Below are 116,662 nucleotides of genomic sequence, written 5' to 3'. Positions count from 1 at the left end.
ATCCTAACTGTCCCTTGATGCTCGTGACAGTAACGGACACTGAGTGTCTACCTCATTCCCCATTGCAGCGGCACCCATGAACAACTGTGAGCATTTCCTGGGTGGTCAGCAGGTACCTTGCTGGAGTTATGTCCCCTTCTCTAGAGGGTGCATTTTGTGGGTTCATACGTCCCAGAGTTTCTAGGGAGGAAGCAGGTTCATAAGGGACCATAGCTTCTTCCTACCCTCCTGGTTCCTGTCTTTTCAGGGGCAGTTTAGTGTCTTTGTTTGTGGGACTCTGGATTCCGGCTCCAGTTGTGTTCCTAGAGACCAGGACCGAACCCATAGGGGTTCAACCAACCGGTGAACATCAACGCTGAGCCCTACAACTCCATCCCTTTACCTGGAACATTCCTGACTTTATATCAGAAGTCATACATCCTAGGAAACCTCTAGTCTTGGCAGTCATGACTCTTGGTCACCCTAGGAAACAGCCACCCATGCATCTAACCAGCAAGTACTCCTTGGCCTGCCTTTCAACAGTAGAGCCAAGACCAGCTAGTATGGTCCTTGTCCTGTTGCAGTCATGCTATAGATGGTAACTCAGACTATGTCTGGGGAAAGCCTCCTGAGGTAGAAAAAATGGACTGTCCCTAAGGAGGGAAATGGGCAGTGTGCATAGGGAAGGCATTCTGAGCTGAGCTTTGATTGTGACAACTGATGGGCTCTGGCTGATCCTACTGAAGCCAAGGCTTCTTCAGACCTCAGTTTTCTTACATGAAAAGCTCCCTCCATCAGAAAAAAAGGGCCCACGAAGACTACAGAGCACTTGAGGAGGAACCCTTTAAGGCTGCATGGATCATCCTCTGAGCCGACAAGCTCTGCCTTTGGTCCAGTGACCCAGTGACCCACTTCATAGACAAGGATGCTGCTTGAGGATTAAGATAAGTTAGGAGTTGCCTAGAGTCACACAGAGTAGAGCAGGAGGAGGGTCCCAGGTTCCTCAGGCTCCACAACTGAGCTGTTTAAGTCTGCAGGACAGGAAGGCACCATCACCTCTGTTCTGCCCTTTTCCTCCATGCAGTCTCCTCTGTACCTGCTGTGAGGCGGGGGGACCACAGTCAGCTTGCCTGGCCTCACGACCTATCATCACCATGTAGAATTGTGTGACCCTGCACAAGTCACTCAGTCATTCTGTGCCTCGAGTTTCCCATGTGTCAGAGCTTTGAGCAGCTGGGTCCCTCAAAGGGTTGGTGGGAAGGCGAAATGAGCTGAGCCGGACAGAGCATTTAGAGCTTGGCATGGTCTCAACTAGAATTACTTTTTTTTTTATTATTACTATGACTTAGAATAACGTAACATATAACAGCAAAACATTGGAAACAATGTAAGGAGTCAGTAACGGGAGTCACTAAGTCAAGTAGGACTTGCCTATTTCAGGGGCTATCTTAGTAATCAAGATGGAGCAATCTTGGTGCTAAGGGAGACAAACGGACTTAGAAGAGTGCGAAGTCCAGAGCTAGGCGGACATGTGTGGAATCAGCAGATGGATGACAACAGACTCTGCAGTGCAGTGGGAAAGGATGTTGTGAGGTGGATGGTGCCGGGAAGCAGGATCTTCACAGGGAGGGACAATTCTGCAGGGCCACCTCACACCCTATACCTGCTCCTGTTTTGGCAACTTCTCAGCAGCCATTCCCCATACCTCAGAACATTGGCTATGCACATGTGGGACAGTGAAAGACACTCTGGTTCCCGTTTGAGGAGGTTTGAAACCCCGGTGACCCTGAAGGGATGGTAGGTGTTTCGCCTGACTCCCAGGAAACCAGGCCAGTCACTAGCCCACAGCTCTCCATAGATTTGTGACCATCAGTCACATAAGGGCAACGCTTGAAGCCCCTCCACAAGTAGAGGACATGACCACAGATCATGTAGGCTCCAGACGGATCTCCATTATAATGAGGTACCTAAAGGCCTGGAGGCTTAGCCAATGAATTTCTCTCCCTGAAAAAGGTATTTAATCTCAGGCCCACTCTGAGAAGTGGGGTATGGTTTTACTCATCCACCTTCCGCCATGGACTGACTCTTTTCATCAGGATCCACCATGGTGAGCCACAGAGAAAGCCTTCACTTACATAGCCACTTACACTGCCACTAAGCTCAAGCTTACCACTCTCCAGTCAAGGACTCTTTCCTGAGGAACCAGCCAGAGCTCCCTGCTCTTTCCCCCTTGGCCCCGGTTAGATCCAGCCCTGCAGGCCCCCCTCCTTTCTCAGCTCTTCCGTGGCATCCCATCGGCGCCTGGATGCCCAAGAGCCTGAGAACCAGGCGGCCCTGGCCTCCTTGCAGACCCAGGGACCCCTGAGCCAGCTCTGGCTGTGTCCCGCTCTCAAACTGAGCTTCCCCACCCCTGGAGTGGTGTCCCTCGGCTTCTCACAGCTCGGCAGCAGTGTGGGTTCCTCAAGCGCCGTCAAACTTCCCTCATCCTGCCTCCCTGAGCAGCCCAAGCCCTGTGGGAGGCGGGGAACGTTAATCCTACAACTGACACCAGTTATAATCCTATACACATGGACTGCCAGCTCCCAACACACATGAGAAATAGGGACAGCGAAGCTGTTTGTGGTATACACACTGACTACAAAGCTACATGAATTCTGTGGGGTTGGGACAGTTGTCCTCTTAGTGAAAAGAAAGCTATCCCTTTACTTTGATGTTAACTCCCTGTGACAGTTACTTTTTTTTTTTCTTGTTGCTGGAACAAAATACCCCCTAAAGCAGGACAAAACAAAGATGAGTTCAGAAAGAGTGCATTTATTTTGTCTCGGGGTTTAAGGGGATACAACCTGCCAGGACTGGGAGGCATGGCTGCGAGAGTGCGAGGTGACTGGCACCAGTGCGTGCACAGTCAGGAAGCAGAGAGAGGTGAATGCTGTGCTCATCTCACTTTCTCCTTTATATTCAGCCCAGGACCCTAGAACACAGGTGCCCTCCACATTTACGATGGCCTTTCCCTCCTGGTTAATTCTTTCTGCAAACATTTTCATAGACACACTCAGAGGAGTATTCCCATGGTGATTCTAAATCCTGTCACATTGTTCATGAAAACTAAGCCTGACACTCAACTCTCCTCCATCTGAGACCATTGCAGAAGGCAAATGACATTGAGACAAGTCGTCAGCATGAAGCCCCAATTTCCTTTGGAAAAAAAAAAAAGGAAAACATGTTTTGTTGTCTCCCCTTCCCCCCACTGCACAGTGCAATGGAAAAAAACAAAATAACCAAGGGAAAAGTCACCCCACGCTTTCCTCGGAGCAGGGGGCTCCCACCACTGCGGCGCCATAAGGAAACTGAAGGCTGAGTGAGCAAAACATGTTTTCCTTCAGCAGGACGCCTGTCGGAACTGTGAGAGTCAATTATTGGAAAACAAAAATAAAACAAACCTCAGTCGTAGTAAACACAACCTTCTTGCTGAGAGCAGGAAAACAAAGGCTAGGGTTGGGGTCAGCGTGGGCCAGGGGGCCAGTGTACAAGACATCAGGAGGAGGTAGGAATCTGGGTTTGGGGAGATGCTGAGTAAAGCAGGTCCCTTGCAGAGCAGTGGTTCTCAACCTTCCTAGTGCTGCAACCCTTTAATATGGTTCCTTATGTTGTGGTGACTCCCAACTATAAAATTATTTTTGTTGCTGTCTCATAACTTTACCTCATCATTTTTTATTGGTTATGAATCATAGTATAAATCAGTGACATACAGCTCCAAGGGGGTCGTGACCCACAGGTTAAGAACCAGTGCTCTAGAGCCTGTCTTTACCTAATTCTATCTATCTTAGCCACAGCATTAGGGAGAAACATGCCATGCCATTCACCATGTATATCCACCCACACCTGTGCACATGCCTACACAAACGTGCATTTGTATGTGCGTGAGCATATGTATATACACACACACACACATACACACACACACACGCACGTGCGCACGCATGCACGCACACATGACACTAGCTTGCAAGTTAGAAAGAGTAGCATGTGAGCATATGCCTGACTCTTTTACCTGCTAAGCTCTGTTCCTAAGGAGAGTATCTGGTGCTTACTGATGTCACTAAGTGCCAGGAACTAGGCTGCAGCTGTTAAGTCACCAGTTTTCCTTCTCAGCGCATGTGCAGTGGGGGGTAAAATGCCTCTACAGATGAGAGGCTTCCCAAAAGAAAAAGACTGAACTGGAACTCCTAGCTGATGGGTGGTGGAGCTGTGGCCCGGACCCCAGTGCCCCAAATTATCCCAGGATTGTCTGAAGCTTGCAGTGTGTGAATTTCCAATGGGTTTCTGAGCACCTGGTGGGGTCCACCATGAATGTGCCCTCCCCACACTCCTCAGGCAAAGTCTCTTCAGACACGGTGACAACTGGACCAGTGCCTGGAGATTTAATGACGTCTCCAGACAGGGCCCAGTTCACTTCTCTAAGTGTTCGTTTTGTGGGAGGGAAGCACAGCAATTAACCACGACACACACACACACACACACACACACACACACACACACACACACACACACACACACACACACAGTTATTAAGCTAATGAAGGTTTCTCCAGAGCAGTTTCCCTCACCATCAGCTCTGGCCAGCAGAGAAAGCTCACAGTCTCTGCTCCAAATGTGTTCATAAATCTGAGCTGTCTGCTGGCTTATCAAAGTGCACCCTTTTGGGCCACCACCTTCCTGGTGCTTTGGGGAAGGTCACATTGCCACTTCTCTCTTGCAAACCCAGCCTTTGAGAGAACAGTTAGCCCTGTGAAGATGTGAGTCTCCTGTCCCTGGGGAAGATTCAGCATTGGTGCCCATAAAAAGTTATTAGGCATAGACACCCCACCACCATCAACCCCCAGCTCTTTGCTACACATGCAGGGTGTGCCTGGACCTTATCTCTAGATACACACCCTGTTATTGGCCATTGGGTTTTCATTTGATGGCCAGTTGAAATTTTAGGGGTACCCCTTAGGTCGCTGAGTTTAGTGAACCCCATTGTTTCCCAGAGTTAACCTTCCCAGTGTTGTGTGGCAAAAATTTTCCTGGAGTATCTACAGTACACATGTCTGTCTACTTACCACAGATAGCAAACCTTCAACAGACCAAATATGGATACCACCAAAGTTCAATTTGGTGAACCAATGCATTTTCCTTACAGGAGTAAGGGTAAGAGTTTACTTATAGGAGCAGAAATTACTCTAAGAAGCTGTATCACCAAAGCTCACCCTAGGATAGGTGAGAGCTCACAAAACGGAACGTAGAGTACACTGCACAGCCTGCAGGAAGCTCAACAGATTGCAGAGTGCCCTTTCCAGGTGCCTCAGTTGGTCTAAACCTCTTCCAGGCAGCTCAGCTGGTTTCTGCTTCTTCCAGGATGCTGGTCTTGTCTCAAGAGTCATTTTTGAAGCTTTGCTTATCTGAGAGTCTGCTTTTCAGCTTGGCTCAGTTAGTCTGAAAGGAACACTCAGCTTTTATTGTTTACTCTAGTAGGGTGGGGCCTAGTGTTTCTGGTCAGTTTCAGGAACTTCCTAAAACTATTCTGAGTTGTTTACCTTCTTACAAAAGGAGCTTCCCTGAAGGATAGAATGTTTCAATCTCTAAAGAAGCTGTTACATAAACATGAAGAACACTCTTCAAACAGAAAGTGTGCTACATCATCCTGAGGGAGGGGACTGTAGCAGTGACCTTGTCAACCCTTATAAAGCAAATCACCCTGTTCCTATCTATCTGCACAGCCCTGATGGTGAGTGGGTATGGTCAAAGGCAGGTACTAGTTTTCTTCTCTGAGTCTCATAATATCACCAAGCACAGTTCTTGGTGAGCATACTTTGCTATGGTTTGGCCTAGAAGCCCAAATGTTGAAGACTTGGTTTCCAGCTTTGTTGATGAGGAGGTGATGGGATCTCCAAGAGGTGGGGCCCACCAGGAGGCTTTCATGTCATTGAGGGTATGGCCTGGTAGATAGAGGAGCCTGGTCTTGTCTAGTTATTTCTTTCCCTCTCTGGTCATGAGGTGACTAGATTTTGCCCTGTTACACACTCCTGCCATAATATTCAACATATTGGGGACCTGAACGACTACTAGTTCTAGTCACCATCCTCCTTCTAAGCCAATTAATAGAAATTTCCAGAGTTGTTGAAAGCTGACTCACATAGAGACCGATGGCTCTGCCTTCCAAAGTGACATTGCTTTCCTGTCCCCACTATCTCCTCCTGAGAGCATGGCCTCCAGACAAAGGTCAGCAGCCCCTTCAGGGGATAGAAGCCTGAGGTCAGATGTGTGTCTTTTGTTTCTCAAGCTTTACCAGATGCCACAGACACTTCTGCATGCTGGGTGCCAACCTTGGACTGTAGAGACAGCAGCAAGGAAGCCACAACGCTCTCTGCTAGGGTAGGCATTGTGCTGAAGAGACTGGCCATAGCCTGGTCTTACTCTCCCCTTATCCAGAGCCTCATGCTCATGGTTTTAGTTGCCCTGAGTCAACAATAGTCCGAAACTGTAAAGTGGAAAATTCCAGACATGAACAGTTCCTATGTAAAATAAATAAATAAATTGATTAATTAATTAATTAATTTTTGTGGCTCATTGACATACTTGGTATGTTAAATAAAATTAGTAGTGATCACTTCTCTCTCTCTCTCTCTCTCTCTCTCTCTTTCTGTGTGTGTGTGTGTGTGTGTGTGTGTGTGTGTGTGTGTGTATGTGTGTGTACCTAACTTGTAGATGTATCTTTATTACAGGTGAATGAGAGTATTATGAAGTTTGGCACTCTCTGTGAAAGATCTTGGGACCCAAGCACACGGGCAAAGGGGAGCTACTGTCCACAGGTGAGCCAAGGGATGTTGTGCTTTCAAAAGAGGGTACAGGAAGGAGGAGAAATGAGGCGATGAACCGGACACAGTTGGATTGGTGTGAGGGAAGCATCAGTGAGGTGGTGACATTGCACCCCCAGCAGGGAAAGGAGCCATCCTAACTGCATGAAATTTTAGGAAAGCCTTTTCTAAGGGCTGGGAAGAGCAGGTACAAAGGTCTAGGGGATGAAGGGGCCCGGCAGGATTGAGGAGAGACGGGGTTGGCATGGCTAGAGCCCAGAGAGGACGCTGGGTAGAGGGGGATATGCTAGCTTAGGTGCAGGGCCTTAGGGTCTCGTGGTCAGCATTAATCCTCAAGCAGCCCTTGAGCTGGCGCTTTGTGAGGCTTCAGTGCCTGCAGCCATCCTCATGATGTGATGTCCTTCCTGTGGCACCTAGCCTTTGAAAAACAGTGAGTTCTGGCAGACTGCTCCAGGCAGGGAAGAAAGGCTGGGCTCCTGAGTAGTGGCATGTTAGGCTCATGGCCTCCACTGGCTCCCACAACATGTAGTTTGTCTTAAATTTCTGCGGGGTTCAAATTCTGGGCAAAGTCCTAGAAAAAACAAAAACAAAAACAAAACACTTCTGAGGTTCCTAGTCTATGACTCTGAGCTGAATCTACCAGTGCCCACAATCAGAGAGCTAGCTTACCTGCCCGCCTTTTCTTTCTTCCTTCCTTCCTTTCTTCTTTCCGTCCTTCCTTCCTTCCTTCTTCCTTCCTTCCCTTCTCTTCTTCCTTTACCTCCTTATTTCCCTCCCTCTTTCCTTCCTCTTTTCTTCCCTTCCTCTCTCCTTCCTCTTTTCTTCCCTTCCTTCTTCCTTCCTCTCTTCCTCCCGTTCTTTCTTCCCTCTCCACTGATTCTAGCTTCCCCATTTCCACCATTTCCTCCCTCTCCCTACCCATCCTTTCTCCCTGACTCACTTGAACAGGCTGTATGGAGTGCTCTGCCCTTAGCCATACCTTAAGCCCTAATGCGAGTTACAATCCATACTTTTCTGCTCCAGCCCTAGGTCTTCCCATAGCTCCCAGAGGAAAAGCCAAAGCCCTTACTCATCTCTTTCTCTTTTCCTCTCTCCCTGTACCCTGTTGTGTCTTAGAGAGTGCAGGCCCTTCTCCACATGGCGGTCCCATATCCTCACTGTCCCCTCTCCTAGTATGCTCTCTGTGGGTTTCCTTCTGCAGCAGCTGATAAGGCCTTGCCATACCCCAGCCCCCATCACTGAGACTTAGATGTCAGATCCTCAGACATCTCTTACTGTCCTGTGTGCGGACTCTTTCCTTGGGCCTCCGCCAAGCAGAGAAGCAGAAGGCAGTTAGGATCAACATTTATGAATGATACCTGCATATATTGCCTCTGTCCATGCTCCCAGCAGTCCCTTGAGGTGGCCACTCTTTCATAGGACAAGAAACTGAGTTCTGAGAAGCCTAGGCCACTTGCTCCAGGCACACAGCAAACAATGGGCCAACAGTGAGAATAAGTAACCCCCATGTGCCATGTCAGGCCTCCTAGCTGTCCCCTGTGGCCCTCAGTTATTGTGTGCTCTGGCCTTAGCTTGTCTTAGTGTTGTCCACTGGTTATAGACTCCCAGTTCCATCTTGCCCTCAGAATGGCCATGAGACTGGAGAAGGTCGCTGTGGCTGACTCCCAGGTTCCTATTTGCGCCATACCCAGAGACATTAGTAAGAAGTAGCCACGAGCCAGGCCTGCCCTGGGAAGGGTTAATGTGGCCTCTTTGTCCCGCAGTTGCCATGGGGACAGTTCCTGTCCTCCAGGAAGCAGGGAGAGCAGTTTCCTGTTTTGAAGAAGGCTTGAGTACTGTTTTCCTCCAATAGGCCTGCCCAGAGAGGGACAGGAAGCCTAGGGCCTGGCTGCCCCTGCTGTGGGTGTGTGGTGGAGTCATGCCCACGCCTGGCCAGCCAGGAGGGGCGGTATATGGAAACGGAGCCTCGGGAAAAAGCCAACGTGGCCAGCACCAGTGCAAGGAAAAAAAGCCTGGCCGGAAGTGGGTGGCCACTTCCTCCACAGACCTTGAATCCCACCCAGTGATAAAAACTCCAATCTGGTCCTGCCCAGCCCCCAACCCCCTCCTGCCCAGAGCTCCGCCTTGCCCTGGAGATCAAGCACAGGGCCTACTGGACAAACACTGAGTCCCCTGCCTGCCCTTTGGGCCCAAACGCACCTCATCTATACACTGACTACTCCAGCTTCCCATCCCTGCCCTATTTGGCAACCTTTCCTTGCCATGCAAAAGATTAAAGCCCTACCTCACACACATACACCCCAAGCCTTCCCAGAATGCATTTGAGCACCTATACTACAAGAAAGGGCTTCTAGAGTTGGGGTTTAACAGTTCCATGGCTGCTTCCACTTCATGATGTCACTCCACCTCCAGACGTGCACCTTCCCGGCCACACTAGCACCTCACAGCTTTTTACTACTTTAGTCTGGATACGCCAATCCTTCTCTGAACGCTCTAGGGCTCCCTATCACCTGCAGGGTAAAATCCCAACTGTCTATTCCTGGGCAGCTTTCTTGGTGCACATCTCCTGCTGTGGCTACAACACTGGGCCTTTCTGCCTTCCACTTTCATCTCCTAAGTGTTGGCTCCTGCTGGGACCCTCATCTGGAATGGCCACCCCACTCCGTCTCCTAGGAAATGCCATGTGGTGTTTAAGACCAGTCTAAAGCTGCCTCTACTCCAGCCCCTTAAGTTCTGTCCAGTCCCAGCTTTCAACCCAACCCACTGAGTCCCCAGTAGCAGGCCCCAGTTCAGGTTGAGCACACTTTGGAGCAATCCAGAGCCTTCTGGCAGAGAAGGGAGAAGGTACTACTCACCTACTGTTTGCCTGAGACAGACTCATTGGTCCTTTGCACAGAGGGGAAAACTGAGGGCAGAGAGGGAAGGTGAGTTGTCCCAGGACCACAGAACTGGGGGACTCCAAGTCTCCTGTTCCTCTCTGGATCCAGGTCAGCAAAGGGGTGTGGAGCTGCCCCTGCTGAAACTTCAGGTGCACCCTCCAATATCTGCAGCAACAGAGGGAAGGGATGTCCTTGCTAAAACTCTGTCCCTGCTGGTAGGTGTCTGACTTCCCTTTCTCACTCTGGAGCCAGGAAGGCCGATGATGCCACAGCCTGCAGTCAGGCCCTGGGAACAGCAGTCTAGAGCAGTGGTTCTCAACCTTCTTAATGCTGTGACCCTTTAATACAGTTCCTCGTGTTGTGGTGACCCCCAACCATAAAATTATTTCATTGCTACTTCATAACTGTATTTTTGCTACTGTTATGAACCATACCTGATTCAGGTGTAAATATCTGATAGGTAGGGTATCTGGAATGTGAAAAGGCCATTGAACCCACTCAAAGGTGTCGTGACCCACATGTAAGCCAGAGGAATTTTTATTTCACAGATGAACATTACCTGTGGTGACAAAAGACAAACCTCAGAAAAAATGGAAGCACAGGGGACCGTGCCATAGGTCTAGGAGGCAGAGGAGGCTGATGGTGGGGACTCTTGGTGGGGGAGGGAGGTTCTGTTTTGGCAGGAAATGAAGTCAATTGTCACCTCCTCTCAGTGAGGACAGGAAGCAGAGCCCAGGTCAGACCCTATATCTCCTGCTGGACTTCCATAGTGCCCTCTACCTCCACCCTCAACTGAACCCATTCTAGTATACAGAAGGTGCTCAATAAATGCTCTTTTCTGTCCCTTGGGTGTTATGATTGCCATTGTTTCCCAGTCCCATCTTATCTGTAAGCATTTATGAAACATCGATGATATACTAGACATTTACATGGCCCTAATCACTTATTGGGCACTGGATGGGGAAGGTCCAATGTCAGAATCAGGTGTTTAAAAGCAATCCCCAAAATTTGGGCTTAAGCTTTCCCACATAGCTGTGTGCCGTGCCCTCTGAGCTATGGTAGCCTCTTGTGTAACAGAAAGTACTGGCAGTTCCTTCCTTTTGGGGGTCATTAAAAGGCCTTCGTAAGTTAGTGTATACCGAATACTGAACACACAAAACAGGTCCTCAGCAAATATTATTTTCATGTGAGGAAACTGAGGCTCAGTGAGTGGCCTGGGTTCACCCGAAGGGTTCCATTGACTGTCTGGAAGGCTTGGTGACAGATACACTCCTGTGTATAGAAAGCCTGAGTGCTTGTTTATCTATGGAAAATGACCCAAACTGCCTTAAGGCCTACTTGTCATTGTGGGGGCTGCAGGCGGTGGCTTAGGCAGCTGGATCTCAGAGCTTAGGATCTAGGCTGTCATGAATACGTTATAGATCTTAGATTGTCCAAAGATAGAAGAAGGAGAAGAGGAGGAGGAGGAGGATGAGGAGGAGAAGGAGGAGGAGGAGGAGGAGGAGGAGGAGGAGGAAGATGTAGAAGAGGAAGAAAAGCAGGAAAAGGAAGAGGAAGAAAAGGAAGAAGAGAAAGAAGAAGAGCAGGAGGAAGAAAAGAAAGAAGAACAGGAGGAGGAAGAGGAAGAACAAGAACAAGAAGTCCTTGCTACTGTGGAGAGTGTGTGGAACAGGGATAAAGATGGGAGGCATTGATGGGAAGAAGGGGGTCCTGGGATCTCGAAGGGTCCAGTAGGAAGATTGGACTCAGGGGAACCATTATGGCACAGTAGGGTCTGAATGTCACCTGCTGTGGGGGATGGGAGTCTATGTTATTATTAGCACTGTATCAGAGAGCATCTGACACAGTTATCCTGGAGTTCTGGTGGGCACGGAATGCCTGTGACCTGCCCAGGGCCTGGCTGGGTAGACAATCAGGTATGCTTAGAGAAGGCCAGGAGGGTAAGAAGGAGGATGGGCTTAAGATTCTGCCTCTGATCTGCCAAGGTGACTTGAATGGAGGAGGCAGAAGGCAAGTGGTAGGCACAAGCCTGGGAGCTACACTGACTTAGATCCAGCTCTGCCCCGGCTTTGCATCCTGGGTACAGGCTGGCTGCTGCCGCTCTGTGTCATTTCCTCACATGCACAGTGGGGAGAGCTATAGCTAACCCTCTTTGCAGCCATGAGAAGGATGCAGGATGGGGAGGGTTGAGCATAGAGCCACAGCATCAGTTACCACTCTCATGGGCTCACCCAAACGACACTGTGGTGTCCACCCCAGTTACTTCTGCACCCAGTCCTCTCATCTCAGACCTTTTACCTGACTGTTACTCGGATGTTTCAGAGCCATAGAGATGGCTCCTTTGGAACCCCTCATGATATGACACTCCTGCAGAGTTGGGATGCTTTGTCACTAGAAGGTCCAGAAAGGAAGAGCGGGAGAGAAGGAAAGAGGAACAGAAAGAGGGAGCAGGAAGAGGTCTGCAGGAGACTGAGCACCCTGTAGGCAGCTGCCTTCAAGGTGTCGCTGGTGCCCTCCCAAGCTCCTTTACAGAAGTGGGGACAGAATCGTACTGGCCCATACCTTTAATCCCAGCACTTAGGAGGCAGGGTTTTATAGAGGCAGGCCTTCTCTAAGCATACCTGATTGGCTACCCAGCCAGGCCTTGGAGCAAGCCACAGGCATTCCAAGCCCACCAGAGCTCCAGGGTAACTGAGGCAGCAGATGCTCTCTGGCGTGGCGCTAATAATAAGAACACAGACCTCATCCCCCACAGTAGGTGACTCTACTTTCTGAGCTTGAGATCAGACTGCTCTACAGAGTTCCAGGACAGCCAGGGATATGGAGAAAAAGCCTGTCTCTAAATAAATAAATAAAATAAAAACAACAAAATAATCAAAACTTAAAATTAAAATAAAAAAGAGAGAAGAAACTGACCATTCTTTAAGCACTGTAGTTTTCCATCTGTGAAATGGGGATGCTGTCGCCGTAGGATTCTTGGGAAGAATTCACTCCTCAAGGCTCAACCGGCAACCACAGAGCCATCATCCTGGGCAGGATGGTTGCAGAGCCATAGCAAAGGCTTTGGAATCCATCTTCTCCTGTGAGGAAAAACAAAGGAGTTCAAGTCTTTCCCTCACAGCCTGTCACTCCTCCGCAACCACCACCCTCTACCTGCAGGTGAACTAGTTGAATCCTGTGAGGTTTTCCCAACTGGCCTTGGGGCTGTGCTCATAAATCCCACATCCAACAGTGTCGGGTCGGACTTATCAAAGCTTAGCAAAGCATCCGGGGATTTTCCTGCCCCCACCCTGACCCCCTCCCCACAAACCGCAGAGCAAAATCAACAGTAGAGGTGGCTGGACAGGAGCCTCCCTCCCGCTCCGCTCAGGCTACACTCTTGGGATTTTACTGCTTACTCTACTGCCTTCTTTTTTTTCTTTTTGCATCACAGGATTTACCTGCTCACTCTCTTCACATACCTCCAAGCATAGCTCTCCTCACCCTCGCCACCACCGCTACCGCCTTCCTCGGCTCCATCCCTACAGGATCCCCACCACTCAGCTGGCCGCACTACCATCAACTTCCCTTCCACCGTGCAGAGCACCTTCTAGCCTCCATATCTATACAGTCTCCAGCTCTCTCCACAACCTAAGCAAATCAACCAGCTCTATCACACACCCTCCTCGTCACCCTAACTACCATCCGCCCTTTCTGCCATCTCTATCTTTTAACCACTCCCACATCCTCTGCCCCTGTCCACCGCGTGGTCGTCTCGACTACTTACACCACTTGGCCCAATGTCTCCACCATCACCTGGAAAAGCACAACCATCTCTGTCCCGTATACCCTCTCCACTGTCACCATCCCTCCTTCCCATCACCTTGACCATCGTCCTGTCTCAACTCTGCCACTTCCACCACCGTTATCGCCTCCTCCATCCCCACCTCTACCACCACCAGCTCCTTCCCCTCTTACCTGTTCACCACCTCTGCCTCACCTAATCTGCCACCCACACTGAGGACGAGTCCTCCATCTTCGCCATGGCTTCTGTGATCACTGCTACCACCGTCTCCACCTGGGGCACTACCACTACTGTCCTTGTTTCACCGTGATGTCCTCCTTCACTCCTAATATCATCTCTGTCACCTCCATTTCCACCACCGTCACCTCCATTTTCCCCAGTTAACCACGGCGCACAGATCCATCGAATCTACCAGGGACTGGTAACGAAATCCAGGCAGAGATTTTCTTTCTCTGTTGCTGTTGTTGGTTTTTTAAGTCATCATCTATTTAATGTTAGCCTGTGTGGGGGGAAAGGCATCCAAAGCCATGGTGGATGCACATGTGGAGGCCAGAGATAACTTTCGGAATCTGCTCTCTCCTTCCACCTCCTTCCAGGGGCTGAACTCTGATTTCCACACTTACTCGGCAAGCTCTTTACCCACTGAGCCATCTCGCTGACCCCAGCCATAAATTTTCTATTCCAGAGTCAAAAGTATTTCTCCACAAAGGGCTGGAGGCTTAGGTGTCTGGTGTGGTGGCTCTGGGATGAAAAGGTCATTTTTAAGATTCAAATTCAGTTTTTAATTGTACAGTAGGGAAAACAGAGGCCACTCAGGGTCAAGCCCACACGCCCCGACTGATTCTCCTCCAACGTGTCAAACCTTTTCATGCCTCAAGTTCCCCTAAGTAATCTCCTTCACCTCTTGTTTGGTTGACCCCTCTTACTGGGGTCCTCCTTTGAGCTCCAGGCCCAGGTAGCAGGACTGTGTATGTCAGACAGGGCTCCCTGAAGGCCAAGGCATCTATGTTACCATTAACGGGCAGGACCAAGGAGATACTGGGCCTCTGTACGGTGTGAATCAAGCCCCCTCGGCAACCAGATATCGCTTTCCAGCCATCTCCAAGAGATGATAGACAGCGAGACAGCCATACTCTGCAGCTCAAGGGTACTGACTTTGGCTTCCTCAGAAAGTCCTTGCAGTTGCTCTGATTCTGAGTCCGGTGCCAGGCGAAAGAATGCACATTTCGTAAACTCCCCATGGGTTCTGGCGGTGGAGAGCCTCAACTGGACTTCCTCACAGCTAGGGTGCTATGTATGGTGTTTGTTGGTTTAATTCGTCTTCTGTCCCCAACGACCTCCCCATTTGAGCTCCATGAGGACAAGAACTTGTGGCTATAATGCTCCGTGGTCACCCGGCCCAGACTGAATGAACATCCAAATCTGAAAATAAAGCGATAGATGGTCTCTGTCCCTAAGCTTTGTACAGCTCCTTTGGTCTCCTTGATCATAGCCCCGGCCCCTTTAAGTGTGCGTGGGGACGCCGGGACCCTTGGTCTCTGACAGCACAGAAGAAAAAAAAAAAAAAAAGGGAAAAAAAAGCGCCTTCCTCTCAGGAGCGGGAGGAAACATCTAGGAGCGGGCGGAGGCGCGGCCGGAGCCTGGAGCCCCGAGCTTGAGCGGACGCCCCGCCCAACCCGAGCCCCGCGCCCAGCGCCCCTCGCCTTGCCGCGGAGTGCTGCGCCCGGGGCGGGCCGGGCCGGGGCGGGCGCGGGCGCGGTGGACTGGGCGGCAGTGGGACTCCGACAGACGGACCCGCACAGCACGCAGCGACCAGCCTCGGGCTCCGCGGTGGAAGATGCACAGAGCAGGTAGGAGCCCGCGCCCTTGGGCGCACTGGCGACAGGCTCTGCGAGTGGAGCTTGCGGGACCCAGGGTTCCCTCTCTAGCAACCCAGAGTTCGGGTGTTCTGTCCCACGCACCCCACCGTTGTCCCCGAGGAAGGGTCCCCTTAGAAACCGAGGACACCCCTCCTTCCAAAGCGACCTAGTCGTGTCCCCCCAGCCCCCACTCCTTCCCCTTCTGTCCTTTGAGTCCCAGCAGGTTCTCATTCACCCTTTGGTGGCTGCGCTTGGCTCCGGGGCGCCGACGCCAGATTCTGTTCCGGCACTCCAGCGCCCGACACACCCCACTCTGCCATCAGACACCCACTGGGACTTCCTTGGTTGAGTTAGGAAGCCCGAGCTGTCCCTCTAGATGCATCCCTCTTAAAACCCTCTGCCCTGGCTCCACTACCGGTCCGAGGCCCCGTTACTCCCAGGACCATCTGCGTCCCTCTTACCCACTTCCCCCCTCGCGTCTCAGTCTGTGAATCAGACTTCACCCGGTCAGGGATTCCGGGAAACACAAAAGTATTCTCAAAGAAATTTAGCGATCTCTGTTGAGGAGTGCCATTTAGCAGATTGAGAGAGTGAGCCTCAGTCAGATGGGCGGTGCCTGGAATCTGGATTCTCAGCTGCTGTGCACAGGAAAGTTCTCGAAGATGAGAGTGTGCTGGGTAGTAATCCTGAGACCTACCTGCTCCACGCAGTTGCGCCCTGTTTTCTTTTACTGCTATCATTGAGCAGAAAAGGAACCCCTTCCTCACCAAGCACCCTGTTCAATGCCACACTTCCCAACACACATCCCCAAAGAAACAGGAAGCCACCATTTTGACTGTCTTGGAACCATATCCTGCTGCTGTAACTGCTGCTGCTGTTGGTGGTGGTGATGTGTGTGTGAGGGGCGGGGGTGGGGGCAGTTGGGACTTTTTCTTTTTAAGAGTGTTTTACTGAAAACAATCATTGTCTTGGGAGCAAGGTGCGGCTAGAGATATTGGGCTGGTCTTACAACAGACTGTGGAGTAGGGCAGCCACCTCCCTATGTCCAGGCATTGGTGTTGCTGAGGGTGCAGGCATCTGGTAATTAATGTGAGTCACAGAATTTGGGCGGGGGGGCGGGTGGCAAAAGGAGGAGAGTCAAGGTATAGGAGTGGAGAAGCCTGGAGCAGGGTCCCAGGGGCTGGGTATCCACTGCTGTCTGGGGAAGGTGGTGGTCTGGACAGAGCTAGGCTGGCTTTCCCTACTCTCTTAACAAAACAGCTTGGTAACAATGGGGAGAACCAGTCCTGCTTTCCCAGATTTTCCTGCATGAACCTGGAGCAGGCCCTCCTGTCCTACAAGTCTGGAGGGTGGAGGGAAACAGAACAGATTTAGATGTAGATTCGGCCCCAGGAAGCCTTTGCAGCAGGCACTTTTAGATCTAGCTGTCTGGTAGTTTGTCTCTATAGACAAGATTCCCTTTTCACTATGATAGCCTTCCGTGGTGACTGGTGGACGCCATGCTCCCTGCCTCCTGATCTTATACTCCAAGAGCTCCTGGGGCTGGATCTCAGAGCCACCAAATGCTTATGTGACCTCGAGCAGGTTTCTTAACTGCTGTCCCTCAGTTTATCTATCTGACAAAGATCTGTCTCGGACTGTCACAAAGATCTGTCACTAACAATAAAGTGAGCGGAACAGGGTCCGTCATAAGAGACCACTAACACTAACCTGCATTCCCCAGGAACTTCTAATGGGCTAGTCACCACTACCATGTATTCTTTCTGTCGGTCTAGTTAACATCAACAGCAACCTGATGATGGAAACTTGAACTATACTGACCTGTTCAGGGGCCAAGACAGGATCGAAACAGGCCATCCAGTTTGAGAGCCGTCTTGTTTTTAAATCCAGGCCCAACTTGGCACATGGGGGATGTTTGCCTCTTGACATTGTCAAGTGTTTTGTGTCTGTTAATTTCCTCGAACTCTCAATAGTTCCGTGAAAGGGGGGATAGTTCTTTCTTTGCCCAGAAAGGAAGCAGTGGCTTCCAGAGGCAGGGGGATGTATGTGTCTGATGACACAGCTGTAAGTGGAAGGGCTGGTTCCAGACCCCACTCTGTCTCCCACTGTCTTCCTGCGAAGTGCCCTGTTGTGGATCACTGGACACGCTTAACAGCAGCCTAATTAGAAACCAGCAGGCTTGGCTTGGACTTTCCAGCAGGCGCCTAGGAATGGATGTTAAATTAAGATGCATTGCAAGGTGAAATTGGAAGATAATTGTTCTTGCAACATATGGTCATAAGTGCTGCTCCAGGGGGAGCAGAGGGGATGGCAGGGAACACAGACTTGGGGACAGCTATCAGAGTGTCAAAAGATGCTACAAGAAACCCCCTGAGTTGGGAGAACTAGGGAGCTTAACTTTTAGGTCCAGCCCTTCATTCTACAGGTAGAGAAACTGAGGCATGGGAAGGGGAGAAACTTGGCTAAGGAGACATCTCCAGTTAGTGGCTTAGCCAGGAATGGAGGCTTAGGCTCCCGGGCTCCCCGTCCAGGGCTCCTTCCCAGACTCCATCTAACCTGACTCCTGCATGGCTGTGAGGGAGCAGCAAGCATGAATGTGTGAGTGACAGATATTTAATTAAAACCGAGAGAGAAAATAGCAGCTAGTACCAGCAGCCGACCGGGAGTGATTTGTATCATCAGGCGCTATAGAAAAATGTTCTTTCTTTCTCAGCCCATCCACTAGTTAGCATTTTGACTGAGGGGATGCTCTGCCTTTGCACTATCCTCAAGTGTGACAAATCACCAGGCGTCGTGGGCTTTGGTGACTGGGATTGGGCATATTACCTGCAGGGAGAGAGGAGGCTCTCGGGCTGTCAAAGGGTGCACCAGCCAGGTCCATGTTTGGAGCCACAACCAGGAAGTTCAGCTCATTCCAGAGAAACAATCCAGTGCTGGCTACACCTGTACCTCTCGGGCCCCGAAGCTCAGCCACTGGGATGCGCCCGACCCTGAAAGCTCGTTGTTGATGTCTCTGGGCTCTGGGCTCACCGTCACTGCTGCCGACTTCTCTGGCTCTGGGTCTTCTCTCATTATGACCCCAGTCCCTTAGCATGTCCATCAAGATAGCAAACCCCACCCTGAAAGCAGAACTTTCCCTCCAGGGTGGCGGGCAGGAGCAAGCCAGGCTGTCCCCTGTGCACTCCTGTGCATCCCTTTCACCCTCCTCGGTCTCCTTTGTTGGTCAGGGCTGCTAGGGCTCCTTCCTGGGTCCCACTTCTCCCTGTCCATGACTTACATCACACCCACAATGTCTACCTGTGACAGGCCTGCCCCTGGAGCCCAGAGCCCTGTTGGACGTCCCCACTAGGTGTATAATAAGTAACTCACTTGAACTTGTGCACACGGAAGCTCTGGGTCTCCCTTCCCAACCCTGGCCATCTTGGCTGTTGTAAATGAATTGGCCTGATGTTACCCTTCTGGGTTCTCAGGCTTAAACTTCTTTTTATTATCATTTCTTTATCTGGGAACTTATCTTTCTTCCACATCCACATCTGTCCCATGTGCACACCATCCCTCCTAGTTCTATTTCACCATTGGAATCTGACTCCTTGTTGTCCCAGCCTGGTCCAGGCTCCATCACTGTGGCTGGTCTGGAATAGTGTGAGAACTTCCCTTATGTCCCTCATCATGCCCACCCATTTCAGAGTGTTTAGTCCATCTGTCTGTCTGCCATCTGTCCATTTGTCTGTCTGTCTGCCTGCCTGCATGTGTCCTCCTGTTTAAGCTCTGCTGCTTACTGTGTTCCTTAAGGCCCCGAGAAAAAGCTTCAGGTATCCCCGAGTCTCATCTCCTGTACCCCTCCTTCTCCCAGTCTTCCCTCCCCAAAGTGCTGGCTTCCCTCTTGTCTTTTGGACACACAAATGAGTCCCAGCTTCTCCTTTCTTTTCTACATCTCTCATGTCCCCTCAGTGAGACCAGAGAGGTTTGTTGATATGTCTCTAGACTAGGGCCCCACACAGGATCGGAGTACAGTATATATCATCCCATGGATCTGGAGAACAGAGACTTGAGTGAGAATTGACTGGAGTTGCAATGTAGTTGGACTCAGACGCTGCTTTTGACACACACCTCACCTGACAAGCTGCCCCTTGTTTCTCTGCCTCCGTGTCCCTGGCCTTTACCCTTCTCACTGACACCAGGGTTCCTGGGGTTCCACTGTAGGGGAGATGTTCTGTGAGGAAAAGGAGAGGCAGCGGGGTGGATGGCTGGACTTGGAAGTAGGAAACTAGGTCTGCTCTGCACCCACCGAGTGACCTCGCACCAGCCAACTGCCAGTGAGGGACAAGTCAAAGTGTTTTTGATGCCAGACCAGCAGCATCTCTTGATCTCAGAGGGGACTTGTGGAAGCACTGAATGCAGGAAAGATGCTGAGTGCTTGTCAGTCCCTGGGCTCCCATGCAGAAGGCATTTTCTTGCAGGATCATGCCTCAGACCCTACCATAACCTTTTTCAAGGAACGGGTACCTACAGATCAATAGCTTGATTGGATGAAGGATGGGTTGGGAGCGGGGGCAATGCAGCCAGGGTGACAGTCATTTTTCACAGCCTGTCGGTTCCTCAGTCACGTCTCATAGTGTCCGTGTGAAATGCCACCTGTTAAGGATGAGAAATGAGAGTCTCCACCCCTGAAGAATAAGTCATGCCAACATCTAACACCTGCTGTTGTCAGCGGGCAACTGCTATCAAGAGGTATACCAGATAGGGCTGCACTCATGTTGGAAGGATGGGGTTGGCGCAGGAGAATGCCCTAACCTGCAGCAACAGGTACTCCTGTGTGAACAGTTCCTCTCATGCAAATGCCAGATAGGAGGCACTTCTCTCTTCTGTGTGTATCATCTCTCTTCACAGAACCCCTAAGGGAAGCTATTTGTTGTCCCCATTTTACAGATGGTAAAACTGAGATTCAGGTCTATATTTCCTAAGAGGCCAAGTCAGGGTTTGAACCCAGTTCTCCTACAATGACCAGTGGCCAGAACTTATCTTGTTAAACTCCAATTGTGTGTGTGTGTGTGTGTGTGTGTGTGTGTGTGTGTGTGTGTGTGTGGTGTATGTGTGTTTACCAAGTTGATGAATATTTTTTCTCAACCAGGAATTGTCTGGGCTTGATAACTCTGGTAGTTCTGACACCTGAGTAGGCTTGAGGGTTGATGTTGATGATCTAAGGTAGAGTTGAACTTCGATGAGGCCTTTGATAGTGGTGTCTTTTTTCTCTCTTGCCTTTTAGCCTCCTCCTGCACCCTGACATAACAGCCTGCACTGGTGAGCAGACTACCCATTAGGCACTCATGAGCATCACAGAATCTTTGCTGTCTTGAACATGCAACTTTGCCCTCTGTGTGATAGTGCCCTGGTGTTTGTGGATCGTGATACTGTCTTTGGCTTTACACACTGGCATTAAGGCATGGGACAGGGCCACAGAGAGATCCAAATCAGTACTGAGCCCCAGACATGTAGCTATTAAGGGAGATACTCTATTCCACTTCTAAGTCTTCTTGTGAAAGAAATGTCGACTAGCTCATTCAAAATAACTATAGATGCTCCTTAATTCACAATGGAGTTACCTTCCCATAAATCCATCGTAAGTCAGAAACACCCTGTCAAGTGCATGTCGTACACCGAAACTCCCAACCACGCTAGCTCAACTGTTCTTAGAACCTCTAACTTAGCCTGCAGCTGGGCTGAATCATCTCCCACAAAAACCTTCTGCCTCTGCCTCTGCCTCTGCCTCTGCCTCTGCCTCTGCCTCTGCCTCTGCCTCTGCCTCTGCCTCTGCCTCTGCCTCTGCCTCTGCCTCTGCCTCTGCCTCTGCCTCTGGGATTACAAGCATGGATACTATGCCCTATGGCATTTGGATACACTGAGTCCAGTAAAATATGTTGTGTTTTTTGTTATTGTTGCTGCTTGCATTTGAGACAGAGTTCCACTATGTAATCTTGTGGGCCAGGAATTCTCTATACAGACCAGGCTGGTTTTGAATTAACAGAGATCTGTCTACCTTTGAGCACTGGGATTAAAGGTGTGTGCCACCATGCCCCCCACTAAGTAAATTAGATTGTTAAAGTGACTTTCACCTACTTCTATTTTACTTTTTTTTTCTAATGCTGAGGTTTCTCTGAGTTATCCAAGCCAGATGCTGAACCTTTGGGCTCAAATGATCCTCCTGCCTCAGGTTCTTGAGTAGGTGGGGTATTTAGGATGGATCCCACACCTGATATGTGTTTTACAACATGGCTGTGAGAAGGCTAAACACGTGTAAGGAGCTGGGCATGGTGTCATACACCTGCATTTACAGACTCAGGAGACTGAGGCAGGAGGAACATGAGTTCAAGGCCAGCCTAGGCTACAGAGTAAGACTGTAAATGTCACAGGTAGTGACAAATGTGGCCCTCGATTAGAGCTGCTGGTAGTAATGGCTAAAACATAGAAGTGGGCTCAATGCTGAGGAAGAGACTTGATGTGATAGAGAACCCCAGCCCTCTGTTACATCTCCTGAGTCAGGACTGTGCAGACATCTGGAGCTGCCATCACGCCCAGACCTCAGCAAAGCTAGACTGAAGATGAGGCCTGTCTGAGGGAAGGAGGGACTCAGCTTCAGTTCTGAACTGAAGACGTCAGCATGGAGTTATATCTGAAAAGTTCACTTAAGTCTGGACAGAGATGCGAGGACCAGGCAGGGAGGCCTGGAGGACCAGGCAGGGAGGCCTGGAAGCAGGCCCTGCCGGCTACTCAAGAGAGATGTGGGACTCGGATCTTGGAGACTGTACCATGGGTCTGCTTCTTGTCTTAACATGTCCTACCTATTCTGCAGAACTTCTTAGGGGTTCACCTTCTCCCAGAGGCCTCCCAGTCACGGCAGTCCTCCGGCTAACTTCTGATGTGTATGTTCTCTGCACATTCCTTTTAGCCACCAGTCTATGTGCCCCAGCATCCATGAAGGTCACAGTGTTTGGAAGCTACCCATGTTGGTACACACCATTTTCTTTCTTCCATGACATTGGGGGGTGCAGGCTCGATACTCCAGAAATATGCAAGCTCCCTCAGTCAAAGGTCATAACAGAATCGTATGTCGTATGTCCTTGGTGTGTCATTTGTGAACAGATGAAGTGATGGCTATTCAACCATAGCATCACATAGCTGCAGCTCCCTCTGTCTCTCTGTTTCTCTCTCTCTCTCTCTCTCTCTCTCTCTCTCTCTCTCTCTCTCTCTCTTCTCTCTCTCTCTCTCTCTCTGTCTCTGTCTCTATCTCCTCTGCAGTGTTGGCCTGGCTGACTTGGTTAGGGTGTTGATGAATACCAGCTCTGGTGAGGACCCTGGGAGCCTGACCTTCAAGTTCATCCTTTTTCTCATGGTGGCAGGACGCACAGAGATCAATCAATCAATCAGTAGTTTCTGGTGAATGAATGAAAAGACCTTGGCACATTGTTCAAGGTACACAATATTTTGTTCGGCTGATCCTTGTTAGCTGGACTGTGGAGGAAGCCCTGTTCCCCCATTCATAGAATGAACTACTAATATTAGGTCAAGGACTTTCTGTGTTTCAGATAGGATTTCATGTAGCCCAGGCTGGCCTTGAAGTCACTATGCTAGGCAAGCATTCTATTAATTAGGTTACATCCCCATCCCCGCTAAAGAATTTCAAGGATGTGGGGAAAGGGACGAAGGTCTGAGACGAGTCACACATGGCTCTCCTCCATCCTTCCTTCACCAGGCTGTGTGAAAAGATTTTAAGCATAAGTTAATTGTGTTTCTTCTCCTTTTCTCTGTTTTTGCCCTGTAGATTCACCAAAACCACCAGTTGCTCCCAAGCCAAAGGTTACCACCAATCCTTCCACACCACCAGCCAAGTTTCCCACCTCACAGAGGCCTAACAGTTTCCCCAGTCCCAGCTCCATGTCCAGGGGCCCCAAACCTCCCATTGCTCCTAAGCCCAGGTTGGCTGGCCCCAGTGAGTATGGAGCTGGTGTGTACCTGAACAACAGCCTCAGCAAATGCAGCAATGGGAGGCTGCTCTGCGAGGACCCGAGCTTGTACGACGGACACCACTCCACCCTGAACTGCTTGGAGTTGGAGACTGATGAGCAGTACATCATGGTGCCCAGGGCTCCACAGAGAGACGATGCCCCCACAGATAGAGCTACTGAGGAGCAGGGGTTTGAGGGGGAAGCCCAGGAGCATGGTACGGAGCAGACGGGAACTGAGAGGGACCTGGCAGCTCCAGATGAAGAGGCACCGAGCAGAGACAGTGAGGAAGGCGTGGACCACGCTGTGGAAGATGAAGAAGACTGTGATCATGATCTAGAGACAGATGGGACCCCAACGGCCCCAGATGAAGGAGCACCAAGCAGAGACAGTGAGAAAGGTGAGGAGGACTGTGATCAGGACCCCGGTGTGGAGGAGCATCCCATGAGCGAGGAGGAGGGAGAAGAGGAGGAGGCGAAGGAGCACGTGCACAACCGTGATGACAGGGCACCTTGGGATGGAGGGGAGCCCTTCCTCAATGAGGTCGTTCTCACACATGTCTGCTCTCAGTCCCCTGAAGTTCCTTGTTGGGAGCCAGGCCTTGCTGAGACTCCTGGGGAGGTAGATGAGGATAGCGAAGACATCTGTAACAACACAGAACTCGGGAAACCCAATCAGGGTACTGGTCAGGACACGGAGGATGCCAGCATGGGGTCCCCTGAGAGTGAGGTGTCCCCAGATGTCCAGGAGCAAGAGGCAGCAACGGACAGCGCTGAGGTCTTTGAGGAGGACTCTGCAGATGCTGCAGAAGGTGAGGATCAGATAGCCCGGGACGAACCACCCAATTGTGAAGAAGACCCCAACAACAGAGAACCTGCAGCAGCCACCATGCAGGCGGGAGAGGATCATGGGGAGGATGGAGACCGTGTGCAAGAGGATCCTGCTGAGGAGAACTGCCAGATCATTCCCTTTGAGAGTGACAGTGTGGAGGAGGATTGCTCACCCACACTCACAGAGAACCCCTATGAGCTTTTCCCAACAGAGAGCACCTCCTTCTGTAATAACAGCGGTTCCCTTGCTGAGTCGGACAAGGGGCAAGAGTCAGTGTGCAAGATCTGTGTAGAGGAGGTTCCTGGTATTGGCCCCTCACTTAACCAGCGTGATTCCCTGCAAGATGGATCTGGAGAGGACGCCCCTGTCCCTGAGGTGGTAGTCGTGCCAGAGAATGAGGACCCCATGGATGACGCGCTCAATAGTCCCTACGTGATGGGAGTTGGCTTGTTAAGCCTTGGAGAGGGAGCACAGTCAGACACCCAGGCTGCATCAGGCACTCTGAGTGGGTACAGTACATGGGAGGAAGGGGACTCTGACGGGGGACAGGTTCCAGTGGACAGGAAGAATATTGCCACAAGGGCTCGGCCTCACTCTGGGAAGGTGGCTGGTCACGTTCCAGAAACTGTTCTAGAAGAAACAGGACCAGAAGCCTGTTCATCAGCCATGGGCATCAGAGATACTGGTGATGAGGTGAGAAAGATAGGTATACTGCCAGAGGGAAAGCCTTCTGAGTCTCTCCGGGCCTTGCCAGCCAAGCCCAGAGCATTCACTCTCTACCCAAGATCCTTCTCTGTAGAAGGCCGGGAAAGTCCCCTGTCCATGTTCCGGGAACCAGAGGGAGCCGGGCTGGACATGCACCGTGTGAGGAGGAAAGAGGACAACCTCTCTCTGCCAGGCGCCATTGGCTCCTCTGGTAGCTTCTCACAGCGTAGCCACCTGCCTTCCAGTGGCACCTCCACACCGTCCTCTGTGGTTGACATCCCGCCCCCTTTCGACTTGGCCTGCATCACGAAGAGACCCATCACTAAAAGCTCGCCCTCACTCCTGATAGATGGAGACACCCTGGAAAAAGCCTCCAAGAAGAAGAAGTCCTCCTTCAAACGCTTCCTGGAGCTGACATTCAGGAAGAAGACAGAGAGCAAGGTGCACGTGGACATGAGCCTGTCGTCTTCCAGGTCCTCCTCCGAGTCCAGCTACCATGGTCCAGCCAGGGTCCTGGAACTTGACCGCAGAAGCCTCAGCAACTCACCCCAGCTCAAGTGCCACACAGGAAAGCTCCGGGCCTCTGACTCTCCGGCCTCCCTCATCTTCTACAGGGACAGCAAGAGGAAAGGCGTCCCCTTCAGCAGGACGGTGTCCAGAGTGGAGTCCTTCGAAGACCGCTCCCGGCCGCCATTTCTGCCTCTGCCCCTCACCAAGCCACGGTCCATCTCATTCCCCAATGCTGACACTTCAGACTATGAGAACATTCCAGCCATGAACTCAGATTATGAGAACATCCAGATCCCACCTCGCAGGCCGGCGAGGACGGGCACTTTCACAAAGCTCTTTGAAGAACAGAGTAGAGCCCTGTCCACCGCAAATGAAAACGACGGCTACGTGGACATGAGCAGCTTCAATGCCTTCGAGAGCAAGCAGCAGAGTTCAGAGCAGGAAGCTGAGAGGTAGGTGAATGGTGGGTCCTTTCTCAGACTGGGGCGTGAGGCAGCCAAGGCGTGGGGGAGGAATGGATGTGCGTGCTTTACTGGCTCTGTTTCTAGCTGTGTGACTTGGGGTGAGTGCCTCACCTCCCCGAACCTCTACTTTACCTGGAAAGTGGGGCTCATGTTTGGGAAGACTGGAGTAGGTATTTTGTCAGAGACTACAATATAAAAATGCTGATTATTAAGGGGACACTTCTCATGAATGTCTAAGGGAGATTGCTTACACACACACACACACACACACACACACACACACACACACACACACAAAGCAACTAAGTGAGAAGGTTCTGGAATCTGGCCAAACTAAATATCTTTCACCATCAGGAAAATACCCTTCTTATTGATTGATACCTTCTTATTGTGTACACATAGAACTAGAAAAGACAATTTATTTAAACTGTCCAAAGAGCTCACAGTGCCTCGAGCTGAATTTCTGAATAGAAGTCTTGAAGAGGTGTATCTAAGTTGATTTTTAAAAACTGGATCACTTTGAATGTGGGAGTGGAACACTGCAGATATTGAACAATAGTGGGGGGTTTTCTGCTTCCTTCCCCTCACTTAGCTTACCTGGACTGGTTGCTCCTTGTGTACCATAGACGCAGCCTAGATAGGACACAGTAGCCTGTCAGCTTGCACCTTGCTGGGGGCTCTGAACAGAGTCACCGACCATCCCCCAAGGTTGTGGTTTAATAGTCCCAGGGTTCCTTCTTGTGTGAGAGACTAAGCCACACTGCCTGTCTGGTGACAGCTGCCAGGAGTGCCTGGGGACCTGCAAGGGAGTTAGAAAGAGATCGTGGCTGCCCCTAGCCTGGAGAAGATTGGTACGGTGTGCCAGCTTCATCCTCTGGAGTATTCCATGTGGTTCCCACGTGGCTTCCATCTTCTCCCTACACCCTGGCCATGGATGACCCAGGCTTGTTTGTGAACGTGAAAGTAGACACCAGCATTGGAGAGGGGCTGAGCTTAACTTGAAGAGTGAGAAGGCTAGAGACTGGAGCTGACTGGTTTATTTCATTAATCATTATCGCATGGTCCCAGTTAGATCTAGCTCTGTTTCAACCTCTTAGCACTGGTGAAAACAAGACCAAGTTTGAAACACAGAAATCTTCAGGTGTAACATGTGGTTGCCCAGCTAGCTAGTTCTTGCCATTTCTTCACGGCTGGGAACTCAACATCCCCAGCATTTCCTGCCCCAGTCTGCTGAATAATAGGAAGTTTTGGGTTGCTTTGTTTTCCCAAGTCATGGTTTCTCTGTGAAGCCCTGGCTGACTTGAAACCGTAGGCAGATCAGATTGGCTTTGAGCTCAGAGAACTGCCTGCCTCTGTCTCCTAAGTGCTGGGATCAGAGGTGTTTGCCCTCGACTCCCACTCCGAAGGTTTTCTGGGTAACCCAGGCAGTATCCCTCATTTCTCATTCTACCTACCCAGCTCACGCCACCTCTTCACTCAAGGCACATAAGTTGGCACATATGTTTGGGGTGACAGCCTTTTGAAGGTTAAAACACACTTCTGCGGAACCACAGTTTTATTGTTGAAGGACGTTTCAGATGTCATTGTGTCCTGCTATGGAAGTGAAAACCAAGGGGCGGAGAGGAAAAGGGAGTTGCCCAGGGTCTCACAGGTTTGGGAGAAACCCATGCTGGGACTCAGACTTCCTGACTCCTGATGTTAAGAATTTACAGTGAGTCATGCTAAGGGGTGCCAGGTTGGGTTGTACAGGCTGTACACTACAACCCCACAGGTAGGACCTTACCTCTTAGTGTGCCTACGGGTGCCCAATGGGGTCGTGCAGTACACAGGCGCTTGACCATTGGCAAAGGCTATAGCCTTCTGTTTTTTCCCCTTCTCAGATACAAAAGGAAAGGTCCACAACAGGGAATAAAATATCCAAGAAAATGCTAATGGTTTTGACGGTTCACTGGGTACTATGCTGGGTGCTTCTCTTGTTGCCTTACATCTGAGGTTGCAGGAACTGGCCTGAGGGGTTCTGAACCTTCGCACCCAGAAGTACTCCGGCCCCTCTGATGCTGGTGCACCAGGGACCTGACTGGGTGATTCTCAGTGCCAGTGAGGCAGAGAGTTTAGCTGTCTTCACTTCCTGTTGGAAGACATGAAAATGGAGGAGAAAATCCCTGCTCCAGGCACAGCAGGTCTGGGCAGGTGAGAGGCCCAGGGTGGTGTGGGGCTTCACCTGAGTGGGTGTTTTGAGTGAGGCAGAAGGTGTATGGAACACAGGGGCAGCTGGGTGCCTGGGGTTGGGGAGGCAGGTGTAGGAGAGGCACTTCCTCCTGTCCCATGCCTTGTTTAGAGTGAGGGTCAGAAGCCAAGGTAATTGTTGAGAGCTCTGAAAGGAGGCAGGACGGAGCCTCTGGAGACACATCCTGACGATCGTCCCAGAATGAGCTGTGTGCTTAGGAAGTGACTGAGAGCCCCGTTTGCCTCTGTCTAGGGGGTGGGAGGGAATTCTTGTTCAAGTCAGCTTATTTTTACCTCAAAAAGGGATGAAGGAAACTTGGCATTACTGTGGAGGTCGGAATGGATGTACCCACGACTGTTAAGTAGAAGGTACTTGTAAAAATTAGGTTTAAGAGGAAAGTAAATTAGCTTAGGAGTGATCTGGCTTGAGGTTGTTATTTTCCAGGCTGTGAACCCGAGGCCTGGTTTCTGAATCAGGTAAAGGCTCATCCTTGGCCCCCAGACTCAACTTACCATGGCCAGAGGCATCAGAGTGCTCAGAAGGGGGTCAGACTCGTCACCTAGAACCATGGCTGCTTCCTACTGAAAGTGTTTTCCTCCAAGAAACAGGACTGCGCTTAGAATATGGCTGAAGCCTGGGCACGGCCTGGGCCAGGGGTGAAGGGGAACTTTCCTCTTTGCAAGTTGCTTGCAAGCCCAGGGACAGTGCTTTGAGCAGGGAAGTTAACAGGAGCCCCCTTTCAGCTCACAAAGTAGAAGTGGGAGTTTGTAACGGGCTTTGCCATGTCTTAATTAGATATTTTTTCTGGACAGACTCTTTCCAGCAGGATGCTGTGTGGCCTCACCAGTCAGGAGCCTCTGTTGGGGATTTGCATCTTTCCCACAGGACCTGTAGTTCACAGGCTAGGAGCTGAGCTGGGTTTCTTTTGTGACATGGAACTTTTGAACCTGGAGGGAAAAGAACTGTGTTTCGTTAAGTGACCAGTCTGAGCATTACAGTTCCCAGGTGCTTCCCGTGCCAACAGAAAGCCCATCTGACCCAGTATGCAGTGTGGTACCTTGTCCTAAATGTTCCATTTCAGCCAACTTGGTCTTCCTGCTTCATGTGTGTTGATGAGTCTGCTTCCTTCATCCTCCTGCCTCAGCAACGGTTGCTCCTCTGTGTCCCCTGTCCTCAAGGTTTACTGTGAAAATTTTAACCCTCTGACAGTGAGTGTCCTTGTGTCCACTCCCTAGCACCTGCCATACCCTTCCCGCAGTGTTCACGGTCTCTTCTCCCTCTGTCAGTCTGTCACACACTGCTCTGAGGACACTGACCTATTCACACAGATCCCCGGCATCTTCTGCTACGTGTGTGGGCTTCTCAGCCACACCGTTACTGTGGCTCTCCTGCTGCTTGTCAGACTCTAACCTTGAATCTATCACAGTCAAGTGATCAGCAAACATCTGCTGTTAAGTGGCATGAATGAAGGTCAAATCTTATGTAGGATTTGAACATGATTCCAGAGATGGTACATCTGGAGGGAGAAACAGAATCCTTCACTGTGGGCCTCTCTCCCTCTCTCTGTATCTCTCCGTCTCTCTCTGTTTCTCTCCCCTCTCCCTCTCCTCCCTCTCTCTTTCTCTCTTTCTCTCTCCCTCTCTCCCTCTGTCTTTCTGTCTCTGTCTGTCTCTGTCTCTGTCTCTGTCTCTCTCTCGCATGCACGCGCACACACACACACACACACACACACACACACACACACACACACACAATTTCTGCCTATGTATGTCTAGGTTCTCCTGTCTCCATTGCAAGGTCTTAGATTGGGAAATTTTGGGGTTCCTCTGCCCTAGTCCCCACTACCCCCACCCAACCCCCAGGGAAGACCCAGAGCTGCAGGTAACAAGCTGTCAATACTAATCTAGAGCCCTCTGTAGCACTGCCTCTGACACCAGTGCCAAGACAAGGGTCAAGATTCCATGACCACACTGGAGCCAGTGCCTGTTAAATTGTTACCTCGTTACCAGGTTACCAGCCAGAGCTGGGATAAACTTGTAGCATACAACTAGACAGGAATCCCAAGTGCCCATTTTCTGAGGAGAAGACTGAGGCTTGCTGAACTAACGCTGAAAGTTCTCTGTCACATAGAGAGTAAGTGACCAATCTGGGATTAGAACCCAGGCCTGCCTGCCTCTCCATTCTGGGCTGTTTCTCCTGTGTGCACTGCTGTTTGTTTTCCATAGTGAAAAAGCCCCAGTCAGTGGTATTGCTAACCTGACATCTGCGGAGACGCTCCCTGCAGAAGAGAGGGTGCTCAGGCCCCATCCCCAGGGCTAGCCTTGCTGACAGTCTAGAGGACCTCCAGGGAAGTAGGAGAGTGTGCTTTCCTATCTGATGGCCCGTGGGCTTGTAGTGCCTCTGGCAACTTATCTATAGCTGCCAGTCATGTGTTAATGATGTGACCAGATATCTTTCCTTGCTTCTCTTTGGTCTCTGGTGACCACCTATGCCTGAGGAACAGCCAGGAGCTCTAGTTTTGGGGTCTGCCACCTTTGGGGTATTGTCATGCTCACCAGGGGAATTTTAGGAGCAGAACCTATATGCTTGTGTCTGCACAATTTCTGGGAGTTCTGAGGGATAACACTCAATTCACTCTTCTTCCCTTGGTCACAGAGAGCTCCAGTCACGCTCTGGTGGCAGGCAGAGTCTTGCTGTGCTCTGTGTGGGTTAGAAGGCTTGGGACAATCAGGGAGGGGTTGCCTTGACTAATGGTGCCCGTGTGAGAAGCAAGTAGTTCTGCACTAGATCCCATTCTAAGTAGCAAGCAAGTGATGGGTGGGCCAGGGAAAACGAGGAACTTGAAGGATAGATAGCACAGAGCAGTGAGATTTCCTCATGTTAGACAGAGGAAAGGCAAGAACAACCCGTTTGCACTCAGAAGCAGCCTCTAGGCCTCTCCTCTGGAAGAAGGCACTCACCCCAGTAGTAGACATGGAAAACGCATAGAGGGGGCTGGTTGAAAGGTATAAGAATCAAACTCAGACATGTGCTTTCTCTAATGTTCCTATAGGGCACTGCACAGGCTCAGTGGGGTCACCCCGTTACAAATACCTGTGGGACCCTAGTCCCTTCAGCTCTGTCCAGGTTGTGGGGTAAAGCCCGCCCTCAGTGTCTGTGGACTAGCTGGCAGAGGGACAATTAGAGGCGACAAGGATCAGGTGAGAGATCCAGGAGGACCACAGTGGATCCACTCCTGAAAGAGCAGCCTGTACCAGGTGACTTGGTAGCAGGATGGTAAAGAACTTGGGAAGTCTGGGGGAAAGCAGAGACTGACCATGAGTCTAGAGGGCCAGCTGAGGGCATCTTCTGGACAAGCTGTATGACCCTGAGCACTTCTGTGCACAAGAAGGCCACAGCGGGCTTTGTGCAGGATGTTGGCACTCTGTTGGCAGGTGGGACCTGGAGGAAAAGTGCAGGCATGTTAGTAAGGCTGGGCTGTTACTGTGCTTCCCTCACAAGACGATGAAGATAAAGCTCGCTTTGGTGAGGGAGGGGTAGGAGCGGGACTCTGACTCCAGAACATATACAGCCCACCGTTCTTCAGTAGCAGTCAACTCTGGCGCCTGGTAGATAGATGGCCCTTGCTTCGGTCTTTCTTTACTCTTGTGAGTCTTGGAAAGTCTGTCCAGTCCCAAATAGATAAGGTTTGTGTTTGTTTCCCGTGAAAGACGGAGATAGATGGAAACATAAGAGCTTACGTCTTTAAAGACATTAATGAGAGTTAAAGGAATGGGCTGAACAGTAACCTGTAGATTGGGAGAGGTGAGTTTGCAGGCCAAGAAGTTCAGCATAGAAGCCAGCGTGGCTCCTCCAGCCCCGCCCCCAGCATCCTTGCATTGTAGGACGCAGGCAACTTCCATCTCATACATCCACAACCAGGGCTGCAGCCACTGTTCCTCCCTGTGTCCCTGTAAACAAAGGTGTTTTGTAGCCTGAGCAAGGGTAGACTTAGCCGCCTGCTGTTGGCCCCAGGGTGCCGAGAGCGGTGTGGCAGGCCTTTGCTTCTCCTGGCTGGTCTGCCTCAGCAGTCTCCCATATCATTATGCTTTCTGACAAATGAACTCGTGCAGCGCTTTCATTAAATTCCGTCGGAGGGACCTGTAACTGCCATACAGATCATCAGAATCTCAAGGCCAGCACGTGCGAGCACGCGGCCATGCGGCTTGTTGAAATTGACTGATGAGAATATTCAGTTTTTAATTTTCTGACTTAAAATAAGACCATCTGCAGCTGTTTCTTTTAGCAATAATTTTTAATTAAATGCAATAAAAATTTACAGGGAACGACCCTAATAAGAAAATTGTGTCAGGAACACGCTTATTGGAACATCGCTTGCCTGATATTAATCCCCTCCCCACCCCACCCCCGACCATTCTTTCGGGTTTTTCTTTTTTTCTTTTCTTTAATGTAATGAAACCCTGATTGTTAATCACGACGTGATTTTCGCTTCATAAAGTCAAGGCTTCCCTGTGGGAAGAGCGGGAACCATTCGGTCTAATAGCAGACAATTTCCTGGTAGGAGTCCTTCGGTAGAATGTGGAGAATGGTTGCCGTGACCAGCTGAGCCCCAGAGGAGGAGAGGGGCTTTGTTCTAACCTGCATTTCTGTGGTCCTTCCTTGTCCCTACCTGCTCCGTGGGATGAGGCTGTCCTTCACCAGACGTATCTAAAGAGAAAAGTCCCTGGTAGCTCCTGTGGTCGGTCAGTATCTTGCTGTTGCTGCCATTGTCGGAGCTTCTAGGCAGCAGTGGGGAGACAGACAGGGGGCTCACCTGGGAGAGCTCTGGCTAACCCAGAAGAGTCAGGCCAGAAACATGCATGCCATAGGCCAGCAAGGTCATCATAGGAGAGCTGTGTGCTGGATAGAGAGCAGTTACTGTCAGGGACACTTCCAGCAAGGCAGTCAGGGAGGGCTTCTCTGAGGAGGTGGTGCTTGAGGGGAACAGAGCAATGGTCAGCTGTCCTCAAGGAAGGGGCATCTCGGGTGGAGAGAACAGCAGAAAGGAAGACCGTTGATCCTGAGGTTGAGGAGGGAAGCTAGCTGGACCAGAATGTGGGAAGCAATGGGGAGAGTGAGGCTGGGACAGACAAGGACCTTGGATTTTACCTGAGTGAGACGATTCTTCAGGGCCAGGAGGCACTACTGTCCTTTAGAGTTTTGGTGACCCCTATGCATGCAGTCAAGGCTTAGTCCTCAGCTTGGTGTTATTAGGAAGTGGTGTGGATCTCATATGCACAAGTGTGTGCCTGCCTGCGTGCATGCGTGCATGTGTGTGGGTTGTGAGTTGTGTGTGCCTGTGTGTGTATGGTGTACCCGCCTCTGTGTGTGTTGTATGTGTGTTTTGTGTGCCTGCCTGTGTGTGTGTTGTGTGTTTTGTATGCCTGCCTCTGTGTGTGTTGTGAGTTGTGTGTGCCTGCCTGTGTGTGTTGTGTGTTATGTGTGCCTGTGTGTACAGTGTGCCTACCTCTGTGTGTGTTGTATGTGTGTTGTACGTGCCTGTCTCTATGTGTGTAGTATGTGTAGTGTGTTTTGTGTGTCTGCCTCTGTGTGTGTTGTGTTGTGTGTGCCTGCCTCTGTGTGTGTTGTGTTGTATGTGCCTGCCTCTGTGTGTGTTGTGTGTGTATATGCTCTGTGTGTGTTGTGTGTGTATATGCTCTGTGTGTGTATGTGTGTGTATCTGTGTATATGTATATGCCTGGGGGAGGTGCACATATGCCACAGCATATATAGAGATCAAAAGATAACCTTGGGTGTTGGTCTCCACCTTCCTCCCTAATTGAGACAGGGCCTTTCCTTGTTCACTCTTGCTGCATAGACAGGCTGGCCTGTGAGCCTTCTCTGCCGCCTTCTCCCCTCAGGAGTGCTGGGATTACAGGTGCTGGCACTACTGTACCCAGCTTTAACATGAGTTCAGAGGGTCCAAACTTGGGTTGTCAGACCTTTTCGGTGAACGCTTTAACCACTGAACCACCTGACATCCCCACCCCCACCCCCAACTGATGAGAATTTAAGCGGTAAGGCCCATGAGAGGTCTCCTAGCACACGGGCCCTGCCTCGCTCCCCTTCTGTTCTCTAACCACAGCTAACAGCATCTTTGCTCCATCCTGCACAAGGCTGGGATTGCTGCCTCTCTGCTCCAAGGGGCCAGTGAAGCATGAGCTAGACCTTCTAAAACTGAGCCAGCATAATCCTCCTATGTCTTTATAAGTTGGTGCTCCCAAGTATCTATTACAAAAACAGAAGGCTGGCTCACAGAATCCAAAGCTGTCCCCATCATACTGACACTCAGGATTGTTTTACTTGGGGGGTGGGGGTGGGGGGTGAAGGAGGGATGTATGTTCTGTCAGGTTAGCAGATAATTTGAAGCTTCAACAGAGTGTTTGTCATCCAGAGCAGGTCTCTGCTTTATGTAACATGGTCTGGAGTGAAGTCTTGGGGCTGTCTTTGTTGTTCGGGGGCAGGTGGTCTCTGGTCTCTCTCCTCTGCCGGATCTGGAGTGAGTATTGAGTTGCTCTGAATGCCTTTGTAGATGGTAGTGTTGGCTTAGCTGTTCTGTCAGATGATGGGGAGGCGGTGAAGAAAAACTGGGAGGGGTCTTGAAAAGAAATGTTGCTGAATTGGGACTCCTACTGTCTACGGGAAGGAGTTTGCTGTGAGCAGTAGGGAGCTATGCAAGGTTTAGAACAAGAGACTAAACCTGCACTGTCATTGTCCATGGAGAAAAAGAAGACGCCAAAGACAAGTGACCAAATGACGAGGGATTGAGGTGTGGCAGCAGGGCCAGCAGCTGCAGCCTGTGTGGTTTGGTGGTGTTTCACCGTAGCTGTGGCCATGGCTTAGAGAAGAGTGACTGGGAGTCTGAACTCTTCAGCATAGGAAACTCAGGGACATCAGGTGGCTGATGGAGTTTGTCACCAATGACCCCATGGTGGTGGGCAGCAAGACATGAGGAGAGAATGAGCTCACATCAGCTCCAACCCTACCTTTCATGGGACCTGAGCTCCACTGCCCCACCTGTCCTAGCATCATCTCTGGGCTGCCAGAGTAGTTGTGGATGCCACGTGTCAAACACTTTCTTGGGCTTCCGACAGCAGCTCTGCCAGCCTGTGCTTTCCAGGGGTCCCAGCTGTACTGGAGCCTTGTGGAGCTCACAATGTACCCTAGCACTGTAGATGACTCTTCGTTAACTTGAGGAGTCATGAGTTCCACCCTGAGGTACTGTTTGGAGTTTGTATTAATACATGAGAAACCGAGGCACGAAATGGTTGAGTAAAGCAGCCAAGGTAAGTTAGTTGGTCAACAGCAGGGCCAGGATATTCCCTGAAGTTTCCAACTATGCTGAGAGGACCCTACCCACTCTGTGGGTGTCACCCCATTCAATCTGCAGAAAGTCCTGTTGGGGAGAGCAGAGGAAGAAGCTGAATAGGTTCTGAATAGTGGCAGGATTTGTGAGGCAGTAAGTGCTGGGAGGAGGACCAGAAGGGGCATGTCTGTAGGTCTGGGTTCTGCCCTCTTTTTGGTTTACCCCCTTTGCCAACTGGGACTGACCTACACTCACTGGAGCTGCAGATGCTGCAGGGGAACTCAAGTCTTCAGAATGCCATCGGTGTTCAGAATAAGGCAACTTATAATGACTGCCCTCAATTTTTCCTGTCTGAGGTCAAAGCTGAGCTCAGTGGTTAGTGCTTGCCTAGCATGTGCAAGGCCCTGGGTTCAAGTCCCGGCATCACCATCACCCCCCAAATCCAAATACAGAGAGGGAAACATTTACCATCACAGGGTTAAAGGCATAGGCTATGTGCTAGGTGACAGTTCCTCAGAGTACCTGGCCATGCTTGGGGAAAGCCTTCATAGCCTATTACCTTTTCCCTTTACTGTAGTGAGGCAGGAATCATGGGCCTTGTGCAAGGTGGAGCAAAGTTGTTGTTAGCTGTGGTTAGAGGACAAAAGACCAAGGTTCCTCAGTGTTCTCAAGGAAGGAGAAGACATTTTCTCCCCAGGAGCCATGGTCTTTGGAGGATGTTGATAGCCCTAGGGGCTCAAGTGCCACGTCAGCTGTTGCTGAAAATGACAAGGCTCCCTGGTCTTGGAGTAGCCTGGGCCTCTGACCCTGTTCATGTGGATGAGCATCTTGGGCAGAGATTGTTTTCAGTCATGATGTGGCTGGTCTCCATGTAAACAGACCGGCTATCCACATACACAGTTTTCTAGAGTCCTGGCTAGAGCCCAGGGGGAATTTCTCCAGGTCAAGGCACGAACCCAAGAACTTGAAATTTCAGACTTGCTTCCATGATCTAATGCCATGATTCCAATTAAGAAAACACGTTACAAAAACCAAAATCTTGTCTTACAGTAGAGTCTACTCAACGACTTTAGTTCTATTGTTTCATGTTAGGTGTGTCCAGTGGTGGTGTTCCAGGAAGTGATGAACTCCCCATCATGGTCAAGAACCGAGCACAGGGAAAGGATCTGCAGGTCAGGAAGTCAGATCTGTCACCGCCATCGCTGGCTGGGTGGATGGGGTGGAGGAAGTGGCACCTGCTCTGTAGCCTAGGAGGTGCTGAGGAGGTCACAGGAGGCCCCTCTCATTCACAGTGCCCACTCTACAGACTCGCTGAAGGGTCAGCATGAAGTATGCTCTGTCCCCACAGAACACACAAGTCCCTCTGGAGTCACCTGCTAACTGCAGCAGTGGAAAAGGATTGCTTCCACACTTCATCTGCTGCCTGCCTTCCTTCCTTCCTATACTAAGGATTGAATCCAGGGTCTTGCCCATGCTAGGAAAGAGGTTTACTCTGCCCTACATTCCCAGTTCTCTCTCCTTTTCTCAATGAAGTCTTATTATTTATTGGTGTGTGTGTGTGTGTGTGTGTGTGTGTGTGTATGTGTGTGTGTTTGTGTGCATGAGGTGTATGTCTCTCTGCATGTGTGGGTCTGTGTGTGTGCTGTGTGTGTGTCTGCATGTGCGTGGAGGTATGTGTGTATGTGTGTATTTGTGTGAGCATGTGTGTGTGCATGAGGTGTGTGTCTCTGTCTGTGTGTAGGTGTGTATCTGTGCGTGTGATGATGATGTGTGTGTTTCTGTGTGTGTAGATATATATGGAGGTGTGCCTGTGTGCCTCTGTGTGTGTGTGTGTGTGTGTGTGTGTGTGTGTGTGTGTGTAAATGTGTATCGAGGTCTGTGTGTCTGTATGTGTAGAGGTCAGGAGACAGTTTTTCTTCTTCTACCATGGGTTCTGAGGTTGAACTCAAGTGATCGGACTTGTACAATAAAGTGTTCTTGCTTGATGAGCCTCCCGAATCCCCCCTCTCCCACCTTTTATTTTCCTTTCAGTTTTTGAGAGAAGATCTAAGTTGCACAGAAGAGCCTTGGACTCACTCTGAAGCCCAGGAAGGCCCTGAGCCTTCAGTCCTCCTGCCTCCCCTATGGTAGCTGGGAATTCAGTCAGCAAGCTCACCTGAACAGCGACCCTGCAGAGAGCTGCAGGAGCAGCTGGGAGGGCCTCAGTCTTGTGAGCTTGCAGACTATGGGGCTGCCTATGTGTTCTCTGGGGCCATGTAAGCAGCTGAGCTCAGATTCCCGTGTTCCTGTGCATCCTTGGGTTAATTATTTAACCTCTCTGTGCCTCAGTCTCTTCGTCTGTGTTTTATAAAACAAACAAACAAACAAACAAACAAAACAGGGGAATGGCATTATCTTGGGAGTCCTTTGAGCTTTGAACACTTGCTAGGCATCTTGAGAGCTGCTCTGCATTTTAGCTGCTGTTGGTGTTGCTTTGGTGTCTGTGGTGGCATTCTTGGCATACTGCTTGGGAATCCAACAAGTGCTATTGTAAAACCCCATCTCATCTCAGAAGAGCAGGGTGTTCCTCCTTTAAGAAGGGTTATATGCTGGGAGCACAGCTCTACGCTACCCTCACCAGTAATCCCTTCAGTGGTCTGCAGAGCCTGGCCTACTGCCTGTGTCTCTGTCTTGCACTCTGTGTGGGAGAATTCATCGTTGTGGTGGGTATGTATGTCAGTGCCAGGAATATCAGGCCCCCCTCACCACCTGCTGCAAGAACAAAAATGAGGGCCAGTAGTGAGCTGGTCAGTGCATGCGTGAAGGTGCTCGCTACCAGTACCGGAGACCTGAGTTAGATCCCTGCAAACATGTATGTCATTCAATAATAAATAAACTAAAGCTGAGTGAAAACGAAGTAAGCCATTTGCTAGGGAAAGGCCACGCCATGGCCGTGCTACCTAACCTTATTTTATTATCCATTTTGAATCACTGGGCCTCCTGATAGGCCTATAAGCCAAGTGTCCTAAGCCGATTTTACAGGTGAGAAAAGCAAGGTTCTGAGCCATCCATGGTAAAGGAGACATATGAGCAAACTACATATCCACGGCACCAAGCCATCCCCTATCTTGGCCTCGGAGGGTATGAACAGAGGGTGGCCAGGGACTTCCTTTCATGACTAAAATCTGATCAGGAAACCCAGCATGCTCAGAAAGTTGGACCCTAATGAAGCAGCACATCTCCGTGCACTTCAGTTTGCCAAGCATTTCCATTCGATTCGATCAGCTGATTTCTATGAGTATTTGCTCAAGATTGCAGTGAGGCGCCAACAGGGACAGACAGAACACATTAGGCCCGGGAGTCTGTTTCTCTATACCAGGCTTCAGGCGAGCCACCCTCCTAGACCATTTTCTTCACCCAGTGGGGTAGGGGGTGTGATAGAAGCAACCAGTCTTTGTGGGGAGGGTAGAGTGTGTGCCAAGGGCTTGGGGCAGGGCCTGGCATGTGGTTGGCTCTTGGTGAATTAACTGCTATTGGCGCGATTGTGCCCGTGGACCTGAGACAGGAAGGGTTATATAAGACTCCACCGGGGACAGCAGGAAAGACCCGAAGCTCCTAGAGTGGCATCATTAGACTAAGAGCTTGGGACTACAAAGCCATTGTGCCACGTGTCTTAAGACCTGCATCTGAGTGAGAGCAAGCCCAGGCTCTGGCTCAGGGCAGAGTGTACTGGCCTCAGACACACCTGGAGCTGTTCTGGGTGGTCGCGGAAGACAGAAGGATGATGTCAGTGCTGGGAGTCTCTGACCACGCTCCCTTTGGGAAGCCCCTCATAGATGCTCCAGCTGGTTTCCAAGGAGGTCCCTGTTCAAAGGCAAACTTCCTTGCTGGCCAGAGGCCAAAGGTCAAGGCCAGTTCAGAGCTGCAGAGTGAGTCAGTGGATTCTTGGGATCAAGAGTTCAGGCAGCTGCTCCCTTTTTGGGTTGAAGAACCTTGTCCCCCTGAAGGGCCCAGACTTTGTTAAGGGATGTGATGAGGAGACCACGGGGTCACTCTGGGACCTGTCTGCACCCTTGCACACAGGAAGGAGTCTGAGGCCAGAGCAGGACTGTTCTGTGAATGCAGAGGGGAGGCAGACAACAGGATGAGACATGGAGTCTGACCACTGAAAGGGGGATTCTGTCACCCCACGAGGGCGCCAAGGAGTGCTCTTCTCTCCTCACCTGCCCATCCTGCCCACCTGGGTGTTCATAGTCTTTTCCCCACCCACCACTGACAGCTCATTTCTCTGTCCTTGCCCCTCCATGAGGTGCATGGTAAAAGACCTTCGAATCAACTGGTGTTTCCCAAAGGCTGTCTTTGAGAGGCTATGGTATCTCAGAGGGACACACTTGATACCTGTGTGACTTTCATCCCACAGTCCCCTGCCAAGCATCAGTTCTCCCCTGGTGGGTTCAGTCTACAGGAAGGGACAGTTGTAAATGCCTGATGGCTTTCACTCAGCTAAAATCAGCCATATTATGTATCCTGAGAAGGGTGGGGAGCCCAGAGGCCAAAGGCTACTCCTGGGCCCTTCTGCTAAGGTAAGAGAATCACTTGGCAGAGAAGGCTGGCAGATGTAGGGTGGCTGGAAGAGGACCCAGGTTGGTGAGCAACCTGTGAGCCAAGCCCCTAGAAGCAAGATGCAAGTGAGAAAACAGGTTTAGAGCAGGGGTCTGGCTCTCCCAGGCTCTTCCGCTGCTGAGATCAGAGGCTAGGGTTGCAACTCATCTGTCTGACTCCAGTCCGGTGCATTTCACTGCAGGCTCTGCCCTGAAGGGGCAGGAAACTAAGCTACTGGGGGCTCTGTATCCCTCCTGCCCTGTACCCTGGGCAGGGAAAGTGGCCAGGCATGAAGGAAAGTCTTCCTATTAGCATTTGAGCTATGCTCAGGACACTTGGAGAATCTGTAAGGTGATTAAGAGTGAGAGAGTTTTGCAAATTCTAGGAGCTGTGTGCATAAGGCCCTCAGGGACTAAGGACAAGTGGCCAGTGACAGATTTCCCTATGCAGGGAGGAACTGAGGGAGAGAGAGAGCCCCAGCTCATAGTCTGTCTGGAGGAGGGGAGGCTGGGGTTACCCAGCATGTCACCTGCCAGACCTACACTTCAGCCTTTAGCACCCCGTGCCCTTGCTGAGGAGAACAGTAAAATTGACCCTGGCCTTTTTCAGCCTCCATTGAAATCACCTTTGATTAACTATGAGCCTTTCACCCCCAACAGTTGCAGAAAGTGGAAAGGGCTAGCAAGACAATGTCCTCTGAGCCTGGGGCCTGGCGGGCCTCCCAGTTATCCCAGGAGAAGGACTGCTCACCCCAAGGCTGCCTCGTCAAGCTGCATTTAGCCCACAATGCCTTGGTGACAGGCATGTATTAGCGTTCTCTGAGTGGGCCAATTAAAGCTAATAGCTGGGGGCAGGTTTGTGCTGAAGGGGCCCTGGCCTCAGGACCAGCCTTTCCCTGCGTTTGGCAGGTTCCCTGGGTCTTAGACTTGGTCCTGCCTGCCCGCCTGTCCCTTTCTCTTTGCTCTGAGACCAGCTACTTTTCATGCAAATCCAGCCCTGCACTCCACTGAAATGAAGGCGGGGACTTTTAAAAGGCATTTGAAGTGACCAATTATCATCATTCGTAAGGTGTCATTTATGACCCACTGTTTAGTTTTAGGTTGAGAGCCTTGTGTCTCCCTCTGAGAGGCAGAATTTACCCTGTTTTACATCAAGGCACTGCAACTCACTGCTGCCTGCCCTGTCACCCTTTTTGCTGGGCCCTACTCCCTGGGTTCTGTTTTCCTCTTTACACAACGAAGCATTTGGCCAAGTGACCCTAAGGGCCATGCCCAGTCTTGATGCTGTACTTTCTTCCAGGAGCTGCAACATACCATACCTTTAATGCAGTGGTTCTCAACCTCCCAGTGCTGCAGCTCTTTAATACAGTTCCTCATGCTGTGGTGAACCCCCAACCATAAAATTATTCTCGTTGCTACTTCATAATTGTAATTTTGTTACTATTATGAATCGCAATGCAAATATCTGTATTTTCCAATGGTGTTAAGTGATCCCTTTGAAAGGTAATTTAGTAGGTGCCTTCATCTGGGCACGGGTGCTGGGATTACAGATGTGAGTCACTGTGTCAGATTCTCAGCTTTAAAGACCTGTACAGTTGGTCTAGCCTTTCCAACTCCATGCTTTCCAGAGGAGCCAACACTGCCACACTGCTAAGGCCAAAGACTCACACCCAGCCTCAGTATGAAATATAAAGTCTAAAAGGTCTCTCCTTGTGCTGGTCTATCTGCATTAAAGCTCATCTGAATCCTGTTCTATAAATCACTGGGACCAGGCCCTAGTTTAGTGCTGGGTCCAAGCCATGCTGGGCAGAATCCTGTCTCCTAAAGCCAGACACAGATGTCCCAGCCCAGAGAAAAGAAGACTGAAGATACAGTGTAGCCAGAGGGTCCAGAATGTAGTCAGGAAGTAGTAGGGAGTCCCTGAGATCCTCCCTAACCCCAACTGTGAGGAACACAGTAGGCCCAACAGCCTCCCAGGCACCCAGCCCTGCTTCACCTCTGCCTGCAGCCAGTGTTAGTTGTAAGCAACACTGTGAGCTCACAGGCTGTCCTGTCCTGTGACAGCATGGCGGGTGTCATATAACCCTAACTTCATTGATGCACTGAAGAAAGATTCAGGCAGGAAGGAGTTAGAGGCTTGATTTGAAGAGGATTTGTGCCCGCCCCAAGGAGGCCTGGCTTTGTAGTACCTCCCTTCCTGCTCAGTACCAGACAGGGAAGTGCAGACCTCAAGGATAATCTGTGGGCATCCGGGGGAGTTCACTGAGCCTCAGTAGGAAGTAACCTTGTGACTGTGGAACTTGAGGTTCACCATGAAGATAAAATGGAACCATCATGGGGCTGGGGGAGGTGTCTGGGGACCTAGTATTGCTTTCTGTTAGTGGTTGTGGCCTGAGCCCTGAGCTGTCATCTCTGGGTCCTGGGAAGCTGGGTGTCATGAGGACAGGTCCTTCTTTGGAGCATCCTGTGACAATCTGATTATCAAGCCAAGACATGGAGGAGTGGGTGTAGCCCAAGGCCATGGTCTCATTGGCCAGGTTTCCCAAGTACTGTTGAGATAGTCCAGCCCATTTGGTGCAGAAAACATTTTAAATGCTTCATAATAGGTCATGTGTGAGCTGGCAAGATTGCCCAGTGGGTAAAGGCACTTGTGTGTAAACCTGATGCCCCAAGTTTAATCCCAGATCCCACAAGGTAGAAAATAGGACTTCTAAGAGTTGTCCTTTAACTTTCATATGTCCATATGCATACCTTGAAGTTCACACCACACACACGTGCACATGCACACACTGTATATGTGTGTGTGTGCGTGTGTGTGTGTATGTGTGTGTGTGTATATCCTTCCCCCTTTCTTCTTTTTAAAGATTTTTTCTTTATTTTATATGTATGAGTGCTCTGTCTTCAGACACCAGAAGAGAGAATCAAATCCCATTACAGACAGTTGTGAGTCACCACGTGGTTGCTAGGAATTGAACTCAGGACCTCTGGAAGAGCAGTCAGTGCTCTTAACCACTGAGCCCTCTTCTCCTTTTTACTTAGACATAAGGCATATAGGATGCTGTCTCTGGAGCCAACTCTGTCACTGGAGAGCTCATTTCTCATTAGGCCACATAGCTCTGTCCCATTCTTTTTAGCAACTGCATGATGCTACTTAACCACCCATGGATATCTCTACCCATTCCCAGGCTTACACTGCCTTAAACACCTCCATTAAAGTTTTCCAGCATATTTTCACACATTCAGAAGTATGTTTGGGCTGGGGCTGGTGGTTACTAGGGGCAGCTGAGGTGGGATTCACAAGTCCTGCTTGATCACAGAGTGAGTTCAAGGCCAGTCTCAGCTACACAGTGGGACATTGCCTCGGAACCTTAAGGAAAACAAACAAATGAGAAGCCCTAAAGGGGCTGAGGAGGCTTTGCCTAGCATTTTTGAAGCACTAGGTTCCACCTAACACAGAAAGTGTATCTGGAGCTGAACATGAAAAGCAAACAAACCCAGCACTCGGGCATAGTCAGACTGTGTTTGTAGGGTATGAGCATACATGGGGCATTTGACACGGACATAGTTGTGGCACACATCCAGGGGCTTCGCTTGACGCTTGTCTACCTGTAGAATGAACTCACTACGATGCCTACCCTTGCTTGTCAACTTGACCCGTCTGGGAAGAGGGAACCACAAGAGGGGCCTTGTTGGAGGAAGTGCATCACTGTGGGGGTGGGCTTTGAAGATCCGCCCTGTGTGTGAGGTTCGGTCTTCTCCTGATTACCTTTGTATCAAGATGTAGGACTCTTGTCTCCTCCAGCACCATGCTTGCCTGGAAGCTGCCATGCTCCTGCCTTGATGAAAATGGACTGAACCTCTGAACCCTGTAAGCCAGTCCCAATTAAATGTTATCTCTTATAAGAGTTGCCTTGGTTATGGTGTCTGCTCTCAGCAATGGAAACCCTAACTAAGGCAATTATCTACTGTTAGAGTGTGATTCTTCTACTTATAGAAACAAGTTCGCTGTGTGACAGTGCCATGACAGCCAGCACAGCCTCAGGCACACACTAAGCACGACACTGCTCAGAACTCATGCCCGTATTTTGGTGACATTTGCCAAGCTCCGCTCAGCACCCAGGATCTCTCTCAGCCTCTTCCTTGTGTCTTCTTAGTGATTCAGTGCTTGTCCTAAATTCGGCCCGTCTCCACAAGTAAGATGGCGGGTTGAGGGTGACCCATGTTGACATGGTACCTCTCAGAAGGACCAATGGCCAGAGCTCACCTGGGCCAACTCAGGTGGGACCTCCTGTGATGGGAACTTTGCTACACTGAGATCATTCATAAACAGAAAAACAGGGTGGTCAGTGGTGGTGTATGCCTTTCATCCCAGCACTGGGGAGGCAGAAGCTGGGGAGGATGGTCTCTGTGTGTTCAAAACCAGCCTGGTCTACAAAGCAAGTTCTAGATTAAACAGAGCTACATAGTAAGACCCTGTATACCCATCCCCCCAAAGAAAAAGAAATAAAAGAAAAAGACAATGACGATCAGAGGGTTGCCACTGTGAGGCACTTCCATGTGTGTGACAGATGGCCATTCTCCATTCCTGGGCTGCCTCTGGTCCCACAGGGTTGGTGTATGCCTAAGGATGCCAGGACTGCTGGGTTAAACCCTGCCCTGCCGTAGCTTGTGTGGAATCATGGGAGACTGATGTACAGAGGTGGGCCGTGTGAATAATTCATTATTTAGAGACACAGAAAGGATAGAGGAAAGAGATAAGCAGGGTTAATTAAAAGCTTTCTAAAAGATAAGATTTCAGAAAGATAGTAGAAGAAAAATCACACCAAAGGACGTGGCTAGAACTGTCCTTCCCACTTAACTAGAAAGGGCACGAGTTGGGGAGGAGATCTGGGAGCAATAATCTGGGAGCAATCGCTGTCCTGGGCCCGTGTGACTAAGGGCTCCCATTTCCCACTTATCCCACCTGGTGTTAGAGCTCCCCTGCCTGGTCCTCCAGGGTGCCAGGTTCCAGGCCATGCTTTCTGCAGTCCTCCTTGGAAGAGCACCAGGGCTCCTAAAAGCCAGATGTCTGGTTCAGGCCTCTGCTCGGCAGGGTGCTCAGCTGAGAGAGCAAGCGTGGGGTGTGCTTTTGTTTAGTGCTGTCTCTCTAGGGCTGCAGCTTTGTGGGACGTGAGGAACTGTAGCTATAAGCCCGAGGGTAACTAGCCACATTGTCCTCAAAACAACTCACAGCATTCCCGGCTAGGCCCCCCACCCCTGTGGGAAGGTCTCAAGCCTCAGGATGGCATCCCCAGACTTAACCACCTGCTCCATGGCAGAAGCCAACAGCTCAGGACTGGAATGGCTGTCCACACAGAAGTGTGTGAGCATGGCTCTGTCCCACCACAGCAATAGGGGCAAGCTTGAAGGCAGGGACTTTGACCTAAGCTGGGCTGTGAGGACACACACTCCGTTCCTGACCCACCCTTCCCTGGGACTTTAGGGGAGAGGTTGCTTCAGAACCACCTAGAAGGCTTTCCTCAGTTCTCTATTCTTCAGCCTCTCTACACCCCCCTCAGTCTCTGAGAACCAGTTGCACACCTTGAGCATCTACGTCAATGTCTCCCTAGACCACACTTTGTACCAAGAGTATGGCTCCCTTTCTGTGTGTCCCACACTTCCCAGAATGCACAGTGGGCCCCTCTCCAACATTCAGTCTGTCCTTTTTATATAGTTTTCTGAGCGCCACCATTCTCCCTGGTTTGTGGCAGTAGGTATATTCCTGGGCTAGCATTCCCTGGTAGACCATAAACTCCTCAGACAGAGATCTGTCCACTTTCCTTTAGACCCTCAGGTGTCTTGCCTGATAAATGCTGTATCGGAGGCAAAGATGAGGCAGGGGGTAGGTGGACAGGACAGAGCATGTCAGAGCCTGGCCCCTCTATCTGCAAGGCCCGGGCTGATTGCTCCAACAATGCCCTCGCTCTGCTTCCTCCCCACTGCGGATACAGAAAACGGGGCACTGTGTATGCATGTTTGAAGTATTTGTTATATTTATCAAATGAAGCTTCGTGTTCCTAATTTAAAAATCCCAAGGATTGAGTATTTGGTACTTCTTCAGGAATGAGAGTCTAAATTGGTGCCCTTCCTTCTTGGGTCTCACAGCTCACTTGATTGATTTTTGTTGTTTCAGTCTATGGCTCTGGGTGACGGGAAAGATCTTCATGCCAAACCTCTCCCAGAACATGGCCACATCAGAAGCCCCACAAATAGCCAGTTGAGCTTCAGTATACAGAGCAGCATGGTGCTGGGTTTTCACAGTTTGGAGAGCATCCCCCATGCACATTCATGGGGGTTTCCCTGGCAGACCTGCCCTGCTGAGCTCTGCTCCTACTGCACTGTGCCCTCTGCTTGTGAGCACTCCTGGGGTGGTGCGGAGTTACCCACTGCAGACCGTCCTCTGCCTCGGGCTCTGCAGCAGGCCTGGCCTGCAGAACACCATTCACCAGGCATGCAGCCCTGTTGGCTGGGAAGCCAGGCTTGGTCCTGCTGTCCCCCAAAGTAGCAGTCTGACAAACAGAGGGAACAGGAACCCAGAAGTAGGTCTATCCCTACCTACACATGTGCAAAGGATGTCCTCACCTTCCCATCTTTGCAGCAATCCCTTTAGACATGCTGAGAAACTGAGGCCCAGAAGAGAGCTGTAAGTTACCCAGCCTGCACAGTTCAGGGGATGGGATTCAAACCAAGCCTCCTGCTCTGTTCAGGTACAGCACTCTCAGTACCTTAACAAAAAAAAATTTATTATATACTTTACATCCCGATAGCAGCTTCCCTTCTGCCCTCTTCTCCCAGCTCCTACCTCTCCCTTCTCCCCTCTCCTCCTCCCCCTCCTCCAGTCCTCCCTTTTTCCTCATAAAACGGGGGTCCTTCCATGGATATTAATTCACCTTGGCATATCAAGTTGCAGTAGGACTAGGCACATCTTCTCCTATTGCTCTAGACAAGGAAGTCCAGTTAAGGGAAAGGGATTCAAAGGCAGGCGGCAGAGTCAGAGATGGCCCTGTTCCTGCTGTTAGGAGTCCCACGTGAAGACCCAGCTGCACAACCGTTACTAGTGCAGAGGTTGCAGGTCCGGCCCCTGTGTGCTGCTTGGCAGTTCATCTCAGTGAGCCCCTACAGCCCAGGTTAATTGATTCTGTAGGGGGTTTTGTTTTGGTTTGGTTTGGTTTGGTTTGGCTTTTTTTTGTGTGATATCCTTGACCTCTCTGGCTCCCTCAATCCTCCCCCTCCCACCTATTCCCCAGGATTCCCCAAACTCTACTCAATGCTTGACTGTGGGTCTCTGCGTCTGTTTTCATCAGTTGCTAGGTGACCTTAATCCTTAATAAGCCTTTGAACATTTATCAAAAGTACTAACTAGTGGCCTCACTATGAACATTGATTCCCTGGGTTTGGCCTGTGGCTCCAAAGTATGCATTTGTAACAGGCCTCCCCAGTATTCCTGACACACCTAAGAGAAGTCCCGTGATGCTTCTCTAATGACAAGGACATGCCACTCGACCCATCCTTATCAGGCCCACTCAAGAAAATCTGGGATCCAGTTGGGGGTAGGAGAAAAGCCACCTGGGTACTTGGGTGACATTTCTGTATTTATGTCAGTTCCCCGTGGGGACAACTAGACGCTATAGGAAGGTGCGGTCTGTAGTCCCACAAGCTGGATTTATGGCTTGTCTATAATTTACAGGCCGTGTGATTTGGGGATGGCAGCTTTCTGTCTCTGTGCATGAGCGATCCCATCTGTGAGGGGAAGACTCTCAGGGAGCCAGGTTGGCGGTGTGTGTGAGGTGCTAGCACAGTGCAGTGCTTGAGTGACATGGAGACCCGGAGTCTCCTGAGGAGGCTGTGCTGGCCTCTGTCTCTTGGGAGTTCTTAACTGAGAACTGTTGTCTGGCTAGTTGCCATAGCCTGTGACCCACATCTCATAACCTTCTTAGCTGAAGCAAGGATGTCCTCCTCGGGTGTGAAGTGACAGCAGGACAAATGTCCCCAGTAGAGATTTCAGTCTGGGTGCTTCCTGAGGCCTGAAAGATACAAAGAATGCAGTCCTTGCTTCTCCCAGGAAGGCCTGGAGCTTCCAGGCTTGGATTTACTCCTTTCCTGTTCCTCCGAGAGACTGCTCAGAGTCCTCCTGCTACTCCACCCATCCCTTGCCCCTTCCATTGGGAGACTTTGAAGGCCGAAGGACCCTGTAGTTGTGTCCTGTGGAGGGGCTGGGTGGCAGGCAAGGTTTGGTCCAGCTGCACTCTGCTGGCTTTGCCTTCCCTTCTGCTCCAGGAGGTCGAATAGAATGGAAGTAGACCTGGGGGCTGAATGCAACAGGCAGTGCTGGGTCCTGGGCTCAGCTGGCTGGATGTCTCACCTCCACACCTCCAGCCCGTACATCAGTACTGCAGGGCTCTCGCATTCCACACATAAGGCTGTTGTGTCATTGTGGTTTTATTCAGCAGTTCCGCTTCCATCCCGAAAGGTTTTAGAAGTTTCTTCATACTGGGAAGTCCAGAAAGAGATGAGCAGACTGGTAGGAAGCTACGAGGTTCTTCCAACCGCAGTTGGGGTTTATCAGGACAGCTAGCATTGGGGGCACCCGAAGACAGGTTTTTACCAGAAGTGTCCTCAATCTTTGGTCCCTTGGCATCACTCAGGGCAGAGTGCAGAGCTGTGCCAGCCCAGACGATAGTTGGAAAACTACCTTAAGATGGTTCCTGTTCAGATCCCAGATTTCTAGGCAAGGTCACCCAGAGCCTGGGCTGTGCAGTGATCCCAGGGCTGAGGGTCTCCGAGGTAAAAGAGGAAATGTGGGATCTTGAGGAGTGGCAGCCCACTGGGCAGGGGTGGACATGGGTTGAGGTAGACCTTGGGAAGTGGCATTCAGAAGGCAGAAGAGAGGTTCAGGATGGGGCTGGGCTTGGGGTGGAAACTCAGGACCACCATCCTGTTGTTTTACATTCGAGTACCTTTCTGTCAGGGAGGCTTTCCCAACCCATGCGCTGGGCTTGTTCAGACAGCTTTCTCTGAGTCAAGCTAGGACTGAACTGGTTTCCTTAGTTGGATCTGGGTGCATGGGGCAATCTTCACAGTGAGGAGACTGTTTCCCGTGGGATTTGGGGTCTTCCAAGTCTGGTGGAAAGATGGCCCTAGGCGGCGAGGCTCAGGGAGGCATGGCCCTGGGGTTCTGTTTTCAGCTCATTGATCTTTCTTTCATCACAAGCCAGAGTGCTCTCTATGGGATGGGTGGTTTTCCCAGCCTCGTATTGTCATGGTCTGTCCTGGGTGTGTGGGGCAAGGACCCTGCCAGCTGGCATGGTTGCTGAATTCTCAGAACCCATATTTCAAAGTAATTATTGACCAAAAAAAGCAGCCTTAGCCACACAGCTCATAACTACTTCCATATGCCCAGCCTTGGAGGCCCCAGGAATGCCCCCAAGACTCCTCTGGAATATAGGAAAAATGGCCCAATATACCCTCAGCTGTCCAGGATTCTCCAAAGCTCAGGCAGGGAATAGGAGTTCCCCAACACAGGGGGACGCTTCTGGCCAGAGATCTGGGTCCTGGTCTAATTTATGCAGGCCTCTCTGGCTCTTCTGTTAGGAGTGATGGTGCCTGACATATATTCCAGCCAGGAGAATCAGCAGAAATGAAAATGTTTGAAAGTAGCAAAGTACTGTGCAATTCTTAGACTGTTCAGCCCATATTTAGGGCCTAAGACAAGTCAAAGGGGACCAGACTTAGTGAACTGCCTCAGGTCCATATCATGACATTGGTGATAGGGCAAGAAGCTTCTGTCCAACCCAGAGCCATAAGGAACGGTGAAACCAAGCAGGTGTGTGGTGGCCAGGACTAGAGCCTAGACGTTCTCAGTGGCCCTATTTTACCAGGGTACTCAGGAGGTCTCAGGCTCTGCAGGGGAGGTGAGGCTGGTGGTGGCCTTAGGAATTCTAGTTATCTCTACACAGCAGCGCACAGATATGAGCTTCCTACCAGCTTTCTGTACACTTCTCATTAGCTCCCGGGAAGGCAGGGCAAGGACTCCAGACTCCGTTTGGAGAAGAGGAAGTAGAGAAACAGCAGGGACATGTAGTTGTCCACGGTCACTGGGTGAGTTACTGCAGAGAACCTCCCAGCCTACACAGACCGTGAACTCCAGTGAGGTTACTAGCCAATCCCTGGAGGATGACAGCCTGGTGACCTGTGTCTATGAGCTTGCACTTAACTCTTAAAATCCAGAATTCTAGTAAACTAACTCCTCACAGTGACATAGTAAGCAAGGCAGGCACATGTTGCCATCACCAAGGTGAGGAAGCTTGTCTCACATGTCTAGAACAGGGCTGTCCACAACAGGTTTCGGACACACATTTTAAAGTGGTTGCTGTCCCCTGTCAGAGCTCACGGGCTGTTAGGCAGTATTGGTCTGGATCCCTGGATAGGCCTGGGATGAGGAGTGGCCATCTGGAGCCCCAGCCAGCCATTGTGTGCTGGGCTCTGTCAGGCAGCTGGGTGTGGCCCCGGGGGCTGCCAGGCCAGTCCCATGGGAGGAAGTGTCAGTGTTTACAGGAAATGCAGGACAAGGCCTGGGAGACTGAGGAAGGGTAAGCAGTCACCCTGAGCTCTGGAGGTGCTGGAGCCCAGGGCGGGGTGCCCCTCTTCCACCCCAAGGACGAAGTTTTTTTGTTATTCTGGAAGGACAAAGCCAACTTCACAAGCAGCCCAACCTCTTCCATGCCTCTTGATTCTGAAAGGACAGCACCCAAGTTCCTCAGAGGACACTCATCTTTCTCCCCAACAGTGCACCCTCCTGTGCCCCTGGTCCTGGGCCTTGCCTTCCTATTCTGTTTAGAGGGCAAGGCAGGGTCAGCTCTGTGTAGCCCAAGCACCTGAGGGGCGAGGTTGGCTTCATGCCTCAGAGGTTCCTTGAGGTGGGTGTGAATGTGGAAACTTACTTGAAAAACAAAACAAAGCAAAAACAATCCACAAACCTTAAAAAGCCTAAAACAGGTCTGGTGGCCGTTGAACAGAGGCTTTGCGAGAGCCTGAGAGTAAACACCACAATGCCTTAGCTACTTGGATTACCCAGTGCTGTGTTGCAAGAGAAATGACGCTGGGGTCGGAGTGTGCTTGCCTGGCATGCAGGAAACCCTGGGTTGGACCCCTGACAATACACAGATTGGGCATGGTAACAAATTCCTGCAATCCTCTGCTGGAGAGGTAGAGGCAGAAGGATCAGAAATTCAAAGCCATCCTCAGCTACATGGAGAGTTTAAGGCTAGCCTGGGCTACAAGATATCCTCTCTAAAAAATGAGAGAAAAAACAAAAAAACAAAAAAAAACAAGCATCATGTCTGGGGCCAGGCTTGAATTAAGATACAGCAGTTTGCTTCCCACACTCCCAGACCTCGGCCAGCCTTCAACCTCTTCCCTCTGTGCCTGCTCTCCAGGTTTCCAGGGTCAGAGTGCTAGAACATGATGGCGTTGCCATGGAAACAGAGGTCGCCTTTTAGGGGGTCTAAGTCTCGTTAATAAAATAGTCTAGGAATATGAAAAGGAAGCCCGTGGACAAGTTTGTTAGTTAGGAGAGAAACAGTCCAGGTAATGTGGAAATCCCAGCAGCCGCCAAGGAGAGAGATGGAGAACTCATGTCTTCCGAGGTAGTCGTGAGGTAGATGGAGACAGTATAGTAAGAAAAGAAAAACACACCCATGAGTAGAAGCAGGCTGAGGAAGGAGCACCCAAAACATAGGCTCTACGGTCTTTTAATAGCCCCCACTTCCCCTCCAATTTATATTCTGTGGACTTAGTTTTGCACATGCTCTGTTACTTCGATGACATAAGAGTAAGGAAGGGCATCCAGTCTTCCTCTGCAAGCTGCTTCATCCACATTTAATCTTAGTTTGTTTTTGGGGAGTTGGGGGTGGTTTCTGTTATTGTTCTTATTCTCCTGTCACAACCCACATTGGGTCTAGAATATGGCAGGATCAGTGTCCAGGCCAAAGCCTCCCTTGGCTACAAAGGCAAGGGCCTGAGCTGCGCACAGAGTTCCACCCCACCTCCACACTCACCCGAATCTCCTGCTACAATCTAGACTGTGTGCCCTCCCTCTGGACCTTCAGGTTGCCTTTCCCAGGACTGCCCTTCTCTGTTGACTAAGCTATGCTTCTACTGGACATGGTATACCCCCCTCCCCCAGTCAGTCCTAGACTGAGGTGTTGGAGAAGTGGAGGGAGATGTGTTTCCCTAGGCTGTGGCTTCACCTTGCTGTCTGCTCTCCAGGAGGCCACGAGCACCACACAGCGTCCCTGGCTGTGGTGCAGGAGTGTCCAAGGGCACAGGGCAGCAGCTGTGTGTGGTTCATGAGATACCCTGTGAGCCGATGCCTACTGAGCATCTGGTGAGTGCAGGAGACTGTGGGCTTTGAGCATGAGGCACTAATGAGAGTTCAGAGCCCTGTGGGAAGGAAGGCTGAGAGAACCTAAGATGCTCTGTGTGTGTTGCGGGGTGGGAGGTGCTGTGGAACTCAGGCTTGCTGAGAGGAGCAGAGCGTGGTAGATGGGGGATCTGGGTTGGTAGATTTCAATTTTTTGCCTTACCGTGGATAGAGGAAAGGGTAGATAAGTAAGACTGTATGCTGACCTGCAATGCTAGCCCTGTGAGCTGGGCAGCCCTTAAGTTTCATCAGGATAATCTGGTTAAGGAGGGCTTCCTGGAGGAGTTGGTAAGCTGTTCCTGGTAGGTGGGAGGAGTTTCATCAGCAAACAGTTCCCAGGGTTTGGTCCATTCTCAGGGGCAGAACAATAAGCCTTAGAACAAGAGCTTGTGCCCTGCTGGAGTCACCTGACCTCCTGGGCCGAGTCACAGCATATTCAAGCTGTGCCTTCAGGAAGTGCTCTGGCTGCCTCTCAACATATTCAGTCTGTGTGATGGAGTTATGTCTCTGCTTCGCTGTCATGCTCCAGCCATGCGACTCTTGTGTTCTTGTGTGTCAGGCCCATGCCCAGGCTCCTGCCCTCTTTGTACCAATTGCTGTGTAACCTAGCACCTCCCAGGTTGTCATACCTTGCAGGATGGGCAACCTGCCCGAGGCACCTGTTCTTATCCAAGACAGAAGAGACAATAATGGGCCACGTGAAGAGGTCGGGCTGTATGTCTGCTGCTCCAGCTTATGTCTGAGAGGCTGATAGCAGGATGAGCGCAGACACAGGGCAGCACGGGGCTGTCATGGAACAGCCAGGGCAAGTGGTTGCCCTGAACAGAGCCTTGGTTTCCCCAGCTGAGAGTGGCATCCAGGTGCCAGAGTGGAGGATTCTACTGAGAGGAGGGCCCTGAGGAGGCTGAGCTCTGCAAGGGGAGGGCCCTGAAGGGAGAGAAGGACTCCTGAGGACATCTCTGAGCCATGCCCTCCCATGAGATCCCCTTACCTCTCATAACTCTTTTCTTCTGAAACACTTTTAAACAACTCTGGCTCTATGGCTGTATTGAAAAGATGTGCAGATCAAATACCCATGATAAATCATTAAGGGATTATTTTTAAAATTTCATATATATATATACATATATACACTTACATATACCATTTATTAAAGGTGAGAACATGTGTACATGCTGAGATGCTATACTTGTTTATTTTTATTGAAAGATTTCATCTTGGCTGCCTGGCATGGGTTACCTGGCACCTGGGAGAGCTCAGAATACAGTTTCTTCCTCTCCCAGGCTGCAGCTGGGACCCGCTGTGCTGTGGAGGAGGGACTGGCTTTCTGGCCTCCACAGTGACCTGGCAGCCACCCTTCTCCTGGCTCCTAGAGGCTTCAGATGGACTGCGCAGTGTCCTGCAGCCATCGCAGGCCACGATATCCTCTCCAGCTGCCAGAGCGAGAGGAATCGCTCACACCCTTCCTGCTTCTTTGTGGTTTGGCTATTCTAGAATGATAGACCAGTGTGTCTGTATTTCCTCCTGCTCTGGGCCAGGTTAGTGCAGAAAGCCAAAGAGGACAGCAGGACCTTCCAGTTTCCAGTCAGAGCACCCATGGGACCTAGAGAGGCAAATCCGTTCCAGATGTTCCCCTACCTCTGTGTCTGAAGTCAGAGGAGGTTAGGTTCTGTAGGAAAGTAACAATTTAGCCATGGAGGTGTAGTGGGCTATAGTGCTCTTAGCAGAACAGCAGCACGCGATCTGAGCCCAGCAGAAGTGATAGAGATGCTGGGATAATACCCAGCTCATGGACACCTCCCAGAGTGTGCCTAGCTCTGTACTGTATGTGCAGGCAGACAGCAGGGCCCTGCCTGAGGGGTTGGAGAAATCAGGTCAGGTAATTGAAACAGAACAGTCTGCTGGGTACCTGCTCTGGGAAACAGAGACACCACACACCCCTGATTCCTCCCTTAATGGCACTGATGACAGTCACAGGAACATATACAAGTGTGGTAGAAAAATATGACAGAACACAGTATGAAGAATGGCTTAGTATCTTACAGTTGAGGGAACCAAGGCCCAGAGAGGGTAAGAAGCCCACAGGATGTCACCTATCAAGCTGGTGGCAGAAGAAGGGCTAGCAGCCAGTCTGTCAGTGCTTAGAGCTCTGTCTGTCTCATGGTTCAGCCTGGCCTTCTGGTCACACTGAAGCAGAACAAAATTACCAGATATTTCCCTGAGCCATCTGTGTTTGTATATCCCTGCTGTCAGTGCTCACATGAATTCTGGGTTGGGAGTATTATTACCACCCCCACTTTACAGACTAGGACACTGAGGCAGGGAGGCAGACTAAGTATCTTCCCTAGTTATTGGACTAAGTGGCAAAATCAGGTCTGATCTGAGGCAAACAGGTTCTATAGCATTCACCTCCAGACTAGACATCCAGTGGCCCTGGGGACCAGCATCAGAGTCTGCTCCACAAGGTTCTCACCTCTGCAGGATGGGCCTTAGCAGGTATTGCTCAGGTGCTGAGAACACTGTGCATGCACACATCTCTGTGGATAAATTGCTGTTTCCCACTGAGCCGGCCCACTTCTCTAAGCCAGGCCCAGGTACCAACAGAGTAGCCTGAAAGGAGCAGCAATGGAACCCCCATCTGTTGCCCACACCAGTGCCCTGAGCTGAATGTGTTCATCAGCTTTCATCACTGTAACAAAATGCCTGAGTGAATCTCTTTATACATAGAAAAAGGTTGTTTTAGCTCACAACGTTGGAGCTTTCAGTCCCATTGTCAGTTGGCCCCTCTGAGTTGGACCTGTGGTGGAAACATCACGACCGGAACATAAGGTAGAGCCAAGCTGCATTCACAGTTGGAGATGGAGGGAAAGGGGAGGGGAGGAGGACAGTGCCAGGGTCCCACTGTCCTCTTCAAGGGAACATTAGTGTAACTTCTTTCCACCAGGCCTCACCTCTTAAAGGTCCCACACCTCCTAGGAGCACCAGCCTAAGAACCCTAGGGTCTCTGGGGACATTCACTTGATGGGAGAAGAGGTTGCCCAGGCTGGATCCCAAGGCATCATTGGATCAGCAGGCTCACAGCTCTGCCCTGTGGGTTGTTCTAGAATGTCACTTCTTTATATTGGTCTGCCATTTTATGAGCTCTGCATGTCTTTAAAAAGTTTTATGTCACTAGACTTCAAGCCTCGTGTATTATCTAAAAATAAACCTTAATGGCCACAGTAATGATCACCGCCCCACTTTGGCCAGAAGAGACTACGGGATTTGTGTGGGGTGAGAGAAGGCTGAGCGAGTCCAATGATTGAAAATTCTTGGAAATTCCCTTTAAAATGAAAGACCAATTACGTCAAGTCTTTGCCAGGATGGGGAGGAACCTGGACACAGAGCTGGAAGGGATGTAAAACCATGGGAAGATGGTCTGGAGTCCCTAAAATCTCACAACACAGAGTCATCGTGAGCCTGGTTGTCCCACATGTACGTAGAGCTTAGAGAAAACACGAGTAGCTGCTTAAGAACTGCTTCTCCAGTATTCCCAGAAGCCTTAGTAACAGAACAACCCAGACATTCCAGATGATGGTCTGTCTGCTCGATGGAATATTATCTAACCATGCAAAGAAGTGAAGGGTTGACGCCCACTACAGGACCGGTGAGCCCTCAGCACACCTTACAGAGAGAGAGAGAGAGAGAGAGAGAGAGAGAGAGAGAGAGAGAGAGAGAGAGAGAGAGAGAGAGAGAGAGAGAGAGAGGCCAGATGCAGACGTCCTCATTTGGTGGCTCCTGTTGGCATGAGCTTTAGAACAGGGAATGTAGGCTAGAGGTCGTCAGGGCCTCTTGCACAGTTAAAGGGCATGGAGGTGATAACGGTTTCATCTCATTAGGCATGGTGGCAGGTAAGTAGCCCTCTGAGCACACTAAAAAGCACTGAGTCGTGCTTGGTGTAGGGAAAATTCATGGTCCGTGAGTCACATGTCAGAAAAGCTGTCCTCAGTGGGAAACAATCCCTCCCACCCCCAGGGCTGTCTTGGCGGAGACGTCACAGGTTACGGAGCAAGATGTCTTGATTTTACTTACCAAGAAATGGAAATCCAGTTCTCTAAAAAGCCTCTCCTTGGAGCCTTTTCTGGGAAACGTTGCAAGGCTATCTACCCCTTGGCTGACCCCAGGCATGGAGGGGCGTTCTTCCCAGGAGGAATGGAGCAGAGTTCTTGCAGATGGGAGACTGCAGCAGGCAGGCCAGGCTTTGGGATGCCTGCAGGCTGGCCTCAGCCCAGGGTCTTTGACTCTGCATGTTCTGTCCATTCTCCACCTCCATTATACAGTTGTTGAAACTGAGGCCTGGTGTGCCAGCCATAGTTACTCATGCCCTGGCTTGATGGCAGGCCCATCCTTAAGTCTCTTCCCACATCTTCAGGTTTTCTCTGTGCTTTGTCCCATTCAGAGATGGAGATGACAGGTCTCAGTGGCTGTTTGAGGGGGTAGGACCTGAGATAAATGAGTTCCTAGTAGAAGAGGGCACCTGGACAGGCCCTAGAGGAATTGTCTGCCTTCTGAGAAAATTGCTGTGGGCTGGGGAGGCACAGGCTCAGAAGTGAAGGCCAAGTGTTTGGAAATCCCAGCTTTGAGCTTTGTCCCCACCCTCCGTTCTGTCCTCTCCTCGGATCTCCCAGCTGTTGCACTGGTCCCCGTCATCCCATTTGCTAGTTTGCCACCATCTCAAGTTTTCCAGCTTGCAGAGTGTTCCACCTCAGCCCTCTCCCCTCCCTGACAGGCTGGCCAGAAGAGGTGCACATTCTGGCCTCAGTCACACATGTCCAGCTCCAGCTGGGGTGGACTGTGGGCTCCAGCTTGCTAGCAGTTCCCAAGAGGGAGTGCTTTCTGATAAGTTATGAGGCCCTTTAGACCGTGTTGTTAGAGATGGAAGCTAACGGTCAGAGTTGGACGGGAGGAGGCCCAGTCACAGAGGAGACACGGCTTTTTACAACTCTGGGCTGCCGGAAAGGCTCGGGCTTGTTCATTGGGTCGATTAAGGTAACAGGCTCTGGGCAGCTTGTCATGCTCTCTTTAAACTCGAAATGGACACAGAGGGAGGACACAGCTTAGAGGAAGTTAAAGGTGGCTCTTCCTTTAGGAAGGAAGGACCCCCTTCATACTAGAAAGTGGCCATCTCCACCCTCATGCTCTCACGGGACCCTACGGGGCCCACCGACCCTAGCTGGACAGACTGGAAACAAGTTGAGTGTATTGGTCAGCTTTGCCCTGCTGTGACAAGACCCCAGACAGAAACGCCTCAAGGGAGAAACTATTGGCCGTGGCTCCTGGCTTCAGATATGCTTCAGCCTGTCATGGAGGGGAAGAACAGCTCATGATATCTATGAAGGAGAGACAGAGAACTCCCTAGGCTGGCCTCATCTTCCCTCTTTGTCCCCCTAAGCCTTCAGCCTCTGTGATGATTCTGCCCACATTCGCAGTGGTTCTAGTCCTTCACTGATCCTCTCTGAAAGGCTTCAGACACAAGCAACAGTGTGCAGTGCACGTCTCCTTGGCACTTCCAAACCCGATGCAGCAGACAGCTGAGGCTGATTGTCACCTTGAGTGACTCGCCTAAGGTCTCATGGAGACCCCCCCTCCTGTTGTGTGGGTTCTAGACCTCTTGGTCACCAAACTTGACTTGACCACCTGACCTTCATACTGTTTTTCCCAGCATGGAGTTATAGAGATGAGGCCATTTTTATTGCTTCCGAGCTACCTGGAGAAGGCCAGAGAGCAGATGAGGTGCCAGCCAATATGAGGATGGGCCAGCAGTGGTTTCTTTATTCCAGTGGGCTAGGTTGATCAATGCATCCGTCTGCTGCCGTCAGGCTGTGGGGGCAGCATCCTGACATCTAGTGAATGCTCTCACCACCCTGCTGAGGGCCTTTGTGTGGTTTCTTCATCAGTCCTCAGAGCAGCCTGGACCCCTGCATTACTTCCCACCCATTTTACAGATGAAAACAGAAAAAGTCAAGACACAAAAGGGAGTTGTTTGCTTAAAGTGATAGAGCCAGGGTTCTAGCCAAGCTGGCAGGTGTTGGGGGATTCCATACCCCTTCTCATGTGCTACCATGTTCCTGTGGGCATGTGCTCGTGTGTGTGTGTGTGTGTGTGTGTGTGTGTGTGTGTGTGTGTGTGTGTGTGTGTGTGTGTAGAGGATGGGTGTGGGTGGAGTCCAGAACTCAGCAAGGGCTCGCTCTCTCGGCCTCTCTCTCTCTCTCTCTCTCTCTCTCTCTCTCTCTCTCTCTCTCTCTCTCTCTCTCTCTCTCTCTCTCTCTCTCTCTCTCTCTCTCTCTCTCTCTCTCTCTCTCTCTCACACACACACACACACACACACACACACACACACACACACACGGTCTCACTGTGTATCCCTAGCTGGCCTGGAACTTTCTATGTGGACCCAGATGGTCTTCAACTCAAAGATCCACCTGCCTCTGCCTCTTGAGTGCTATAATTAAAGCACCCGCCTTGGCCCCTGAGTCTTCCCCCTTTTCTCTCTACCTTAGCTTTTTTTCAACGTCGGCTCTTTCGCTTGACATGAAACTTGTCCACTTGGCCAGGCTAGCGGCCAGGGAGCGCCAGGGTTACCTATCTGAGCCACCACCCCATCTTTCCAGTGTTGGGGCTATACTGGTCTCCTCTGCTTTTACCTGGGTGCCAGAGATCTGAGCTCAGGTCTTCATGCTTGCATGACAGACACTTTACCCACTGCCCCAGCCTCCCTTCCCCAGATTTGCCTAATGTCTTAATCAGCATGATCATGGAGGACAGGCTAAGCTGTGGGATTCAGTCTAGACAATGTCCGAGTTTTCACAAAGAGTTTCTGACAAGAGTCATGTGACCAGAGTGAATTTCAAGGTCTCATCAGTGCATGGAGAATACAGGTGGACCGTGAGGATAGAATCAGATGTCAGACATTGAGGCAGGAGGTGGTCTATCCCACGGATGCTGTGATGGAGGCCCCAGTGGACTCAGGGAACTTGTGGAGACATGGATGTGGGAGGAACTTGATGCTTGAAAAGTGGGCTGGGAGATTTTCCCTCTTCCCTGGTATGTTCTACAGAAGGCCTGGCCTTGCCCTGTGCGCCGTGATGAGGGTCCAGAAGCTTAGGTGACCAATTCTGCCCTCACTGTTGATAACCAGTGGTCCTGTATAGATACAATAGACTTCTGCAGGACCATCCATGGCCACCTCTAAGAGGGAGTGATCCAGACTCCCTGTCACCTACTTGTAGGATAGAGACAAATGGTTACACATTTGCCCAGGTGGCTCTGGAAGGCAGGACCTGGACTCAGCTACATTGTTGTGCATCTTTCTTACACCACAGACAACCACATTGCCACAACAGACAGGAGGGCAGATGCAGAGAGACTCCAGCATACAACAGACCTGGTCTGGGGTCTTCTTTCCTGTGCCTTAGCAGGAAGCTTGTGGCAAAAGACACTGTCTGCTCTCATAGTTCAAAAGAAGAAACCCACATCTAACATTTTGAAATGAAGGAAAGACAGGTCTGGCCTTTTGGAGGAAGCCTCTGTTGACCTTAGGCTAAATTGGTTTGGTCTTCCCTCGGTGTCTTAGCCTGCCTGGACCTGACAAGGACTTGGGGTTGTCTTAGACAGCTTGTGTAAAGGGACCAGGGCCACCGAGAGCCTGACTTGTCTGATATACTGAACGGGAATTGCTGTAGCCAGGGCGCGGCAAGGAGCAGGCACTGGGTCACCCTCCAAGTTCATCGGGGGCTCGTGAAATGAGCCGGACAAGCAACTCTAACCCTCTCTCTTGTTCTGCCTAGTGCCTACACTGAGCCCTACAAGGTCTGTCCCATCTCAACAACCCCCAAAGAAGACCTCACATCAGACGAAGAACAGGGAAGCTCAGAGGAGGAGGACAATGCTTCAAGAGACCCCAGCCTCTCACACAAGGTAGGACACCCCCAGGTGAGGGTCTAGGGAAGGATTTGGAGGCAGAGATGAGGAGGTGGAGAGAATGGGAAAGATCATACCCCTTGCTACAGCCACTCCTCCATCACTGGGTAGTGGCCGAGGCTCTCAGAAGTGTGGTTGGAAACACTTACTGCTGGAAGACGTTTGGGGCTTTCCAAAGTCTTTGTGGGTAAGATGGAGTGGAGCTGCATGCTAAGGGGCAAGATGGATCCAGATTCCATAACAGACCTCAGTCCTCTGTGAGGTGGGAATTGAGAGAATGGGGAAACTGTCGTCGACTGAAAACTGAGTGCAGGACGCTTGCTGGGTTTGTCCCCCTGAGCAGCAGGTTTATGGCAGGAAAAGAAAGTGGAAAGCTGTTTAGAAGGGACATAGAGTGACCCTTGTCCTAGTGGAGACCCGAGCTGTTCATGGTGTGGCTTATCTATCAGTGTAGATGGAAGTGGTGCCACCTTCCGTGAGGTGCTAGCAGTGGCCGACCGCTCCTCAGTCTCCCCATGCCCCCCAGGAGCCAGGTGGCTTCCGCCTTGGCCATCTGCAGGAGCCATGGCCATTGTCTAACCACCTTCCCCAGGAGCCCTTCCCGAGTCTGCTCCCCTTTCTCCTCATGTCCCCTCCAAATGCAATTGAGCCTCTTCAGTGCCAGAGAGAGTGGTGACTGCAGGAGCTGGGCTGGGACCTGGCTCTCACTGAGGGGCTCAGAAGTGAACTCGTTCGTTTTGTAGCTAGACTTTGACTTCTTTCAAAAATCCAACTGGGTCTCTGAACACTATTTCCCCAAAGTGATCAGCCAAACTGTGCAGGAGTCCCAAGAAGGAGGCTATCCGTGGTGTTTCACTTCTATGTCCTGCCTGCCCTGTCCTGCCCTGCCTCCTCCTGCTTCTCTCATCCCCCCTCCTGCCTATACCCTGCCTCCTCCTGCCCCTGCCCTGTCTCCTCCTGCCCCTGACCTGTCTCCTCCTGCCCCTGCCCTGCCTCCTCCTGCTTCTCTCATCCCTCCTCCTGCCCCTGCCCCGTCTCCTCCTGCCCCTGCCCTGTCTCCTCCTGCCCCTGCCCTGCCTCCTCCTGCTTCTCTCATCCCTCCTCCTGCCCCTGCCCTGCCTCCTCCTGCCCCTGCCCTGCTGGTTTTGCTTGGTCCATCCGGCTTTACCCTCCATCATCCTGGCTCTCAACAGCCCTAGTTGATGAGGGACAGCCCTTCTGTCCTTTCTGGTTCTCCTCCTGCCTCTGCCCTGCCTCTCCCTCTTCCTTTCGCTGCTGAGCCACAGGGCAGCCCCAGAGATTCATAACTGGCATTGCCAACTCCCTCCCCCCTTTAAAATTGAATACACAGGTTGAGTGATCAAACCACTGGCCCAGAGTCACCCTGCTGCTGGTAGTTGAAGGGTTCGGGGTCCAAACAGGTCTGGCTGGTTTGTATGGTTTTTCCCTCCATACTTTCTTCCCCTTAAAAGAACCCCGACTACTTGCTGGAAGAAAGGAGAACCTCACATTGCTGGTACCTACTAGAGAGGCTTTCGGTTTTCCTGGGAATCTCTAGTGTTATGGGATCTGGAAACAGAGGTAGACCAAAAGCGGGGATTTGGAACGAGTGGCTGCCACTCAGGCCCCGTGCTGCTCCTCCTCCAGATGTGTCACCCTGGCTCAGCTTCCCCATCTCTAAAATGAGAGGTGCTGGTCACAGGAGGGTCTGACAAACTAGATGTGAGACTGTGGCTAGAGCCCACAGCAGGGGCATGGACACAGAGGAACAGTGAAGACCTAAGGCCCTGGGCATTTATGTACACTCAGAGGCCAGAAGCAGGGTAGCACGGGACCAAGCATTGGTTCAAACCCAGCCCCTTGCCAGCAAAGTAACAGACAACTTCTTGACTGCTACCTCCTTCAGTTTCCTGTCTGTGAGTTTGAGCTGATAATCATGGCTGCTGCTCCAGGGTGGCTGCACAGGTGGGGCCAAGAGACTTAGAGCAATGCCTGTCATGCAGTTAGAGCACACAGAGATCAGAGTTCAGGAGAGTGACACTGGATCAGGACAGTTAAGACACTGATGGTTGCCAAGGTCAAGTGACCCCTGGCTGGTCTGGCTGGGGTCACACCAGATAGACCCAATGGCCAGCCAAGGCCAGGCCAAGTCAGGCAAGGAGCATCCTGTTATTCTGAGAGCCGAAGGGTTGGGCTCTTGCAGAAGACCTCTTCCCTCTTCAGAGCCTTCTCATCTGAGCATCCCCAGGCTTTTGCTCCTGTGAGGCTTGTAAGATATACCAGAGTTGAAGTCATCTTTAAAGAAGGTTTTCCTAGACTGGGGAAAGGGGCCAGTGGATAATTTCCTTGTCACACTGTTCAGTCCCTGGTTCTTGTGTAAGCGCCAGCTGCCATGGCATGTGTCTATAAACCCAGCCCCTCCTGGCACAGAGACAGGGACAGGCTAATCCTTGAAGCTCACTAGTCTCACATCCCAGTCAAATCAGTGAGCTCCAGGTTCAGTGAAAGATTCTGTGTCAAAAACCAAGGTCAGGGAATGTACTCGGGGTTTGACCTCTGGCCTCCACACACAAGTACTCGAATGCACACACCCATATGAGCACATGTGTACACAGGAAGGGCAAACAATTGAGCAAGCAAATTACATTTCCCTTGTACAGCGCATTGTGCACAACGTCACTCCAGACAGGAGCTTGTGCCCTGAGGTCCTAAACCAACCCCTTCCTCCACTCTCACAGAACTCATTCTTCTAGAACTCCCACCCCCATTTCTTCCATGTAGATCACTGATTTTTTTTTTCACAGTACCTCGGAGGTCTTCCCACATTCGTACGCAGAGCTCTGAATCACACATTTTCCTTACTACATAATATTCCACTATTCAGATGTGCTGTCCACCACACTGTGGAGAACGTTTACAGTCTCCGATGTGTTTGCTGTTCACCTGACAGCATTATGGTGACTTTCCCTCTCACCTCCTCAGACCCAAGAACAGAACTTTCCAGAATTGGGGCGTGACTCAGTGGGAGAGGATACTTTTCTCCTCTGCTTGAGGTCCTAGGTTCCATCCTCAGCACCAGGAACAAAATCCTTCCCTCCAGGGAAGCTCCTAGGAGCTGAGACTGTGCTTGGTCTCCAAGTGTGCTGCTACATTGCTCCCAGAGGCTGTGCAGTCCACTCTGGCCTGGCTTCACGTTCCCAAAGGCCCGAGGTCTTGTGGGTGGTGACAGACAGGGAAGCCTTCACGTGGGGCACCTTCCCACTCTTCACTGTGCTGGTGGTGTGGAAGTCCCGGGAGGGCTCCCTTGTTCCCTGTCCTGTGCCCCCCGAGGTCAGAGAACCTTCTAGATCCACGGGCAGACACCTCCCTTCCAGGCCTGTGCAGCCTTATGTAGGAGGCAAGACAGGGGCAGGCTTCCCGGCCCTGACCACCTCTAAAGAGAGGTGAGCATTTAGTAGGAGCTCCTGGGGAGACCCAGAAGGGAGGTTTGGGGGTACAGTGGTGAGCTCCACCCTTCCCAGATGTTTGGGGGCAGGAACAGGACAGGAAGGCAAGTCCAGATGGTCCACCCCCGTGTCTGGTCTCACCCTCCTTTACTCAGACACACAAAGGGTGTAGGTTGAAGGAAAGGAGGAGAGAGGAAGAAAGGAAAAGCTAGGAAGACAAAAATAGCTCTGCTGTAAAAGACCAGCCACAGACCAGTGCGCCCAGCCTGCCCAACAATGAGTGTGCTTTGCAGGCTAACAGGGACTTTTCAGGCAAAATACCAGCTCCCAGGAGACCAATGCCCAGCCAGGAGCCAGCACCTCCTCATGTCTCCTCCCTTTGCCTCCTACCCACAGGCTGCACCTAGCCACACTTCCCTAAGTGCCAAGCCCTTCCCAGCTGAAAGGTCTCCCAAGGCTGGTCTCACAGGCGCCCTTCGCCCACACCACAGCTCCTGCCAGGTTGACCAGTCCTTCCACTCACGATGCCACCTTTACCCCTTCCCCAAGTTCATGGCCAGCTGAACCCCGGTGGTTCCCGTAAGTCCTCACACAGACCTGGAGCTCAGGCGTGTACCTGCTGGGTGCTTACTCCTGCACATTGCCCCATCTGCCCCTTCCCTGTGCCCTCACTCATGTTCCTCAACCCCAGCATGCTTGATGAGCACTCTGCACTTGCTCGGTACCAGCTGGGCTGTGTGCGGCTTAGTTCTGTAAGACATGGGGCTAGCAAACCCTGGGACTGGAATAGGGGCTCCTGGAAAGAGATTTGGGGGTCTCAGGGAGGAAGGAGAAGCCTGATTATTTTTTTCAGTTTCTGGAAAATGTTATGATAAAATGCACAATGCAAGGCTTTCATTGCATTAACTTGCATCTGTGGTGCTGGGGCTAAACTCAGAGCCTTGCATGTGCTGGGCAAGTCCTTACCGCTGAGCTGCAGAGGGCTTGGTCTTCTAAGCATGTACAGCTCAGTGGTATGAAGCACACCAGGTTTGTGTAGCCTCCTTCTGTAGCTCTTAACAGATGCTCCATCTTAATTAAACACCCCTTCTCCGACCCCTGGTGTATACTCCACGGCTTTCTGTCTCTGTGGATGTGAGGAGTGGATGGTGTTGCCTCTTATGACTACCAGCCTGGTTCACCTCAGGAGTCCCTTTTCACTCTCCTGTCTCAGCTTTCATCTGTACACTGGGTGACTTCTGCCTTCTGACTCAACTGTGACCCAACTGTGAACAGTGAGGCTGTCCTTCACAGCCTCTGTGTCACCAAGTCTGTATCAGAAGTGGGGCTGCTCCACTGTGCGCCCATTCTGACTTTACTTTTCATTAGGTTTGTGCATGTGTGTGTCTGTGCGTGCATGCATGTGCATGGGCACAGCTCCTGCGGAAGGAACATCAGAAATCTCCACATGCCAAGGCCTGTAGGGAGGGCTGGCCAGCGACACGTGGTGCTAGGGAAGGGGATGTCCGGGGAGGTCTTCCTAATGCCCTCACATGTGCCCATCTCCTTGGCCTCCGCATGACCCTGCACACCCTCACCTCCTCCCTGATCCAGGCCTTGTCTCCATGTCCACACAACGGCCCATGCTCAGTGCCAGCCTGAGCCCTGGGGGTATGACCCTGGGAGGTCCTCCTCTGTCCTTCACTGGCATTATCACATCTCTCCAGATGTCCCAGTTGTCCCCTCTGTAAATGGGGCATTTCCCAAGTCCTGGCTCCTTCCCAGTTCCTTCTCGCATCTGCATCCTTAGCTTCACAGTTGCAGCCTTCTGGGCCCATAGGTCCGGAGAGCTCGCCGGCTCCCTCTTACTCTGGTGCGCCTGATGTGAGTGGTGAAGGCTGATTCTTGCTATGTCACACTTTATCGCTTCATCTCAGCCACACACCAAATACAGTCAAGCGGTGCCCAGCCTTTGCCCAGACACAGTAAGGATAACAAAGCCGAGTGCTGCCTGCCCTGAAGCCACCCCAGGACCTTTGCACTTGCCATTTCCTCCCCTCTCTACCCGCTAAAGTGCCAAACGTCACTTCCTGATGTTCTTGCTACAGCATTCCTGCCCATTTCCTGATCCTGGAACTGTGTCCTTGTATCTCTGCCCACTTGTGCGAGTGGCTTTTCCCTCCCCCAGCAGCCCTGGTGTGTAAAATAGCCATTGTTATCTACGGATCTACAGAGGAGTAACTGAACACACTAGCTTGCATCCCTGCACTTGATGAAGGCACACCTCTGCACATGGCAGGTTCATGGAGGGAAGACACCAGACAACTCCCTCCGTACAGCGGTGCTGCCGAGGCTGGGTCTCTTGGCCCCCAGGAACCTGCTATAACAGCAGGGACATTCTGAGGCAATGTGGAGTCCCCGGAGGACTCACTGGGTCCAGAAGTACTTAGGGTCCTGGGTATCATACATCAGTGTTGAGCTTAGAGGCAGGTAGGGCAGGGAGCCAGGCAGGAGGATGCTAAGGGTCCCCTACCTAGTGACCCCAGCTGTTTGATTGTGCCTCGGGTCACAGTGCTCCTTATTCCCTCCTTCCTGGTGTTATGCAGTGGTCTCCTGGGTACCCAGTGTGCATAGGAAACACCCACAACTCCTCCGTGCCTGTTAGACAACCAGCTCCCAGACCCCGCCCCAGGCCCCAGGCAGATGGCACAATGCCATGCTGCCTGCTATCTCTGTGCACTCACTGAAGGTCAGCGTCAGCAGCGCCCTCAGCTCTGTGAGATGGCAATGAGGCTCCCAGCCTCGGAAGTTCCTAGCCTCACCTTTAGACTAAGCTTGGCATGCCCATCCTACCAACTGCTCTGTGTGTGTGTCCCCCGGTCCAGCAATGGCTGGCTGTGGGGCAGGACGGCCTTGGTGCTGTGTGTGAGCTGTGCATATCCGAGAAGGTATTTGAGGCTTGGGGTGGGGTATGTGGGTGGTAGAGGAGCAGGGGTCAGGGTGGGGGAACTGTCCTCATAAGAGAATCGGTCATGGTTACCTGAGGTTAGGGTTTCTACTGCTGTCAAAAAAAAAAAAAAAAAAAAAAAAAAAAGCGCTGACCAAAAGCAACTTGGGGAGGAAAGGGTTTATTTCAGCTGGCAGCTTGTAGTCTTCATCCAGGGAAGTCAGGGCAGGAACTCAAGGCAGGAGTTTGGAGGCAGGAGCTGATACAGAGGCCGTGGAGGATGCTGCTTACTGGCTTGTTCCCCATGGCTTGTTCAGCCTGCTTTCTTATCCAATCCAGAACCACCAGCCCAGGGTGGGACCACCCACAGGGGGCTGAGCTCTCCCACATCAATCATGAAGAAAATGGACAGGCTTGTCTACAGGCCAATCTGGTGGGGATTTTTTTTTTCCAGTTGAAGTTCCCTCTCCCAAATTGACTCTAACTTGTGTCATGTTGACACAGAACTAGCCAGCACGCATGGGAAGGTGAAGCAGCATCTACAGGAGGCAGGAGCCAACAGAACAACACTGTAGACACCTACTGGCTTTTGAGGAACCTTCTAGAGCTGAAGTGAGATGCAGAGACAAGACAGCTGAGAGCTGATTCCTCCTGCTGCCTGCATGGGGTGCTTGCAAGTTAGTCATAGCCACTGCCCTAGGATTCCAGAAAATAGCATGTTGGACAGGGCATTTAGGAGCGCTAGCTTTATAACCATGTTGAGAACATTTAACATGAAGCCTGTCCTCTTGGTGTCTGTCTGTGATGGATGGGTACAGAAAATATGGGAGATACACACACACACACACACACACACACACACACACACACACAGAGAGAGAGAGAGAGAGAGAGAGACAGAGAGAGAGACAGAGAGAGAGACAGAGAGAGAGACAGAGAGACAGACAGAGAGAGAGAGAGAGAGAGAGAGAGAGAGAGAGAGAGAGAGAGAGAGAGAGAGAGAGAACACACAATAGAATATGGAGACAACAATAGAGCTCACTAGGTGAGGGCACCTGCTGCCAAACCTGACAGCCTGAGTTTGATTCCTAGGTCCCACATGATGGAAGGAGAGAATTTTCTCCCACAAGTTGTTCCCTAACTTGCGTGGGCACACACACACACAGAGAGACACAAATTTAACAGAGGAATCATATTCAGCCCTTAAGAAGATCCTGCCAATTCTAGAAGTGAACGGCATCAGAGGACATTTTGCTAAGTGAAGGAGTCAGGCACAGAGGCCACCCTGTGGGATTTCACTTACACATAGCATCTCGTCTAACCGTGGATGTAGTGGGTAGAAGGTGGTTCCCCAGGGGCTGAGTGAAGGAGAGGTGGGCAGCTGCTTGGTGGGTGTAGGTGTCGGGGACACCAGAGCCCTGTCCTGTCTCCTGAGAAGGAATTGAAAGGCACCTGGGCTCACTTCCGGGCCTTCAGCAGATCAGTAATAACATCTGCAGTAAACAGTGGTCACCTTGGACAGGGAGTTCCAAGATGCCACTTGGTCACTACAGGTCCATCACAGACTGCAGCCAGACACAGGGCCTCCCAGAGTTTTCAGGCAGCTTCCTCCTCTGCACATCACTGGAAGCCATGCGTCTCTTCTGGCTTTTCCCTTCCCTGGTCCTGCAGGCACTGCTCCTCTTCAGCAGCCCCCTCCCTCTCCGTGTGGCAGTGGGGATGAGCACCAAGACACTTCCCTAGCTTGTCTCTGAATGTTTTAGTAGCACTGAAGGCTTTTCTGCTGGATCTGTATCTCAGGGGGAGGCCTGTGTTGTCCCAAACAAGAGTTCCGGGGAAGTTGGGGACAGAGACCCCTGGAACCATCTGACTGCCTGTCAGACGTGACCTTGGAACATTTCGGCAGCCCCATGACAGACCCTCCACTCGCTGAAGACCTGTAAAATGTCCAGACATGAGCCCTTCCTGTTCTGTGAGTGGCTTATGCTGTGGGCAGCCGTGCACCAGAACAGGTTATCATGAGGAAATTCAGGGCAGGTGACCTCTTTGCTGGGTCTTAGAATCTTGGGGTCCTTAAGATTGGATACTGAGGAGAAGCTTGTGTTGTTTCTAGGCAAACCATCCTAAGGGACAGCCCCATCTGGGGCCTCTTGCCTGTGTCACAGCAGAGTGCCAATCAGGCTTGCCTTTCAAAACTGCGCTCTCTAGGACATGTCCATTCGTGTCTTATGTCATTCCTGTGGGACAGCCTCTGGCATAATACCTCCCTCTTAATAATAAAGGGCCCCAAAGCCATTTGTAACAAGCCATTTCGCATCCTTATTTCCACATCACAGAGTAAACCAGGCAGCACTTACATGGGCTAGTGCTGGGGCCCAATTGGTAGAGCATTTGCCTAGCATGCTTGAGGCTGGATTTACATCTTTTTAAGTGCCTGTTGGGTCTAGTTGAGGAAGAGATGAGTAGGCCCTCCTGGTCCCCTCTCTTCTTGCTCATTGCCAGTACCAACTTCATGGAGGCTTCTAGACTCCCACAGATACTTAGGAAAAGGAGGATCCCTACCTTGACATCTGGGGAAACTAAGGCTCAGAGACAGAACCAGTGCTCTAGACTCTTCCTCAGCCCTGCTGTTTAATGAGATTGACTTGAGGAAGGTCTGGCCCTGAGTGGCTGAGCTTAAAAACAGCTGATTTGTCTGGGGAGAGCTGAGGAGAGGCAGGACTGGCTGTCCCTGGGGACATCCCTGGAGAGGGGCAGGCAGCTGCTTGATGTCAACACTCAAACCAGGGTCTGGGCAATACCATGTGCAGGCCCTTGTGCCCCAACCCCATGCTCCTGGGAGGAGCCCTGTTCCCAGAAGCATGTCCCTGGACACTGCCTTCAGCCTCCAAGTTCACTTCCTGGTTAAGTAAACATCTGTTAAATGGCCCAGTTGGGCCCCACCCAGAAGCAGCTTTGGAGGAGAACCTGGGGCACCAAGTCTGGCAGGCCTTCCTAGTGAAGACACATCCATCATTATGCTGAAGCATAGTGGCCTGTGTGTCCCACCCTGAGTCTGCCCGTCTGGCAGTAGGGACGTGCAGAGTTGTTCATGCCTGGGACCTTCCAGAAGCCTGCTCCTGAGCCTCTGAAATCCTAACAATGGTGATGACGACAACTTCAAAAGTCTGGGAAGAGAGCGACCTCTCCCATCCATCACCATGTCCCTGTGGTGAGGAGTGCACACTCTGTTGTCCAGGTGAGGCAACCAAGGCATGTGACCAGCCAGTCACATGGTCACAGTGCTGCCCACAGCCTTGGGAGAGAATCGGGCACGAGCCTCTTCACAGCTCTGTGGTGGTTGTCCTGAGGGTCAGGGAGGAGAAGGAGTTGAGTCTCAGGGACCAGCCTGGCCAGTCCTGGAGTGCCTGACCCAGCCAGGTGCCACACAGGAACATTCACCACCTAGAACCAGTATAGGCATGCGCAGTTCACTGGGTGCAGTGCAGTGGGCTGACCTGGGATATTTTGACTTTATAATGGGCTTATCAGGGCATCAAAAATGTGTGTGTGTGTGTGTGTGTGTGTGTGTGTGTGTGTGTGTGTGTGTACATGTTTAGTTTTAGTTTTGTTTGGAGATGGGCTCTCTCTATGTTTCCCAGGCTGGCCCCAAACTCCTGGGCTCAAGTGATCCTCTTCCTCTAACTAGGACTTGCCACTACCTCTGGCTTAAATACTGGCTTAACAGTATCCTGGACTTAAGGTGGGCGTCTTAGACTCAGCCTGAGTATCAGGGGAGGGTGTGCGCCTAGCCATGCTGGCTCTCTATTGGTGCTTGAACATTGGAGCTGGACCTCGGGTGAAATCTTGGCTATGCGAAGGGTGGAGGTTCATCTGTGCCTCAGTTTCCACATCTGCAAATAAAGGCAATTAAAATAGCTGGATTCCAGGAACTAGCAGGTATACATAGGTCAGACCTATGCTTAGCAGTTCCTGAGTACCCCTACCTGGGAGCTGCTATGCCATTATTATTCCTGTTGGCAGTTGGGGCTCAGAGAGAAGCACAGGTACGAGAACAGGAAGAGGCAGGGTGGAGATTTGAACCCAGAGCAGAGACTCTCAACTAACAGGTGAATTACTGGCCTGCCAAAGACTGAGACCAGTCTGGCTCCTGTCCTCATTTTATAAGGGGACAGACAGCTTTAGGTCTCCTGTCTGCCTGTCTGTGGATGCTTTGCCATGTATCCCCTAGGCTGCCAAGGCCTGCCCTGGACAGATGCATCTTCCCTTGCAAGGGTTTCCCACCTGCTGGATTCTGTTAGAGCCTCTCCCTTGAGAGCCCAACACTAGTCCTGAAGACACAGATGGGATGTGAGTTAGTTTGGTTCCCTTGGGAGAGAAGAGACCAGCAAGGGCCAGAGGCTTCCCCTGGCCTCTCAGTGCTCTCTCCTGTCTTCACACTCCGGCTGGAGATACAATGTGCTACAGAAGGAAGACTGAACTAGGCCAGCTTCTGCCCTGGTATGATGGCCACAGGGATTTAAACTTCCAGGAAGCCACTAGGGACCGGCAGCTGGGGAAAGGCTGTGTTTATTTGGCACCTAATCCATTCCAGACACTGTATCTGCTTTTATCAGCATGGGACGTCTGCCTGGCAGTGACTGGAGATATTTTCAGTATCACTGGGGATTGGGATGTGCTGTCATCCTGCAGACAGGAGCCATGCCTGCTGTTGACTATCCTAAGACACATAGGAAAGCACCTTTTGGCAAAAACCAATGTTGTGACCCAAGAGCAGAGAATGACTTCTGCCATTCTCTAGGTTAGAGCTGTGATGGTTAATACTGAAAACTCGACAGGATCTGGAATCGCCTAGAAACAAACTTCTGGGCATGTCTCAGGGAGTTTCTAGGTTGGGCAGAGTTGAGGAGTTGAGTAGGGTGGGTCATTATCCTATTGTCTGACATCTTGAAATCTCTAAGGAGAAAGTGAGCTGAACTCCAGCACCCACCTTTCTCTGCTCCTTGACCATGGATACAATGTGACCAGCTGCCATGTCCCCCACCCCCACCCCACCCCATGCCCTCCATGATGGACTGGTAACTGTGAGCCCTTCCTTCTTAAGTCACCTCTGTCAGGTGTTTTGTGACAGCAATGAGAAAAGTGAACAACACAGATGCCTGTAGAGACTACTGTGTCAGTGTGGCCACCGAATGGAGTCCTGAAAGAGTCAGAAAGTAGGATGAGAAGATGTGGGGAAAGGCATTGCAAGAAGAGGAAAGAGTGTGTGCTAAGACCCGGAGGCAGGGGGGCATCATCAGCAGGACACGTATAAGGAATTGTCGATGTTTTTCTCTGTATATCAGTTGAAAGACCAAGGCAGGCATGCTTGTAGACTCTCCACAGTGTGTCAGATCCTTGCATTGCTGTGCGAAATTAATGACCGAAGAAAGTGAATGTCTTGTTCAATGAGTGAGAGTCAGAGACAGGAAGCAACTTAATTCCAGAACTATGGGTTGACCGTACACTGTGCCTGCTGTAGGCAGCCCTCCAGTTTCTCATATAGTGACCCAACAGGGGACCAATAGGGTTAGAAGCACACGAAGTTTAAGCTCTAAGGGCATGTATAGGTTGCCCTGTCTGCATAGGGGAAATTAAGGCTTGTTTCCAGAAAGACACTCTAGAGGATGCCCTCGTACAGAGACAACAGGTTGTCAGGACTGGTGGGACAGGGAGCTGGAGCCAAACTCGTGCCAGCGTCACAGGGGCATTTACTGAGCACTGTGTCAGGCGCCTTGCAGGACATTTGTTCTGCAGCTTTCTGGGTAGATACTTTTCATGCCCACATGCACGGATGAGGAAACCAAGGTTCAATGAATCATTTGCTAACGATCACACTGGTTGTACAAACCAGACCCACCTCCGACAGCAAGGTCACTTTTGGGGTTGTCTTTTCAGCTACCAACCCTGCTTATCACTGTTTCCCTCCCCCAACAGGGTGAAGGACAGTCTAGAGCCTTTGTCATCGCTCAGGAGCTGCTGTCTTCAGAGAAGGCGTGAGTGCCCATGGCTTATACGCTAAGCCCCGCCCCTCCTAGCATGTCCAGGATGCAGTTAATGCAGACCCGTGCCTCCTTCCTTCCACAGATACGTGCAGATGCTGCAGCACTTAAGCCTGGTGAGTTCATCGTTTTGATCGTCTCCAACTGTCCCTTTACAGGGCTGGGCTCTGAGAGGCAGAGATCAGGGAGCAGACAGGGGTGACTACATTTACAGGCTTGGTGGCTCAGGCTCTGGGCCAGGCTTTTCAGGGAAGCCTGGTCTGTTGACGGGTGTACTGGGCAGGATGCCTCCCTGCCTGGGTGGGGTGGGAGCTCTGGCAGAAGGCTTTGAGGATAGATGGGGATATTGAGGGCAGTCTGTGTGTGTGTGTGTTTCTGTCATGCTGGGGATGGAACCTATGGCTCACACCGTGCCAGGCGAGCGAGCAGGCCACCACTGCGCCCAAACTCCATACATGTGTCTTATATTTGGGTTCTTATATGGAGCGTGATGTGCCCGCATAATGACAGTCGTCCGGGAATCAAGGGGTTTTCTCAGTCACTCTGGTCTCCTCCTTTCTAGGAGCTTTCCAGCGACAAATGCAAGAAGAAATCATTGAGGGTACAGGGGAAGCCGTGGTTGTGGAGAATCTGGGCAGGCTTCCCTGAGGAGATGGCTCTGGTTCAGGCTGGGTCCCAGGGAAGGTTGCACACAGCAAAGATGAGAGACAGCTCTCCCAAGTGTCTGAGGAGCCACAGCCCCACCACAGTTCTCTGTTCAACTCTTACAATGTCAGAGCCACCTGTGGTTACTTTGGACACTTAGCAGGTCGTGATGTGTAAGCTCAGAGGAAGTGACTAGGCCCAGGTCACACAGAGGTGGAGCCAAGACAGAGATGGGTTTCCTAACATGCACACCACTCTTCTCATGTATGATCCATTCTGCAGAGCAGAGCGCCATTTCCCAGTGTCCTGCATGAAGCCAGGTCTCTGGGTGAGCCGGTTAAATACCATGCTGCTGTGCTGTCCCCATGTGAACAGAGAACAGAACAACAGTCCTCTGATTTAGCATGGACAGCCCTTTGGGATTCCAGTTCTCTGTGTTATTGAAACTGAAAGTCCCCAAGACTTAAGTATCCCAGCCCTTCCCCCTTCACTCCTGAAAGGTAATTGAGCAGGGCAGAGAAGGATGGAGCCCTGAATTCTGCTCCCTCGCCCGCTCCTGCCTGGCAGCTTCACACAGGCTGGGAGCTTTTGTTTTATGAGACAGCTGTGTGAGTTTGTAGTGCTTCCTGCCAGGTGGAGAGAGGCTGGAGCTGCTGCAGTCCACAGTGCCATCCTGGGCTGGGAAAGGCAGTAAATCGCAGTGCAGAAGCTGTTTTCTGGAACTGTCCTGCTGAACGTTTATCTCATCAGAGCTGTGTGGACAGAGGTGGCAGAAACCCCACCGCATGGCTCCAAGCCAGGGATGCTGGTCTTCAAGCAGACCACAGACTTACAGGATGCAGCATCCTGCTTGCTAAGGCTGGCGAGTTCTCCCTCAAAACTCTTCATCCTGCTAGAAAGGTCCCTGAGGTTATCGTGCTCGAGGAGGGAAAGGGGCTTCTGGTTTGCAAGCTTGGGATTCAGTCTTACACTTGACAAAGGGTCAATAGGGCTAGTGTAGGGGCCAAGGCAAGGTTAAGTCATCCAGCTTGATTCCTGCTACTTGGGGACCTGGTTCTGGAAGTCTCTCGATTGAGAATTGTTTTTCTATTTTTGAATCTTTGTGAAGAAAGACAAAGATAAGCATGAGCTTTAAAGACCCTTGCGGTCCACAAAGCCTAGAACTTTGTTTTGCTGGCCCTTGACTAAGGTAGTCTTCCGTCCTTCTGAGCCCAGTCATCAAAGCCTTCCTGCACATCCATCGGTGTCCTACCTAGCCAGCTGACTTTGGCCGCCCATCTCCCTCTCATCTGCACAGCACCAAATGCCACACCCACATGGCCATCCACCACTCTTCACCCACTACTCCATTATCTATCTCAGTAATCTAACCATTGGTGTACTACTCCACCCCTCTACCTCTGAGCCATCGACTCACTAATCCATACCTCCTTTCATTCATTCATCCATCCATCCATCTGTCTGCCCATCCATCCACCCTTCCCTTCTTTCCCCATTCACCCATTCATCTCCTCCTTTATCCATTTACCCATCCATCCATCCATCCATCCATCCATCCATCCATCCATCCATCCTTCCCTCCCTTCCCCATTCATTGTCAATCCATTTGCTAGTGAATCTGTCAATTCATTCATTCTTCCCAAATACCCACTTCTCATTCTCTCCCCTTCTCCATTATAGACTGTTTGGTTTCCATTGTTACTGAAATAGACCTTGGAGCTCCAAAGATGAAAAAGTCCCCAAATTTGCTCCTGAGTAGGTCTCAGTGTGCTGTGTGTGTGTGTGTGTGTCCTAAACACGTGTGTGTGTGTGTGTGTGTGTGTGTGTGTGTGTGTAGGCCTAAAGTTGAGTCATTTTCCATCTTTTATTTATTGAGAGAGACCCTCTCACTGAACCCCATGCTTACCAATTCTGGCTATTCTTGCTAGCTGGTTCACCCTGGGGATCCCTTGTCTTCTGCTTCTCAAGTGCTGGGATTACAAATGACTGTGGCAGCTGCTCAGCTTTCATGTGGGCTCCAGAGATCCAAATCCTAGTCTTCAGGCTGCACCATCCGCGTTTTACCCAGGAGCCATTTTCCCAGCCTGACAAATGTCATTTTTGTTAAAGGAGAGGATGAAGGTGAGAAGATGCCACACTTAACGTCTCTCGGCATAAGTAGAATTTGCACAGCTGTGTTTTGGTGTAGCATCTGCAGGGGCGTGATGAGAGCAGCCTTTCCACTTTGGAATCCAGGCAGAGGAGAGGTGCCCTGAACGTGGACTTAGGGAGGGATTCTACCATGTGCAGAAGGTGGGACAGTCAGCCTGGGCAGGTGCATGGAGCCTAAAGATGTGTGACATGGGGGTTGAATGGCATATCAGCTGTGTGCTTAGCTGTGGCTGTTTTGAAGAGGCAAAAGGCCAAAATGAGGGTTGGGAAAGGACTCAAACACCAGGATGAGCAGGTTGCAAAGCTCTAACAATGCCATCTGGGGGCTTACGGTTCTCCTCTTGTATGCTGAGTTGGTGTTTGTCACCTTTGTCTCTGTTTACTCATTTATAATGAAATCTCACCTAGGAGAGGCTGACAGTTCCTCCCAGGGGTCCCTCCTTTGGACAAAGTCTAGTCTCTAGACTGCCAGTGGGGAGCAAATGGGAAAGTGGCTGCTGTCAGGTCCTCTGAGAGAAGTCCTGGAACCCAGAAGAGATGGTGTCTGGCCCATGCACCCATGGCACCTCTTTCTACACTTCCGCACTCCATCTTTCCTCTCTGCCTTCTGCCTGCCCCTAAGGTGCTATGGGGTGTCTTGCAGCCTGTGCCTCCTCTTCCATTGGTTCATAAGTTCCACTGCTTGATTGACAGTGTCTTCTCTTCACTCAGCCCCGGAGTCACTAGGGAACAAGCATGTCCAGGACTCAGGGATATGGAGTAGCATGCTACTGCGCTCACAGACCCTCAGTGAGGTCCCATTGTCGTCTTGTTTTCAGACCCCCTGTCGCAGAGATTTTCACAAGACTTCGTGAAGGACTCATCTCTGCTCAGCACATCTGGGCCCTAACCCAGAAGAGTCAAAAGCCAGCAGTAACTTGATAGCTGGGGACTGCAGTCTCCCGTAGGTGTCTTCTAGCTCACGTCTGGTGGCTACTGTCTGGAGCCTTGGCTGGGCCTATGGCCAACAAACTTACCTATGCCCTCTCCCTGTGGTATCCAAATAGGCGAGACAGGGCTTCCTCCCAGCCAGTGGCTGGGTGCCAAGAGTGATTGTCCCAAGAGAAAGCCCAGAGGAAGTGCGTGCCATTTTTATGGCCCAGGCTTGGAAGTCACGTAGCGCCACTTCCGCCGTACTCCACTAGTGGAGACAGTTACAGAGGTCCACCCAAGTTCAAGGGCAAGGGATATAATCTGTACCCGCTCAGTGGGAGGATTATCAGGCACACATTGCATAAATATCCTGTAGGAGATACCGCTGTGGTCATTTTTGGAAAGCATAACTCACCATAGACGCCTTTTCAAAATCATTTTGTGTCTCTTAGGAACTGTGTTTGATTCCCAGTAACAAAACTTTAAATATGGCAGCATAACTGACTTAGAGGTTATGCTCTTGTGGAGTAGATCCAGGAGGAGGAGCTCTCAGTTAAGCACATCTCAGCTCAGAAGGTGCATTGGTTCCTCATGAACATGGATAGCCGCTGTACCCCTAACCTCATACCCATATCCCATTCAACCCCCACGTCATATAGCTTTCAGGCAGAAAGAAAAGGAAGGAGAAAGACAAGTTTCTGACTCCCAGCAGGAGCTGGTTCCCGTGAAGACGCCTAGGGAACCACTCGACAGCTTCTTCCTGTTGTTTGTCAGTGCCTCAGGGGAAGCCAGAGCAAATAGGAGTTGGTGGTCAAAGCTAAGTATGACTCACTGGCTCTACTCCTTTGTGTCATTATGAAGCTCAGCTGGGGAGGGGACAGTAGGTGTCCCAGAAGAGTCCTTCCTGTTCCCAGTCAGCTAGGTTTGGGAGGGTCTCCTGCTCTACCCAGACAGAATCTGTGCAGAGGTGAGAAGAGCTTCCTTCAGGGTAGCGCTTTGGCAGCTTCCGCTTCTCTTAGCATTTGGCAGCAGTCAGTGTTGGCAGCAGAAGCAGGTGGACCCCCCTCCCCCCACAGTGCTACTCCCCTGCCTCAGGTCAGATCTCTGGATTAGACCTATGAAGTGGAAGTGGGTGTTGTCAGGTTTCAGACTGAAGAGATTGACCCAGTGGTTAAGAACACCCGTTGCTCTTGAAGAGGAACCTGGGGTTCAATTCCCAGCACCGTGTTGGTGTTCACAGCTGTCTGTAATTCTAGTTCCTGGGGATCCTATGCCCTCTTCTGGCCACTGCATGAGCATGCTATACAGACTACAAGCATTCCTACACATACAATAAACAGAAATCTTGGAGGAGGGGAGGAGGAGGAGGAGGAGGAGGAGGAGGAGGAGGAGGAGGAGGAGGAGGAGGAGGAGGAGGAGGAGGAGGGAGGAGGAGGGGGAGGAGGAAGGAGGAGGAGGAGGGGAAGGAGGAATGGGGAAGGAAGGAGGGATCATAAAAAGGCAGGCGAGATAAAATTGTGCCTCAGGAGAGTTAGAGGCTCACAGCCACAGGCAGCCATGACAAGGCCCTGAGGTGGAAGAATGTTAGGAGAGATAGCCATCACATAAGTGTAATCATGGACCTGAAGGAAGAGAGACAGATCCTTCAGTTCTTCAGTTCCGAGAATATAGGAGAGTTTTCATGTTGTACCATGGGCAGCATCAGCAGGGAGGGGAGCCTTCAATCTCCTAGGACAAGGGAGTTTTGACTCTTGTGCGTTTGAGGAACGTGTGGTAAGAGGTAAGTTCCAAAATCCAGCCTGTGCGCTAGAAGCCAATGAGGCACTGATAAGTTTAGCTGTGACACAAGGCTGACTAGGATCTGGGCAGTAGGAAGGGATAGACATTATATGCAGATGCTGTGGGCAGGGAGAGAACTCAACTCTCTGAGAATTGAAAGCTCACAGCTGCTCTCTGCTCTTGGCCCTCAGAGGGAGACTACAGAGGCTGTAGCTTGTCTTTGGGGACAGGGAGCAGCAGTACATAGCTGATGTGTAATCTGACACTGGGGAATTCTCACCTCTGGGCCAGCAACTTTGGTCACACCTCCTGGGCCCTGGAATTCCCCAGGTCTTGTCAGTGGCAGGTGTGATAACTGCAGCACAGTGTATCTAAGACTCTTCACTGTTAAGGTCACCAATACTGCTGCTGCCACCATTACGGTTGGTCACTCCCACTGCCCCTTCAAACTGCTGCTTTGCTGACACTCTCACAGGTGATGTGCAGCTCCAAGCTCTGCCATTTCTGTGTCTCTATCTCTTCTGCTGCTCTTGAAGCCTAAAGCCAAGGGTACCATCAGATCACCACCATTTCTAGGGCTCAGCCTCACAGCCCACTCTTCGAGACGGCTAGCTGAGCACTGCCTCTCTCTGCCTTACAGGTGGGGCATCACAGGAGGGCATTTCTAGTGGCTCTTCAGTGAGCTGGCCAGTCCGTTTCTATAGCCAGAGAGGTGTTTGCACCAACCACAGCAGACCACCATGTAAACGGATAATTGTGTTTACGCCAGTCACAGCAGCCTGTAAACCCAGGGAAGGTTCTCGATTTTTGGCATGCTAGAAAATGGTACAGGGTCTGACAGTACTCACGGGACATGTAATTGGGAAAGTCCTTGGTAAACTTGAAGACACAGCTTAAGACTGTTGTGGTTGTGGCTGTGGCTGCATGTACAGGAGCTCAACTTGTGTAGCCACGATCACCCCGTGGCTTCCTCATGGGGTCTTTGGAGGGCTGGCCATTTGACTGACAGTTCTCTGCTCAAGGTACCTGGGACACTGGGAAAGAGCCCACCACCAATCAGGGTGTCAAGTCTGTTTACAGGAAAATAAACAGCAATAGGACTTAAAATCCGACCTTGTTGCAAGCGTTGTTTTAGCCATGTTTAGTGCGCTTTCCACTGCCCAACAACCCAAGGATACGTGGGTTCCCCTTACCTGTCTCATCCCCATAGCTTAATAAACAGCTTCTGAGTCACAGGGTCTCCACAGTTACCAGCTCTCCCACTCTGCTCCAAAGCCTCAGTGATGGGTAGAAGAGTTTCCAAGGGCAGGTGGCCAGACCTTCCTCTCCAATACTGTCTCACTCTTCTTACTGCCCCTGGTACCTTCCTGGCTGGCACTCCCCCCACCCCATGCATTTGTTCCAGTGGGTCTGCAGAATTCTTTCTAACCTGAGCCCTCCTTTACAACACAGCATTGTTTGGCTTCCTCATGTTTGTGGTTCCCCAGACTCCCACTGCTGCTGGTTTCCTGGTTCTGTGGTGGGAAGATGCATTTCTCTGGCTTTCCTAGATGGATCGGGACTTGTGTTACAGCCTAGCACAAGGCCACCATGAGTTGGGGGCTGCGCCATTTGTCATTTTTACTTGGCTCTGGTGTGGCTCTGCTCCCATCTCTGTTTGGGCTCTATGTTGCTTGAGCCCTCTGAGGTCAGTGCATCTCGGGCTGGGCATCTTTCCCATGCTCTCTCTCATGGAGAGTGGGTGGCCTGAAAGGAAGCAATGCCTAGAGGGGACGCCATGAACACAGGACACATGAAGTATCCAGCCCAGCTTTCCAGGTGTAGGGGAAGGAGTCTCAGAGGAAGGTATATCAGTAGCCAGGGAAGGACGCCTCACTAGAGCAGGGATCAGCATGTGCACAGGCCCTAAGGCCTGCGGGGTGAGCATGTTGGGAACTGAGAGATGTTCCCAGCCGGGTGGAGGAAAACTGAGAAAGCTGAGGCCAGCAGGAAAAGGGAAGGTAGAGAGCCTCATGCCATGTGAAGCTTCGTCCTGAGCGTCTGAGAAGCTGCTGGTGACTCTAGGAAGAAGTGCTGTGGCATGCTGGATAAGGCCTTAGTGACTATCTATGTGGTGAGGGGCTGGGCTGATCCCAGAGAGTTATGGGGATGGGGCTGTGCAGTGGCCATGCAAGCAGAGCAGACATTCTATGAGGTGAAGGACTCCAGAGGAAGGCCCAAGGATGGTGGGCACCAGACATGGCTGGGGAAGTGGCGTGGTCTCTCCAGGGAAGACATGGGTGAACCAGGGCTTGGGTTCCCTGGGCAGGATAGAGGTTTTGGCTGAGGCCACAAGGAGATATGTGATTCAGGATTGGTAGGTCCCCAACTGAGAACACTGTCCCCTCTCTCAGGTGGTGTGAACTGCAATGAAGTATCTGTAACTTCCTGGACAGGGCTGATCCCTCAGGTGACCCTCTCAGGGTACTCAAGGCAAACTTGGGGTCTGCAGAACTCTGATGTCAGGACATTTATGAGTTTACTTATCAGAATGTGACACTGTCTCCCCATCCATTTGTTCTTCTAGCCAGCTCCTCCTCCTCCACAGGCCAAATCATTGTCCAAGGTGACAAGCATGACAAGCATGAGTGGCTGCTATGTGCCAACCCTTCACATGTTGTCTCGTTTGGTTGCACATCATATATCTGTAAGAGATAGCAGGGTACAGGTCCAGACATTTCATCTCAGAGAATGAGTGACTTTCCCTGGGTCACACAGCAGGGAAAGTAGTGCCAGGGCTTTCTGACTACACAGCCCTGGGAAGGAAAGTGGTGGCACCCCTGTGACCTGTAGAGATAGTGTCAGGGAAGACTTTCTGAGAAGCAGAGACAAACCTGAGGGGGACAACTCCTGAGGGTGTGGAGACACTGAACGATCTAGGAAGTCTCTTCATGTTATGTCAGCTCTCAAAGGGACTCAGAGCCCTGGTGACTCAGGTGGGCAGGCATAGGGAAGAAAGTTAAGGAAGGATGCCCTAATGAGGTTGAGTGGCATTAGGAAATCTGGGGAACAAAGGTTAACACAGACCATCTCCTACTTATCTTGCCTCCCTGCCCATGGACACTATTAGAATTTTTTTTAATTTTCATTGTGGTTATTTCGAGACAGGATCTCACTATGTTGCTCAAGCTGCCCTTGAACTCATGATCTCCTACCTCAGCCTCCTAATGTGTGTTCCACTGTATCCTACTAGGAAATACGTACTAACTGAACAGAGGAAAACCTCCTTCTATCTTTTGAGTCTTGCTGTCTCCTCAAGGCATAATGAGATCACGGACATCTTGGGAGTTTTAGGGGGTATATATTTTAGCTCAACAAGGAACCATGATAGCTCTCTACATGGTTAGCGAGGGATGAAGCAGAAGCCACGGGAGAGGCCTATGGAGAAGGCCTGGCCTGAGCAGGTGCTATGACCTTCTGTTTGTTCATGCTGTGCTGCCCTTCCTCCATGACCCTGATCTCTGAGGCAGTAGGTAACCCTTGGAGGGTTATAAAAAAAAAAGAGGGGGAAGTGCCATATTCCAATTTGGCCTCCATTCCTCAGGGGACTCAGAATATTGCTTTCGAAAATATTCTTGTAGCTTGCCTGTACTTAGTGAATTAACTTTAACAATAGAGCTCATGTTTGTGTGCAAGACAGACAGACATCCCATCATTCCAAAATATTTCTGTCCCTGCCAATGACAGAGGTCACCAGGATATGTGCCTTAGCACTCCAGGCCTTCAGGTTTGTGTTTTCTATAAATGTGCCTGTTCTGGACATTTCATTTAAGTGGAACCTTAAACTAGAGTCTTGTGGTTGGTCTCTTTCCCTGGCATATGCTGTCAGAGTTCCCCCATCTTGGCATGTGTTGGTTCTTCATCCATTTAAAGCTGAGCAGTAACCCTTTGTTGATGAGCCACAGTCTGTACCTTTACCAGAGGATGGATGTTTGTGCTCTTACTTGTGTGGTAGTAAGCTGCAGGAAGCATGTGTGTCTACAGTTCTCTTGGGCTCGATCCTGGGTCTCCCAGTGACTCTGTAACCTTTTGAGGAGCCATATAGTTTTTCCTAGAGTCTATTTCCGTTCACCCTAGATTAAAAGGGCAACAATAGATAGACCAAAGAAATGATTTCATCACCCAAGTCTTCAAGTCCTGCTTGCTGAATCAATGAGTCTGTTAGAGTTACTTAAAGGAAAATGGCTGACTTGTGGTTGGTTTCTTTCCCCACAAATTTTTAGTGATCAGCTGCATCACTACAAATTCCCACCCTAGAGTAGGAGATGGCTCTTGGAAGCCATGTCTCCTGTGTAGCTTGCAGATAGATAGCTTTAGCACTGAAGGGTCTTCTCTCCCTGTCCATCATTTACAGCTGTCCGGTGGCTTAGATAGCCTCGGCTCTACTTTCTTGGGAGCTCTGAGTCTTTGTTTCTTGAATTCGAAAGTTGTATGAGGCTCTTGCAGAAGAGAATGGCCCAGTTCAGGGGATGCAAGTACACATCCTCATCCCACAGGCCTCCACATTCTCTACTCCTTGTAATGCCAGTCACTGGGAGCCTGTGACAGCTGGCCTGGCAGGTGCAGGTTTGGTTTTGCATATTTTCCTAAGGACACATGGTACAGATCGTGTTTTCTTGAGCTCCTTGACCATCTGTATATGACTCTTCAGAGACTTGCCTTTTAAAACCTTTTGCCCAGTTTTCTGTTGGGTGGTTAGTCTTTTTTTTTTTTCTTTTGTAACCCTGTAAATTAACCACTATCAAACAGGATTTATAAACATTTTCTCTCATTCTTTAGGTCTTCTTTATTCCCTTTTCAAGCTCTATCCATCCATCTATCCATCCATCTATCCATCCATCTATCCATCCATCTGTCCATCCATCTGTCCATCCATCTATATTAGGTGGAACCCAGTATCTTAAGTGTGCTAGACAAGTGCTCTACCACTGAGCCATGTCCCAGTCCTCCTCTTTCCCCTCTTAATACTGGTCATGGTGAATAAGAAAGCAATCTAAGAAAGCGATGAGGAGCAAGCCAATAAGCAGCACTCCTCCATGGCCTCTGTTTCAGTTCCTGCCTCCAGGTTCCAACCGAAAGTTCTAAGTTTAAAGAAACCCTTTCCTCCCCAAGTTGCTTCTGGTCGTAGTTTTTTCACAGTAATAGAAAAAAACTAGAACAGGTGACAGAAAGTGGTCTTCAAATCATGCATGGCAAGGGATAGCAGCAGCTAATGGTAAAGTAATGTTTTAGCCATGTCCTTCGAGAAAAGCTATGAGTTTTCTCTGCCCTCCCCCATCCTTATATGCTGTGAGTTAATGCCTGTGTGAGGTCTAGGAGAAAGTGAAAAAGGGTGTGTCAGGCTCCTTCTTACCTTGGACTAGACAAGAAGAGAAGTCAGGAGCAGGACGGTTCACAGCTGCCCGACACAAACTCCTCTGTGCCTCTGTGAGTTCTGTATCATTGCACTTGGGGATCACGGGCACCTGTTATCGCTCTCTCTCTCTCTTTCTCTCTCTCTCTCTCTCTCTCTCTCTCTCTCTCTCTCTCTTTCTCTCTCTCTCTCTCTGTGTGTGTGTGTGTGTGTGTGTGTGTGTGTGTGTTGGGGGGGGCTTCTCATGTAGCCTAAACTGGCCCTAAACTCTATGTAACCCAAGATAACCTTGAACTTCTGATCTACTGTTTCTTTTATTTTTAAATTTTAAAAGTATACTTTAGTGTGTGTGTGTTTGTATGTGTCTGAGTGTTATGAGTGTGTATGCACACATACACACCCATGTCACTGCACACATGTGGAGGTCCAAGGGCAACTAATGGGAGTCAGTTTTTTTCTTCCAGTCTGTGGGTCTCAGGGATTGAACTTGTCAGGCTTGGCAGCACTAAGCCATCTCATTGGTCCTGCTCTGGAGTCCTTTTTCAAGAACTAGAAAGCAAGGACTTTGCATTTCCTTAGGGAAGGAATCACTGACTAATTCCCTGTCTTGTAAAAGAAGGGCACCAGTAGAGTCACCACAGCATGGCACTGCTCTGTGTGAACATAGCAAAGACAACCCTGTACCAAGTGGCTTCAATTTGGCCTTCCTGGTCCACAGGTGACAGTGTGGAGCCAATGACACTGGCCTCAGATTTTGCAGTTGCCTCTGTACAGGTCAGGGATCTGGAGCCTCAAGGGCCCTCCATGGGTAACAGGCCTCTGGGGTTGCAGGATTTCCATGGAGCCGTCCTGAGGGCCTTGGAGAACATAGAGCAAGAGGGCAGAGAGCCACTGGCCCAGGAGGAGCTGCATCAGGGCCTACGGGAGCTCCCAGCTATCTGTGACCTTCACCAGGGCATCCTGGAGAGCCTGGAGCAGAGGCTGGGGGATTGGTGAGCAGCCTGGGGTCCCACACCCCACTTATGCCACCTAGGGGTGGGGGGACAGACAAAAACCTCCACAAATACAAAATGCTGTCTCCGGGTGACAAACAGGGAGCCCAGCGACAGGTGGTAAGTTGTGTGTACCCCAAGCGAAACAGCCTTTAGAACCCCTCCTCTCACCCTTTGCTTGTCCCAAGGCTGACTTCTCACTGCCTATCCTCTCCCTAACAGTGGAGAGGGCCAGCAGCAGGTGGCCGACATCTTCCTAGCCCGTGAGCAGGAGTTTGAACATCATGCCGCACACATCCTGCAATTTGACAGGTACCTGGGGCTGCTCGCTGAGAGCTGCCTGCTCTCACCCCGGCTGGCCACCACCGTCCGGGAATTTGAGGTGGGTTCCAGGTCTTTAGAGACCCTGATGTAAGGATGTATTGGGTCCCAGGCATGGGGACATGGAGAGACTTAAGAGAAGTAAATGAGACATACAGGAGGAATGAGCTAGGCAATAGGTGGGGAGACACAGCAGGACCTGACAGGAGGAGAACCCAGAACAGAATGACCCCTGCTGGGCAGTGGGTGGCTACAGGGGAGTCCCATCACTATCAACCAAAGGTCCAGCCAGAGGATAACCAAGGAAAGTTAGCACTGGCCACAAGCTGGAAGCCTAGCTCCTCAGAGGGCACAGGGGAGCCTACCTCTGTGACTATTGTCAGGCACAAAAGGAACTCAGAGAAGTGAGTTATTGAGCATGATCATGAACCTGGGGGGATGATCCAAGAGGGCTTCCTGGTGGAAGACAGCCTGAGTCTGACCATGTGGGAGATTGCAGCTGGTCAGAAAACAGGATGAAGGGGGCCTGTGGGCGATGGGGTCTCTGACAGCCTCTCTCCTCCCCTCTCCAAAGCAGCAGAGTTCACAAGGGGGTGGCCAGAGCATGAAACATCGTATGCTGCGTGTAGTCCAGCGCCTCTTCCAGTACCAAGTGCTGCTCACTGGTGAGCCATTTGGGTCCAGGTGGACTGCAGTGGGGTAACATGGGAATAAGGACTTCATTTCATGTGTGTAAGCAGGTGTGGGGAAGATGGAACTGCTCCAGATCCCCAGAGCCCCCACAGATTCAACCTTGCTGCAGTGGCTCTCCCTGTCCCCAAACCCAAAATCCTAGTGACGTTCTCACTGTGCATTTCCTAAATCAGCTGACATCTTGCAAAAGCTGTCTTCCTAGGTGACACTAGTAGACATTCCACCTCAGGCCTGTGACACCCCAGTGGCTTTACTGCATGCTACTTCTTGAGGCCTGTCCTTCCCAGCTCTGTGACATGCTCTCCAGCCTCCCTCTTGCCTTTTGCCTCTTTGTCACTCTGGCTGCCTCTTTTCTTTATCAGTGAAAAGCTGTTATGCTATGAAGGGACACCCTGGCCAAGGCAGCTCTTATAAGAGAAAGATTTAATTAGGTGCTGGTTTAGTTTCGGAGGTTTATTCTGCTTTCATCATGGCAGCAAGCATGGTGGGCATGGTACCGAAGTAGCTCAGAGCTAGTCACTGATCTGCAGGCAGACAGGAAGGCAGGGAGGCAGGCAGGCAGGCAGGCAGGGACACACACACACACACACACACACACACACACACACACACGCATGCACTTGACTTAGCACAAACTTCTGAGCCATCAAACCCACCTCCAATAACACACTTCCTCCAACAAGGTCATATCTCAGAATCCTTCTAATCCTTCTCAAACAGTGCCACTCCCTGGTGACCAAGCATCCAAACATACAAACCTATGGAGGGCATTCTCTTTCAAACCACCACAGTGACCTCCCAGAGCCCAGGCTCAGGTCCTCTGGCTCTGGCTCACAGATCTCCCCACCACTTCTGTGCTGAGCTCCACTCACTGCATACAGCCTCCCACATAGAATCAGTCCCTATCCTGTTTCTGACATCCCCGTGGGAAAGGGCACATACAGTTGCATGGGTCACAAGGAAATTGTGCTGGGGTTGAGGTCTAGAGAATCTGGTCATTCAATTGAAGTAGCCATTGTACCCTGTCTATGTACCAGCCCTCTGCCGGATGCTGGTAATGGCAGCAAATGACAGTTCAAATGGAGAGATAGAACACTATGACAAGGCATGGGCTTAGCATATGCAAGGCCCTGGGTCCATCTCCAGTATCAATGAGTTTATATCTAAATATGCAAATATATTAAAATATATGAATATACAATATTTGTGTTGAAAATACTACAGAAAAAGCAAGTGGTTGCAAGATTAGGGAAGGGGGCCGATGTGTTAGATATGACAGAGAAGACCTCTCCAAGGAGGTGACATGGAACAAAGATCTAAGCAAAGAATGGCATGAGCTGTACAAAGCTCTAGAAAGGATGCCAAGGGGTCCAAGGGTAGAAACAAGCTTGGGATGTTTGAGGAGCAGCAAGACTGCTCGTATGGCCAGACCTTAAGAAGCAAAGCAGAGAAAGGGTGGGTAGCAAAGCTAGGACCATGTCAGGGGGTAATACCTCCTCCCTGTAATATAGACATGGAGCAGTCCAGCCAGGTTTGTTCTGCATATGATACCTCTGGGGTATCCGCCAGAGACTCCTCAAGTCTCTTGAGATGACCTCTACCAACCTTAGCTGTGGGAGACTGGAGACTCTGCCCAGCAGAGGAAGAGAAGGTCATGGAGCTGGGTGGTCCAAGAAGGATGCTTTGTTTAAAATGTTCACTGCCCTGTTAAGCACACTATGCTCCCTTGTGGATTGGTGCCTCAGCCCCTACCAGGATGGACCCATTGTCATATAGTCACACTATAACATAGCGCTGTGTAGATCACCATGTCTTGTAACCAGAAAACAATAGACAGCAAGAACTTTCTTGTGCCTGTACCCCAAAGGTATAGACATATCAAGCACATGGCAGATCATGAATAGATGGGGGTCGAATAGTATGGCCAGGATGCTAAGAGGTTCCCTGGCCTTGGGGTAGGCTAATGTGTTGAAAAAGTGGATACCCCATTCTGGCGGAGGTCACTGTGGAGGGCAAGAAACTGCCTTAATGGAAGACCTGATGGTTGTCTCTCTCTCTCTCTCCCACCAGATTATTTGAACAACCTGTGCCCGGACTCAGCCGAGTATGACAACACTCAGAGTAAGTCTGGAGAGACCCTGGAGGAAGGTACACCTCCTTGATTTGTCTCCTGTCCACCCACACTCAAGTCTACACCAGTGTCCAGTGTAGAGCAGCCCAGCTGTGTGCATTCTGCATACGACACCTCTCGGGTGTCTGCCAGAGACTCCTCAAGTCTCTTGAGATGACTTCTACCATCCTTAGCTATGGGAGCCTGGGGGCTTGGACCAGCAGAGGAAGAGAAGGTCACATGGTTGGGTGATCTAAGGAGGATGCTTTGTTGAAGATGTTCGCCACTCCCTTAACCACATCATACTCCCTCCTGGGCTGCTGCCTCAGCCCCCACCAGGGTGGACCTAGTGAAGTAGAGTCAGCAGACAGAAACAGAGGCAGTCCTGGAGACTTGGGTTTGGGTTCACAACCTGTTGCTAAGGTGGGAAAAACTGGTGTTGCCTCCACCTTCATAGCCCACCACACGGGAGACAGAGGAGACACACAGAGAATAGGTAAGGACAGTGGAAGCTGGCCTAGTCCTCATTAAGCTGGTGTCTGTCCCCTCCTCTCCAGGTGCTCTGAATCTCATCTCCAAAGTGACAGACAGGGCTAACGAAAGCATGGAACAGGGGGTAAGTCCCACCATTGGCTTCTTCTCCAGGGTGGAGTCCAAGTCCTGCTTCACTCTTCTCCTCTGCCTTGTGCCACCCCTCTGTCTGTCTCCTGGGACTCTGCAAAGAGCCTTGGGTTCTGGTTTGACACTTGTTGTATGAGCCTGAGGCTAAGTCCTAACCTGATGGGAGAATTCAGCGATCCATTAGTCATGTCTTTAACTGGTATAGAAGAGGGTGATTGTGGTATGTACACCAAGGCACTGCTCAGCACATGTGCAATGGCAGGTACCCAGGAACCCACACAGAATAGGAAATGGAGTCTGGGGATGCTGCCTATGTAAGTCAGGCCTTGAGCTCAGGGGAGCAGTGACCATGATGTAAATAACATGGATAATGGTTAGCAAGAAAGGAGGGTTCACAGGATGGCGTGTCCCAAAGTTAGGGTTTAGAGGAGCTAGGATCTCTTCTGATGAGAGGGCGTGCTCTGGAGACTCTGCATACATGTGTATGTAGATGGGAAGACAAAGAAGAAAGGGCCTGGGCAGAGGCTGGGGGTAGGAGATCTAGGGTACATCCGCTGTGTTTTGTCACCTAGCGTGGCTGGTAGAACTAGTTCTGGGAACAGGCTAGAGCTGGCTAGGGTGGGAAGCTGATGGAACAGGCGTGAATACACAGGTTAGTTGCTGAGGCTGCTTCCAGGAGGTTCGAACTGTCACAGTCATCTGGTCCTCTTACCCCACCCCCCACTCCCTGAGAGGATCAGACCTCACTGTCAACTTTGGCATCCTATGCATATAGTGAGGCTTCCTGAGTGCAGCTGAAAGATTGATGCTTAGAGACCAGGACCCTGTTGCTGTAGCATCTGGTGGTGTTCTCCACATCCTGCTTCAGGAAGTCCTGTCTCTATGTTGACATGAACATGTCTCCCCTCCTCTGGGAAAGGTGAGGTCCAATACACAGTACTCATAGGAGGGATGGGGCAGCCATACCTGGCTCTCTCAAGGTGAGGCAAGTGCTGTGGTGGGAGACACAGGCAAGCTGCTTCGGGTGAGACACCCCTGTGCTTGCTCGTCTTAACTGAACCTTAGTTCCCAATGAGCGATGCTCTCCCCACCCATTCCCAACTCCATGGTCTCCAGTGGCAATCTTCGCCCTCACCTCCTGTGAGACCAGCTTCCACTGCAGTCCACTCTGGAGACCAGGGGGTGCTTGTCTCTCTGTGCCCAGCTCATTTCACTTAACACAGTGATCTCCAGTTCCTTTTCTTGGTTAAATGATGGGATTTTGATCTTTTTCAAGCCAAATCATACTCCGTTGTGTGCATGGATGGTATTTTCTTTTCTACTTATCTGTAGTCAGGCTTTTATGCTTGTTTCTCTACTGTTGAGAGCAATGTGGCAGTAATCATGGGAGTGAGTGTGGTGTATGTGGGCTCCCATTCTGGCTGCTTTAGATATATCCAGTAGGATTGCTGGGTCGTACAGTAGTCTTAGTGGTTTGGAGATGGAGACTCCATAGGAATTACCAGAAGGCGTAACTTGCTGGCATTCCACCAGGGGTCTCTGTGTCCCATACCCCTTCCCCTCGTCTTCAATACTGCTCATTCTTCTGAGGGAGTTGGTGTCTCATGGGTCTGGTTTGTGTTTCCCAGTGATGAGTGGCTGACATTAAACACTTTTACATACACCTGTCAGCCATGGGTATGCTGTCTTTGCAGAAATGTCCACCCACAGCCATAGCCATTGTATTGCTGCTGCTGTTGTGTTTGCTCTGAGACAGAGATCTGCCTGCCTCTGCCTCTCATGTGCTAGGATTAAAGGCATGTACCACCTCTCTAGCCCTTAGCCCACCATCAAACAACCATCTCCAGAATGTCTTCATCTTCCCAGACTGAAATTCTCTCCTTAAACACCACCCCCACCCAAGCCCTAGAGCCCTAGTTTGACTTTCTGAACATATTTTATTTTTTAGAACAATTTTTAAATTACAGAAAATTTTAAGAAGATAGTGCCAAGAGTCCCCATGGGATCTACTGTTTCCTCATTGTTAATGTTTTCTATGAATGTGGAGCCCTGGTTGTGTTAAGAGCCAGTATGGAAATGGCATTATTACCCATAGTTCTCACAGGCCCAATGCCCTGTTCCAATATCTGTCCCTTTGGTTGTTATATCTTTGAAGGTTCCACTTGGAGCCCGTTTCTCAGATGTTCCCTGACTTTGATGACCGTGAAGGTTTGAGGGAGCAATGTCAGGTGTACTACGGGTATCCAGTGTTGGCGTCTGATGTTTTCCTCTTTATGAGACCAGATTTGTGGGTACATGGGGACGAGATCACAAAGGTGGGATTCCATCTTGTCCTGGCATGTTGTGATCCTGGTCACCTAACTGAGTTTATGTGTCCCTTCCCATGGTCTCTGAAAAAAGTCACTGTGCACAGTGTAAGTGGTACAGAGAAACCTGTTCCCTCTTCCTTTAAGCTGACAACCTCCTGAGTGTTCTGGAATCATTTGTAAGAGATGTCTCTTCCTTCTCAATGATGGGTGCAGTCCATCCTCAAACATTTATGTTGGTACCAATTTGTGATTATTTATTTTAACCCACATTGATTTATTTATTTCTCAAATAGAGAAGGGTCAAGATAAAACATTTTTAAACCCACAATATTAAGAAGGGAAGAATTCCTTCGGCAAGAATGGTTCTGGAGTACTCTCCCAGCTAGCCTGTGCTCTCCCTTGGAGGATTCAGTCAGTCTCTTGTTAGTTCCTTCATTCTTCTGTCATTTGTTCATCTGTCACCTCCTTAACCAAAAAGTCAGGACCTGCCAGACTCATTCATCTCCCTCCTTCCAGGTCCTAGGATAAAACATCTCTCTAAGGAAGAGAATGAGAGAGCGCTCAGGGGTGAAGCTCAGGAACAGAGTGAAGAGAGGGGTGTGTGTCCACTGACCTATGTGTAGACATGTGGATGGATATTCTGAGTATTCTCATACCTAATCAGTGATCCACTCGGATCACCCAGATGGCTCTAGCTGCTCAACTTACCAAAAACCCTCACTCCACAAGAAAGAACCTGCCTTCCACCATCCATCTCCCAAGTAGTTAACGGTGCAGTTTACCTTCACCTTTGAAAAATATTTGTCCTGGATATTAAAAGCTGGCCTGGCCCACTTTTTTCTGAGTAACTTGAAGATGGCACCTCACCATCTTCTGACTCACACAGTCTCTGCTAAGAACGTCGTTATGATGCTTATGTTTGCCCTCTGTTGTATGTGTCCTTCCCTTCTGAATGCCATGATATCTTCTCTGTTAGCTGGGCACAGTAGCTCATGCATGTAATCCCAGAAGTTAAGAGACTGAGACAGGAGGATGGCTACAAGTTCAAGGCCAGCTTAAGCTACATAATAAGAGGGCGTACACACACACACACACACACACACACACACACACACACACACACACACACACACACACGGTTTGATTTGGGGAAGGATGTTAAGGAGATCCTTAAGGGGAATGGGCTGTATTGGGCCTGCCTGTCTCCACTTTCTTGGTTGGATCTGGGCTTTGTTGGGCATTCATTTATTTTGGGAAAGTCTCTAGGATGGTTGGTGGTATTATCTTGCCACCCTTAATTTCCATCCCCCCCATACATACTCCTTTCTTTCTTTTTTGTGTATGTATACATATTCACAACATGTACATGTTTATGGAGGTCAATGTTGGTGTCTTAATTGCTCTCCACCTTCTTTTAAAAATTAGTTCTTTGAGGTTTTAACACAAGGTATTCTGATAATATTCAACCTCTTCCCCCAGAACCAACTCCCTCCTCTCCCTACCTTGTGTACTTGCTCCCAACCCCCTTTCTCCCTCCCCATCTAGTCCAGTCAGTGCTGGCAGTACATAAATTCTTGAATGTGTGGCTTTCTACAGGAACCTGGTGGACATCCTGGGGATCTCATCCTTAAAGAAAACGGACTCTTTCCACTCGCTCCTACCAATTGCCAGCATCTCCTCAGTTAGGAGCGGTACCTCATGCTCACCTTCTCTCTCTCCAGGCTAGCTTGGGTTTTTTCAAGTCCACACTGTCATGCACTGCAATGAGTTCATCTGTGCAGCTGCCCCGTTGAGTCTGGGAAGCAGTTTTCCCGTAGTCATCCCCTGCTCCTGGTCCTTACAGCCTGCAGTCTCTTATTCTCCGCACCCTGACCAATCGCGGGTGCCCACTGCTGACAGCAGCTTCCCTGATGAAGGTTGAGAGATGCACTGATCTTACAGCAATCGTCATTGGGCATCACTTTACTGTGATGTCCATCTGGCAGAGTAACAGTGCTGGGCTCCCCGCTGGGGCCTGTGACCAACCTTGCCATGGCTTCTTGGCCCTAGTGATGGTGCCAGGGATAGGTTTCATTTTGCAGAGTGGGCCTCCACGCTTTTTTAAAAGGCAGAGTCTCTCTATGTAGCTCTGGCTGTCCTGGAACTCACTATGTAGATTGGGGTAGCCTTGAACTCAGAGAGACCCACCTGACTCTGCCTCCCAAGTACAAGGATTAAAGACACCTGGTAACCCACTTTATTTTTTAAGACAGAGTCTCTCACTGAGCCTGGAACTCACTGATGCAGCTAGGCTGGCTGGCCAGTATCCATGTGTCCAGTGATGGGATTGTAGGTACCACACAGCCTTTACATTGACATAGGAGATTGGACTCAGAGCTTCGTGTATGCATTCGTAGCAAGCACTTCAGCCACTGGTCCATCTCCCCGGTCCTCTGTTTTCACTGTGTACCAGTGATCTACGTGACTTCCAGCTCTTCCTTTCAGCTTTGTTCAGTTCATAGACAAACCCGTGAAGAGTTTCCATGTCTGGTATTGTAGGTTGCGTGTTTTTTGTTTTTTGTTTTTTAATTCCCCTGAACTCCCCTGTGAGGTCAGCAGCCTTGATGAAGGTCTGCATCTGCTACATGGCATCCACCTTTGCACCAGACCATCTAACATAATATTTACTTTGGTCCTTTGCTCAGAACTCCAACACCTGTCACCTGCAATGAATATGTAGGATGCTTTCTCTCCCAAAAAATGAGTCGGGTTTGTCTTCCTTCCTGGTTTAGTATTTTAAAATTTCCACTATTTTTATTATTCTATGTATATGGGTGTTTTGCCTGCACGTAAGTCTATGTTCCTCATGTGTGCCCGGAGCCTGTGGAGACCAGGAGAGGTCATTGGATCCCCTGGAACTGAAGTCACACAGAACTGGTACGCGGTTATGGGGCCTCAAGCCCAGGTCCTGTGGAAGAGCAGCTGGTGTCCTCTGCTGAGCTGTCTTCTCAGCCCACCCAACCCACAACCTAACTTGGTTTTGGATGTGTGTTCCCATGATTTTTTTTCTTTAAGAAATAGCATATCTGCCTGGAGCGATGATGGCTCAGTAGCTAAGAGCAAGCACTAGGTGCTCTTCCAAGGGACCTGGGTTTGATTCCCAGCTCCTGCCTGGCAGCTCACAGCCGTCTGTAATTCCAGTTCCAGGATCCAACATCCTCACCCAGGCATACATATAGGCAAAGCGCCAATCCCCATAAAATGAAAAAAAAATTGAAAAAGAAGAGGAGTTAAAGTGCCTTGTCTTTAAAGGGCTGGAGAGATGGCTCAGTGGTTAAGAGCAGTGGCTGCTCTTCCAAAGGTCCTGAGTTCAATTCCCAGCAACCACATGGTGGCTCACAACCATCTGTAAAAGGGCATGTCTAAAGTCAGTGACGGTGTACTCACATACATGAAATAAGTAAATAAATCTTTAAGAAAAAGAAATAGCATATCTTTTATTTGCTATTTGATAACTTTATACATATACAGATGTATTTTGATCATGCCTACCCCAAGCTCCCTCCTAATCCTCCCAACATCCCCGGTATCCATCTCTCTATGTCCTTTTCTATCATTACCGTAACTCGCCGAGACCAGTTAGTTCTTCCTGCTGGAGTGTTGGCGATGTTGCTGGTGTGGTATCGGGTGGGTCTTAGGCAGGCAACCGTAGCTGCTGTGGATTGATGAGTGCAATGGCCACATCACGTCTAGAAGATGGCACTCCTCTCCATCATCCTGTCCTTGGACTTTTTCTGTCCCCCACCCCACCCCTTTTTATAGAGTTCTCTGAACCTTAGGAGTAAGGGACGGATGTAGATTTTCCGCTTACAGCTGAACACTCAGTCATCATTTAAACTCAGCGTGTTAACAATTAAGAGTCTGGCCACTGTAGAGCGAAGCCCCTCTGACCAAGATTGAGGGTAGCATTCATTTAGATGTATAAACATGAACATTTAAACGACACTTCGACAACATGTCCACTTATCAAGGCAACAGTAGTGGGCTCCCTCCCAGGGCCTATTTAAAAATACAGACTTTTGGGGTTGGGGAATTAGGTCAGTGGTAGAGCGCTTGCCTAGCAAGCACAAGGCCTTGGGTTCGGTCCTCAGCTCTGGAAAAAAAAAAAAAAGAAAGAAAGAAAGAAAAGAAAAAAATACAGACTTTTGGCTAGGGTTACAGTAACAGACGTGACTTCCCTCCTGTGGAAATCCAATCCGAAAGTGGCTGTTACTTCCCTAGCCTTTGTGTCACGATTGTACCAGTGCACACATCATGCCTAGAAGGTCAGTATTGTAGAATGCAACGTTTGTGTCTGAGCAATCCCTTTGATGGCTTTTCTCCCCCAGCAGAGGAGATAGTCCTAGGAAAGCTAGCCATCCAGGAGGACGTTTTCAGGTCGGTTCCAGGTTGGTTTCTTTCTGCCTTGCAACCAAAGTATTCCTTTGACTCTTGGTTGAGTGCCAGGCACTATGAACATAAGCTCTATGGAGGCCGAGAGGAACAGCATTTGCATCTTGGTTTTGGTTATACTGTATGTGGCGGGACGCAGGGAGAGTGATCAGTTGATTCAGTCCGGTCATAGGTTATGCTGGGTCTGGGAATAGTCTGATCTCCATCCTTCTCAGCCTCAACTTCCTCCACAGCTCATGTGTCTGTGGGGCCCTAAATGCTGAGTTCCCTCTTACATACATGTCCAGTCTGTTTCCAGAAATCTCTGTAGGCAGGAGGGCCCTCTCCCCATGCATACCTTCTCTGAGGGAGGGCATGTCTGGCTGACTAGTGCTTTGTGGCAGCCCCATTCTACCTTGGGCCTGAGGCTGGGCTTGGACAGGTCCTCGCCCATTCTCTGGGAGGGCCAGCTTCTGTGCGATATCAGGGCACAGCACAGAGCCCTCTTCTCTGAGCACATAGCCTTTGCCTGAGGGGCTGGTGGGATTCTGGCCTCCCCAGTGCTAAAACCTTATACTCAGCTTGCTCAGTACCATTTCGCAAGACTCTGACCCCCGTGTGCCCTCAGTGCCTGACAGACACGTAGAAGAGAGCTTGCCAGTTGGGTCCCATCCATAGTGTTCATTACCCTGAATTATGTTACCAGCCCACACTTGACCTTCACAAAGTCAAGGACATTTCAACTGCTGTCTTTTCAAAACTAATTTCTTTTTAAACATGTATTGTGTTCATACGCTCAAAGATCAGAGAAAAAACAACTCACGGAGCTCTCCTTTTCCACCGAGTGGTTTCTAAGAGATTGAACTTAAGTCAGCATGCTTGGAGCAATTGCCGTTACCCACCGAACCATCTCTGGCTGGCCCTCCGTTCTTGTTACTTCCCTCTGCCAGCCTCTGCTTCCTCCCACTGTAGCCAAAGGTGTGACAGTCCCTCCCTCCGTCGTTCACCTCTGGGAAATCCCAGGCTTGAGGAGCCCATGCTGTCATTTCTAGGAGCTTGGATTTAGACTGGGCTTTTCTGAGCTGTTCTCCTCCAAAGTGGAAGCAATGTCCTCTTACAGAGGATACACAGCGCCTAGTAGGGGAGTGGAGGGGTAACTATCTCCTGTGCCTGCCCACAGGAAAACCTGCAGAAGCTGGTCCACATCGAGTACAGTGTGCGGGGCCAAGGGGACCTCCTCCAGCCAGGAAGGGTGAGTGCTGCCTGGGTAAGGACAAGGGCCAGCTTGACTCTGACTCTGATAAGGACAAGGGCCAGCTTGACTCTGATAAGCCCATTGTTCGGCTGGGCTGGTCCCAGACGGGTCTGGCTGCAGGTGCTGTTTAGGAGAGGTGGGGGGCATGGTGCACCACCCTGGAGCTTGTCTGCACCCCTCCTTGCATGGTGCCCTCTGGAGCAGTTAAAGAAACAGTGCCAGTCAGTTCTGTTCACCAGAGCTGCCCTGGGGTAAGCTCTCCAGTGAGGGGAAAAAAATGTGTCCAGTGTTTTTAGTTCCAAGTTGCCAGGAAAGCAGAGATCAGAGTAGCTCTGTCTCAAAGACAAGCCCCCAAGAAAGCAGCATAAAAATAGCATTCTTAACAAAACAGGGGCTGGGGTGGCACTCGGGAGCGGAGCACATGCATAGCATGTGCAAGGTCCTGGGTTCTATGCCCAGAAAGGGAAGGGTGGGAGAGAGATTGGTTGATTTGCTTTTTAGCTTCCAGATGGAAAACACGCAACTTAGCTCAGAAAACAGCTAAAAGTGTGATCACTGCCAGTTGGAATGAGGGAGTAGGCCACATCGGCAGGACGGTGCTAGTCTAGGATTCTTTGAAATCTCATATGTGGTCCTGACTGAGAGATCCTGTGCTCTGAAATCCTTGCTAAGCCTTTGTTTGTATCCTTCAGAAGGATGGGGCGAGTTACTGTCCACGGGTCCAGATGTTCGGCAAGCTTCAAAGGGCATGTTATGAATGGACCCCTTGTAGTGCTCTTTAGGGAGGGAGTCACGAGCAGGACTCATACTCGATGACTGGAGTGTGCTGCTGTGTGAGGACACTTCCAGAAGGAGGGACTGCCCAGCTTGGGTTCCTGGGCTGGGAGTCTCTATAAGCTGTCACTGGGTTCTCTGGCAGCCATAGTCACTGCTTCCTACATAGAGCCTCCCCAGACTTTCTCATTCCACTTCTGAGGTTGGCTTCTCTCCCTACAGGAGTTCCTGAAGGAAGGGACACTGATGAGGGTGAGAGGGAAAAGCCGACACCCGCGGCACCTGTTCCTGGTAAGCACTGGAGATAAGGCAAGCCCCGCCATTGCCTTTCTAGGGCCAGCATTTGGTGACCAAGACAGCCTTCAGGGTGTAAAGATGAACCTTCAAAACAAAACAAAACAAAACAAGACAAAAGCCCACTGCTTATATGTTATTTCAGCGGTTGGGGGACATGGAGTGTAGGTGTTGAAATGAATAATAGCTCATATGCCTACCATAATCCATTCAAACCAGGGCTTTCTTCTGGTACTATAACTACACTCAGGCACTTTCTGTGGTGTATACAACAGCAGAGGGGCGAGGAGAGCAGCTTGTTAGGTTCCTCAGCAGATGGCCAAGACCCAGAGGAGTAGCCAGGGTTGAGCCTCAGTCCATCACTCTGTGCAGGTGAGCATACATGACACATCTGAGGACACAGAACCACACTTTGAACATTAGGGGCTATCCAAGACCTTTGGGTGAGCAATGACAACCCAGGGTCTCATGCTACAAGTAGCTCTTCGCTCCAACCTAGGATCCCAAGACACTCCACCTTCTGTGTTGCCTACCGCTAGAACAAGTGTCTGAGACAGTCAGGATTTAAAGAGGAACGGCAAGATCCACCTCCCGGTTCTGGAGGTACCAGTCCTTGATCGGGTGGCCTTGTAGCTTTGGGCCTATAGCCAAGTAGCACAACAAGGCAGAGCCGTCGTTCACCTCATGGCTAGGAAGCAAAAGACAGGAAGGGGAAGGGGTTGGGTTCCCGCAGTCTCCTCAAGGTCATGCCACGATGACCTAACTTCCTCTCACTAGGACCTACCCTCTCAGGGTTCCATTCCTCCCAACAGTGCCATCCTGTGGACTACTCTTTCCACACAGAGGCCATCAGGGAATCCCCCAAGGGCCCGCTGTTTTGTGGGTGTCTCTGTTTCCACATTCCTGTCCCTCTCACTGCCGTTCTTGTGACTGTCGATGGGGCTGCCTGCACCTGCCCCCCCCCACACTCTCAGAGCTTTATATAGCATGATGGTAGTGCAGCTACGAGCTCTGTGCACCCAGCACTCACTGAGCAACATCTCCAGACTGGGACATGAGCATAGAGATCACTTACAGCCTTGTCCTCAGCCTTCAGAGTATAATGGGAAGGAATCACATCGACTCACAGCCAAGAATCGGGAAATGAACCAGAGAGAGTCTTGGGAATAGACAATCAGTGGAGGTGGAAGGGGGTCACGCACTGAAATGAAAGCAGACACCGCAGCTGTGCCCAAGGATCGGCTGGGTGTCCCCACCAAGGGCCATGTGCATTTCCTCAGGAGGCTGCCTCGATTAAACCATGAAGCAAGGGAGGACGCCCGTTTTCTCTTACTACCGTGTGCATCCCTGGGATTGAACTGGGGCCATCAATCTTGGCAGCAATTGCTCTTACCCACTAAATCAATTGCTTTTACCCATCTCACTGGATCCCACTTTATTTCATTTCTTCCTTTTTAAAGGCCTGGTCTCAAGCACAGTGTAGCCCTGGTTGTCTTGGAACTTGCCATGCAGACTGTGCTGGCTTCTAATGCACAGATTCACGTGCCTTTGTCTCCTGAGTGCTAGAATTAAAGACATGGCCACCTCACCGGTGCCCACTTCCTTTCTCAACTATTTTGTTTGCAGAGTCCTGTGTGACAGTCTTCAGATCCATGTTGGTCTTCATTGGCTAGTGAATACCGTTGTATGATTACCGCTTGGATCAGTATTGAGTGCATTTGCAATGCTTCCAGAAAGCTCCACTAACACTGGCAATCAGTCTTCCCCACTCCCAAGTGACCCAGGCACTGACTGGCCTGATTGTGGTCACTTTGGGTGGGACCTTCACATTAAGGCTGTACTTACGGTATCTGGCCTTCCCCCTCAGAATGCCTGTGACCCTATCACATGGCGACAGTCTGGCAGCCTGCTCCTCTGGGTTGTTGTGTGGTATTTCACAATCCATCCGGACCATGCACCCCAGTCACAGAGGACTGCCAGGTGCCTGCACCCCAGAGCCCAGGGACCTGCTATGTGTAGCGCTTGCTGCAGTCTTCAGGGCTAGGACTGGTGTGACTGAGTGAGTGCCTTCTCTGCAGATGAATGACACGCTCCTGTACACGCACCCCCAGAAGGATGGGAAGTACCGTCTGAAGAGCTCGCTACCAGTGGCCAACATGAAGGTAGATATCGAAAACCAGGTACCCTGGGAGGGGAGTGTCGTCACAGGGACATGCTGGAGGTGGCACTAGCCTTTCTCCTCTCCACTGCAGAGTGCTGCAGGTTTAAGCACAGGGCTGCCCAGATACAACTGGGGGTCAGTGACACACTCTCAGAGTGCATGGGGCATGGAGAGGAAAGGGTCACCTCACAAGGAGGGCAGGAAATGCAGGAAATGCTTGGAGAGGGCAAACAAGCAGGTTTAGGTTACACTGTTAAATGTGGCAAGAGACGTAGACCACATTAAAACCCTCTGCACCAGCTGGAGGATGGCTCGGTGGCATGAATCAGTGCTGAGCCCACATCAGCGCACACCTCTAGAACCTTCCTGTCTTCCCAAACAGAAACTGTCTCCATTAAACACTGAGTCCTGCTCGTTCTCTCTCTATGAATTTGACGGGTTGAATGACCTCATGTAGGTAGAGTTTCAGCATTCGTCTTCTTGGAGCTGGCTGGCTTCACTTAGCCTTGAGTTCAAGGTTTCTGTGTGGAAGCTTGGTCAGTCACCTTCATTTTCTGGGCACCCCCATCTACCCTCTCTGTCTATTTCTCTGTGTGCACCTCTATTTTATGTCTCTTTCGTCTCTGTCTGTCTGTTTCTCCTCTGTGTGAGTGTGTGTGTCTGTGTGTCTATGTGTGTGAGTGTGTGTGTCTGTGTGTGTGAGTGTGTGTGTGTCTGTGTGTGTGTGTGTGTGTGTATGTGTGTGTGTGTGTGAGTGTGTGTGTGTGTGTGAGTGTGTATGTGTGTGTGTGTGTTTATGTGTGTATGTGTGCACACACACACATCATATATGTATATGTGTATGTGTACGTGAATGTGTGTGTATGTGTGTATGTGTGTGGTGTGTATGTGTGTGTGGTGTGTGTGTGTGTGGTGTGTGTGTGTGTGTGTGTATGTGTGTGTGTGTGTGTGTGTCTGTGTGTGTGTGTGTGTGTGTGTGTGTGTGTGTGTGTGTGTGTGTGTGTGTGTGTGTGTGTGTGGAGTGTATATGTGTGTGTCTCTGTGTGTGTGTGTTGATGTGTCTGTCTCTTTTTGTGTGTGTGTGTGTGTGAGTGTATATGTGTGTGTGTCTCTGTGTGTGTGTATATGTGTGTGTGTCTCTGTGTGTGTGAGTGTATATGTGTGTGTGTCTCTGTGTGTGTGTGTATATGTGTGTGTGTCTCTGTGTGTGTGAGTGTATATGTGTGTGTGTCTCTGTGTGTGTCTCTGTGTGTGTCTGTGTGTCTGTGTGAGTGTGTGTGTATGTGTGTATGTGTATGAGTGTGTGTGTGTGAGTGTATGTGTGTATGTGTATGTGTGTGTGTGTGTTCACGCGTGCGTGCGAGCGCACCTCTTCTCTCTTCATCCACCACTGAACACTTTTCAGCTGCCGTATGTGCAATGTGTAGACTAGCATGGTTTATCTTGGTCTTAAACATGAGGGTGCGTGGGCACTTTGGGGAATTCTCGGGACAGAGAACAGCTTAGAAAGTTAGTTTTGATGCCGTCTGAGGATGGTGTCTGAGAAGGGGATGCAGAGAAGGCAGAACAGCCTGGAGTGAAAACATCCATGCTGATCAGAACCCTGTCCACCCACGACCAGTGGGCAGAGCTGTCTGTGCTACTCCACCTCCCACCCTGAAGCAGATGCCGTTGGTTTTCCTTGCAGGTCAGCCGCCCTGTGATGGACAAAGTGCCCTATGCTCTGAAGATCGAAACTCCCGAGTCTTGCCTGACACTGTCTGCAAGGTATGAGGAGCCGTATTCCAGCTACAGTGCCCTCTGCTGGCCTCTCTGGGCACTGCATTGCATGTTCCACTTAGATACACGCAGGCAAAACACACATAAAAATAAATCTTTTAAAACGAAGATAAACAAAGTTAAGACTTGAGGAAAATGTGAGAGCTATGTGTACACAACACACAGAAACACACACAGGTATGGACATGCGTACACACATATGTTCACGTATGCATGCAGAGAGAAAACAATAGTCAAAAGAAAAGAAAACAGAAAAACTCCTGAGGTCTGGGGCTTTGCTCAGTAGTAGAGTGTCTGCCTCACATACTCAGAGCCCTGGTTCAGTCTTCAGCAGCACAAAACCAAATATAAATGCCAGCTCCCTTGCCCAGAGGACTGTGGGCCCTATGAAGGATCTCATCAAAGAGTGTTAGAGATGATCGGCTCGGCATGAGACCCTTGGGTGTGTTGTGTGCTCAGTGGGCTGTCAGCCTTGGCAGGGCAAGAGCAAAGTGATGAGTGGTTGCCCATCCCTGACCTCTCAGTATGTGGGAGGACGCTGTAATTAAAACAACATGAGTCAGTTGTCAGATAAACAAAATCCACTTCTCACAGTCTAGGAGTTGGGAAATGCAAGACCAAGGTGCCGGTCCATTTGTTATCTGGGGAGAGCCCAGTGTCTGTAGATGGCACCTGCTTGCTGTAATCCTATAGAATAGAAGGGACAAAGGGGGTCCCACAAGGGAGAGGGAAGACTTCCTTGAGGAAGTGATTTCTGGGATGGCTCCACGGTCTCTCCTCACTGCTTGATGCAATCAGGGGCCTCTCGACTCAGTGTGAAGCCTCTGTGTGCCCAGCCATGACAGGATGATGGCAGACCACAATGATCCTGACTGGGACGCTCTGCCTGTCTGTCCTGTGGCCTGGAGTACCAGCTGCCATTGATAGGTCTGCCCAGTGGCGATGGGTTATACGCCCCCTTTAAGCAGTGTGATCCTGGCTACCTACCTTACCAAAGTGGTGCCATCTCCCTGCCTTGGCTTTCTGTGCTGTGGGAAGCTCCAGTGTAGGACGAGGGCGACACCTAGTGGATACTGAGAATTTTCACCCAGCTTCCTCCTGGGTGGCCTTCAGCTCTTTGGGCAGAGAGAGGCTTGGACATAGGGCTAGACTCAGGCCCAGAGGCTGCTGAGCAAGGACTCACAGCAAGAGAGAGGGTGCCGAGCAGAGCCACGGCACCATGGCTCACCAAGCATGTGCCTACAGCTCCTGTGCCGAAAGGGACGAGTGGCACTACTGTCTGAGCAGAGCCCTCCCGGAGGACTACAAGACTCAGGCGCTGGCTGCCTTCCACCACAGCGTGGAGGTGAGTGGGGGCTGCCCAGGGTTCCCAGGGTGGGTCCTGCCATATCCAACTTACAGAAAGATAACAGGTGCCTCCTGTCCTAGCCAAATCCTCCTAGCTACCATGCTGTTGCTGAAGCATGGCCACCCATAGTTCAACCCAGGAGCATGCCTTGCAGTCTGACAAGCAGACCGAGGGATGCAGGAGACTTTACTCAGAATTAGGGAGAAAGGGACTGCACTTTACCAGCTGTCCCTTGGGTTCTCTCCTGACTGTGCTTGCTTGCTGGCTGCCGCAGATCCGGGAGAGGCTGGGGATCAGCCTCGGGGAGAGGCTCCCCACCCTGGTGCCTGTCACACACGCCATGATGTGCATGAACTGCGGCTGTGACTTCTCGCTCACCGTGAGGCGCCACCACTGCCATGCCTGTGGCAAGGTGAGTGACAGACTGGGGTGAGGGTGCGCTGAGGGGAGGAGTGTGTTCCTGTTTGCGGGGGTGGGGGGGTGGGGGGGTGTTCCTGTTTGTGGGGCTCAGGGAGCCAGAGGAAGACGAGTTCAAGGCCAGTGTGAGAGATAGAGCTTATTCCTGCCCATATTACCAAGATCCACCCATCATGGCAGTCCCGGACCCCTTCTGCCAACACCACATCATGTAAGAACACTGCAGCACTCACCATTATGGTCGTTGGAGGGGAGAGAGTGTTATTTTATGGCGATGGGCACAGCTCTTCAGAAAAGCAGGCACTTGCTCAGGGACACTTTACAGCCCAGACTGGAAAAGCAGGGGTCCACGTGGCACCAAGCAGCTAGGAACCTGGGGCTCCCTGGAGGAGGCGAGGGCTGGGCTAACAGACTGAGAGGATGACTGACAACTTCCATGTGTGTTCCCAACATGGCGTCAGATTGTGTGCCGGAACTGCTCTCGAAACAAGTACCCACTGAAGTGCCTCAAGAACAGGATGGCCAAGGTCTGCGATGGCTGCTTCCGGGAGCTGAAGCTGAGGAACGGGCCGGTCCCTGGCCCCATGAGAGGTAGCTTTGCAAAGCCTTGCCTTCTCCAGGCCTCATGGCGTCTCCCCAAGCTCTCATGACGCCTCTGTGGCTGGGTTCCTGCTTCAGTCACCTGTTTTCTCCAGAAGAAGAGAGAGGAGGTTTCGCATAAAGGCAGCCCCCGAGGAAGCCAAGGCTCAAGACCTGGGTTCCATGGGAACCTGACGGCTGCTGTGTCCCTCTGAAGGCAGGGCCACTGTGGCTGCTCATCAGGGATGATTCTCTTGGGGCATTCAATAGGCCTATGTTCTGTGGAACTTTTTTTTAAAAATTGCTTTTAATTGTGTTTTCCTACATGGATATATATGCATGTGAGTTCGGGTACCTCAGAAGGCCAGAGTAAGGCCTTGGATCTCCTGGAGCTGGAGTTACAGGCATCTGTAAGCCATCTGATATGGATGCTGGGAACCAAACTCAGGTCTTCCGCAAGAGTAGATGTGTTCTTAACTGCCGAGCCATCTCCCCAGCTCCCTGTAGGACTTCTGGGAGCATTCCATGAGCCTGCTGTCTTTGGAATCTTGTGGCATGTTTGGGAGGCCACTAGGGAGGGGGCTTGTGAGTCGGGGAAGGAAGGAGAGTCCCTTAGGAGCTAAACTGACCCCTGAGACTTGGTACATAGGTGACAAGCTGTGCCCTGAAGTATCAGGCACAAGAGATAGCAGAAGTATCTTGGGCTTTTCTGAGGCCACACCAAGGTCTTCAGGGGAAGCATAGTCCTGTTGGTGGATCCAGGACAAATTGTTCAGTGGCCCCCATGCCCCAGAGCCTCTGCACAGCACCAGCAGGAAGGAGCATGCCAGACATCCTGGGCCCATCTACTCCCACTCCCACCCCCATGAGCCTTGGAGGGACCTGAGCCGGCATTGCAGACAATCTCTCCCCTGGCTTTTCACCTCTGCAGAGCGTCCGGTCAGCATGAGTTTTCCACTGTCCTCATCCCGCTTCTCCTCGGGCAGCACCTTCTCCTCTGTCTTCCAGAGTATTAGCCCTTCAACTTTCAAGAAGCAGAAAAAAGTCCCTTCGGCTTTGACTGAGGTAAGGTGTACACGAGAGACAGGAGCTTGGGAGGTTCTTGTCCTCTGAAGGTATGCTCAGACCTTCCTGTTCCCAGCTGGCCGGGCTCTTCTGGACAAACAGAACTCCTCCCTGGAAAGAACCCGATACTGAGCCCAGGTAGTGCATCGCTAAGGACAATCCTGTCTTCAGAAGACACCTATGGGCTGCAGAGGAGCTTGAGAGGCATCGTGCGCCCCTCCTTGCCTTTCTTTTTTTCCTTCCCCATCTTGTAGAATTAGAGCCCATAGGGCCTGCTCAGGCCGCTGGTGAGCTGCGATCACAGCTAATTGTCCCATGTCAGCATTTGTGAGCCCCATGTGTTCCTGGGCTGCAGGAAGAGGACAGCACAGAACCTCCCTGAGGCTGAGATTGTGCAAGAAACCCCAAAACTGGCTGAGCACAGGTCCATCACACAGGTAGAGACCCCAAGTAACATGCACTCATGAGGAGAGCCTTTGAAGCCAAGAGGTGTGACCAGCTGCTTTCAAGTCCCCATTAATAGGCGTCTTCAAGCAGTGGGTGTGAAGAGAGGGACGACCAGTGGATGAGTGCTATTTCAGCCATTAACTCATTCCATTTGCCAACTGAAGATCGTGGGAATACGACTAGGTCATAGCTTAGTGGTGAAGTGCCAGCCTATCAACAGTGTGTAACGATGGGGTCACTTCCCCAAAATCTTGAAAATAATGGACACAGGGTAAAAAAAGAAAATCTGCAAAACACATGAAACAATATAGAATAGAAGCGAGCTTCTCTACCTCTCCAGCCGTGACCAGAAGGGCTCTTCAAGGAATGACCGCATGTTCGCAATACAGAAACGTGTTCACTGATCCTGGTTTACCTCCACCAGCTCCTTGGAGATGAGCATCCCACAGCTCCACTCCCAGTACCCTGTCCCATTGCTGGGGCTCTGCCTCCGCAGCATGGCTTCTCAGGGGAAAGAGGAGGAAACCTATGTGAGCACCTGAGCATCTAAGCTCCCAGGAGGTTGTGGGATCAGATCTGTGCTCCATCAGGGCAGGGGCCAGAGCCCAGGCAAGAGTTAGGGGGTCCTCATGCCTTGGGCCAGGACAAAATTAACCCATTTCCTTTCCAACCTGAGCCGGTTGTAGCTTCTAAGTAGAGTGTTTGCTGAGAGTCCCAAGTGTTATCCTCCTTTAAGCTGAAGGGGACTGAACTTCAGGAAGTGCCTTGTTTCTCAGGGCCTCGGTTCCCATCTGTAAAACCAGAAAAATCAGAAGAAACTATCCCTCAACTTGGCCATGTTGCTCTCCATGTTGCACTCACTGTAAGTCAGGCATGTCTGTCTGTCTGTCTGTCAGGATGTCTCATGACTAGTAAGAAACTAGAGGCCCTCTAGAGGTCAGTAAATTGCCTGGTGATATCCATAGTTACTGCTGGACCCCGGTGAGAACCCCAGAATCCAAGGCAAACTGGGGATCTCTTTTGTTATCTTTGCTTTCTGGTGCTCATGGTGAAACCCAGGGCCTCATACATGCTCACACAGTGTGCCAGAGCCCCAATCAGTGTTAGCCACTGAGCCTGTACAGCAGAATATCACCTATGACACAGTAGGGCTGCATCTAGTCCACCAGTCAGGAGCCCCACCCCAGCCCCTTATACCTGTTAGGTAATAGGTACAAGATTCCCTCCTAAGTGTGTGTGTGTGTGTGTGTGTGTGTGTGTGTGTGTGTGTGTGTGTGTGTGTGTGTGTGATCCCAGTAGAGGCAGGTCTTCTGGAGGTCGCTTTGGATTTTCACATAGGCTTCTTAGGCCCTGAGGCAGCCTTGCTGACCAGAAGAGCCCAGAGACCAGCTTTCGCACTCCTCCACTGATGGTCTGCCCAGCCATTTTGACTGTCTACCTGTTTTGCTTCCCTTCCACCAGGTGGCTGCGTCAGGAGAGGGCTCTGCCATCAGCGGCTACTTGAGCCGCTGTAAGAGTGGCAAGCGGCGCTGGAAGAAACTCTGGCTTGTCATCAAGGGCAAAGTACTCTACACCTACCTGGCCAGTGAGGTAGAGTTCTTCCTGCAGCTATTCTCTTAGGGAGGCCTGTGACGGGGGCGTGGAGGAGCAGGGGTGGAGGGGCGGCCAGCTGCAGTCTTTGTGTGTCTTGTCACTTGCAGGCATGAGTCCTGCACCCTGAGACCTCTTCTGGTGGCAATCAAGTCTTTATGCTGGAGTGTGGGTGTGAACACTCACAGAGTACTTAAATGTCACAGGCTTAGCAGCCAGGACAAAGTCACAAGAGAAAACTCATTTCTGCTTCGATCTTGGTTGCTTGTAGCAGCTCAAAGAAAACTGCTCCCTGTGTGCCTGTTCATTGCTCTTACTAAAATAATTAAGGGTTCCAGGGGGGCTTCTAAATACATGCACATTGCTCCTTGTATAGGACATATTGGTTTTAGTTTCTAAACTACAAGCAAGGGTTGGGGCTGCAGCTCGGTCGGGAGAATGCTTGCCCAACATGCAGGAAGCATGGGGTTCAGTCCCCATCCCACATAGCCTCACTATGGTGGTGCAAGCCTGTAATTCTAGCAGTGAGATGGGTGGGTAGGGGCAGAAGTTTAAAGTCATCCTCAGCGACATTGTGAATTCAAAGCCAGCCTGGACAATATAAGCTCCTATCTCAAAAAATAAAATACAAACAAGAGTGCCCTAAAGCCTAACCTGCTCCCAAGATAGAGAAATGTGGGCTGTGGTGGTTTGACCTCACTGGCTAGTCCTGCAGAGGCTGCATGGCTGGAAGGTAAGATGGTTTCCATCTCCAGGTCTACCACCTTGTGGCTTTACAGCCAAGACTTACCATGTGCCCTAATCATTGTTGAACAATGTGCTCATCAGCCTAGGGCTGGGCTGTCTCAGGTGACCTGCTTCCCTCTCGACAGGCCTGCAGCTGTGGTGGTCACTGTGTGTGTCATCTTCAGTCACTGCACCAGCAGAGGGGCAACAGACAGAGGGTCCCTTTGTTCATTTGTCTACAGTGGGACTTTCTGCATGGGGGACTGAGGCTCATCTTTTCAAACTGAAAGTTGGAACACAGCTCAGAGCAGCCTCCTCCTAAGAAGGCATGTCTTAGAGCCAAGAGTACATGCCAATGGATCCTGGCACTCAGAAAACTGAGACAGGGGAATCACTATGGTTCCCAGGCCAGCCTAGGCTACAATGTAAGGCTGTATGTAATAATAATAATAATAATAATAATAATAATAATAATAATAATAATAAATGATAATAATAATAAAAGCAAGCCAGGACAGAGGTAGGGCATTTTTTTAATCTGCCAGGTTAGGGGAATTCTAGTTTGACAAGGCTTTGCTCTTTGCTCCGTGTCAGAGCAAAGTTGCCACCTGCCAGGTGCTTTCTCCAGGCAGTAACCTTCGGGAGCAGGTGTGTGGATGGCCCCTTTTCTGGATTAACTCTCTCGGGTGTGTTTTATGGGGTCTTTGCTACTTATGTACATGCACTTTTCATCCATATAAACTTTCTCCATATGTAAAGCCTTGGCTTTTCACTGCATACTGTTTCCAGTGTCCTGTGTGACTCATGTTGTCATAGCCTAGACCCTCCAGGACTCTTGCTAAAGGCCCTTAAACAAAGGCTTGGCAGAATGTGTGCTGAATATGACGCCTGCACAAACTCTGAGACACTATAAATCATTGACTACTCTAGTCTATAGGAAGAATGCTGGAAGGCCATGAGTTCGAATCTTGGCTCTTCCTCCATGTTAGCTGTGTGCTCTTGGGACATTGCTTTCTCTGTCTATGGTAGAGAATCTAAAAGTAATGTCCCTCAACGTGTCTAGTCCTAGTTTGCTGCTGTTAGAACCTGTTAAGTTCCTTTCCTTTTCTGGACTGGCCCTGGCTGAAAGCAAGGGTGATCAGAGTCTTCCACACTCATTGGTGTTCCTCCACTAGATGCGAGGATCAACGCGATAGGGGCCAATCCAGGTGTGGGTTTTTTAAATCTTTTATTATTTGACAGTTTTACATTTGTATACAATGTATGTTGATTTTATCTGCCTCTCACTCCACCAATATTCCCAATATGACTCCTCCCACCATCATGTCTTCTTGTGTGTTTGTGTGTGTATGTATGCATGTGTGTGTATGTGTGTATGTGTGTACGTGTATATGTATGTGTGTATTGTGTGTATGTATGTGTGAGTACTATGTGTATATACGTGAATGTTTCTGTGCAGGTGTGTGTATATGTGTGTATGTATATGTATGTATTTGTATGTTTTTGTGTGTATGTGTATGTGTGTATATTACATGTATGTATGAGTGTGTGTATATTGTGTGTATGCATGTGTGTGTTTCTTCCTAGGTGTGTGTATGTACATGTATGTGTGTATGTGTTTGTATATCTATATGTATATGTGTCTATATGTATGTGCATATATATATGCATATGTATATGTATATGTGTTTATGTATGTTTATGTGTGTATATGTATATGTATGTGTGTATATTATGTGTATATATGAGTGTATATGTATTGTGTGTATGCATGTGTGTGTTTCTGTGCAGGTGTGTGTATGTATATGTATGTGTGTATATGTTTGTATATGTATATGTATGTGTGTATATGTTTGCATATGTATATGTATGGGTGTATATGTAAGTATATGTGTATATGTGTGTATATGTGTGTATGTATATATGTGTGTATATATGTATGTGTGTGTGTACGTGTGTGTGTGTGTGTGTGCGTGTGTACCACCCACCTATTGGATGCCGCCCGACCTTGTTGGCTTGATTTTGTCCATGTGAGCCAGCTTCAGTGAGTCCATTACAAGGCCATGTCACATCCAGAAGTGTGCTTCACAGCGCGCCTCCCCTCCTTCAGCTCTTTGATTCTCTCTCCCACATCTGTTATGTTCCCTGAGCCTCGGGGATGAGGGGGTGGGGTTAACACCAGGTTTTCCTTCTGTCCCCTGCAGGACAAAGTGGCCATGGAGAGCATACCTCTGCTGGGTTTTACTATTGCCCCAGAAAAGGAGGAGGGCAGCAGTGAAGTGGGCCCTGTTTTTCATCTTTATCACAAGAAAACCCTGTTTTACAGCTTCAAAGCAGAGGACAGCAGTTCTGCTCAGAGGTACCAGCAACAGACAGCCTTCTGTTTCCTTGTCTGCCTAGCAGAGAAATGCAGGGTTGCCCTGCATTGTTCTATGCAGGCCCCTGGGGGTCCTAGCCCAGCTGCAGGCCTGCATGTTCTCAGCCATGAGCCTTAGACTCTCATGATTCTTTTACATGGCCTGGCACTGACTCAGTGAACTTTCACACTGTCCCAGGCTGTTTTCTAAACATGGGAAGCATGTTTGGGAAATAGATACAAAGATATAATCTTTGGCTTCAGGCTAGCAGGAATTTAGTCCAGTCACATAGATACCCAGTGCTGTCTGTTTCACAGGTGGATGGAGGCCATGGAAGACGCCAGTGTGTTATAGCAGTCACCAGGCACATGGACTCACAACAAACTCCTACATTAACACGTGAACCCTTCCAGAAGCTACTCCTGATCTCAGCTCATCTGGATGCATGTGTGGGTTCTGTGTGGGGCTTGACCTCTCTCCTCAAGGTGGAACCCCAAAAGATATTTATAGACCTCTTTTCTGCCTCCATGTTCCCCAGCCCCAATCACAGACTGTACTCTTATCTAAAAGTGAGTTAAAATTTAGTACCTTGAAGACATGGAAACCAAGAGAAAAAGACATTTAGCAACATGGGCTTTTTAGTAGAAACTGGCTTTTTCTGGTTTTACTCCTGGTGAATAGGACCACTTTCAACTTTTCCGCAATCTCCACATGGTGCCTCAGGTGATGTGGGAACCAGACAGAACGTATCAGCTGTGCATCTAAGCACTTTACCATCTGGCTGAGTTGTAGCCTCCAGGGCTGTGTCTTCCAAAGGATGGACAGGAGGCAGCTGCAAACGGGATTCACTTGCAGTGGAAAGTGACTCCTGCAGCCTTATTGTCACCCTAAGGAGGGAGGGGATCGTTTTCCCCTCCTAAGATCCTACTACTTGTACTGCCAAAGCTTTGCTAGAGAGCGACTTCCTCTCTCCAAGAATCCTCATACCGGGACTGCCCGCTAAGGCATCACAGATCCCTCAAACATGGAAGATTGCATCTGCTTTAAGTTTCTGTGTGCATTCCTGTGTCCACACTGTACACACCGACCACTCTGTTGATGGGAGTTGGGCCTCTCTGTAACACATATCCTCTGGCTGTACCATCCATGCCATGTTTACTTTTTGAAAGAGGTAAAGAAGAGAGAAGGCGGGTCATCAGAAAGTGGTCTGTGCTGATGGCTTGGCCAGCGTAGAGGCACTGAGCAGCTGGAAGACGCTTTGCATTACTAAGCTGAACCACCTTGAAGCTGGAAGATGCTTTGCACACCTGAGCACCTGAGGCTGACAGCACCATCTCCCTCTGGGCACCTGAGGCAGAGTCATCTCCTGCTGGCCAGTTCTTTATGCTGGATGGATTTTACAAAATGCAGGAGGAGGAACAGGATTCCTCCTCACTATCCTGCAGTTGGAAGAAAAAAAAATGCCATCATTTTCTGAAATCTCTTACTGCCTAGTCCCCTCCAAAAAAAGATTTTTCTACAAAACTAGCATCTCAAGGACTTATTTACATTAAATATGTTCAGGGATTTCTTTTTCTAGTTTGCAGTTCTTATTCAATGTTTTTGCAGTCTGTGTATAATAATTCAAGTTGGATGGACAGTGTTCCTGTTCACTTCAGCATGGATTCCCCCTAGAGTCACTCACATGGGGCCGGGACACCAGGGCCCATGAACCTTTACAGAGTGGAGCTGGACTCAAGAAGAGTAGTCCCCTTTCTTTGGCTTCATTTTTTTTCTGTGATTTCAATTGCAGGAGGTCAACTGTGGACTGAAAATATTAAATGGAAAATTCCAGAAATAAAAGTGCATGAATTTCCAGTCATTTTTACTTACAGTACTAGAGTCAGGGTTCTCTAGAGTCACAGAACTTATGAATGACACAGCTCTTAAGTATGACAGACAGTACATCCCAAGGTTACCCAAGGACCTCTGTTCTTTTATTCTGTTTTTTTTTTTTAATTAAAAAAACATAGTGCTTGCTATGGAATCCAGGGCCTCACATGTGTTAAGCCAGGACTCTGAGGCCGACCCATATCCTGGCTTTATGTTTTTTACCCTTTAACATCCTCCATCTGCTACTCAAGTAGGGCTTTTCATTTCCGTGGGAATGTTTACCTTGATAAATATGCCTGGATTATCCATGAAACATGCACAGAGTCACCAAGGCAGTCCCCAGCTCCTATGTGACTGGCTAGGCCCTGCCTGGTTGGACTTTTGTCACCTCTTCTTTCTATGGTTCTCTGAGAACTGGTTTCAGGCTTATCTCTTTCTGACCATCCACAGTGGCCCTGTGTCCTCCTCTCTGCTCAACCCATGTCACATAGCCATGTTATCTGTCTATCCAGAGTCACCGGGGATGAAGCCACCTCACCGGGTCTGAGGGCATGCCTGTCCCCTGGGTCCAAATGCTGCAGAAATGACCGGCTCTGATGCCACACAATTCTGACAGAAGCCCCCGCTCTCCAGCTCGCACAGAGCAGCCCTGCACTGTATACCTCAGCAAAGGCCGTGTTGTAGCCCTGGAGGTGAAGAACACAGACCCAGAACACGTCCCTTGCCAGAGCAGCTGGGAACCTGCTGTTCTCTTCTGTTACAGAAAGATGGCTGCAGTCTTTCACAAGCTAGGGGGCCAGGGGAGGGAGATAGGTACACACACTGAACATTAATGAAAGTCCGTCTGTAGGCTCTGCTCAGACATGGTAAGGACAGTTGCAGGAAGAACTTCCTCTTTCCCAGGACAGTGACAGGACAGTGGGTGGTAATGAGGCTGGCAACCCTGTCCATCAGATCCCTCTCCCTGTGCCTTGAAGAACCTTCAAGCATGGCCTTGCTTGCTCCTTGGAGGCTTTTCTCAAAGCAGGTGACCTTGCTTGGTGGTAGGGCAGGGAGGGCGGTGCCTTCATGGATTCCTACACACCGCAGTTGTTTAAGACCATTTGTCTGAAGAAACGGGAAGGAGTGAATGCCTATCATTAAAGCACATGGGGAACAGTAGTGCTGGGTGGGGTGTAGCCCAGCCCTACAAGAATTCTAACATGCCAGGAGTTACACGCTGAGTCTTTCTGGTGGTGGTGATGTACCTCGAGAGACAAACTCGGCCTGGTGTGGTCCAGGAGGAGGCCTGGGAGGAGGGTGATCCTGGCTCATATGGAGCATGGCCGCATGGGAAGGTGTGAGGGTCAGCAGTCAAGGCACGACTGCCTACCCTGCATCTTTATCCTGCTTCTCACTGATCTGGTCACATAAATGTCACTAAGCAGAGAAGCCCTCGTGTGGACCCGAGGCCCCTGAGACTGGGCTTGCAACCCAAGTTGCTTTCTGAAGTGAAGTAGGGCCAGCAATGGACAGCTTTTCACCAGTTAACATGTTGTTAGCTGATTCAGCCTGCACTCTGTGGCGTTCAAATTCATTCTCACCGTCAGAAGGGACAGCTCTGTGCACGCTCAGATGGCTGCTCTCAGTACAAGTCACACATTGGCTTAAGCAGGTGGGAAACTAGCTTGACAATAGCAAATCCAAAAGGACTGGAAGCAGGTCCTTCGGGGTTTTCTGACTTGCTGTCCAGTGTCAGAGGTGGTTCCCAGAGACTGACTGACCACTGACTGCCTCTGCGGCTGGGACTACAGGCATTTTTGTCTATAGCTGCCAAGGAAGGCCAGGATAGCTTTTTAGAGCCATTAAGCTCCAAGCTCCCTGTACTCCCATAGCTCCTGGACTAGTCACCGAGGAAGGACTACTAGGAGTGGCATGGACCCAGGGATGACTTGGGTGGGTGAATGTCATCAAAGAGCCACATGTTTATGGTTCACAGGGGGCTGCTACTGGTGCAGAATGTTGAACCTTTAGGAGGTGGAGTCAAGTAGGAGGTCCTTGGAGGGGAGCTTGCTCTCATACTCCTGGCTCTGGGCAGTTTATTCTCTGTGGACTCCTGTCATTGCCATCTAATGTCCTTTCCCCGAAGACCCAAAACAACTTAGATAAGAACTTCCTCCAGAACTGTGAGTTAAACCTTTTTTCTTTATAAGTTAATATCCCAGGCATTTTGTTTTAGGAATGGAAAAGTAGCTAATACCAGTATAAGAAGGACTGGGAGAAAATGGTTCTTAGAAAGTTACCATCAGTATTCATCCTGAGGACCACATTTTCGGGAAGAACACTAGGATTAGTAGCACGCAAGGGTCATGCCTTGCCATGGATTTGGGGATGATCTGTGATAAAGTAGGTAGAGGTCAGTTATTTGGATCCTCTGTAAGATGTTTGCTTGAGTGTCTTGTAGTGGTTGATTTGATAGTTCCCAGACAAACAACTGTCAGTCGTCAGTAAAAGGTCTGTGTGATTTTCCAAATGCCTTGACTTTGCTATGGCTTTTGGTGCTCCCCAAGATGCTGTTAGTGCTCAAACTTTGCAGATGAGGAGTCCGAGGGTTTCAAATAGGTCATTTTCCTAGGATCTCACATTTGCTATCTGCCTGCCCTAAGCCGAGCTGGGCCATGGTTGTTTCCTAAGTCCTTTTGTGAAGGCTGGGGAACTTTCTGATGCCCACAGTATAAATCATACTAACACTGAGAAATCCAGCTGCAGAGAATCAGTCTGCAGGCCTTTTCTTTTCTTTTTTTTCTTTTTTTTTTTTTTTTTTTTTTTTTTTTTTTTTTGGTGCTGGGGACCGAACCCAGGGCCTTGCGCTTGCTAGGCGAGCTCTCTACCACTGAGCTAAATCCCCAACCCCAAGGCCTTTTCTTAAATTACATTTTATCACATAAAATCTATGAACACAATCCAATATGTTGCCAAAATAAGTACAAATTTATTTTCTAGTAATATATTTAAGATTTATCTCAACTGTAGTTAGAAATCTGGATATTTAAAACCTAAAATAAATATACTTTTAAAATGCTCTTCTTTTCTTTAAGACAGAATCTTATCAGCCAGGTATGGTGGCACATGCCTTTAATCCCAGCGCTTAGGCAAGCAGATCTCTGAATTTGAGGCCATTCTGGTCTACAAAGCAAGTTCCAGAACAGCCAGAACTGTTACACAGAGAAACCCTGTCTTGGAAAAAAAATCTTATTACATTGCCCAGACTGGTCTTGAACACAAAGGCTCAAGTAGTTTTCCTGACTTAATTGGGACTACAGGCATATATCACCATGCCTGGCTTAAAAAAAGTTTTAACATACATTTTTAGTTTAATAACAAGTACTGAATACAGTACTTAACATGTTAGGATGATCACTCAAATGTGAGGTCTTAAGGGGGGGGGTTGGAGGGATGTCTCAGTGGTTAAGAACATCTGTGGCCCTGAAGAAGGTAAGTTTAGTTCCCAGCAACCACACCAGGCAGCTCACAACTGCCTTTGACTCCAGATCCAGGAGTCTGATGTGTTTTAGACTCCTTGGGTATCTGCATTAATTTTGTGCATGCTAACACACACACACATAAATAAAAAATAAGGATTTTTTAAATAAAGGGACTTCAGGAATTAGCACATTTCTCTCACTGATTCAAAATAAATAAGTGAATATGATTTCATTTCTCAGACGAATTGATCTACTTGATGTTCTAAGGCCCTTAGGAAATTGTGTGAAAAGATGTCTGAAGGCTGCAAAGGTTTGCTAAGCCTTGAGGAGTCTGGTTTGGGAAAGGAATAGACAGGCCTACTCGCTACATTGTTCCAAGCAGGGGAGTGCACTTGTTCAGGGAACACCTCAGTGTTCTGGATGTGGAGGAGACACCACAGATCTGCAACAGGTTAAGTTTGCCTGAGAGGAACAAGCAAGGCAGGAAGCTTCTGGGGACTGCCTTAGGATTCAGGTGGAAGTCTCATGCTTGGTCTAGGCAGGCCTGGGCATCCTCTGGTAGCACACACAGGGCTAACCATTGTTGTTCCCTTCTCGTATGTCCATACAGAGTGCAGCTTACACATTTGGCTCTTCCAAGTGCCTCGGAGGTTCTGCCTATCAGTAGGACAGAAGGAAAACAGAAAGAGGAAAAAGGCCAGTGTCTAGGCTGCCTGTGAGCCCTGAGTGAAATCTTAGCTCAGGCTTTGGCAGTGCTGTCTGCCGGGGCAGCACCTTAGCCAGCAGTGTACATTCAGATCCACAGAAGAAAGGTGAGACCCAAGGGGGCTGGAAAGTGATGCCTCAGGGCCTCAGGGCAGGAGAGCTGGTGATTGTATCTTACACACCTGTGAGGCACTTTTCAGAATTCATCCTGCAGACCCAGAATGTACCTCTGTTAGTAGAGTGCTTGTCTAGGATGCATGAAGCCCTAGGTTTGGTCCCCAGCACAGAACCAACTGGATGGAGCAGTGGCTCATGCATATGATCCCAGCACTCAGAAGGCAGAGGCGGGAAGAATGGTAATTCATCCTCAGCAGCAGAGCAACCCTGAGACTAGCCTAGGCCACACCAGACCCTGTCTCAAAAGAAAACACAGACTCCTGTCTCATCATGCTAGTCTAAGTGCAGCTGACACAGCAGCACCAAGGTGCTACTGAGCTGTCTCCTTTCACATGACTCGATTCTGCCTATGGACTCCTGGCCACTGACATGATACCCTGGTAATCATGGGAGGTTCCTTGTACAGACTTCAGCGCCAACAGACTAGAAAAGGTGTATTGTCTCCAGAGCAGAATGCCAGCATA

At 50.4% G+C, this 116,662-nt stretch overlaps 1 protein-coding gene across 1 annotated transcript; it reads left to right on the top strand.

The window, feature by feature from the left end:
• Positions 1-23,188: 23,188 nt before the first annotated feature.
• Fgd5 (FYVE, RhoGEF and PH domain containing 5) lies at positions 23,189-111,837 on the top strand. Its single transcript, XM_032906081.1, has 20 exons — positions 23,189-25,857; positions 60,308-60,437; positions 72,789-72,847; positions 72,939-72,969; positions 84,564-84,724; positions 84,947-85,106; positions 85,623-85,710; positions 87,809-87,859; positions 88,406-88,464; positions 96,369-96,440; positions 97,440-97,508; positions 99,590-99,673; positions 101,360-101,439; positions 102,697-102,796; positions 103,074-103,211; positions 103,678-103,807; positions 104,727-104,860; positions 106,769-106,897; positions 109,828-109,982; positions 110,298-111,837. The coding sequence occupies exons 1-20, from the start codon at positions 23,291-23,293 to the stop codon at positions 110,332-110,334; spliced, it is 4,434 nt and encodes a 1,477-aa protein (XP_032761972.1). The 5' UTR covers positions 23,189-23,290; the 3' UTR covers positions 110,335-111,837.
• Positions 111,838-116,662: the final 4,825 nt, after the last annotated feature.

This window comes from Rattus rattus, chromosome 6 (genome assembly GCF_011064425.1).
Source record: "Rattus rattus isolate New Zealand chromosome 6, Rrattus_CSIRO_v1, whole genome shotgun sequence".
Lineage (NCBI taxonomy): Eukaryota > Metazoa > Chordata > Mammalia > Rodentia > Muridae > Rattus > Rattus rattus.
The sequence above is the reverse complement of the archived record's forward strand: the minus strand, read 5'-3'. Positions and strand labels throughout refer to the sequence as shown.

Excerpts from the sequence above, each read along its gene's own strand:
- Fgd5 (XM_032906081.1), top strand. The coding sequence starts at position 23,291 with ATGTCCAGGGGCCCCAAACCTCCCATTGCTCCTAAGCCCAGGTTGGCT. Across the intron at positions 85,711-87,808 it reads GTACCAAGTGCTGCTCACTG|ATTATTTGAACAACCTGTGC; the intron begins GTGAGCCATTTG and ends CTCTCCCACCAG. Across the intron at positions 97,509-99,589 it reads ACCCGCGGCACCTGTTCCTG|ATGAATGACACGCTCCTGTA; the intron begins GTAAGCACTGGA and ends CCTTCTCTGCAG.